This window comes from Miniopterus schreibersii, assembly GCF_964146895.1.
Source record: "Miniopterus schreibersii genome assembly, chromosome: 8".
NCBI lineage: Eukaryota > Metazoa > Chordata > Mammalia > Chiroptera > Miniopteridae > Miniopterus > Miniopterus schreibersii.
Genome location: NC_138109.1, coordinates 49,480,723 through 49,624,901, shown reverse-complemented (window position 1 = coordinate 49,624,901; position 144,179 = coordinate 49,480,723). Strand labels below are relative to the sequence as shown.

Here is a 144,179-nt window from a genome sequence, read left to right as displayed (position 1 = left end):
CGGGTCTGGTGGCAGTTGCAGCAGCAGTGCCAGCTACAGCGGCAGCCACATCGATCACTATGGTAACTTTTTTTACGCACAAGGTTATTACTCTTTATTTTTTAATAACTTAATGAAACAGGAATGACCTTGGAGAAATACATTTTCTGGAGTAAATAATGGAGAGACACTATTAACCTAACACAGCAGGAAATATATTGACCACAGTTAGAAATGTACTTTCTCAGAATGCAGTACACAGGATTTGCTTAGTGGTGCTAGGATGACTCTGTAAAACTACAGAGAGAAGAAAGAAACAGGAGAAGCAGGCACATTTTGATTGTTGAGGTATATTATGCAAAGATGGCTGACTAAAAATACACAGAAGTATTCAACTGTGACTACAGAGCATGTATTCTTTTACATAATACGGCTCCTAAATACCCTGGTCCTCTTTAGCTATCTTAGAAAGTAACACACTCAATCACTTTTTAATGTCTCAAAATCACTTTCAGCAAAATGAAACCCATGCGATTACCACGAGCCCTTTTTATAGGGTCAGCTATATTAATTCAAGATAGGTCTCCCTCCCTCAAGTAACTTTAGTTAGACTATTGTTTACTAAGCTTAACCCTTAGTGGAGATTGAATCCCATGCTTTCAAGAATGAAAAAGAAAGGGATCATTTTAATGCTAGGCACCAGAGATTTGCCAAGTTCTGCAAAAGATAGTGAATAAATTGCTGGAAGATTATAAATTCAACCTACTAAGTGATTTTCACAATCTCATCTCTTCAAATCCTACCTTAATGTACAGACAAGGTGGTACTGACCTATAGGAGACCAGTTAGTGCTGACATGCTCCAGTAGTCTAATACATCCACTTGGAAGCAATAGAATAAAACAGAAATGTACTTAACTTCTCATAAAATTCACTGCCAACTGATTTCAAAATAGTTAAATTATGGACAAAATAGTGTTCATGTTCAGGTTTGACTCAAGGAGGCACTGGATGTTTGACCTATAAAAAATTTGCACTCTTAGCATTTTTTCCAGATTTAACTAGTGTGGCAGGTGCTCCCTCACTCCAGGTATCATAGGCATTTTCTTAATATGCTTATCAGAGGAATTCAGGCTCTGGCTCTCTAAGGGTCCTCGGCAGTCCGTAAGAACTGCGGACCATTCAGATTATTCCAGTTACACTGCCACGTAGATCTGAATTAACTCTTGGGCTACATATTCATTGGCAAAATATAGTAAAGAAGATTTATATTGCACAATGTAAAGGCCAGTTGTGTTTAAGTTCCTCACTTTATATGCTTGATATCACCTTCAGGAGAAATTCGATGTCAGGACCTGGGAAGAAATTTTAATAACCACATTTCCTAAATTGGTGCAGCCACTATAGAAAGCAGTATGAAGGTTTCTCAGAAAAATTAAGGATAGAGGTAGCATATAACCCAGCAATCCCTCTTTGCATACCTACCTGAAAATGTTAAGATTTATTCATAAAGATATATGTACCCCTACATTCCTTGCAGCATTATTCATGGTGGCCAAGACCATGAATTGGATAAAGCAGAGGCAGGACATGTATACAATGGAATGCTCCTCAGGCATGAGAAAAGATGAAATGCTGCATTTACAGCAACATGGATGGACCTGGGGAGTGTCATGCTAAGCAAAATAAGTCAGATTGAAAAAGACAAGAACCATATGACTTCACTCATAGGTGGGATATAAAATAAGCAAAAGCTCACAGAAACAGGTAACAGTATAGTAATTATCAGAAAGGAAAGGAAGGGAAGGGAAGGGGGAAAAGATGAAGAGGGTAAAGGGGGTCAAGTACATGGTGACCGAAGGAGACTAGAATTTGGGTGACAAGCCCACAATGCAATATACAGGTGATGGATTATAGAATTGTGCACTTGAAACTTACATAATCTTATTAATAAATGTTGCCCCAATAAAGGTAATAAAAAATAGAAATAAGAAAAAAAGAAAGAAGCACATTCCCTATTTTTCAGTAAAGAAAGACCTTCTCAATGAAGTTATATTAACAGCTAAGATGATCTTTATGTGATAGAGGAAACCCCTTTGTATATATTTTTTTAAAGGGCTCTTTTGTAAAACCACCTTAATGCTAAATAAAGCATATTCACCTAAAGGAGAACAATAACTTCCTCGTAATTACCTGATTTGTGAACTTACTTGAAGAAAAAATAATAATAATCGTCTTAACTGCTGTACATATTAAGCCAAAAAGTTTCTGGCATTATTTGCAGCTTTTGACTTAAAGGTTTAATTCAAGGTGAAAATTGCAGTGGGACACATTCTGGGTAAATCATTACAGTTTTGTTCATTTTTCCCCCTAAACAGGAAATTGCTTTTCTGAGTCTACACTATTTTACCAGCAGCATAAATGCAGCTCACTACTCTGAATTCAAATATAATACCCTATAATGAAAGGGGGGGGGGTGAAGGGAGAGAGCAGGTCATGTACCAGATTGGGGTGGAGAAAAGAGACAATAACACTACCCAAATCCACCCTTGAATAACTAGTTGCTGTATAAAAAAGTCCTGCAGGTTTTTTTATTTTTTAAAAAGTTAGTTTTAGGGGGCAAGCAATTGTTTTACTACATACCTTTAGGAGGGCATTCTAAACATGTGAACATGTTAGAGATACCTACAAATATTAGTTGTAAACTGGAAAATTTAAACATTTTAATGGCTTCAAAGACATTCATATAGTATTTGCCTGAAGTAGGCAAATATTGTTGACATTTTGTTGCATCTTAAAGGTGATAAAAATTACAATTATATCTACAGACAAGTGTATTGATAACTTTGCATATTGCTATTACAACCACTTTGGCATGATTAACTTCTGCCTTAAATTACACATTTCCTACAGAGGGGATATTTTTTAAAGTGAGACTAATCTGATCCCTAACAGAGGAATATAAGGAAGTTAATGATGTTCATCCTTCCTCCCAAAATAGAAAATTGATTGTCTACATCAATATTAACTCAACAGCAGCTTTTCTTCTAATTGTTGAAAGAATGATTTAAGGGACAGGTACACGTAAGTTCAAATCCAGACTCCACCATTTTCATACTAAATATCTTTGGATAATTTTATTTAACTTCTTTGGATCTCACTTTCATCAACTATAAAACAGACATATTGATAATATGTTTTTTAAGGGCATTGAAAGGATTCAATGAGATTAACATATGTCAGAAGTTGGCTAGTATAGTTTGTGATACATAATAGGTGCTCAATAAATGTAGTTCTCCTGTAAACACATATGTAGGTTCTACAGATTTATTACAGCAAGAGAAACTGAAGCTGATAAAAGTGGCTAATGCAAAATCAGTGAGCTTTTAAGAGGCAGAGCTGGATCTAGAATTTGATCTCCTGACTTATTAGTTAACACATATAATGGGTACCAAGAAGGCTGGATATCACAGGCACAAAAACTTCGAAGTGAGGCCTAACTCTAACCCAATGCATAGGTGTAGCAAGTCATTAAACTGAGTCTCAGTTTCCTCATCTAGAAAATGGAGAAAATAGTTACTTCACAGAGTTACCATAAGAATTAACTGAAGTATTAGACTTGAATAATGTAGCAGTATTTAGCAGGTACCTAACGTTCAATAAATGGTAGTAGTTATAATCCAACGCCTATTGTGTATTGGGCACCACAGAAAGTACTGTGAGATACCCCAAAACGGCTAAGCCCATGCCCTTGAGAAGTTACTTGGGAAAATAACACAAGGAAAATCATTCCTGATGCTAAGCAGTGTGTAAATGATGAATAAGTCATGTAGATAAGACGTTAATGAGTTAAAACGTTGGAGGAATAGTTTGTTTCAGGTCGAAGTGGCCAGGAAAAGCCTCACAAAGGAAGCGGAACTGAAGTCGAGCCCAAGAGCAGCAGGTTCATCTTAACAAAACCTTAGCTACCTTTCCTCTTTTTCCTGTGGGGAACTGAAAGGGGACTTTGAGCGTCAGGACTATGAAAAAGAAGCCAAGTTCTCTGTGAGGAGTCCTCAGGGAACGCAGCTTTCTGGCCGAGGGCAGATGGACACCAGTCCCCAGGGAGGCCTGAAGACACCCGCAGCCTGTTTCCGTGAGGCCGCGGGCCGCGCTCCCCAGGCCTTCCTCAGTGGGCTCGCTTAGCCTCCAGGAGCACGCGTGGCTTTCGAAGCCGATGGGATGCACATCTTAATGTGCCCTTTTCTGAAGCACAGCAGAAAAAGAATCCCATCAAGTTATTTCTCAACAACATCTCTAGGGATAATTGATACTCCCATTGAAAAGGCTGGCAGCGTGTCTCATTGGGTAACTTTTGATGTGCTTTCTGATGGTGCAGCTTGCCTTTGGCGATCGTTGTAATTCAATTTATGCTCCTACGGAATCATCTGATCCTGTTGCCGATGCAGTATCACAAAATAACTTTTGTTTTTGGAGTTAATCAGCCTTACGTTGTATGTTTTCTATTACCTAGATTTCACTGCGTTGCACAGTAACTTTCAAGCTGAGCAAGTTTGAATTCAAGAAAGTAAACACATTAGAAATAAAGGGACCAACCTTGAGCTGATGGCAGAAGACACAATTCATAAAAATGGTAAATTGGCTCTATTATAAAAATTGGTGTGTATGTGTGTGTGTGTTTGCCCTGGGTATAAAGGGTGTTTTATATATTTGCATAAACATAGTTCTATGGTAACATTTAAAAATAGTTTTATTCATGATTTCATTTCATTTTCATACAAACTTTAAAGTGTGGTTGGAATTTTTCTTGAGGCGAGTATTGTATATACATAGCCCCTTTGTCAAATAATCTCAATATTAAGAAGTATAATATGAAACAACTTTTTTTCTCCAATCACTGCTGTATAATCTTCCCGTGTTTCGATGTTATCTTGGGCCAGTCCTATCACTTTCAGTATTTAAAAGTTTAATCTCAAACTCTCTTAAGGTTTCATGTGCTGCCAGCCATTTGCCACAGTATGACTTGAGCTAGGAACCTGACTCTTTGGCCTCTGAAGGTAAAGTTAAGCTATGATTTCCTCTGAGTCATCTCTTTCCATCCCCTTTTAGTGAAAACTCCTCCAGGATTGGGGTAGAGAGGAGGGAGGAGAAAAGACATTTGCCTCTTTCCTTACCTGGGCCATCTTAATGTTTCTTCATTGGGTTCACTCCTTCAGTGAACCTAACTTACCGGTTATCAGTGTTCATTATCTGGCTGAGTCTAACAGTTGATTCTCCTGTAGCACAGAGCTTTGCTACACAAAATGTGGTCCTTGGCAGTGTTGGCACCACCTGGAAGACTGTTAGAACTTCAGCCCCACACCTGCTGAATCAGAAGCTTAACAAGATCCCCAGGTGATTAGCATGCACATTAAAGCTTAAGCTATTGTGGTTAAAACAGCTCTTTTTATTTCCCATCTGTCACAGACTGATATACTTTTAATCTATCATAAAAATAAATTGCTAGAAAAATAAAAAAGTTTAAAAAGTAAAGACATACAGAGCACAAGCCAAAGTTTTATATGATTCAACAGACTGACCATGATGGAGTAAGAAATACCAGCTCTGCCCTCCCACTAGAAATATATATGATACAAGTTATTTTCAAACATTAGACAAAATAGGACCTATATTCCTACAAGAAGGAAAACTAACAAAATGAGCCTTATTATGACCCAAGTTTTTTCACAAGAGGCATGGCACAGGAAACGGGAACCCAAGTAGAGCAGGACAGGCTCACATAATTGAAAAGACAGATATCAGAGTTCAGTGGGATTGGGGTGGCTTGACTTTGTAGGGCAGAATTCTGGAAAAGGGGTGTCCTGGGAGAGAAAGATCACTAGAAATATCCTTGAGTTTGTTGCTGAGATCAAAGTTATGTATTAACTATGCTTTAGGTTGGAACTTCATGAGGCTGAGCAAAAACTTTCAGGGGCCTGTAAACTGAGCAGACTCAAAGCTTACACGGGGCTGGATGACATTTTTGTTTCAACCATCTAGAGTGGAGAGATCTTTAATAGGCTTTTCCCCCCTCAGACTCAGAGATAGACTTTCAAAATTAACGTAGTGGAAATTAGGGGAAAAAAATGTTTTTCAGCAAAGCAACCATTCATTATTTAACCACAAACACTGTGAAAAAACAGTGATAGAAAATTAACAAATCAGATATAAATCTAAGACCATTCTACCTTTCCAGGCCTTGTTTTCATATTAGCTCAGGGTTCTTGGTCAACCACCCACCAGTATTTTCTGAGTCTACGTGAAGTGCTTTTAAGCTATAAAAAATGCTGTTTTGACCATAAGTCACATATAATTGTGATTAGGAAATAAATTTACTCAAATATCACTCTGTGCAGTGCATTCACCAGTGCAGCAAGTACAGAGAGGAATTAAGAATGGAATAGAAACCCAGCCAGTGTTGCTCAGTGGTGGAACATCAACCCATAAACCAAGAGGCGACTGGATTGATTCCCAGTCAGGCACACGGTCGGGTTTCAGGCTCCATCCCAAGTCGGGGGCATGCAAAAGGCAGCTGATTGATATTTCTCTCATGGCTGTTTCTTTCTCTCTCTCCCTCTCTCTCTCCCTCCCTCTCTCTATCTCTTTGTCTCTAGAGTGAAGAAAAACATATCCTCAGGTGATGATTAAATTTTTAAAAAATGGAATAGATGTCTCTCACTGCTGAACTGGACACAGGAATCCTCAAATTAAAACCATAAAAAAGAGAAGGGGCAGGGCTTACTGGCAACATTAATACTAGACACCAATTTTAAAAATTCTAAAAGACAGATTTCTCTCTTTCTAGACCAGGAGTAATTTTGACAAAATGAAACCATAGAAATTATTACCCAAGTTTAGTTCAAACAATAGGAAAAAGTATTACCAATCAGGCAGAAAAAAAATGAAATTTGTACTAGAGGAACTTGAAGCAGAAAGAGAATTTATGACCTTTGGGCATATTTAAATCATCCTCTGTTAACCACAATTTTTATCCAGAAACCTGGGAAAATCTTATTCCTGGGCAATGCAATGGGTATGGAAGACGTCTTTTACTTCAAGTGAATTGTCACCTGATACTGTTTGAAGTCATCTTTCTTTTCCTGAATGACAGTTCTTTAACTGTCAGTTAAATGATAGTTCCTTAGGTATGACCAGCGACCAGAAAATCCTAGTAAAAAAACTAGACCAGAAAAACTCTAACCACTAGGATGGCAAAAAGCCTGGCTAGCGTCCAGTCTCAGATATATGTCTGCTTTAAGCACAGGAAACTGCTTTGTAAGTTAAAACTTTAAATATCAGAAAATCAATTTATAAGTCATAAGAAACTGCAGGATTAATGTGAATTCAGCTATAGACTTGGCAAAAACATACCAAAACCTCTAAATGTGGACCTAGAATTTGGATTTGAGTTGCAAATATAAGTGAATAGTTCTTTGATCTAGGAGAAGTGATGAGCTGTAGTTTCTTGAAATTTATATACTCTAAAATATGAAACAGTTAAATTATGTAGATAATATGAGAGTGGTATGTAAAATGTAAAATGCTATGAGTGTTATATGCACATATATACGTATGTTTGTGTGTGTGTGTGTGTGTGTATATATATATATATATACATGTACTTTTTAATAAACAAGCTCTTATATATGCTTAATATGCACTGAGCCCTGGTCTATGCATCTTTACAAATATTAACTCATTTCAGTCCCATTTTATAGATGAGGAAACTGAGTCACAGAGAGGTGAAATAGCTTGCCCAAGAGCTGGGATTAAAATCCAAAAAGCCTGATTCCAGAAACTGTGCTACCCTAAATTTCATATGGTCTTTGAGCACAGAGAATTCAGCTTCGTTGGCAAACTTCTGGACCTTTCTGGCTTGCACTTAGAAACAATTTTCTCAAGTCAATGTTTTGCTTTGTTGTGTCCTTGGTATGCTATAGTGTACTAGTGAGGGATGGAAGAGAAAGGGAAATACATGGAAACCAAACCTTGGAATCAAATTATTATGAACTCAGTTTTAAAAGGTAGCATTTATAATGGATTACTTTGAAGCCATGCAGACATCCACTGCAAGAGGTTAGTAATTTTGCAGAGTTTCTCCTGAGGTCCATTGTTTGGTTATAACGGCCCCCTCCAGAACCACAGATGGGTCCAAACAGGCAAGTCCTTCTTTAATTGTTGAAAGACATAAAATTCCAAAGACTTTTATCTCTGACATTATTAAAGGAACATAGTAGTAACTGTACACTTTCTAAATCTGGTATTTACAAATCAAGTTAAATATATTTTTTAATCTATTGAGCATTACCATTTCAGGATTTTAGTAAGTAATCTGAGTAAACCCTTACTGGGCCTACACATGTGCACATATTTAGAATCACATGGGCCATTAGGACAGGGCAAGATATGTGGGCATCAGGGCCTTTTGCCCCATTTAACTGTGTCATGACATTTCATTCTGGGATATATAAAAATTTTCCAAAGAGTAATATGTATAGAAAGATGGATGGGAATCAATTTCCACATCTTTAATTTCTATATATAATGTTCCCTCCTAAATTGATTTTCTTAAGAGAGTGACTTTGGCTCAAGTTTTTCTTTCTATCTCCTTTTTACAACTGTCCTCTCATTTTATAAAAGGACAGGATATCTTTCACTCACTTATCTCATTAAGAAATGTATCTTACTTATATGCTTAATAAATATTGACACAATTTGGACCCTTACCTATATGTTTTTGATCCATTTCTTTTAATCCTTATTATATAATCTCAATTCAGTAGAAAGTTTCAACATTTAAAGCTTATGATCGAAAGAATTTTACAAACAAATACAATTGTTTATATGCATATTTTTGTTGTAGAGAAATATGTTTGAGTGGTCATTAGAAAGTTTCAGGAAAACATTTTGCATTAGGATTGAATTCTGTGGAAGAAAGGGAATAGAATTTAAAATTTAAGGATAAAGAATGTAAAATTTCTTTCAAAAGGAGCTTATCTTGTTTGCATACTTAGGTGACCATATGTTTTATATTATTGTGTTTGTTAAACTCCAATGAATACATGGAAAGAATAATGTAAGGTTTATTTTTAAATGTCAACATTCACATTATTCCATAAATTACAAACTTTGTAACAATTTTAACTTAAGATGGAAAACTCAAGTTCAACCTAAAGACAAGCAAGAACTTATAAGTTTTTTGAAAAACTCCTGTAGGTTCATTCTTCTAGACACGCTGTTACGGCTTCTTACAGAATTGCCTCCTCTGAATGGCATCTGAGCACTGCCTGGGCTTTGTGGAAAGCGGCTGCAGGAAACAGCCACATGGAACGCGTGGGCAGAGGAATGCTCTTGCGGGTTGTGTGCACCCCACGAAACGCCCTCAAGCCCAGGCCGCGGGCAAAGTTACTCGGGCGGGGCGTCCACCCCGCTCCAGGAAAAGCTGTGCTTCCCTGGAATAGTTGGTTTGCCTTCGCCTTTCTTATCCTAAGGCTTGTCATGGTGGTCATCTCTCCCTCTTCACTTTTGCTCCCAGGAACTTTGCAGCTAAATCTCAGGTTAGATCAAAAGAATTATTTCAGCCCTAACAAACTGCACAAATAATTTTGCAGTCTCATCAATCTACAGCGGTCCCTCGGGTTCCAAGTGTGACCCGTCCCGGAGGCCGGCTGAGGTCTGAAACCTTGGAAACCCGAGGGATCCGCAGCCGACAGCTGGGCCTCAGGCCCTCGCCCTCAGCGGGAGCCCGGGGCCTGTTCCCCTTCCGAGGCGGGTACGAAACCCGAAGCATCTACTTCTGGGTCTACGGATCTCCTAACCCGAAATGCTCCTCAACGGAGATGTTCGAAAGCCGAGATGCCACCGTGGTAGAAATTATGCTGTGACTTCCCAGGCCAAGCTACAAAAGACAAGTCAGCTTCTATTTCTTTTTTGAGAGGCGTGTATTTGAAACTCCAAGCCACTCTATGGGAGTCTAGCTGTAATGAAGCTTTGATTCAGCAGAGACCATGTGGGAGGGGAGGGTGGGGAGAGAGAGAGAGATGCTCAGCCAAGGAGCCCAGCTGTTTGAGCCTCAGCAATCTGAGTCTTTTCAGCCCAGCCTTCAGACACGTGAGTCAGAAATCTTTAGACGACTTCAGCCCCCAACCACTGGACTGCCTCAGCCATGCCGAGTAGAAAGGAAATGAGTTGTCCTCACAGAGCCCTGCCCAGGCTGCTGATTCTTGTCATGTAAGCAAACTAAATATTGCTTTAAATCACTAAGCTTTAGATGTGTTACATAGCCATAGTAACTGGAACAGAGATGTCCACTCTATGCAATTACCCTGAGTGGAACACATATGGCAAAGAACAGCTGCCTAATTCATTCGCTTATTCATGCATTTCCATAAATAGGTATTAAGCACCTAACATGTGCCAGTCACTAGGCCTGCTGGTGGCTGCGTGGTGGTAAACAACAGGCAGTGTTGGCCCCCATGGAATTTAAAGCCCTGGAAATGTGCTGACAACAGGCAGGCCTATGAACATTCTGATGTCCTATCGCAGTAGAATTATTAGAAGGATTAGAAAAAAAAAATCGTTGTTGCAGAATGGTGATGGAAATAGCTGAGATCTTTCCTTTTTCATTGGTGCCTATGAAATCTCCCCGTGCACAGGAAGAATTTACACCAAAGGACAGTATAGAAGAAGAGCAGGTGAATGCGATAACTCAGAACCTTGAGATCAGATCTAGTAGGTTCTAGACATCTCTTTATATTAAATTGTATATAAGAGATACCATAACAGGATAATATAACATTATGCGATGTTTTGAAACCTTTGTGTCAGATTGGTCAGAAAAGTATAATTCTAAGACCTTACTATTGGTTGATTCAGCAAATAAATGATACTGAGTGTCCCAACTCAAATCTATGGTGTAATTTGGATTGTTTTAAACTCTTTTAAACTTTCTTCATATGCAAGATACTTCTCGTAAATAACAAAGCCAGGAGAAAGTTAGGGAAGCTTTGCTCAGTCTAGCTACACGAACTCAATCCAAATGGAAGCTCTAATACTCATTTCTATACCACAATAAACCTCCAAACAGCTGAGAATTTTTATTGAGAGAATGAATCATATTACTCCACTTAGATTATTTCAGCATTAAAGGATATGGCTTATTCATGCTGCAGATGATAAAGTTGTGTGGTCAGGTTAATGCTAAAACTGACAAATGCTATGCCAGATTTGAGAATAGATGAGAAATTTTAATTATAAAACTCAGAAAAATCTCCAAAGGGTTTATCCTTATGAATGAACTTAAAACAAATTTGGAGCTAATATATTAACTAATATACAGGCAGTGATTAAGGGAAAACAGGTGCATAGTTTCCACAATGGTCTCCTTTTTAAGGCTGGCTGTGGAAGCCAGCTCTATTTGCCTGCAGGAGGTTGGTTGTTTTCAACAAAGAGCAATCAGAAGTTTGCTTCACTTTGTCAAACAACATGATACACTCTCAATCTTTATGCTACTTTTTTCAGACTGAGACATTTGACTCTCCCTCCACAAACTATTTATAGATATGTTTATTTCTCCTATTATTTATTTATAATTGTTCTTTCTTCACAGATTTGTCAATGAACTTGACTGACCAGAAGATTACAGGAGAGAGGGAAAAAAGCATTGTTTAAGGAGAAAAGGGGGAATTGCGTAGAGAGATGTCGATTGTTGGTTGTGCAAGCCTGCATGACCTTTCTTCCCTCGATAACATCTTCCAAGTTGCTCTAAGATGCTAACCCACTGTTACCATCGGGTAACACCTCAGTTATAAAGGGGTTATAATAGATGCAGTAAGATATTTTTTAAATATGCTCTAAAGGGAAGATAAATCCAATACGATTCACATAAAGCCTAATGCATTATGTACACTCTGTGCTTAATAAATGTATCACTCATAAAACATACATTCACATGTCCTCCTTTCTTATCAATAAAGCGATCCAGCTGAGCATAAGATTACCTAGAAATTCTACTTCCTCCTATACAAAATATAATCACATTTTCTCCTTTTGAAAATCATGCTCAAGTGAAAAGAAACAAGAAATGGCTACATTTAATATTTCATTGTATAAAGCATTTCATATATAGCCTACAAAAATACTGCATGCATTTTTTGTCTTTCATGTTTCAGAGCATAGAAGAGGAGAAAAATGCAACTTTTTATTTCTAACCCAGGAACTAATCTTAAAAGTATAGAAACAGATCAGTAATTGAAAGTGGTTAGAGTTACCCTGAAGCATTTAGGGACTTTCTCTGCTACAAAGACCATATATGGATTATCAGTAAATGGACATAATGCCCGTTCCTGACCTCGAAAGGAATTTGACTGTTTGTTTCTTTTAATATTCTTCTCCATTTGTCAGATGGAACAACCCATATCCATTGATTGCTGTGTTCAGCATACAAATTACATTTCCCCAAAAGTTTACCCAAAGCATTTCTTAAACTGAGATCAAGACACTGTCTTCAGATTGAGGATTAAAGTGAGTGCTGGAAGTGTGGTCCCTTCTGGTCCTTGATTGCTGGGTATCTTCATACTCCTGCATCTTCAAAGCCCCGTTCTATTGATAAATAATTAATTATCAGGCTAAGTTGGCTGTGGTTCATTCGAGTATATAGTTAGGCAGATTCTACAGAATGCACGAGATGTTAGCAGCATTCTTGCAGTCGGGATGATGGTTGATTGTTATGGGAATAAGGGAAGCTTTAGAAAGACAAAACAATGCGCAATGGTTTTTACTTCCTCCTGCCCCCACTTTATCCCAGCCCAAATCCAGACTTTTTTATGATTACTTGCAGCACACCAGAAGGCTTCACAGCTCTCTCCACTACCTGCTAAAGCATCTTTGTGTACTTTACTAGCACACATGTCACTTGGAAAGGCAAGTACCAATTTGCACAAGGCAGGACTTCGTATATCTTTCACATTCCTTTTTCTCTTTGACGGGCAGGAAATCGTAGGTCTCATTTTCCAATCCTTATTAAAAAGTGTGATACTGGTTGTTTGGAAGGCTCATTAGAACCATTGCTCTGTGATGGACTGTACATCTTTATAAGAAAGACGGATTGCATGGATGCATCAGTGCATTTGCCATAATGAAACCCAAGTGCATCCCCCACAAGCCTTGAAATTTAGATCATCATTTGCTTTTGTGAAAAATGAGAGCCAAGACCCTGAGCGTTTGAAAACACAGCTAGATTCTTATCTTCCCACTAATAGGAGTGCCCTACTGTTGCATGTATGACCTTCAGGGAAAGCAAAAAAGAAGAAGTAGTTAACCATGTAATGATTTGCAACTGGAGCCTGAGACCAGACAAGAAGCATGCTCAGCAGAAGGCCGTTAGTGATGGTTTAAGGAGGTGCACAGGAGCAAGCTCAGACACTTACCGTCTCATCGGTGGTGAAGCGCTGGCCTCTTGGGTGATAGTGTCAAAGGCATTTAATTTTCTCTAGTCTTCAACTTCCCCTTCCAAAAAGATTAGTCATATGGTGTCTTTAATCTCGGTCACAAACTGCCAAAAATAAAGTTTAATGAAAGAGTATTATTTCTTCAAAATAATAGAAATAAAAGCTGGAGATATCATACTCCTGGACTTCAAATTATACTATAAAGCGACAACAATCAGAATAATGGAAATGACCTTATCAACAATAAAACAATTATAATAGTTTTGATCTTGGGGGAAATGAAGCAAGAAAAATATTGCTATAGAGAGAGTAATCCGAAGCTCCTTTTGATTTTTTAAATTAATGTGTTTCTCCACCTCTAATGAGCTATGTGTGTGTATTTGCCATTCCTAGAGTCTCTCCCCCAGGAGGACTCCATGGGGTGGAAAGCACACTGGCCTTGCAGTCCTAAAACCCTATTTTGCCTCAGAGTCTGCCACTTACTCACTGGATGAATCATATAACCCCACTGGGCCACAGTCCTTACCCATCCTGTCTTATGGAGTTGCAATTTAAAAATATATGTCAACATAAAACATAGGTAGGGGATTCCTGAAATTAATTGGACCTTTGAGACCATCTAAATCAATCTCTTTATTTTTGTTACAAATTTAACCAAAATAAAAAGTTAAGTAACCTTACCAAGGTCACCCAGTATTTAAGTACCAAAAATTGAATTAATGCCAAATTATGATACAAGATCATTTGTATATTATTTTATTATTCATGTACTTCCATAAACTAAAACTAAGAATAGCATTTATCCCAATTAAAACTAAAGTCTAAACGCTCAAATAATTGTATATGATTTATATCATATCTCTTCTGAAAGTTACCTTAAAAGATTTCGGCTTAGAGCTAGTCAAAGGGCAAGGCCAAGTAATAAACATATTTCTTTGTAATTAATCCTTCATCCTATTCTATTTTCCTGTCTCTGCTAATCCTACCTCCAGGTTTTAAGACATTTCCTTCTCAGAGCTTCCTGCTCTACCCCATATTAACTCATGCAAAACAGAGCCAAGTAGGCATGGGCCAACATGTCAGCTAACCATAACTAAACCCGTAAGTCCAAATCTAGGTTTAGGCTCAGCTGGGACACCCCACTTTATAAGCTAATACTGTAGTGGGCGAGCATAAAGTAAAGAAGACTGGGTGATATTCTTGTGAGCTTAAATAGCTGTGCCTTTTGTGATGAATCCTTGAAGTTTTCTGAGAGGCTAAATATCTGTGAATAGAAGCATCTTTTTGTACATCTGGCAAAGCCTTAATAGGTATCTTCTGCTATTTAGCAATGTCAAATTTACAAATAAAAAAACCATTTTGCTTGAAAAGGTGCAGCATTTTCCCAAAGGTGGCTCCAGCTGCATGGATACCTGTATTTCCTAACCCTGCTAAAAAGTCCCAAGAGACATAGCTCATTAAGTGAGAAAATATATCCACACTTCCACAGCTGCAAATGAGCTCAACCCCAGAGGGCCGTTGCGAGAATTAAATGAGATGATGCTATGAAAATACTTGAAAACACTGAGGAAGCTTACTACTATAAGCTATTATTGTCCTTAAAGTATGATTTGCTCAGCTCCTAAAACTGCTGAGATAGGATGATATGGTGAGATATTAACTGGCGTATTTTTCTTTTTCTTCTTTTTTGCTCTATGGTCATTTTTCCTTAGGGTAGATCATCACCATAAGGAAAAGTAGTATTAAAGAAGAAAGATGTTAAATGCTTGGCTTTATAGGTCAAAAAGCCCAGCCCTTTGGTAAATCCATGGGTAAGAGTATAAGTATTTAAAATGATATGGGGAAATACTTTTCCTCTGCCTTTATGCCCCACTTAATAAAGATCATCCAAACTTAGAAAAAAAGAAGAGTCAGTAAATAAGGGCCTTTGTCACTGACTGTTCCAGGTGGCCTATGCCCTGCCTATAGCCGCTGATTCCCTGGGGAGGACAAGTTGGGGGAGTCTATGGACAGAGAGGTATGTGCCTCATTACCCTTCTGGAGTCACAGGGGAGTAGGGAGAGCAGCTACAGAGAAATGCCCAAGAAGAACACTCTAGGCATCCTTGCAGAGCTGCAGCATGTCCAACAGGATGCTGAGGACTACCAAAAAAAATTTTATTGCTTTCTTTTCTCCTGCATGGCATGAGTTTGTGGAAATCAGCTGCACCACTCTGAGGATCCTCAGAGTTGAGATGAGAGGATCTATCTGCAGACCAATATTGAATGCTTGAGTTCCAAGCTCAGATGCCATAAAGGGAAGACATCACCTGAAGGCTGTTTGAACCCTTCAGCGTATGCCAGCACAGGGCAAGGCCCTCTGCCCACTGACAACACAGCAGTGGGCCGTTGCCCCAGGATCAAAGAGAAGGAGGAGGGGGGAAATCTTGATTTCCATTTTTTTAAACTTGAAATGATCTCTCTCCCCCGCAGAAGTCCCTGAAATTGACTGGATTTATCTGAAAGTGTAAGAGGGAAAATAAACACCCTTCCTGCCTTCAGTTGGAAAGGTTGGCTTGAAATAAAAATTAAGATAAGTTATAGGAAAAGGAAGTTACTTTTCACACAAATGATTATATAGTCAGTGAAAATTAGCATCTGCTATGCTGCTATTTCTGATAAGACAACATTAATAAGATGAGATAGTAGTGTTTCACTCAGAGATTCTACTCCGAAGTTCTTGCATGCATTTATCTTCTCTGAACACCAACAACACTGCTTCTAATGTCTTACCTAGTTCATAAATATTTTCTAATCAATTGATAAATTTTTAAAAAGCAAAAAAAAAACCAATAAAATCAATGTAGAGAATTTTTCCGTAATGTTTATTTAATTAATTCTTTGAAAGCTTTGTTTTTCCTTTATCCCCAGCTCCCCATCATCATAGTTTTTTAAAAATTCTCCCAAATGTATTTTACTGAAGCCCTCCTTTCTGGAGGTACCAACATATAAAATGGGAATAAATATCTAGAAAAAAATTAATTCTGCATTTGTTCTTAATTGTTCACAAATAGTTACTCTTCTTCCCTGCCCCACCTCCATGGAAGAGAGATACTTCCCTACAACACCATGACTTCAGGATAAGTCACCTACTTGTTGTGACCAGCAGGAGGCTAGCAGATGTGACCCAAAAGGAAGCTTGGCAGGTGTTTGGGAAGTTGTTTTACTCTTATGCCTATGATGTCATCATAAGAAGAGCTTCTGCAGATTAGCTGCAGCCCTGTCAGCCTAGACCCAGAATAAACACACGTGGAGCAGATCTGAGCTCAGGTCTCAAAGAGGAGCCAGTTCCAGCTAGACCCACCATTTGAAGCAGAGCCACCCAAATGCACTCACCCTAGACTTGTTTACCCCTGGGCCACCCATGGGCACATAGGCAGGAATCAATTATTGTTTGACACCTAAATTTTGTTTTGGTTTTTTAAGCATCAATAACTGATGATACAGGACCTTAGTGTCACCTGGTTCTTAACTCTCAGCTTGTAAGAGTAACTTGGCCCAGAGAGGTTGGGTAACTTGTGCATGAAAACGTGATGAAAGCGGCAAGGCTGAACTTCCTATGCACACACAGACTGATGCATGATCATGAAGCCACATTTACCTTGAACTGCTTGGGAATGCTTTTCTTTAGAAAATCATCAGCAAGGGAGAACCATGTTTCATTTTCCCACAACACTGTGTATGGGCCTGGAGCTAGCTCCACTCCTAAAGGCGGAATCCACAGCCAATCACAATGCTCAGTAAGTGCTTGGGATGGGGTGCTCCCTCCACAATAAAGATTACTCATGCCTTTGCTTCAACTAACAAGAGGGGGATGTATAATCTTATAAATAGTGAGCATCAATCCCTTGAAGAGGAGGGGGGAGGGAGAGAAAGAGGGAGGAAATAGGAATACTAACAAGAGATCTAATAAGTTACCATTCTCCAGTTCTGCTGCTTTGATGGCAAGTAAAACTGAGCAAAAGCATTATTTTGGGCACCATGCTTTCCTGACAATAACTGTGGTTATGCCCGTGCAATAGGAGGTGTCTAGGTGTAAGGGTCTGTGTTTGTAAGGGGGCAAGGAGATGCAGAGTGTGGAAGGATGTGTAGCGGGAACCGTGAGTGGACAGTTGGGAGGAAAATGGAATTCGCCTCCTCTCTAGCATGTCTCGTATCCCATGTGAACATATTCCAGATATTACACGGACTTCAGACATTATCAAAACACACACGTACATGAATAAAGAAAGCTATGATAAACCATGCAAATGCGGCATGAAATGTGAGAAAAGGAATTCCGTAGATTCCATAAAAATTGTTCTCTTGAACTTAAATCTGTCTTCAAACATATAATCTGTGCCGTAGTTCTCTTGGGAATATGATTCTATAACAGCTTTTTCCAAAAATAATAAACACTCTAATCAGAATTGCAGTAACTTTATGTATGTTTTCTGACAGAAAATAAAATGTAAGGAATAGGATAAAAATGTGGGCGATGTAGTACCTAGGCAGAGTGTCAAGAATACAAGCTTAGCCCCGGCCCGGCGGGGCAGGTGGTTGGCGTGTCACCCCGAACACCAGGGAAGCTCTGGATTCAATCCCCAGTCGGGAGCAGATGGGAGGCAACCGATCGGTGTTTCTCTCTCACATCTCTCTCTCTCCCTGTCTCTCCTTTCCTCTCTCTCTAAAATCAATAAAAAACATATCCTCGGGTGAAGAAGAAGAATAAAAAGAGAATACAAGTTTAAATGTCTTAGAAGCATTTAAGGAAATATCAAAAGGCTGTATTTTCCTTGCTAAACATAAGGAATTCCCATCGAAGTCAATGGTGTTTTACATAAAAATCAATGGGAAATTATGGTCCTTAGTGAAAGAGGAAATTATAATTATAACACGGCTGGTAGCATCACTATAGTTAAGGCTGAGCAGTCTTTTCCATTATCACTTATCAGGATTTAATAGCTCAGCTGTTTTGAGTCCTACTTGGCTGAAATGTGATATACAACTCATCAGGCTGGATTGTAATTAGTTATTATTATTGTTATTACACAAACAACTATTTTAATCAGCAAAGCACTTTTAATTATGAAGCTTAAAGAGACTATTTTTTCCTAGTGACAGGTGCAGGGGTGGGGAAGGAGAGAGAAATAAAGAGACATGCTTCAAAGAAGGAAATTGAATGTGGCAGCTCTTGCGATTGGAATAGCTCCCTTTCCTTTGACAGTGGGCACCTGTATGGCCGGCTGTGACACAGAATATCCTGAGGGAAATAACACTGTAGAACATGCAGGGAAGGCCATTCACTGGCTTCTCGCAACCCATTTTCCTATTATGGAGACAAGTGCATGTGCAAAGCAAATAGGAACACACCACAGGGCTTCTAGAGCTTTTCTGGGCAGCCACCTGACAATGCCATCGTGCTTTTCTGGGTGAAAGTGCATCATCCTTGGCTTATACAGGTCCCACTGTCACTCACGGTCTGTAGGGATACACACCTTACAGGTGAGTGGACGTGAGATCAGAACTTGTCAGAGATCCCAAGGAGAGTTTTCAGACTATGTTGCAAATACCCTTTTCTCACCCATGTGGGTGGCCTCCAAAGACCAAGATATAGGTTTTTATGCTTATGGCTCATGGTCTGTAGGTGAAGAAACTAGAACAGCAAAGTCTTTCTTTAGCAGTTCACTCACAACACCAGTTTCCTGGCCCTTGGACAGGCCGCCTGTGGCTCTTGACATTGAAAATGTTCATCACCTGGAGAAGGGGTTGTACCCAGTGAATAGGGTGTGAGTGAGAGGGAAAGAGGTAAATGAGACTCCAAAGTGTCTATTCTGTTCATGTTGCACTTTACCTACATTATTTTATTTAATTCTCATAACAACCCTTATGTGTGGTGTATTTTATTTTCAATTTACAGAGAATAAAATGAGATTCAAAGAAATGAAGTGATTTTTCCAAGATGGTTCAATTCGTAAGTGGCAGAGACCAACTTGAGCCTCAGGCCTTAAGAGATGAGCGCAGTGCTCATCCTAGTTTCCTTCCTAACCTCCAAACTCACGCCCTCATTCTCCTCTCAACACTGTCCGTTAGCTTCCATCCGAAACTGTTCTCGTCAGGTCCACCCACAGCCTCCACTGCCAAATCCGACAGCCCTGGCTGCATTTTCATCCTTCACAACCTCTCAGCAGAGTCCAAAGTAATTGGCCTCTTTTTTTTCTGGAAATTGTCTCCAGTCTTCAATGTCACAATTACTATTACCCTGAGGTAAGTATCCATCCTTCCTCCCTAGTGCCCTCGATGGCTCCTCCTTTTCATCTTCCTCTCCCTTCTCCACTCAGCCTCTAAATGTCCCAAGACTCAGTTTTGGAACCTCTACTTTTCTCTGGTCACTCTGCCCAGGGGGCTCCCATTCAGTCCCACGGCTTTTTTTCCATCTCTGTACTGAAGACCAGACACCAACCCACATTCTCTACTGAGATGTGGGCTTGTACATATAACTACCTACTCAATCATTCCCTGTATTTCTAATAAACATCTTATATGCAACATTCCCAAAATAAGCACTTGCCTCCATGTCCTCAGAAAAAGATTCTATTCTTTCCCTATTTTCCCATCTTAGTGAGTTATACCATCCCTCTTATAGCTGTTGGAACCAAAAAAATGATGTGTCATCCTTGTCTTTCTCTTGCCTTCCATTTACAAATACTGATGATTCAGAATCTAAATAATATCTGAAATCTACCCATTCTTTCCAGCATCAGTGTCCCAGGTTTACAAATGCTTCCTATCTGGGCTCCCAGCTTCTACTCCATTTGGTAAACAAAGTGATTTTAAAAAACAACAACAACAACAAAAACCATAAATCAGATCAAGTTATTTCCATGTTTTAAAGTGCTCCAAAAAATAAAAAGTTAAACACACATACACACACTCCCAAATCTTCGCACAGTGTTTAGAATAAAATCAAAATTCCTTTTCATTTTCTCGCCATAACCTCACCTTCTTCAGTCTCCTTACTTATTTCTACATCTCACACTCTAAACCAGACACACTGGGCCTATTGTCCTGAGCATCTCCCCTCCCCTCCCACCCGCAGGAGCTGGAAGCCTCGCCACCTTAAGGCTTTTGCGCTTGCTGTTTATGCTGCCAGGAACACCTTGAGTTTTGCATAACTGTATCCCATCAGTGATTGATTTCTTAGCCAACTGTCACCTTCTCAGAAAGACTTTCCAGAATAAGCCTGTGAATGCTGGTCCTAAGGTATTTACTACCTGGGCCTCTGCATTAGAGTAGAATGAACATAGACATCTCCTTGATTTTCATACTTATGCATGGTAAAATGTGAAGATTAGTAATAATGAGAATCAGAAAGCCCTTCCAGAAACCTTAAAGGAACAAAGTAGCTCTGCCGTGGGGGGCCAAGACTTTTCCCAACACACACACAGACACACACACACACACACACACACACACACACACACCCCTTGTTTTCTCAGTCTTATTCGCTGTTTGTTACATTTTTAGAACCATTTTACAAAATGTATTGTTTTCTAAAGCCTGACCATGCCCTATAAGAAAAGAAAGCAAAAAGCAGATGATTAGCCCCAAATAATCGAGGCCTAATTTTGTCCATCACTGAAGGAATAGCCAATGAAAATGTAATAGGTTCATACTATGGAATAATAATAGTAGTTAGGAAGTACAAGGAAAGGGAAGAAAGGAGGGAGGGAAATGAGCATGAAGATGGAATAAGAATATAATAATGGTAAATATAACTCTCTTCTAACCTCATAATTTCATTGAGAGTTTGGTCTTTAGTCCCTCAGGATGTGTTCATAGGTCCCTTCTTGAGCGTGGACTAATGTTGCAGTAGCAGCTCAGAGTGCTAGCATCAGAGAGGCAAATAGCACAAGCTTAGACATAAAAGCAAGGTGCTGCCAAATTGTCCTTTTTCTTCCCTTAAGCCTGAGTCTATCCTGACTTATTTATGCCATCTACTGGTCCTTTCAATTAACTGCCTTTGCAAAACTCTCCGTTGTTTCTTGACTAGGACAAATTTACAGTTATTTGGGAGCCAGTACTGAGAGTCTTTTCACTCAAATACTCCATTTCTTTCTAAAGATATCTTCTCTGAAGCAACCTCTTGCCTCGATACTGGCATGTTCTTTCTTAAGTTTTTTTGTTTTTGCTAGTAAAACTCTGCAGAATTAATTCCTTTGTTTAGAGGTACTCTTTCAGGAAAAACCTGAATGCAGTTTCTGACATAAGCAAGAAAACCACTTCCCAAATTTCCTATACAGATCAGCTTTGATTTTCCTTTTCCAAAGCTGCACACTTGCTTTGGAATGGGGTGTTCTAACCTCCACCTAAAATGCATTTAAAATACTGTCCCATTTGAATTTTTAAAATTTGCATAAACTGATTATAATCTTGTGGATAGATTTCTAGGGTTTTGGGGGGGTTTTTTACTTTGATGTAAATTTCTGGACTATAACAATTTTACTCACAATTGGATGTGTATTATCATAGGCCCTTGTTATCTTATTGCCATTTCCCCTGTCTTTCTTTTTTAATTTCCTCACTTATCAGGCTATATTCTCTGGCTCAACTCATCAAGAGAAGATAAATGTCAGTATTTTTAATGCTGTTTCAGCCAGACAGCCAGTCACTTACCTCATTACTGATGATCCCCCTGGACATGTGCAGAATACAGTCAAGTCTTATGCCTGTTCATAAACAGAAGTCATTCATTAACAAATGTAAAATTTCAACAACAAAATCCTGTCTCATGCCACATTCCCTTCTTGACAGAACAGTGTGTCATATTGAATCATTTCTTATTCATGTTTAGTGTCTGCTACTCTGAAAGCCAAAAAATCCAGCAAGTTATTTCTGGAGCAAACAAGGAGAAGAACCATTAAACTGACAAGCCATCTTCTCTTCCTTGGTGATGTGGCTCCTAAGCAGCTGAACTTGATTCCAGGGACAGATTATCCTCAGAATATTTCCCCCAATCTAATATGACCGTAATGCTGTGCTACACGGAAAGAAATCGACTTTACTAAGGATCCTTAATAGCGGGGAGGGCTTGAGGTCCTAAGACAGGGATCTCAGAATTCTATGGTGCAGCCATGGGACAAATCTACCCACCACATGTTTTTGTACAGTCTGTGAACAAAGAATGCTTCTTACATTTTTAATAATAAATGAGAAAAAATCAAAAGAATAAAATTTCATAATGCATGAAAATTATAGAAAATGTAAATTTTAGTGGCCATAAAGAAAGTTTTGTTGGAACACAGCCATTTCCCATTTATTTACATTTTGTCTCTGACTGCTGTCATATTACAGCAGCAGAGTTTTGTAGTCAAAACAGAGACTACATCGCCCAAAAAGTTGAAAATATTTATGAACTGGCCTCTACAGAAAAGGTTTGCTGACTCCTGTCCTCAGGTCAAAACTGGTTCAAGAGGAGTGAGGTGCTACAAAATCCTTGATAGAGTCTATAGCCTGAGACATCAATGAATGGATTTCCAGGGAAAACATGAGAACCAATGCATTCAGCCCCTCGCCTCTCAAAATCCATTGCTGTTTTTCCTTCAAACATTTAATCCTTTCATCATCAGATGCTGGTCTCAAGAAACTTGAGCCCAGCTGGCATGGCTCAACAGTTGAGCATCAGCCTATGATCCAGGAGATCGTGGTTCGATTCCCAGTCAGGGCGCTTCCCAGGTTGAGGGCTTGATCCCCAGTGGGGGCTGTGCAGGAGGCAGCCGATCAATGACTCTCTCATCATTAATGTTTCTATCTCTCTCTCTCTCCCTTCCTCCCTCTAAAACCAATAAAGACATAAAAAAATTTAAAAAAAAAACACTTGAGCCTCCCTTACTGTGTGAAACTGCATCAAACTAAAAACTTCTGCACCACAAAGGAAACCATCAACAAAATGAAAAGGCAACCAACTAAATGGGAGAAAATACTTGCAAATCATTTATCTGATAAGAGTCTAATATCCAAACTGTATACAGAACTCGTACAACTCGATTGCAAAGAAAAAAAAATCTAATTTTTAAAATGAGCAGATCTGAATAGACATGTTTTCCAAAGAAGACATGCAGATGGCCAAGAAGTACATGAAAAGATGCCATACATCACTAATCATCAGGGAAATGCAAATCAAAGAGACTCACACCTTTAGAATGGCAATTATCAAAAAGACTAGAGATAACAAGTATTAGAAAGGATGTAGAGAAAGGGGAAAGCTTATGTGCTGTCAGTGGGAATGTAAATTGGTGCAAGCACTAAGGAACACAGTATAGAGGTTCCTCAAAATATGAAAATAGAACTACAGGCATACCTCATTTTATTGCACTTTGCTTTATTGTATTTTTTACAAATTAAGGGTTTATGGCAATCCTGCACCAAGCCAGTCTACTGATGCTGTTCTTCCAACAGGTTAGCTTTTTTGTAGCAAAAATGTATGTCTTAATTAAGGTATGTACATTTTTTAGACAAAACTATTGCACACGACTATAGTATAGTGTAAACATCACTTTCGTATGCACTGGGAAGCCAAAAAATTTGTGTGACTTGCTTGATTGCAACATTGGCTTTATTGTGGTGGTTTGGAACCAAACCTGCAGTATCTCTTTACTCATAATCCAGTTACTCGACTTCTGGATATTTATCTGAAGAAAACAGAAACGCTAATTCCAAAAGGCAATGCTCCATGTTCATTGCAGCATTATTTAAAATATTTAAGACATGGAAACATCCTAAGTGTCCATTGACGGATGAATGGATAAAGGAATTGTGGTGTATATACATACAATGGAATATTATTCAGCTGTAAAAGATAACGAAATCTTGCCATTTGCAACAACATGGATGGACCTCAGAGGCATTTGCTAAGTGAAATAAGTCAGACAGAGAAAGACAAATACCATATGATCTCACTTATATGTGGAATCCTTAAGTGCAAGTCATTTATATGCTCTGGATAAGGTCTTTGTTTACTTTTCTGGATAGCAGTCCTTTATTGATACAGGTATTTCAAAAACCAAAACGTTTAATTTTGATCTACTCCATTTTTAAATTTTTCAATATTTATGTGGTTTTTGTGTCCTGTTTAAGAAATCTTTGTCTAATCCAATATCATAAAATATTGTCTCTTAAGCTTTCTTCTACATATTTAATAATGTCAGTGCTTACATTTAACTTTATGACCCATTTGGGGTTAATTTTTGTATATGAGGTAAGGTAAGGGTTGAATTTTCTTTTTTTCCCCCTAAAAGAATTTATCTATTTGTTCCAGCTTTGTTTTGAAAGACTGTCTTTTCCTGTTGAATGACTTTGGAACTTTGAAAACTCCATTGAACATCTAAGTGCCTTTTCTGATGCATTTTTACAGCTCCAGGGAGGAAGCGCCACATTAGCACAGCGAGTCGCCCATTTGAGCCTAGGTGGAACCTCTCTTAATTAGGCCTTTTTAGGAAGGTCTCTCAGAAATGGAGGCAGTTTTCTTGGTAACTTGCACAGCCCAGAGTGTACCTGATTCTCCACCTGTTTGTTTATTCAGGTACCTTTTGACAGGCACCTGGGGAAAATAAACAACATATTTTTTAAGGTATTTTAAACTTAGCTTTACTGTGCATTGATGGCTTTCTTTATGTTTGATTTTGGTGAGGGGATTTCATTACCAGGAAGTGTCATATAAATTCATAAATGCTGATTTAAAAGAGCGTATGGTTTACAATTAGCCCTTGTGAGTCATTGTCTTATAATCCTGTCTATTATTCCAAATTTCTGCAATGTCTTTATAATAACTGGCATTAAGGGAAAACAATAATAATAAATGTTGTGCAGGGAAAAATAACATAATTAATGTATTGTGGTTTTATGACTTATACTGGCTCTTAATGCAACTGATTCATTTTGTGACTAATAGCAAAAAAGAGAAAACGTGAAATTAGCAGCTGAGCAGAGCCACCCAGCCATCATTCTGATCAATGATCACTGCTGACGCTCACAGGGCTGCGTGACGATGACCCTCTCTCAGGGCAGTCCTGTTTCCAGTTATCCAGTCCCCTCTCCCACTGCTCTTCCTTTGGTTTTCTATCTACTTGGTCTGTCACTCTCCTCCCCCTTGCCCAGGACTCACTGCCAGTTATGACCTTGTCTCTTCTTGGCCACACAGACGTAACTTGGTTGAAGTAATGAAATTATATTCTCACTTCTCTGGACATACAGTCTTTTCATCTGAGCCCACAAATGACAAACTGGGACCAATTACATCATTTGGTAATTTTAAGTGATGTATGAAAACAGAATAAACATGGACTAATTTTTATATCCTGCTTTGATTCTACTCAACTGTAAATTGTGACAAAACTTGTTTTGAATAGAAAAATAGGAAAGGTGAGATAAAAGTCACAGAAGGACAGTTTGTAACTTACAGGTGCCAATGTCTGTATGTAAGTACTTTTTCCACCACTTGCTCATCAAAGATGCTTTTTAAATCAAATTATATCATTTATAACCTCATGTGTATGATTATATAGAGAGAGTTAAAATACAGGGTTAAAACAAATATATATTATAATATATGTATTATAGAGTTTTAACTTCTTGTCCCATATGTACAAATATTTAAATCAGGATTCTTATCTTTATAATATCATAGAATTTTGGACTTGGAAAAGAGCTTGGAATTAATCTTGTGAACTTCAAGCTCCTAATTCCACTAATATCAATATTTAAATATTACAGAAGTAAAGAAATTAACTTCAAATCACAAAGCTACTTAACAATCCTGCAAAATGTTGAATCTATGCCTCCAGAGCCCCATTTTAATCCTACCCCTCAGTCTCTAGAATCTGGCACAATACCCTGTACAGTGGGGATGTGCATGGAAAATGATCGTGAAAGATGAAAGGAAACAATTCTCTTGAATACAAGTAGGAGTCCATTCTTGTAACTTAAAATTCACATGGTTTTCAGGATAGACATCTTTTCCATGCACATTGAATGCATAGAAAATGTAGTCCAGACGAGCTCTAAATGTTTTAAAGACAAAATATGCCTGGAAAAGGAGCGAAGTTAGGACAAGGAGTGAATCTCAAAAACCCACAGTCTGAGACTCTTGAAGAATATCCCAACTTTGCGGAGATTACAGGATAGTTGCAAGTTCCTAGATATTGAGACCTTGGAGTGACTTCTGAGGCATGTATGTTCAAATGCCTGCCTCAACATTGCCGTGATGTGGTCAGGTTGTGTCATAGTCATCCAGGCTGGGCCCTCAATGACCCCAGTCCACATCCTTGGAAACAACTGCCTCACCATCCCTGCAACCACTGGGACCAAACTTTGTGCAGAACTGACCTCCCTAAAACACTACAACAGTTCATGGCACATGGATGCTCAATAACGAACGTTGTTGAACGGGTGAATTAAGTTTCCCCAGAATGCTGGCAGATTTGTAATTTGATACACTGGGAAATATGTAGTTTGAAGCTACAGCTACTGCAGATAATGACCAGACCTACCATTTGTGTTCATGAATCAGCTTCCCTACCAGTTGTAAAGGAAAAGCATACTGGTCATAACTTCCTAACCCTCTGTAGCCTTATCATGAAAAAGAGATGGAAACCTTCTCTGTATTTGAAAGAAGAAAAATATCTTTTTAAAAACCTCAATGCACTTATTTTTTTTTTTAATAAGTTATACACATGCCAGCAATGGTGGATTCTCCAAAAAGGGTAAAATCTTGACATCCATTTAGCTCCAACCTGCCCATGCCTCGGGGAAAGGGCTCTTGTCATACTGTATCTCTGAGTTAATAGATGTGCTCCCTAGTGTCTAGACAGAGAGAATGTATATCTTAGACTATGGGCTGTGAGTGGAGGCAGATCACCTCAGGTAATGCCCTATGGAAGCAACTCACAGTCCACACATTTTCGCACTAAAGAAAGTATTGAACCTGGAGAAAATTATGCTAAGTGAAATAAGCCAGGCAGAGAAAGACAAACAAAGTATTATAAAGTATTGATGGAATTCTTTAACTGATAGTGTGATGGAAGTTATATAATGGTGTGGCATTCAAATTGAGCTTTGGACAATTTGTTGAATTCCAATAGGAAAAAAACAGAGATGGTGTCCTACCCTGCAGGAGTAGTAAAAGCATGAACATGTATCCTGTGTTTAGGAATGTAGAGAGAAGACCAGAGATTGGGATATAAATTATGGGGCAGAAAAGGGGTTATAGGATGGTCGACTGAACTTTTGCCTCCAGATCTGTTCTTCAGGCAGGCACCCAATTCCATTCCATATCACAGAACAGCCCTGCCCTGCAGCCTCTCTGTCCAGGCCCCACCTCAGCTGCTTTATGGCTGGGCCTGGCCTGCAGGAGATGCCAGCTAGAGCCTGAAGGGCAGGAATGCAGAGATCCTGAGATATGTCTGCTTCTCTCTCACTCCTGAACGTGATCTCTAGTAGCAACCGTGTCTTCTTCATGGCTCTAGCTTCCATGGGACTGGAGAAGTTTCACTTCTCCCTAGGAAGCCCCCGCTATGGTTAAAGTTTCATCCGAAGAGCTTTGGTGTCTTGGTGCTGGTAACACCATCTCTTCATGTTCTCTCTGCCCTGCAGTTGGCAGTGGCTTCCTGTTTTAGTTGAGAGAAATCAAAGTATGTCACCCAAAATATGCCTCTTTGACATAAAAAATTATTTTGAGCTAAAGGCAATGAAGAAGTAGGAAAAGCTTTCTCTACCCTCTCCTTTTCTGCCTAAAGGCAGAGTACAAATTCTCCCTTTGCTGGAGACTGATCCTTATCAGCCCAGGTACAGCACCAGAGCAATCTCAAACAAACTTACTCCATTAGTGCCCTTCCATATATTTACCCTCGCACAACTTGCCATCGTTGGAAGCCTAAAAGTGCTTTCCTCTCTGCTAACATTTCTCTACAGATTTATTGTTCTTTGTTGAAGGTGCTATAATAAGCTGGTGTTCTAAGCCATAACTTTGAGTTACTTTCTGGGGAGGTCCCCACCCCCACCCCCTGCATGATCTGCACTGTATGTTTAACAAACTGTTTTTCTCTTTGGATCTGTCTTTTTGTTAAAGAGCCCCAGGTGAAAATTTAGGATTGGTGGAGATAAAATTTTGGCTGCCCTACATGGCTAGCATGTGGCTCACTTCTCTACTTTTCATTTAACTTCTCAGTTTTCCCATTACTTATGTAGCCAAATTTTTATCTTAAATTATTTGCTTAAAAGACCTGGATCTGCCTCTATTTTCTGTCCGTAGTTTGATGGATGTAGGTGTCCATTAAAACTGACTAATAAAGGGAGTAAAGGCTTCAACCTCACCTTTCTCTGGTTATTCCCAGTGGGGGACGTGCAGGAGGGAGCCAATCAATGACTGTCTCATCATTGATGTTTCTATCTCTCTCTCTTCCTCTCTCTGAAATCAATGAAGATATATTAAATTTTAAAAAAATAGTAAGAAGTCACTCAGTGGAGTTCTTGTTTTATTGTTTGAGATAAACTATATTGCAGATTAGGAAAATCATCCTAAGAGGTTTGGACTTAATACTGTGTAGCTGAGAGGAATCCATTTCAAATCCCTGTGAGGGAAGCACCAGCAAGGAAGCAGGGCATATTTTCATGATTCTGTACCAGTTTACTACAGTAATTAATTTGCAAACTCTTGGTTCTTAGAGAATAATCCAAAATTAATATAAATTAAAATAGAGGAAGCAAAATGTTTCTCCTATTCCACAGGTTGTAATTTGCCTGTACAAATTAACTTACATATGAGTAGGTTCAAAATTTTATTATTCGGAAGTAATGTAATTGAGAATCACATTTATTAAAAGCAAAAGGCAAAGGTATTCATTTTATGTGTTTATTGTTGGTCACCATAAGCCTTGAAAATAAAGCATTCAAGTTTCTATTCTGCAGGTTGCAAAACCTGCTATAATAATATACACTCATGTCAGCTTGAAATGCAAATATGCATGAACATAATGCCAGAAATAAATTGTAAAAAATAACACAGAACACAGCATTTTCAAATACTATTACATCTTCAACACAAAGAATAAATTACTTTCCATTTAAAGATTGCATACCTTTTACAAAATTACACATTTTTTCAATGTTCTGTTGTGATAGCTCTTTTAAGAATTAGAAGCCTTCTCAGCTTTTTATTCCAGCTTCAGAATTTTAACCTTCAGCATCCTCTCAATTTCCTAAAGCTTTGGCCACTGGGGGGCAGACGTGACCAAGCCATTTAATATGCTTCAATTTGCCGTTTTAAATTTTGAACTTGAGATACAGTATGATCTTGAAGCCAAAGGTCTATTTTCTTTAAAAGTAAATATCAAACAAGTAAAATAAAAATTTTGATACTTTAACTTTCAGCCTCTTTTGTTTTCTTATGAGCTACCAAATCCAACTCTTATCTTTGTTTTCAACCACAATAAAAAATTCACAACCGATATAGTAAGTTTTCAGTTTGCTGTTACATAGGATTAGTGATGTTTATCAGCACCTCCCTTTATGTTCCTAAGTGTCTACACTGATGATCTAGTTATGTATATTATCTAACTTAATTTTTACAACATATTTATGAATAAGTGCTATCATTCTCATTCATAAGATGAAGAAATTAGAGATTTCAAAAGATCACAAATTATGAGGCAGTCTAGAGATTCAGGCCCAGTTTTTATACTTCCAAAGTTTGTGTGTGACATGACTTCTCATTTTTTTCTGTTTCAATTATAAAATATAAAATAGAGGCAGCATGGTCCGTAATACACAAATGTACAACTTAAATATAATTGTGCAGCAAATATCCATTTCACCACCACCCTGTTCAAAAAAGGGGACATTTTTAGCCCCTGCAGAAGTGCTGGGTGAGCTACTCACTCCACAATCCTTTCCTCTTGAAAGGTAATTACCATCTTTATTTTTATAGTCATCATTCCTTTTATTTAGAACTCTGTGAGATTCATATAAACCTATTCATAACATATACATTCATTCATGGCTTTCTTCTTTTTGTCAATATTATATGTATAAAGTTTATAATATTTTATACAGTTATAGTTCTTTAATTTTTATTACTACATGAAACGAAATGCTCTGTGCAATATACCACAATTTTATTATCTTTAGTATCTTTTCTACTACTTATGGGCATGTAAGTTGTTTCCAATTTTGGGTTATTATGAGCAATGCTACTACAAAAATGTTTATACATGTATTTTAATGCACATATAAAAAGTGTCCCTAAGATATATAACTGAGAGTCAAATTTCTAGTTCATGTGGTGTCTATCTGCATATTTTCAGCTTTATTGGGAAGAATCCAAGTCTATTGACAGGTGAATGGAAAGAGAAATGTGGGTATAGCCACACAATGGAGCACTACTCAGCAATGAAAATAAGGAACTATTGATACCGGCAACAACATGGATGACTCTCCAAATCTTTATGCTGAATAAAATAAACTCAACGTAAAGAGAGTGCATTCTGTATGATTCCATTTCTATAAATGCTAAAAATGCAAACTAACTTAGAGTGACAGAATGCAGACCAGTGGTTGTCTGAGGACCAGGGAAGGAGGTGAAATAAAGATCATGGATTACAGAGGCGCTTTGAAACTTAAGGGTGCGATGAAAGTGTTTGTTACCTTGACTGTCAAGATGTTCTTGCAGATGTATTCATGTGTCAGAACTCATCCAATATTTACAAAATAATTGTTCATCAGCATGATATGGTTTTTATTTTGCTGCATGAGCTATAGCTTTTCCTTTATAAATCTCTCGAAGCTTCTTTCATTCCAGATCCCTCTCAAATCCAGATGTTTTTAGTTTTAGCCACTTGGTATATAAAGATTAATAGTATCTTGGGTGCAGCATATGTACCCACCAAAATCCAAATAGCCCTATAAGCCATTGAGCTTCTTCTTAATTAGTAAGGCCTGGTAAAAATACTGTATCTATGTACAAAGACATTACATATATTCTGTACTATCTCGGGAAAGTGCCTATAATCCCAGCCCAAGTTTTTCCCTCAAAATTGAACTACATGAGTTATCACAGTTCTCATTTCTTCCTTGGCTTTATTTTCTGATAGATAAGTTATCACAATAGCACCATTGTGATAAATCAACTTACTTTTGATAATGAGGAAACAAAACTCTTGCCTTATAAAGTTATGACAGTGTACTAGGATATAGAAACACGCTTGAAGGAGAATGGAGAGTGTGTACTATAGTTGTCCCCATGAGAAAGTAAACTAAGCCTGGCTTTCTTTTGATACAGAATGGAAAACAAATCAGAAGGCGGCAATTGTATAACTTGTTACCATATATATATATATATATATATATATATATATATATATATATATATATATATATATATATGTTAGTTACACATTCATATATATATAGCTTGTTACCATATATTACATATACATACACACACATAGATAGACCTATACATAGGTTATCAGTACCAATTCTTCACTCCTTTCGCATTTCACCCACTAGCCGTGACATTATTGTGGGTGGGTGGGATTTTTCAGCCCCTTGACTTTGGTTCACCCATATGACTTGCTTTGGCCAGCGGCAGGAAGGCAGAAGAGATGATGTGTTAGTCATAGCCTAGGCTTGAAGGGACCTCACATGGTTCCCCTTGTCTTCTTGCAGTTCTGACACACAACAAAAAGAGCTCCCCCACCACCAGATCCCTGTTTCTTTAATCTGGGCTTCAGAATGCACACATATGGGGTGAAACAGGCCCTGCCAACCAATTCCAGCAGCCATGGCCTGGAGCAGAGCCCCTCAGTTAAGCCCGTCCTGGGGTAACCAATCTGCATCCAACCCTCAGACACAGATGATATGAAATAATACTTGTTTCTTGTTTAAGACCTAATACTTCAGAGTAGTTGCTTCCAAGAGCAAGAGTTAACCAAATATAAGGTCCTAATAGATCAAATTTCTTATATCTCTCTTTTAAAATTAATCAAGTAATTAATTTGAACTTGTGGATTTAAGTTAAAATCTTACTAAAATCATGTCATAGATTGTGAAATTTAGAATAACTTTAGGCTTACTGTGATTTTGAAGTCAAGATATTAGGTCTGTAAGAGTCATTTAGTACTCAGGAAGGTTTAGTAAAGCAATTAAGCCACCAAAATAGGAAATTAAATATATTTAATTTCTGGATAGTTTCTAAAATTTGAAAAAGTATAATTCATTAAATATTTAAATGGTACAAAACACCTTTCAAAGACCCTTTAAAATTCTCAATATATATTAAAGCTAAGCATGTACATACTCTATGACGCAACAGTTTGGTCCTAGGTATATACCCAACAGAAATGTTTCTACGTGTCCCCCAAAAGGCATGTCCTGGAATGTTTATAGTAAAAGAAACCAGATGCAACAAGAATATATACAGTATGTATACTGTATGATTTATCAAAGTTCAAGCACAGTCAAAACCTACCTGTGGTGCTAAAAATCAAAATAGTGGTTGCCCTTGCACAGGTAATGACTAGAAGCAAGGACAGGGGAAATGTTTTGGGGGTCAAGTAATATTTTTACTCTTGTCTGGGTGCTGGTTACATAGATATGTTCAATTTGTTGTAATTTATACACTTTTGATTTATATACTTTTCTGTGTATTACACTTCAATAAATTGTTTTTTTAAAAAAGAAAAAAGAGAAGCAAACATGATAGCATAAAATTAATGAATATGGTATAATTAACTTGCAATTCACATGGACTGGGTCTATGGTAAGAAAAACTTAACTAGTTCCAGTTACAATCCTCATTTGGAATCAACATTCTCCTCCTACAATGGGGTTCTCTTGCTACACTCCTCCTTCACTTACACCACTACATGTTTTTCTAGATCCTCTCGGTGTTTTGATGGATTTTACCTACTTATTTTTAAGAGTTCAAAAAGGCACATTCTGCTGAAATCTATAGATCTATAAAATATAGTGTAAAGCATGAAGCCTCCACAATTACTCCGAAAATGGTCACCCAAAAAGTTCTGGAACATGTTTCTCCAAAAACTGCACTAGAAAGTATGTCCTAATTTAATGTTTAAATCTACCCATGGTCATTTCTATCCTTTATTCTTGCTCTGCCTCTCAGGACCAAATTTCTCTATCTTTAACAGAATATAAACTTCTATTAGGGAACTGAGGTATTTTTTTATCAACTACATCTTATCTCTAACTATTCCTAAACTGACAGTTGATTTGGTGAAATAATATATTCAAGAACAGAGCAATTAACTCCAAATAATTGTTCATTTACATTTCTCTATGTTGTGCACATATATTTTAGAATAATTTTATAACATTTATTTTTCCTTTTCTCCCTTTTCCCACCTGAAATTTATATATCCTATGACTACAAAACTGACTGAGTCTTTAGGTCTAACAAACCTACTTCACAAAAAGAATTAGGTTATTCTGGAAGGACCTGATTTTGACTAATTTATGATGATACCTAATGATTATTACTTTGCTTTATAAATCTGTTCACTCATTCACTTAATAATTCATTCACCAAACATTTATGCAGTACCTACAAGGTGCTAGGCACTTTCTAGAAGCTGTGACATGGCTCCTCCCTTCAAGGAACTTTATTTTCAGTGGGAGAAAGATGGAAAATTAGTAAACAAATAAGTTAGCAAGCTGATGTCACAGAGCAGTAAGTCCTGATAGCTAATAAAAGCAAGTAGTAGAGAGCAGGGAGAAACAGGTCGGTCAGGGAAGACCTCTTTGAGGAAGGCTTGTAGGAGTTGATATCTGAATTATGAGGAATACGCCACAAAAACGAACAAAAGAAGAGCTTTAAGAGCAAAAAAATAGCAACCAAAAAAGGAGCTAGGGCAGCAAGAAGCATGATGAGAAAAAAGGGAGAGTCAAAGTAATGTGAAGAAAGTAAGAAAGGAGAAGTGTGAGATGAGGTAGGTAAAGTTGGCAAAGACAGGAGCAGATGTGGACTTACCAGCCATATCATGGAGTTTGTGTTTAATTCCAAGCATAATAGGGAACCATTGAAAGTTTTCAATGGAAGAAAGGTATGATCTGGTTGATAGATTAATATCATCACTGTGTACGCTAGGAAGAAGATAGATTGCTAGGAAAGGTTGCAAAAATGGGTCATTATCCAAGGAGTTATTATGGATTGGCTTAGGGTGGTGGTGGGCAGGATAAATATAAAGAGATAGAAAAAATATTTTGGAGGTAAAGACCAGAGAACTTGCTGATAGATTGTAAATGGGACTGGGAGAAAGAGAGAAACAAAGAGCAACCCCTAAACTTTTTGTTAAGCAACTGACTATATGGAGGTATCATTTTCTGAACCAAAGGAAAACTGAGGAAAGATCAGCTTTGGCACACAAATTCAAAAGTCTCATTTTGGATGTACAAGGTTAGATGTTAAACAGCTGTGTGGCATTCTATCAGTCCGCTGTTAGACGCAGGACAGTTGTAGAGGTCCTCAAGGCACCTGTCGCTTGAAGGGATTTGTTCCTCCCTTCTGCCCCTCCCCTGTCGCTGTCTATAAACTGATTTTTGGAAACTCCAGCAGAAAGCATATCCCAGGTTGTATTTAGATAATGTTCGGTAATTCATTTCTCTACCCCCACAGCCTAACAAGCCCCCAGACAGCCATTACTTAAAACAAAGAGTGCAGTTTAACTTCTCTATATGTTGATATGTATTTATCTCATTCATTTCTCCAGAGAGTGGAAAGTTGTTGGGAATCAAAAACTGTTTCTTGTATATTTTTGTATTACCTGAACCAATGCTAATTTTTACATAAAACAGGTTACTTGAATAGAGATTATGTAAGCAAAATGTTATCATTCCAAAAACACCTTTTAAGCCAACTCAAACACGAAATCTTTGGCAATTTTTTGATAAAGCAGGTATTCATTGTTTGCCTGACTTAAATTGTTTTCTCCACTAACCTAATAGGTTTAGTCAACCCTAGCCACCAAACCAATTTTGCAAAACAGATGGAGATTTACCTAAACTGAAATTGGACATCACTTAAATATTATTCTCACCAGATGACTTTGCTTTCTGATTTAAAGAAAACTACTTCTAAAAACCCATGTTTTAATTTTAGTTAGAATGTTAACTAATGAGAAGTCTAGAAGAGAAAAGAACAGAGAGAAGGAGGCAGACAGAGAGAGGAGAAAAGAAACATTACAGAGAAATACATTGGCTTGTTACAAGATTTAGGTCTGCTGAGAATTAAAGTTTCTATATCTTAGAGAAGGTGTAAATAAAATATTTGGTTTTACAGTTTGCTCAGTAAAATATAAAAACAATACTTAGTCAATAATATATATGTGTAAATTCTCAACAAAGGACAAGCTTAGAGAGTTTAAAGAAAAACATCTCACATTCCACTGAATCAGCAAACCACTGCTTCCTACAAGTTTTTTAAAAATGGAGATAAAGAATAATAATAGAAACTGTATAGTTTCTATTATTATTATTACAGTCTAGTTTTGAATTCAGGGATAAATAGTATGTTGTAGAAAATAACATGGTGCATTGAAAATAATTGTTTGCAGCTAGTAGGATTTGCATTAGAATCTTTATTTCCCTTTAGTTCTGTTTAGCTTAATCAAATATTAATTATATCTCATGTCTACTGCAGCTAATCCAAAGTTCTAGCTTATAAAATCTCCTGAAGAACTTCCAAGAAACTTGATAAAATATTCAGAGAATTATATTGATCAAGCTTTACTTTTTACTGTTGTAGGAAGCCAATTTTAAAATACTTCATTTGTATTATTCATATGGTCCCTACAACCTTGCGTTAGATTCCAGTAAATCTAAACAACACCATTAAGGGTCAAGAAATAGAGAATTAACAGCTGATAAAGAATAACAGGATTGGAGAACTGGGCATGGCAATTTTAAAACTGTTTTCCATTATTATTAATAAACCAAATCTTTATGGACCATCTCTTATGTGCCTTGTTACCAAGCTAAGTACTGGGGAGAGAGTGGTGTACAGAATAAATAAGGGCCCTGTCCTCACAGGGCTTTCCACATAGTGCAGGACACAGATCTTGAAAATATATTCACACAAATGTATATATATTACAGATGACAATCATAATATTTAAGTTTCCAACTTTTTTCCATCACCCAACAGAACTAGTTTTAAAGGTTTGCCTAAAGGTAGTCCCAGAAGTATAAGATTGAATCCATTTGGATGGAAAATTTGCAAGTTTCAATACAATGGGATCAGACCACACATAACAATGAATAGAGAGAGAGGAGGAACAATATTGTCATAATCACTGAATTGTAAGTGACTTTAGAGCACATACTAGCCAGTGGCTTTGAGGCATAATTTAAAAATCTTTTTCCTGGTGTCCTTTTAGATCTTTGCCATTCTAAAGATATCTGCAATGAGAATACTGCATCTGAGTATCTTTTGCTTTCAGTCTCTAAGTTTCTCAAATCCTGGTCACTAAGATTATTTCTGACTCATGATGCAATCCTACATGATTGATGAAGTATAGTCTGACAGAACTTATTCAGCAAAATTTATGTATAGGTCATATATTCAATACTGTGTAAGCATTATGTTTATTCTTTGTTCAATATAATAGATAATTTATAAAAGCATAAGATCCTTTATAATTCCATTTCATGGGCATGTATACTCTCTAGCTTCTCAATATCTTTGCTAATATAATATAAAATGTGTTTCATTGTATTAAACGCAACTTAATTTAACATTTAAAGTACCTAGAAATTAACTTTTATATACTCTACAGTTATTACCATTGTTTTTTGAAATATTGACATTATCTTCCACTGCTTCTATATGAAGTAATTAACCTTGCTGAGCATAATTCAATTCACTAATTTTTAGAATGGTTTTTATTTTATTACTTGTCTTAAATTTGGAGATATTGCTCTCATGATTTCTTCTTTAAAATCACTGGTTAGAATCTAGGAAGAATGTTCACTTTGTGAATAACTTGAGTGTGTGTGTGTGTGTGTGTCTGTGTGTGTGTGTTAGGCTCTTTTTGCAAAATACAGAGTTTTACTCGTTATTTTCATTAATGAGGACTTCATTGGTAGGATGTACAGGGAAATGAGAACAGTAGGAATATTAGGGATGGTTAGTTGTCAAGGGAGAATGCAAGAAAAGCCAAACACTCAGACCCTATAGGAACAAGAGATACTCCAGCACTGTTGGCCCTTGCTGCGCCAGAAAGTCTCTCAGGCACAAGGGCAGCTCCAGCAATCTGGTTAACTTTCCACCCCTTTTAGAGTGGGATTCCCTGCTTCCCATTGTATTCTTCTGCCACCAAGATGGCTCACTACCGTTTCACCTCTTGCTACCAAGTAATTAATTTTCTCCATATTTTCCTCATCAAATTTCTGATGAGTCAATCTAGTTGGACCTGCTAATTGCCATCAAACCACCAGCCCTTCCTAGGCCATCTTAAAGGTGTTCATCCTAATACAGTCGCACATGGCTGATAATGTTACATGGCATGAAGCATGGGCACTCTGTCGTCCCTGGCCAAGCCTTGGGGAGAGAAGTTTCCCTTAGAAAACAGGTACATAGCCAATAGCAGGACAACCATCTTGCACTCATGAAGCAAAACCAAGAAGAAAAGACACATTCTAATAATGGCAGAGCAAAAAAACTAGAATCTACATAGCACGGTGGAGCTGCTTATGCCAACTTAGATACCTTCCTCTGACCTTCTCATTACCTAAGGAGGGGTGGGAACTCCACCCTTCTGAATCACTGTTAACTGGCTTTTCTCTATGAGGCAGACTATAACTCCTGATACTGCCGGAGTGAAACATTCTCATGAAGCAATAAGGTCCAACACTTCATCTGGCATCTGATATCCGTGTACTATCTCTAACAAATTATGCTCCTCCATTATTTCATTTAAAATGAATCACTTTGGTTTCTAGTTTATCCGCTGCCTACTGTTAGTAACAATGTCCCCAGAACACATCTCTCAACTTCTAGCTTTAAGAAATATCATCCATTCCCGTCGCTTCCGTTAAACATATACATTGAAAGCTGCCGTCTTTGACTAGCACAGATCTCTCAACTAAACTCCAGACTTGCATTCAGCTGACAACTGGAAATAGGAACTTCACTGATGATGACATACGGCATTTAAAACTCCTGATTCCTTCCCTAAACTTGTTCTTCTCTGATCTGTAATTTGGAGAAGAGCATAGGCTTCCACTTAGTTTATCTAAATCAATACTGTTGGTATCAAACGTTATTCCTCTTCCGTCCTTGCCTTCTAAATACCATTGTTACCAAGTCCTGGTAATATGCCTCCTAAATATTAGCTCTCTGCTCTGTCATTCGTTCTATCTTCATTGCCACTGTCCTTGTTGGAATCATCAATGGGCTCACCAAGGGCTCATTAGTCAAGGGCACTTCACTGCCCACAACTAAACAAGGGTGACAGTCCCTCCGATATACTCTGCTTACTGCTATGAGAAGGAGCTTTCTAAAAATGCAAATCTTATGGGATTTTTCTTATAAAATCATTTGATGGCTCTTCATGGATTTCAGGATGATGCAAACTTCATTATGGCCCAGGCACTACCAGACTCATCTTTGACTACATCTCACCCTAAGCTCCGATGAGACAGTATTCCCAGCACACTATGCTTTTACACTTCTGTGTATCTTTGAAAGTTCCCTTCCCTACGCCTGGATGAAGCTTTCCCTATTGTTCATTCTGATCTTCTCTTAGACCAGGAATGGGGAACGCCTGGCCTGCAGGCCATATATGGCCTACAAAATCGTTTGGTCTGGCCCTGCCAAGGTAACTGCAGGCAAGACTCGAAATTCAATAAATCTAGGAGGTTTTTTCCATAACTAATTTTTAAGTTGATAATTTTGTATGGCCCACAAATGATGTTATAAATATCCAAATGGCCCTTAGCAGAAAAAAGGATCCCCACCCCTTTCTTAGACTAAGTGCCAAATAACTGCAAAAATCTGTTTAGATGTCACCAAAGGAAATGGATATATTAATAATGTTACTATATTATATATCATTATTTATTAAAATATTATGCAATCTCAGGAGATAAGTAATGTTATTCCCACTTTAATTGTGAGGGAGGAAAAAATGGCTCCAAAGAGATAAATGATGTGTCCAAGCCTGGGTAAATTAAAAAAAAAAAAAAAAAGATTTATTCATCTTCTGTTGATCAATGAGCTTCAGGTTTTCTAAGAAACCAAGGGCAAATTCATTTATGCTTAAAACTGTCAGGTGTTAGTAAATTAATAATACCGAATATAGGCTTCAAATTCACAATGTGTTTTTTTATTTGTATGCAAGTAACATTAGCCGCTCAGTTGCCACGAGCTTAATGATTAATATGTAGTTTTAATATATGGCTTTTAAAATTAGGACATATTGAAAGGAGTTTAACAAATATTTGTTAAAAGGGAAGAAAGGATCACTATTGCTCATGAAGATGATATTATGTTACAATTTACACAGTTATTAGTACAGGAAAATTAAGCACTTGTTTTGAAGAACACAGAGTACAGAGATCAGGATCCAACAGATGTTGTTTCTATTAATGTACAAAGAGCCTGCTCATTTCCTAATGCTCTGTTCCACGGCCATGCCTTTATTCCTGATGACTGCATTGGAAATACTAAGAAGTTACAATTGACCTTTTATTATTTATGGCCTTAGGAAAGCTGAGATCAAATGAAGCATGGGCTTCTATCTGAGATCCTTTATTTTAACCCAGATATTCAGCTGAGACCACGGAGAAATATACATTTTGGGGAAGCTATAAGACCAAATAAATTTATGTCGATGCTTTGGCACTTATTAGAATAAGTGTATATGTTGGTGTTTACAATGAGATTCCAGCTTATCTTCACCTTAGGAGATAGTAAACTGGTTCCAGCAACCTTAACAGAGTTTTGCAAATTTTGGAGGGCTTATATGTACAACATCCTATGAAAGAAAATATTAAAGACAGATGATAGATAGAAACATTATTAGATAGGCAGAAAGATAGAGATACAGTATATAAAGTTATCATCAGAGAAAGGTGTTAGAGACAAAACAATTAAATGAAAGATCAAACAATGTATTGACAAAAGGAAAACAGTAATAGATTTTAGATGCTGAAGTCTAATTCAGCCTGTGCAATTATAAAAAACTAGTTAAATACTGTTCATTTTTTAGCTTTATTAAAGTATAATTTAACACAAAAACATTGCACACATTTAATATATGCAAACTCTTGATGAGTTTGAACACATGCAAAATCAGTAAGTTCTAGAGACCTGCTACACAACATAGCTAACTTATAGTTAACTATATGGCATTGTGTCCTGTAAAATACCGTTCTTTTTTTTTTTACAATGTATGTTGAGATAAGAGAAACTGAGATGGATAGAAGTAATCAGCTTTATACCCAGTTTTTTTTAAATTGTTGGCATGGAATTGTATGTAGTGTTTTCTTAATTTTAAAAAATAATTTAGATGTGTTACTATATCAAATTTCTCATTATCGATTTTATTACTTTCCGCTTTTTATCTCAATTATGTTTTCTAGACTTTTCAGGAACATTGTATGGCTGAATCTCCCTCAGACAAGTAACCAGTTTTGAGATTTATCAATTGTCTTGTTTTATCTATTTTCTGATTTATCAATTTCCTATTTGCTCTATACTCTTAAGTGCATTATTTTCTGTGTTGTGCTCCTCCTCTGAGCTCTTGGAATGAGATTACTTTCACCTTTTCAGCAGAATTTTTCCTTTAGTCCATAGTGCTTTCAATAATTTTCTTCGTTGTTTATTTTCAAATTTCATTGGTTAAATTCATAATTCAATTATTTTAAAATGTCATCTTTTTGAATAATTAAATACTTAAAGTTTTGAATTTGCTCTTGAGTAGCTCTCAGAATGCATTTCATGTTTTGATACGAAATAATTTCATATTTATTTTCTCTAAATAATATGAAGTTGCTTTTGGGTTTTATTTTATGTCCAATTTAGGTGACTGTATTCAATAATTTATTTTTTAAATGTATACAAATTTTAAAATGGTTGACTTTGTTATTGAAATACCTGGCCTTTATTACACCAAAATATCTGGTGTAATTTGTTTCATTAGTTGAGTGTTTATAATATTTCACAATTGTTGTTTCTATCATTATCTGTATACTTTTAACACCTTTTCATATAAAATAATCAAAGTTATATATTCTGCTAAAATTACTCATGACTGTCACTGTCATTGTGAACCATACTTATTGATATAAAATTATCTTGTTTAATAATTTGCCTTGAATTACCCTCTCTTCGGCATTTAATGTTGCTTCCTTTACTTTTTATCTCTACTTGCCCTATAACTTTTCACCGTCCCTTAATTTTTTAATCACCTATGTTACTACTTTAGATGTACCTTTCATAAGCAGCATATTGTTGAAATATGCTTTATAAATCAATGAGAATGTTGTTCTGCAATAGGGGAATTTGACCTATTTGTGTTCATTTTCATAACTGATATAACTGTCATATTATTTCATACTTTCCCTTTTTTAAAAAAATAGCCCTGGCTGGGTGGCTCACTTGGTTGGAATGTTGTCCCTTATATCAAAAGGTTGCGAGTTGAGTTCCCAGTCAGGGCACATACCTAGGTTGCAGGTTCGATCCTCAGTCAAGATGTGTACAGGAGGCAACTGATAGATGTTCCTCTCTCTCCCCTTGCCCCTCTCTCTAAAAATCAATAAACATATCTTCGGGTGAAGATTAAACATATATATGTGTATACATATATATATATTCTTAATTTTTTGGCATTTTATTATCTAAGCTAAATTTTAGGTTTTACCTACTCCAGTCATTTAACAGATATATATCCTGCTTTTAAAATATGCTGCTAATCACATTAAGATTAAAAAGTAAAAACAGCCTGGCCGGGCGTGGCTCAGCAGTTGAGTGTCCACCTGGGATCCAGGTGATCGGGGTTCGATTCCCTGTCAGGGCACATGCCCGGGCTGTGGGCTCGATCAATGACTCTCTCATCATTGATGTTTCTATCTCTCTCTTCCTCTCCTTTCCTCTCTCTGAAATCAATAAAGATATATTAAAAAAAAAAGTAAAAACAGTATAATTTTCTGATTATCAAAATCAGTAGTGAATTTGCCTTACCCCACTGCATGTAAAAAGGGAGTTTGCTTATTTTTTCTTCTCCCTATCCTACATTTGTAAATTTAGTCTGGGGAGTTCAATATATATTATTCACGTTAAATTGTTATTTTCAAGATTACTTGTATTTTTATTATAAATTACTTTTTATATGTATAGTGTTTTAAAGCAATATTTGAAATAACTGTCTATAACCTATTTTGTATTGAAATGTTTTCTATGCTCATCCCATTCTTTTAATAACACATTCTTGGGTTATAAACCTTTATTTATTTCTCTGTTTACTTGTGCATGTCTTAAAGTATTTCTCAAGAAGCATACTTTTAGGGTATAGTCCCTGTACTATTGTGTATCTGAATATATCTTTTCATTAGCATCACATAGGAACCACAATTTGATTGGATACAATTTCCTTTCATCAAATTTTTTTCTCTTCAAAATTTTGTGAATATTGTCCACACTTGATGTTGATGAACATTTGGGTTCTTTCCACCTTTTAGCAATACATTTGTATGCAAGTTTTTCTTTGAATACCTGTTTCAGTTCTTCTGGGTATATTCCTAGAAGTGGAATTGCTGGGTTATATGCTAATTTTCTGTTTAACTTGTTGAGAAACCTCCAAACTGTTTTCCACAACGGATTCACCATTTTACTTTCTCACTGGCAATGTACACAGAAGGCCTCTGATTTTTTTATATTCTCATCAACACTTGTTACTTTCTAGTTTTCTTATTATTTTATGATAGTCGCCTTACTGGGTATAAAATGATATCTCATTGTGATTCCACAGGGTTTTAATTACTATAATTTTGTAATAAATTTAATATCTGCTTTAGCAAGTATCTTTTCTTATTTATTTATTTTTTTTTGAAACAATGAGGTTATTTTTTGTTTATTCTTTCATATAGACTTTATATAAATGAGCTTTATATAAATATTTAGTTTTCGAAATGAACGTTATATAAATTTTCAGGTTCCAAAAAAATACTTACTGATGTAATTTTCATTAGTATTATGCTAATTTTAACAGTTAAATTAGGTACAATTGACATCTTAACAATTTTCAAATATTCTTTTATGTCCCTCAATAAAATTTTGTATTTTTTGTTTATTTATTTATTTTTTCATTTTCTTTTTTTTTATTTATCTTTATTGTCAAAAGTATTACAGGTGTCCCATTTTTCCCCCCAATTGACCCCTCCACCCCACTTCCATCCCCGGCCCAGGCCTTCACCCCGTTATTGACTATGTCCATGGGTTATGCATATATGCATACAACTTCTTTGGTTAATCTCTTCCCACCCTCCACCCCCCTTCCCTCTTTCCTCTGAATATGATCATCTGTTGAATGTGTCAATGTCTCTGGATCTATTTAGTTTGTCAGATTTTTTTGTTCATTAGTTTCTTAAAGAAAACCCTTCAACATTTCCTGTAGTGCTGGTCTGGTGGTGATAAACTCCTTTAGCTTTTTCTTATCTGTGAAGCTATTAATCTGACCTTCAATGCTAAATGATAGCTTTGCTGGGTAGAGCAATCTTGGTTGTAGTTCCATGTTTTTCATCACTTTGAATATTTCTTGCCACTCCCTTCTGGCCTGCAAAGTTTCTATTGAGAAATCAGCTGACAGTAGTATGGGTGCTCCCTTGTAGGTAACTAATTGCTTTTCTCTTGCTGCTTTTAAGATTCTCTCTTTGTCTTTAACCTTTGGCATTTTAATTATGATGTGTCTTGGTGCAAGCCTCTTTGGGTTGCTCTTGTTTGGGACCCTCTGTGCTTCCTGGACTTATAAGTCTATTTCTTTCCCCAGGTAGGGGAAGTTTTCTGTAATTATTTTTTCAAATAGGTTTTCAATTTCTTGGTCTGTTTCTTCCCCTTCTGGCACCCCAATAATACGAATGTTGGGCCTCTTGAAGTTGTCCCAGAGGCTCCTTATACTATCTTCATATTTCTGGATTCTTTTTTCTTTTTGCTCTTCTGGTTGGGTGTTTTTGTTTCCTCATGTTCCAAATTGCTGATTTGATTCTCAGCATCCTCTACTCTACTGTTGATTCCATGCAAATTATTCTTCACTTCAGTTCCCGTGGTCTTCATTTCAAATTGGTACTTTATTATGTCATTGATGGTCTTACTTGTTTTCATAATACTCTTACTAATATGCTTGAGCATCCTTATAAGCATAATTCTGAACTCTGTATCTAGTAGCTTGCTTGGTTCTATTTCATTTAGTTCCTTTTCTGGAGATTTCTTATGTTCTTTCCTTCGTGACATGTTTCTTTGCCTCCGCATTTTGGCTGCTTCCAGGTGTTTGTTTCTGTGTACTAGAGTTGCTTTGTCTCCTGGAATTTGTAGAGTGGCTTTGTGTAGTAGGTGTCCTGTGGGGTCCAGTGGCTCAGCCTCCCCAGTCACCTGAGCTGGGCCTTCTAGGTGCTCCCCTGTGTGGGCTGTGTGCACTGTCCTGTTGTAGTTGAGCCTTGGTGGCTATTGGCATCCCTGGGAGGAACTGACCCCCAGGCCAGTCAGCTGTGAGGACCAGCTGCAACTACAGCCAGAGAGCTGCTGTGCTGGAGACACCCCTATGGAGCAGGATTTACTTCAGTGGAGCTTTGGTGTTCACCAAGTGCGGCCCTTGAGTGTCACTCGTGGATGTGGTAGGGTTCTAATCCAGCATGGTCGAGTCTGACTTCCAGGTGCACTGTCTCTGGGGCCTCCGGGGAGGTGCAAAGTCAGCCTCTGCCAGTGCCTTGCCCAGGGCCACCCAGCATGAGCTACTCAGCAAACCGTAGTTGGCTGCTACTTGTGCTGGGCTTGCAGGTGCCCAGGAGAGGCCAAGCTATGAGCCAGTGCAGGCTGCTGCTAGGGCCAGGCCTGGGGCCACTTATCAAGCCGTATGGGGCCGGCTGCTGCTTGTTTGAAAGACTTTAGGAAAGTCCTGAGCATGAGGCTCGAGAGGCCACTTGCACAGAAAAGCCCCTGGAAATGGCCTGGATGAGCTGCAGGTGGGGAGGGGCGGGGCCTCCGGGAATCACGGGGCGGGGCCAAAGGTGTGAGTCAGGTGCTGGCGATTCAAACATGGCGCCTGCCTGCCGGCTGTGTGCCGGGAGGACTCGCCACAGGAGCCATGGCCTCTGCCAGCCCTTCTGCCCGGGAGGAAGCCGCCCCTCCGCCTCTCGCCCGGATTTCAGGCAGGTTAGTCCCTCCCCGAGTGTCCCGGGTCCTTTCAGGCTGCTGCCCGGCGCTGGGCTCAGAGGGAGCGTCCGAGTGAGTCCGTGCCGGGCCCTTTAGGAGGAGCTGCTGGGGCTCCTGCAGCCTCCGCGACCCTCAGGGACAGTCCCCGCTGGTTGCACAGCCCGGAGTTGTGGGGACGTCTCTTCCCGGCCCTGGAGCCCTGGGCTGGGGGCCTGCTGTGGGGCTGGGACCCCTCACTCCTTCGGGAAACCCCCACCACCGAGATTCCCTCCCGGATTTAACCCTCGGCACTGGGTGTGGGCCCGCGGCCCCCTCTCTGATTCAGCCCGGATCCGCCTGCGTCTCTGCCCCTCCAACCGGTGTCGATGCTGCTTCAGTTCCCTGGTTGTGGGGCTTCTGTGCAGCCAGATCTCAGGAGGCTCTGAGTGCTGGTGGTTCTGTATTTTAGTTGTAATTTTGATGTGGTTGCGGGAGGCGGCGGGTGCAGCTGCTACCTGCGCCGCCAGCTTGTTTCCTCTGTATTTTTTATTTAGAGCCTGCTCATTTTTGTTACGTTTATTCTTAGATACTTGACACTAACCGGTTTAGCTGTCACACAGGAAAGAGAGCCACATTGTAATTTTACTTTGTAACTGGTAATCTAAAGGTTGAATATAGACTAAAAGCAAGATATTTTATTCTGAATATTTTTTTATTTCAAAAACTTTAGTTAACAACATGTCATACTTTTGAAAAATTAAGAGATCTGTCCTAGTCCCACAAATTACCAATTGGCTGGAGTTAACTTGCTTTATCTCCTTTGCATAGGAAATACCGTCTCCAATTTAATTTCAGCTTCACTACTCCTTGTTTTATTCCAAAATTCAGCCTGAGTAAGAAGAAACAAACATCAGTGTTGAAGTGCTGTGGATTATTTTATTTTTCTAATAACAGAGTTAGAAAAGTAGACCATTTCTCATTTTTTATAATGTGTCTTGGTCTGGGTTTCTCAGAATGCACCTCCTAAAACCGGTACTTGAAGTTCATTTGGGATGGGACCTCAAAAATCCAGAATGGAGGAGTAGGTACATTGAGAAAGGGAAGGGGGGAAAAAGAGGGAATATCCTTTACTGAACTGGTTACTGCAGTGAAAATTGGAGGCACAGTTCCCTCAGAGGGATTCCTTGGGAACTTGTGTAGATACCACTTCAGAACTGTTCGTTCAAATCATGAGAGGCTGGTGGATTTATTTACTGCTTCGTGCACTCCACATTAGTTGAAGTGGGCACCTAGGGACATTTCTATCCTACCCCCTGTAGAGAGTCAGTTCCCATAGCTTTGAGGAAAGCCTTCAGGCAGAAAAACTAAGAGAAACAGCTGGTGCTTAAAGTGGGAAGCAGGGAAATACTCACCACAGCCACATTCAAAGGTAGGTGGAGAGGATAGGGCTGGGGACACTAAGTGTGTACAAAGCCATTTCTCTGCCAACGGAGGGAAAATTAAGATAAAACCAACTAGAGTTTATGTCTGAATAAATAAAGTTACCTCTGTGCTCCAAAAGATACAACTTAAGACTCCATATGAAATAAACCATAGTGACGACTACAACTGCAGTAGCATGAAAATATTCATGTTACAAAAGTTAATGTACCAGATAAAGGACTGAAATTTCCACGGGCTTTTTTTTAATGCAAATAAAATATGTGATATTGTTATAAAATGCAGTGATGAGTTAAGTGAAAAGTTGCCTAGTCATTAGAATCTTTTCACTGACAATCAATTTACAGAAGAGCGATAATAAAGTGCAGCCCAAATTGGGAGTCCTGAACAAAAACAAGCATTCATAAATTTAGTCCTACTGAAAAGGTCAGATTATTGAAGGAATGCCAAATAAATCACACACAAAAACTTTCATTTCACCTTTAAAAATAGTAAATCATGTGTGTCTTCTAATATAGTTCATGAGTATTCAGTTATAAATCAAAACACCTGGTGATGATAGCGATCTGTTGTTTCAATGTATATTTTGATGTAATTAAAAACATTTTAGGGCACACTGCTCAAGACAGATATGATATATCAAATAGGCTTATATTTGTGTACTGAGAAAATTCTGAATGTCTCAATGTAGTCTGCTCAAATATAGTGCATATGATTACAAATGATGTTCCTATAATGGTCGGGATTAATAATGAGCTTGTTAGAAAGTAAAACTGAGAGCAATCATATACTGCTAAGTGCTAGGCACTGTACAAAGCAATAAGTAGGTACATATATTTATTTAGTTTATATGTATTCAAGGTATATAGCCCTATGGAGTAGTTACCATTATTACTCCAATTATACAGACACACGCACAAAATGAGGAACAGGGAAATTTGGTAGCTTTTCCAAGGTTACACCATGTATCACTTAGGGTTCTCCAGAGAAACACAACCAATAAGATTTATTTTAAAGAATTGGATCGAGTAATTGTGGGGCTGGCAAATTGGAAATCCACAGGCCAGGCCAGTAGGCTGGAACCTCAGGCAAGAATTGATGTGGCAATCTTGAGTTTGAAATCTATAGGGCCTGTCATCAGACTGGAAACTCAGGCAGGATTTCTATTACAGGTCTTAAGGCAGAATTCCTTCTTCCTCAAAGCAACCTCAGGTTTTCGCTCTTAAGGTCTTCACATAATTGAATTAGGCTCACCCATATGATCAAGAGTAAACTCCTTGATGGTAGACGTTAATCGTATTTACAAAATACATTCTCAGCTACTTGAATGCTAAAAGCCTCTTATCATTAGAGATGGCCAATAGTGAGAATCAGGAAAGAGAGAAAAAAATTACCTTTAGTTTTTACATCCACAAACAACTTCCTCAAACTACTGTAATCCTCTCTATGACTCAGTTGAGAGGCACTTGAAATAGTAATCTGGACAGAAGAGATAGAAAATCTAAAGGAACATCCTTATCATGGTGTCTACCCCATTCAGCTTTTAGAGACATACCAGCACTTTAGACCTTTAAGAATACTCACTGCCAAATGCCATACACTGGTTTAGATATCACTATACTAAAGCATTTAAAAGAAAATCTACTTACTATGATCTATGATTAGCTTGTTCTGTCTGCCTTCTGCTGTTGAAGCTCAGTGTTCAACAGAATTTAAAACCTGTCATTAATTGTATTCTAGGAAGTCTAAGTACAAGGGAATAATGTGCTAACAGATTCATTAAAAGAATGAATTGGCTTCTTAGCCATTTCAAAATCAATGGAGTAGTACTTACTAAAATTAATTTATAGCAATTATTTTAATAAATTTGATTTTTGCTTAATAGGCACACAATGGGCATTTTGTGGATGTCACTCTAAATACTGTTCTTGGAAGAAGGCTACTTTGTCACACAATTCCTGGAGGACCATTTCCATATATATTCATGACCACATGACAGCAGTGAGTACTGTATGTGTGCATTTGAATACATGCTCACTCCAAGAGCAGACTTTGAAATTAAATGGAGCTGTCAATCATATTAGGAGTTTGTAGTATTCTCCTTACTGAATTTTCCCATGTAATGAGCATGGCTTATCCTTCATTCAGTTATTTCCAAGCCTTCCAATTTTCCTTGACCAGTACCAGAAACCAGCAAATCCTCCTCCTAAACCAATTACTCTTCCTCCTCAGCAATAGATTTTTAGCTGAGCACATTGTCACCTGAAATAAGAGTATACTTCCCCCAAGACCTTGCAACTACTGGAGGTTCTATGACTAAATTCTGGTCAATGCATATTGGTAGAAGTTTTTTGCAGAACTTAAAAAAAAAAATGATCGACAGGAGTTGCCTAGCCAGTGAGAGCCCATTATTTTCCCTTATACCTCTCCTCCTTCTACAACTCCGACATGGCACCTCCAGCCATTCTGGATCATGTGGTGACCTGAGGAAGGAAATCACATCCCTGAATGGAAAAACATAGGGATCAGAGTTGGGCTTCCTAAGGGAGCTATGGGGCTGCCATACTGACACGGGGTTACCAATTTCCAATTTTCTTTTATATGAAAGTACAGTAATTTTTATCTTATATGTCAGTATTATTTGGGGTTTTTTAGAACCTAATTTAAATTAATACATCAGTTTTGCAAACACTCATTAATAGTCCTGAAAGCTAATTTATTCTCAGTCAGAAATAGTAGTGTTGGAGACACCAATGGCATATTTCAAAAAACTAAAACAAATATTCCAAAAATGTATATAGAACCACAAAATACCCTGAATAGCCACAGTAATCTTGAGAAAGAAGAACAAACTTGGAGGGATAACACTACCTGATATCAAACTATTCCACAAGGCCATAGTCATCAAAACAGCATAGTACTGGCATAAAAACAGGCATATAGATCAATGCAACAGAACAGAGAGCCCAGAAATAAACTAATGCCTAAATGGTCAATTATTATTTGACAAAGGATTCAAGAGCTTAAAATGGGGTATAGACAGTCTAATCAATACATGTTGTTGGGAAAATTGGACCGATACATACAAAAAAAAGTGAAACTAGACCACCTTCTTACACCATACACAAGAATAAACTCAAAATGGATTAAATACTTAAATTTTAGACTCTAAACCATAAAAATCCTAAAAGAAAGTATAGGCAGTAAAATTTTGGGCATTTCTTATAGTAATATTTTTTCTGATATATCTCCTCCAGCAAGGAAAACAAAAAAAATAAACAAATGGGACTACATCAAACTACAAAGCTTCTGCACAGCAAAGGAAACTATCAACAAAATAAAAAGACAACCCACTTAATGAGAGAACATATTCACCAGAAATACATGTGATAACATCCAAAATTTAGAAAGAACTTATAAAACTCAACACCAAAAAAACAAAAACAAAAACAAAAAAATCCAATTAAAAATGGGCAAAGGACCTGAATATACACTTTCTAAAGAAGACATACAGATGGCCAATAGACATATGAAAAGATGCTCAATGTCACTAATCACCAGATAAATGCAAATTAAAACCACAATGAGATACCGCCTCATACTTGCCAGAGTGGCTATCAGCAATAAGTCAACAAACAAGGGTTGGCAAGAGTGTGGAGAAAAGGGAACCCTCTTGTACTGCTGGATGGAGTGCAGCCACTGTGGAAAGCACTATGGAGTTAGCTCAAAAAATTAAAAATGGAACTGCCTTTATGACCCAGAAATTCTACTTCTGGGAAATTACTTTTTTAAAAACCCAAAACACTAATTTGAAATAATGTAGGTACCCCTATGTTCATTGCAGTGCTATTTAGCCAATATTTGGAAGCGGCCCATCAGTAGATGAGTGTATAAAAAAGCTGTGCTATATTTACCCAATGGAATACTAGTCGGCCATAGAAAAATAAGGAAATCTTACCTTCTGTGACAGTGTGGACAGACCTGGAGAGTATTATGCTAAGTGAAATAAGCCAGTCAGAGAAAGACAAATACCATACATTTATTTCACTTATATATGGAATCTGATGAACAAAATGAACAAAATAGAAAGTTGTCAGAGAGGAGGGGGATTTCAGAGCCTGGGAGAAAAAGATGAAAGGATTAAGATAAAAAACCTCATGGACACAGACAAAAGTATGGTGGTTGCCACACGGAAAGGGGGGTGGGGAGAGGTTGAAGAGGGTAAAGGGGGAATAAATGGTGATGCAAGGAGACTTAAGTTTGGGTGGTGAAAACACACTATAAAACCTACTTTTGCCCCATCCTGTATAATTTTATTAACCAATGTCACCCCAATAAATTTAATAAAAGTTAAAATAAGTGTTGGTTACTAAATTAAAGATTTTCAACCAAGAAGTATTAATAATTAAGAGGAGGGGGTGGTGCTATACCTGAAAGACTTCAAGTGACCAACCTTACCTAATTTTAAACATTCTCTTTACTTACCATCAAATTACTGAGATTTACAATGATCGATACATGTTGTTGTTCATGTTTGAAATCTAATCGAAGCAATAGTTCTTCTAAAAGACTGTGCTGACCATAGCCTCACAGTTTATGAGAGGCTATCTTGAGACTTTCTGACTAAAGCAATCTTTAGGCTCTCTCCATGTACTTAAACTTATTATATGATGCCAGTTGCTTAAAAATTCTCTTCACTGTTCTTTCAATCATAGGGAGATTAATTTGATTTGATGTAATTACTCTCACTTTGTCTCAAAGATTATTTTTTATTTACCTTCTCTCTCTCTCCTGGTTCTCAACTTCAACCTTCTATCCCTTCTTGTTGTGGCTCTGTCTAATCCAGCCACCATTGTTCATCTTGATTCCATGCTAGCCTGGACTTTTTCTTTGTCATCCTGAGTTCATTAATCCTAACACTATCATGGAAATGACAAAAGTATAAATTCAGGTTCTGACCTTACCATTTATAATCTACAGTGGTACCTTGGTTTTCTAATGTACTCTGTTCCAAAAGACCATTTGAGTTCTGAAACATTCGAAAACTGAGGCGCCATTTCCCATAGAAAGTAATGCAAAATGGTCACAAATCATGCTCTCAGAAATGCTGTCACTGGCCAACTGTGTTTCATTTATCCATATGAAAAGCAATTTTTCTACTCCTTCAATTGTCTGTGTTCTTTGTCTTGTAAGTGTTTTAACACCTCTTGCAACATTGGCTCCTTTAATGGCTTCTTTATTTCTTAAGATGGTACAAATTATAGATTTGGTCATACCAAACTGCGTTGCCAGACCACATACACAGACACCACTTTCATGTTTGGAAATAATTTCCTTCTTTACCTCTATTGTTGTTCTGTTAATGATTCTCTTGGCTTTGCAGCTTTTATCCATTTCTCACAGCAAGGGGTGATTGGCAGAGGGCTCCTGAGATGACATGAACACAGTCATCTCACACAGTCACAAAAACAAATTGGTTGCAAGAGTCCTCCTGAGATTGATTGCACACAGTCACAAAAACAAATTGGTTGCAAGAGTCCTCCTGAGATGAGATGAGCACAGATTGATTGCACACAGTCACCAAATAAGCCAAAATATCACCTCCGAGTTGCACGGGTGCTCAGGGCTCAACAGCCAACGGCTGGGCCTCAGGATCTTGCCCTCAAAGGAAGTCATGTGTCATGTTCCACTTCCAAGGGGTAAGGTGTGTTGGAAAACTGAAGCCTTTACTTCTGGGTTTACGGCATCTGTAAACTGAAATGTTTGTCAGCAGAGACATTGGAAAACCGAGGTACCACTGTATGTGGTCTGGCAGGCTCCTTAACTTCTCTGAGTTCAGTATCTTCATATTCATAGCATAGTTCTTACCCCTGGAGATGACCAATCCTTTTCTATCTTTCTCTGCCCTAATCTGTGCCCGGTAGGCTGGCATCAGTGGTCTGCATCCATAGGCTCCCTTGCTAGTATAGCCTATCATGAGGTATATCTTCACTGTTTCACTCCTCCCCCTGCTTTAGTAACGTGAAGTTCAGGCAGTGGCTGAATCTCTCAGGACTGCAGCTCGTGCACCCTCCGCCATGGCTCCAGCTTTCCTTGGATTCTGGTGACACTCCCCTTGACCCTTCTAACCTCCTCAAGTCATAATTGTTTGTCACTGTTTCTGGGATGCAGGTTCCTCAGCATCATTTATTGTCTCCTTTAATGCTGTTCCTACCTTCCTTAAAGTCCTTTCAGTAGAATAATCTGAGTGGAATCCTGTTCTCCACCAAGTCTCTCACTGATACAAGAGGATTAAAAAGAATGAGAGCAAACTGCTTACTAATGTACCTTAACACACAGCACATAACTGTTACTAGTAGCTATTATAACTGAGAGCTATTATAGCACCTCTCCAAAGTTTGCCAGAGAGCTAAATATTTATCCAGAGGTAGGATTTGGGATACATTTCTTTCCCACATATTTGAAATATACTTGATATCTCAAAAGTATTTACACACCAAAACTAATATTTCATGGTAGTCACTTTTTAAATAACATCTAGGCCAATTTAATAGAATTCTTTATATACATCACTTTAGTATTGAGATAAATATTATTTGTAAAAGCTTTTAGGATAGGTATAAAGATGAAATATCTTTTTTTTTTCTGGGATATAAAAATTTGAATGATGTTTATTGGAATATTATTTATGAAGTGTAGAAAAGTTAAATAAACACATCCCCCAAAATATTTATTGTGGTTTTCCAATGGTCCAGTGCCTTAAATCACACAGGCAAGCTTTAAGAATATTAGTAGGTATAACAAGCTGCTGAATGATCTCTAGTCAATAATAATCCCACATATTCATCCCATGTGTCTAAAATACAAAACTGAAAATCAGTGTCCATGTATTTTAACTTATCATGGCCTAGTTTATTTCTTTCTCTCAGTCTCCCCTTACCATGTTCCTCACTCATCCCCAGCACCTGTGTGTGCATCAGCGCGGGCACACACACACACACACAGTGACTGTTTAGTGAAAAAATGAATAGTGAAAAATGAGAATCAAGAAGGCCATTGAATGCTACAAAATAGAGTTTTTGTAAGCTCATATATTAACTTTAGAATTATACCAGACACTATCTTTTGAATGAGTAAATGAATATTTTAAAAGTACATAGTGTGTTTGTGCATGTTCACTGCCACAGATGTTTTGTTTTGGGTTCACAAAAGTCCCATGTGGAAGAATTAACCTGTCCCCCTTGCAGATAAAGATCTTGGCTCAGAGAGCACAATGCAATAAATGTTTGCTGCCCATTAAACTGTTCAGCTTCTGTATCGTGTATGTACAGATGTTTAGGACTTCATAGAAGAGCATTTGTGATAAAACTGTACTTGCCTAGGATTGAGGTCATGTAGTTAAATCTAAATCTCTCCTCCTGCTGTCACTTCTCTTTGTGATACAAAAGTGCTGCCTATTGTTCAATAATCACTTCTTGACAGAATCAATTCAAGGTCATGACTTATTAACAATAGGCTATCTCTACTGCTGATTCCTTCACCACAGGCACCTCTACTGCTGACTCCTTCTAGCTTAATTCATTGTTCCATCTGTGTGTTCATATTTCTCTAAACTAAATATATTGGTATATATGAGCATACATACAAATAAACTGTGTTTTAGGTTATATTCTGGCCAAAATATTACAATACTTCTTTTAGCAATCTTAATTGGATGATGGTAACTTGACACTCTTTTCTATTTAAATACCAAGTCTATAATTAGATGTCATGATCTATATATCTTGATATGATATGTAGTTTTCTAGTGGCCCTCAGACCTGGATTTATCAAATGTAACTTGGACTCAGTCATTCAACAAATACTCAATAACTCCTTCTAAGGCCAATTCTGGGCACTGGGGCTACAAAAGAACAGACAAGGTTCCTGTTCTAATGAGACCCAATTTTTAGAGTGGGGAACCAATGAGGAAAAGGCAAACAAACTAAAAAAAAAAATGATGATCAGGGTAACAGATTCCTTGGGAATAAAAAACAAGATATCTGATTGCAGTGGAGGCATGACAGTGGGGAGAGAGCCGTATTTTAGTCCAAGTGATCAAGGAAGGCCTCTCTTAGGGGAAGGAATTAATCAGAGATCTCATTAAGAGAATGAGCCAACCATCATTTGCAGATCTGGGAAAGGGTACTCCCAGGAGAGAACAGAATTCTTGGAGATAACAAGCCTGGCTTATCTGAAGAATAGAATGAAGGCCAGTGAAGCTCAATGTCATGACCTGAGGTCAGAGGATACAGGGACCACAGTAGGAGGACCTAGTTAATGGGTCTTATTATCCTTTTAAAAAGAATTAAAACTTAATGCCCCCTCTTTTATAAATCTTTGCTTGGTAGTAATGACTTTGGAACCATAGAAGGTAGGTAGGGTTCAAACACCCATAAATTACTTCTTAGCTTATCAGGAATTAAAATGAGATTATGGAAGGGAAGCCTTCTCTAAATAATTAAATGGATATTTTCACATAGTTTTTGCTCTATGACCATGTTCTGGAAGGTTTGGGTAAAGGGAAGTCTAACTATTGAGCAAATAGAAATTTACTAATCTAGTTACTTGTAATACATTATTCATGATATGTATACACTATTATCCACATAGACATACATATGTATACAGACAGAAAGATATATAGATGAATGGTTGGATGGATGAGTGGATGAATGGCTGGATCAACAAATAGATCTTGGCTCAGGATTTAAAAAAAATAAAGACAAATATAAAATAAACTAGGCAATGGTACTCAAAAATCATCAATTTCGTAAAAATTTATGTAGTTAAAATTGTTTAGTGCAGTACCCAGCACATGGAAATGATTCATCAAATGCTAATTTCTCCCCTGCTTTTAAAATATTAACTGGTTTTTAAATGCCACTAAACTCCTGAAATTTCTAGATATCCTACTTGTTTAAGAAATTTTTTTCCAAAATAAGTTAAAAACACCTCAATTCTCTTTTATAAATCAATGGGTAGTTCAGTAATAGCTTACTTAATGTTTCCATCTAGAAAAAATATAAGCTAATTCCACTCTCCCTCTTGGATAAAAGATTGTCTCTGATACAGTCCAGATCTTTGAAACCAACAAATCTATTTATCGATTTGGGGGGATGAAAGAACACATCCTGGTGAGATATCTTTTATTTTTTTATTTTCTTTATTGTAGAAAGTACTACAGATGTCCTCTTCCCCCCCCCCCGCCCTTGATCCCCTCCACCCTGAAACCACCCCACTCCCAAGCCTTCCCCATAACAATGTCTGTGTCCATGGGTTATGCTCATAAACACATAATTTCTTTGATTAAGCTCTCCCCACCCACTCTTCCACCCTCACCTTCCCTCTGAGATTTCTCAATCTGTTCCATGCTTCTATGTCTCTGGATCTATTTTGTTCATCAGTTTATTTTGTTTATTACATTCCACATATGAGTAAGATCATGTGGTACTTATCATTCTCTGACTGGCTTATATTGCTAAGCATAATACTCTCCAGTTCCCTCCATGCTGTCCCAAAGGATAGGTGATCCTTCTTTTTTACAGTTGCATAGTATTCCATAGTGTAAATGTACCAGTTTTTTCATCCACTCATCTACTGATATGCACTTGAGAAGAATGTATATTCTGCAGCTTTGGGGTGGGATGTTCTGTAAATGTCAATTAAATCCATCTGATCTAGTGTGTCATTTAGAGTCACTGTTTCCTTGTTGGTTTCTTTGTCTGGAAGACCTATCCAGTCAAATCAGTGGGGTGTTAAAGTCCCCTAGTATGACTGTCTCGCTGTCAATCTCTCCCTTAAAGTCCTCTAGAAGCTTTTTTATAAATTTAAGTGCTCCTATATTGTGTGCATATATGTTTATCAGGGTTATATCCTCTTGCTGGATTGATGCCTTTAGTGTTATGTAGTGACCTTTCTTGTCTCTCATTATAGTCTTCATTTTAGAGTCTATTTTGTACAATATGAGTATTGCTACCCCAGCTTTTTTTTTCCATGTCCATTTGCATGGAAAATTTTTTTCCATCCCTTCACTCTCATCTTGTGTGAGTCTTTTGTTTTGAGTTGGTTTTCTTGTAGAGAGCATAAATTTGGGTCATGTTTTCTTATCCATTCAGCCACCCTATATCTTATTAGAGTATTTAATCCATTTATATTTAAGGTTGTTATTATTGATAGATACTTACCTATTGCCATTTTACTTCTTTATGCCTATGTTTCTCTTTCTCTTTATTTCTACTTCTAATTACAGCAGTTCCTTTAACATTTCCTGCAGTGAAGGTTTGGCAATGATAAACTCCTTTAGCCTTTTTTTGTCTGGGAAGCTCTTTATTTCACCACCTACCTTGAATGATAGTCTTGCTGGATAGAGTAGGCTTGGTTTCAGATCCTTGTTTAGAATTACCTTGAATACTTCATGCCATTCCCTTCTGGCCTGTAGCGTTTCTGATAAGTCAGCCGACAGTCTCATGGGAGCTCCTTTGTAGGTAACAGATTGTTTTTCCTTTAACTGCCTTTAATATTCTCTCTTTGTCTTAAATTCTTGGCATTTTAATTATGATGTATCTGGGCGTGGACCTCTTTGGATTCTTCTTGCTTGGGACTCTCTGTGCCTCCTGAACTTGTGTGACTTTTTTCTTGACCAGGTTAGAGAAGTTTTCTACCATTATTTTTTCAAACAGGTTCTCTAACCCTTGCTTACTTTCAACCTCTTCTGGCATTCCTATAATGATAATATAGTTACATTTCATGTTGTCCCACAGCTCCCTTAGACTGTCCTCCTGTTTTTTAATTGTTTTTTTCTTTTTGGATCTCTGATTGAGTGACATTTTTCTACCTTGTCTTCTAATTCACTGATCTGATCCTCTGCTTCCTCAAATCTGATGTTTATTCCTTCCAATGTATCCTTTATTTCTGCTATGTCATTCTTCATAGTTTCTAAATCTTTTTTCATGCTGTTGAGCATCCTTACAATCAGTATTCTGAACTCCATATCTGATAGATTGCTTATCTCCATTTCATTTAGCTCTTTTTCCAGAGATTTCTCTTGTTCTTTCTTTTGAGTCTTGTTTTTTGGTCTCCCCATTTTGGCTGCCTGTTTGGGTTTGTTTCTATGTATTAGGTAGATTTGCTAGGACTCTCAGTCTTTTTTGGAGGGCCCCTGGTGCAGGCCAATGTCAGACACAGTTTATGACTGGCCCTGAGTACCCTGTTTGGAGCTATCTACAACCCTCAGCTTGAAGTCCCCTCTGCTGGGGCTGGGTGTGGTTGGACAGAATCAAGATGCACACCAAAGTCTGCTTTTCCAAGGCCTGGGTGCAGAAGCAAATCAGGCAAAGACTCAAAGCACTCTGAGGTCTGCCTCTGACTGCAGGCTTATTAATCTTATTCTCTTAATGAGCCTCAGGCTATAGAAACTCCACAGGGTGGGGTGGCTGGTTGTTATCAGTCTCTTAAGGAGCCTCAGGCTGTCAAAACTCCTCTGGGTAGTGCTAGAGGTTTTCCAGCAGGGTGGGTCAACTGTCTTCGCCCTCAGGCAAAAGCTGCTTGGAAGGTAGATGTCTGCCGCTGCAGTATGGGGGAATGACTCGGCACAGGAATCCAGAGGGGTGCCCTCTGAGCTCTATCTCCAGAACTCACAACCCTAGATTCTCTTCACACAGCTCCAGTCCTCTGTCCTCCTGCTGGAGCCCATGGTGAGTGGCTGCACATGAAACTTTGTGCATTGGCTCTTTAAAAGGGTGCCTGCATTTCTAGCCATCTCTCCCTGGCAGACAGAAACCTGGCTGCTTTTCACATCCAGATGTTATGTGGGCACCTTTCTCAGTTCTGGTACTCTTGGCTGGAAAGCCCAGCCTGGGGTTTAGGCCCAAGAGTCCTCAGTAGGAACCCCCTACAGCAGAAATATCCTTCCAGACCTTCAGCTGCTGCCTGTGGGAGCTTGGCCAGCCCTCTTGCACCTCTGCACTTCCTACCAGTCTCTGCAGTCTCCACTTTTCCTCCTTGGTTATGAGGGTGCTCTCCAGCTAGTCTTCAGTTGCAGTTGATTATTTAGGGTGTTTTTTCTCTATTTTAGTTGTAATTCCAGTTTGGTACCAGGAGAGTGTCAGTGTAGCTTCCACTCAGTCAGCCACCATCTTTCTGAGATTTCATTTTTACCCACATCTAAGGGTTGATTCACCCATCCCCTCTACTGATTCAACTTTCTGAAGAGTAGGCATTGATTATTTCCAAGGAAGGTACAAACCTTTGATACTTCTCCCCCAAGGGGAAATATCTTTTGTGCCTCAGAGGTAATTAATCCTCCCAAAGGCAATAAGACAGTTACCAGGAGTGTCACTGGTTGGAGCACACTAGTGTAATAATGTTCCCTAACTCATCACTACATGCATATACCACATGCTTGGCATTCTTGCAGAAAATATAAAAAACCGATATGCTCAAACTTCTTCCAGTGGCATTATAATGGATTGTTCCCTGAGGAAGACATTCTCAATTTGCTTCATGAAGGCTAGAAGCTTTGCTTTTTCAGCAATATATCTCAAGTACCTAAAATAGTACTTATCACAGACTGAGTAAAATAAATATTTTTGATGAATAAATGAAAGTTGGCTGGGTGCTCTGCTATAAAGGGTTATTAGTATTCAAATTAGATTAGTTTTTTATATCCAAATTAGACAGAAATCCTCATTCAATATTTTAACATGAACTTAAAAAATGTTTCAATTGATGTATCTCTGGGCCAGGTCTATGCACTGCATTTGAATTGCTAAACTTTGCTCATCAGTCTTGGCACAACAATTCTAAAATGCTTTTGTTTTAAATTTGCATGAGGAATAGAGAGTCATGCTGAGCTAGCAGCACTAAAGCAATTTGCAGAAAACTCAGTTTCTCCAGATGAATCTACAGGAAAGTTGCTGTAAGTGTTGAAACTCAAACTTTTTACCATACTTCTTCGTGCATAATGAATCATTGAAAAGCAATTTGAAACTAGAATGGCTCATGCAAAATGATTTATCACAGGATTCGAGTTATTATTGTTTGCACTTCCTGCGTGTTTTAACAGCCATAGGAGTGCAGTTGCTGATAGCTCTACGATTTCCCCAACTGCTGAACAATCCCTTTTAGCTATGAGAACCAACACAACATGGGGTTATAGGCAAAACCTCTGCACACCTTCTTACCAGCAGTATAAACTTGCATGAGGCTCTCCATGCCCCAGTTTTCTCATCTCTAAAATGTAAATAATAATAGTACACACTGCACTTACCTCTTGGGAGTCTGTGCTGCAATACCATTTCCTTATATCAGAACCCAATTTACAGAAACCCTTGTGTTTTAAAATTTTGGATTAAAACAATTCATAAAATCATCTAAATGTTTTATATAGTTGAAGTTTTTTGGTTTTGTTTTTTTGCTAATGAATTGAATTGCTTCATTCATTGACAATCTGTTCAAAAAAAGTTTCAGTTATTCTCAATAATAATTGTGGTAAGTAACTGCTACAAAGACCTCTCCTCAAATCTTAATGGTTAAACCAAAAGAGGTTTATTCTTTGCTCACGAAACAGCCCAATACAAGGTGGCAGGGAGCTTGAGGGAGGGAGTCCCTCTGCCATACATTCAGTCAGGGACCCGAGCTGACAAAGGCTCCACTGTCTTCAACACATGGCTCCTAAGGTTGCTGTAGACAATGACATCCCCCCAATACTTGAGGGAAAAGGGTACATAGGATCGGGCAAGGGGCTTTAGGAGCCAGTCTACATTCCATTGGCCAGAGCTATTTCTACTCTTAACTACAAGTGACTGAAAAATCTAGTTTTCCTCCATTGCTAGGACAAAATGAAGTGGGTTTAATGAACACGTGGCACTATTTCTACCATCATCTCTTTCCAGGGTCTCCATTATCCTACTATGACATCATGATCTATATCTTGATATGATTGTGAAAAAGCCTGGATGGGGAAAATTGCTACCATCACTTTCTAAGTGGCATCTCAAAATATGAAAAGCTCAAGTTATTCTTGCAATAGGAAGGAATAGTATTGTTTAAAATATGGTAGAGGTGGAAAACAAGTATAGCAAAAATCTTGAAGTAAAAACTAACAGTTTGCAAACTGCTAAAAGTCCTATGATCAGGGACTGCAGCATTTTCCTGATAGGATTTTTCCAAAATAAAAAAAAAAATGCTTAAGGCCTAAATATGAAAATTAAAATGGACCCTAGGTGTATATACAACCTTTTGATTCCTTTGTTTCCCCTCCTGCTTTAACTGTAATAATTTTAAATTATGTGGGAGTTTTTCCTGGAACACCAACAAAAGGCAGCAAAGTATTTTAAATTAGATTTCATATTATTTGTCCAGTAAGCCTCCATGTTCAAAAATTATTAAGAATTTCAAAACTGTGACAACAGAACATAAACCAAACACAGGATGCTTTTGAGGATAGGGTCCTGTTTGCATAGATCACATACCCGTGAAGCCAGCCCTGTTGGCATGTCTATCCTCTAACCCATACCACTCTATCTTCATTACTGTAGTTTGCAGTAATTACATTAACGAGTCTTGAAGTTGGATTATGTGAGTTCTTTAACCTTGCTCTTCAGAATTGTTTCAGCTATTCTAATTTTTTTGCCTTTTAGAATCAGGTTATCAACATCTATAAAATAGCAATATACAGATCTTGTATCATAGAAATGTACACTTGAAACCTATATTATCCTATTAACCAATGTCACCCCAATAAATTTAATAAAAAATAAAATAGCTAGCTGAGATTTTGATTAGGATTACATTGAATCTACAAAACAAATTGGGAAGAATTAACATCTTAACAATATTGAGTCTTCCAATCCATCAGCACAGGATATCTCTTCATTAATTTACATCTCTTTTAAATTTTCTCTTATTAATGTTGTAGTTTTTAGCATATACCTCCTGTTCATATTTTGTTAGCTTTCTGTCTAGAGCTTTTATTTGTGATGGTGTTATTATAAATGGTACATTTTTTATTCCAAATTTCAGTTGTTCATTGCTGGTATATAGAAATATGACTGACTTTTTGTGTATAGACCTTATACCCTGTGAACCTGCTAAACTCACTTATTGCTTCTAAGAATTTTTTAGTAGAGTCTTTGGGATTTTGTATGTAGACATTCATGTCATCTGAAAGTAGAGATAGCCTTATTTCTTTCTTTCCAATTTTCTATTTAGAAAGTGTATTCCCAACTATACTACATAGGCCTCTAACTCTGCAGGATTTTTCTGGCGTTATGGAAATAGAAATTGTGTCCAATGTACTATCATTCAGAAATTTAATCCATATAGTTTTGCTCTTCATAAGGAAATAAGTGATGATATTAAAGCAGGTTAAATTTAGTAAACATATATCTGCATCTTTGCCATCCAGTTCTTACCTCTAACTCATTCATCTTTATTTTGTTTATATTTGTACATTAAACAGCAATTTTCAATCTTTGTCCCTTCCCTCATAGCCAAATTTTAATTTCATTTCATTTTTAAAATCATTGGATGGTTCACTGCCAATTGGAAATTTAAGTTGTCCACATAAATCTTTATTTTGTTTGATTAAACCAGATAGCTTCCTGATAATCCACCATAATTTGCTATAAGAACTCCCAGTTGTATCTTATAACTGAATGGTCTGGGACTTTTCTGCCTCCTTTTTTGTTAATATAAGTTGACATAAACCGAGTTATTCATATCTCCAGTTGAGTTATAATTTTAATGGGTAAATGATAAGAGAAATGATTAACTTCCTCTAGGTTTACTCTAAGTTCTCATTCACTAGGTAGCTGGTTATCAGTTTCTCCTAGACCTGGCCTTTCTTAACTTATCCAAGAATGAAAGCACTCTACTTATGCTATAGGAATGAATTAGATTATGCTATAGGAATAAATTATAGAGAATTTGAGAGGAAACTACCTAAATTACTTTCCTTTCTCCTCAGCAAGTCACTTTCAGTTGAACCATTCATATAATTGAAATAGAAGTGGTTTTGTTGGCCTGAATGATCCTAAAACTATCCCAGTTCCCCATTTCACTGACATCCTCAGAGAATCACTCATATTTCTTTTAGCCTCTTAGACCTCATATTCAGTTCTTATTATCATGAGTGCTCTAAATATCACTTGATGATAATGAAAATTCAAATTGTATTTTTTTTTTCACAGCTTCTCCAGAAATAAATGGTTTCTAGGTAGATAAGAAGAATCCAGACTCATTTGGGGATAAATGTTAAAATCTCAGGTGTGTAGATTGTTGTTGAGTAAAAAGGTAAGTGAGTCATAGCCATAGCTAAGTAAACTAAAGTGGAAGAAAATCAGATTAACAGAATTCAGTGTGCGTCATTGCATCAATACACGAAGGAAGTTTAAAAATATAAAGAACTCGCCCTTCTGATTATTATAAAACTGTAAATATAGTGAAGATCTTAAATGCACTGGAAAGTCCTTCATGCCCACTCTCAGCTGATGAGGGTTGAGAGGTTGAGCTCAAGTCTCATCTATGTCCAAATCAATTTCCTGGTTCAGTCATTAGTTACTCAGTAGTTTCTGGTCAAGCTATCTTGATCAGTATTCTGTGGCTATTGTTTTGTCCAATAGTTTGCATCATTTGTAATAGACCCTATAATAAATAAAAACAAGCCAAAACATATGCACCCTGAGAAGGAGTAATTGAATTGAATGCTTTTTAGCGTAGTAATTAATTATGAAGCTCATTTGTAATAATTAGAAAAACATTTTGCAATTTTCATTAAAATATGGTGACTCTCTCACCACCTCTTCTTCCCATTTGCAATTTAATGTTCATCCTTACCTCTCGCATAGAAAAAAAAAAAAAAACAAAAAATTTCCTTTAAAACAATGGTTGCCAATTTTTCTATACAAATTCAAGTCTTGTCTATAATATCCATCTTTTAGAAATTTCTGCTATTTTTTTATCATCTCCTGCTCCAACATTCTAAAGGGTCATTTAATCTACATATCGTATTCACAATACTAATGGAAGTAGAATTTTTGTTATTTTTTTAAGATAAGATTTATCACCACATAGTTGGTTACTGATCAAATGATTCAATATAGAATGATGAAGGCAGAAGGAGCAACTTTAGACATTTATTTCTTTTTTGTGGTCTCTCCCACTGAATTGTAAAGACCCATTAGGGAAGTTTTGTCTGTTTACTGACTGCATTACCTCCAGGGCCTAGAATAGTGCCTGGAAAAAACTAGGTGCTTCATAAATATTCATTAAACAATTAAAATAAATGTTTAAAAAACTATATATGTCTATCTTCCAAGAAAGTACTGGAAATCAACTTGTCTCTCCTTTCCCCCAATATTGGATAAGTGAATAGGCTTTGGAGGAAATGAACTTGAGACCCTGCATAAAGCTTAGACCTTCAGAGGAGATAGAACCTCGGGGGGGGGGGGGGGGGGAACACCCTCATGGCAAAAGTAGTCAAAAGAAAACCTCTGTTGGCTCCACTATAGCTCCAGGTGAAAAAAATAAATATTAATAATAACAGCAGCAATCTCCAAAGACCATCTGAAAAGTATTCCAGAAATAGCAGATACAGAAGTGCTTGGTGCATTCAGGACCAACAAGGAAGCAGGAATGGCTGTAGCAAATTTTGGGAAGTGAGATAAGGTTAGCCCTTGTAGGCCCTCATGGTCCATGGTTAGGATTTACAGTAGGGAGAGGAAATGAGAAGCCATTGTAAGATCTTGTGAAGAGAAGAGGTCCAGGCTGCAATATGGGTGATAGATTGTGAAGGGATAAAGATGGAAACATGGAGAACATTTGGGAGTCTAGTGTAATAATCCAGGAAACATTGATGGTGACATAGTGACTTAGACTAGGTTGTTAGTAGAGTCTGAGTTGGTGAGAAATGGTCAGAATATGATTTATTATATTTATAATAAGTACTTTATTTTGGAATAATTTTACATTTTAAGAAATTACAAAATAATAGAGTGTTCCCATACATCCTTCACCCAGTTTCCCCTAATGTTAATAAAGTTTTATATGACCTTGGTACATTTGTTAAAAGCAATATTGATATGTCACTATTTTTAAACTTCAGACTTTATTTGGATTTCACTAGTTCTTCCACTAATATCTTTTTTCTGTTCCAGAAACCAATCCAGGAAACCACATTGCAGTTAGTCTCTTCTGGCCTATGATGGCTTCTCAGCCTTTTCTTGTTTTTTATAACCTTGATAGTTTTGAGGGGCACTGATCAGGTATTTTATAGAAGGTTTTGCAATTTGAGTTTGTCTGATGTTTTGCTCATGATTAGATTGGGACTGTGGGTATCAGGAAAAATACCACAGAGGTGAATTTGAAGTCTCCTTATCACATCATATCAGTGACTACAAGCTATCAACATGAATTACAACTGGTGATGTTTATCAAGATCATTTGGTTAAGGTAGTATTTGCCAAGTTAGTATTTTCCCACACTCTATCCTTTGGAAGCAAGTCATTAGGTCCAGGTTACACTTAGAAAGGAAAGGTGGCCTGGATTAAATTCCACCTTGTGGAACGGAGAATATCTTTATATATTCCTTGGAATTATGTAAGAAAGATTTGTCTCTTCTCACCCATTTATTTATTTATTCAACCATTCCTATATATCAATATAAACTCATAAACTTTTATTTTATACTTTGGGTTATAAGCCATTATGAAATTATTTCTTTTATGCTCAAATTATTTTAGTTTTGACAATTGTGATCTCTTTCATGTTGACTCTTGTGTCCCTTTGTCATGCCCCCAGCTTTTGTTTTCTAAGCAATTTCTTAATTTTTGTCACAATAATATACTGCATGTTCATCTTATATTTCCTCTGTGCCAGCCTTAGAATAAACCATTTCTCTAAGAAACTCTGGCTACTTTCACTCAAGAATGACACAGAGAAACCAAAAAGTCTGGGCCCTAGGTGAGAATCTGATCTATTTTGATAGAAGAGCCAGTAGAATTTGCTAATGGACTTAATGGACAGTGTGAGGTCAAGCATGATTTAACCTGAACAGCTGAAAAACTGGAGTAGCCATTTACTGAGATAGAGAAACTTGGAGTAGGCTGGTTTCTGGGAGATGGGAGAATCAGAAGTTACAATTAAGATGTGATTAATATACTAGATACTCAAGTGGAGATCTTGAGTGCGCAGTTGGATACTTCAATAAGGATTTCCTGGAGATGTTCTCTACCTTTAGATCAAAGATTAGCATATAGAGACTGGTAAACAGTTGAATGCACACATGAATAATATCCATTAGCCATAAGTAAGAAATTCTTGACAATGAAGATATTTGAACATTGGAATAAATCGCTTTCAAAAAGTTATGGAATTCAATTCTAGGAGAGATTTTTAAATATATATATTTTAGAATTCTTCAAGAATTTCCCTTGAACATGGAAAATATCCACATAGCAATGAATAAAAAGAAGCTTGATAACTTTCTGACTAATTTTAATAATACAAACAGACATATGACATTATTTTAAATCTAAAAGTAGATTTTTGCCTGATTTATTAGGGTGATTTATTTAGAAAAGTAAAAATAAAGTGAACAGTTTTAAGACTTTTAAATTCATTTATTTTTAGCATTCCTAGAGCAAAAGATCATCTAATTTTACCTGACTGGTAGATATTTTAAGTTAAAATGATCATTGTGAAAAAATCATTACAGAAGTTTTTATTCATTGGTTTTCTTGCCTTAATGTAAACATTAAATTATATAAAAACCCACTTATATCTATTGTCTGGAAAATACTTTGAACCAGATGAACCCTAGCTTTGCCTGGTCATTGTTAAATTTTATACGAGCTCTTTCACTAACATTCAATATTCACAATCTAAATTGAAGCAGTTGTTTCACACAGGATTAGTCAAGATCTCTTGTCTGAGACAGTTTACCTTATGAATCAGATAATATCAATGAACATGTAAAGTCATTCCTGAAATTATATTTTTTAAAATTTATCTTTATTGTTGAAAGCATTACAGATGTCCCCCACCCCTTTCCCCCCATGGACCCCATACTCCATTCCCGCCAAGCTTTCACTGTACCATTGTCTGTGTCTATGGGTTATGCATATATGCATATAAATTCTTTGGTTAATCTCTTCCTGCCCACCCTTCCCTCTGAGATTTGTCAGTCTGTTGCATGCTTCCATGTCTCTGGATCCGTTTTCATCATCAGTTTATTTTGTTTATTAGGTTCCACATATAAGTGAGATCATGTGATATTTGTCTTCCTCTGACTGGCTTATTTCATTTTTTAAAAATCTTTGGAGAGTGAAGGGAGCTAGAAGAGGGTAAAGGGTGAATAAATGGTGATGGAAGCAGCCTTGACTTGGGGTGCTGAACATACAACGCAACATACAGATGATGTATTATAGAATTCTATGCCTGAAACCTATATAATTTTGTTAACCAATGTGACCCAAATAAATTCAATAATTATTTTTGAAAAGGCACACAAAATGCTTAACACAGCCTGGGTCCATAATAAGCATTCATTAAAGGCTAAATTTTATTGTTAATTATTATTAGGAGTCTTGGGAACATTTGTATTTCATAGGTATCAGAACTTTTAGAGAAAGAAATAAAATTCTTTGTTAAGAATAGCAGAGCCACAGCCAGTGTGACTTGGTTGGTTGGAGCACCGCCCCATGCACCAAAGGTTTCAGATTTGATTCTCTGTCAGGGTACATACCTAGGTTGTGGGTTTGATCCCCAGTTGGTGCATAAGGAAGGCAACTGATTGATGTTTCTCTTTCACATCAAAGTTTCTCTCTCTTTCTCTCTGCCTCTTCCTTCTTCTCTCTCTAAAAATCAATTTAAATATATTTTTTAAAAAGAATGGCAGCAAACAAATTGATAAGGGTTTGTGTGTGTGTGTGTTGGGCGAGGGGGCTGCTCAGTAAATGAAAAAAATATTTCACATTGGTCTCTAAAAGATATTCTCTTTCTACATTGATGTGAAATTATTTTAAGGTTCAAATTTTAGTTTAAATGTATTTATATTTATTGCTTAATATTTTCCTTTAAGGGCTTAAAGTTTTAGATAAAATATACACTTTAAAAAGCTATTTTTACAGCGTGTTAAATTCCCTTTTAAGTATTATTTAATAAAATATCCAATATACATGTGTTTGTTTCTACATGATCTTTTTTATTTCAAGCTCTAAAGAACTACTAAATTGTATTTTTTATTTTGTTTTGTCTTGAGAAACCAAACAAAGGTTGTAAATGAAGTGTAGGATTCTTTCTCTTCTTTATAGTATACATGATATATGTTGTATCTATTATTCTTGGCATAAAACCACTATGTTAAGGTTTTTTAGCATTTCACTAACAGAATGATTTGTTTTAATTGGCTAATATATATGGCAAGGCTGAGGGTAAAAATGTAATGTTGAAATCTGTCAGCCCTTCCTCTTCCCCAGACATGGAATGCTCTATTAAGATTCTTCAAAGAAAAAGAATTATGTCATTAAAACCTGATGTACAGCAGGCCTTTCCTAGGCTTCGAAAGGTCTACAAAGCAGTATGTAATCTATTACTATTTAGAAGTTGCTGGATGTTATCTAAAATCAAAACAGAGAGAGCCAAGACAGTAATTGGTCATGCCATCAACCAATAAAGCAGATTAGTCTTTTTCTTGGTTTATTCCCTCCTTTGGAGCATCCCTAGATTTTGAATTCAAAGGAAATGAAATTTCTCCAACAATCAAATAAACAGCATGATGAAGAAAACTGGTACTAATGTCAGCAAAATGCAAAATGAAAGATCTTCCCAGTACAGAGATGCTACTTCTCTGTCTTGAGGCAGGGCTTCATCAATAGCGTTTCTGATCAAAAAATATCAAGATTTTTAAAAGATCTTTACAAAAATAAATTTCATCACTGTTCTTAAGAAGATATTTTCTTTTAAAATACCAGTCCAATGACATTGTTTCCTCTAGCTACTGAGTTATCTTTTGTGTTCTCTGAAGTTGCTACCTTAGTTTTAGCCTGAAAAAAAAAAACACCAAGAATATGTAAGGGGTGAAGTATAAAACTGAAACTTACTCCAAGTCCCAAAAATCTAACAAATTGCAAATGTATTTATTTAAACAAATTCAATTGATAATATAGGTACAGAAAATAGTAAGACTCAAATAATATTTGTGAAATAAATCAATGTTATAAAGTCTTCACAAGATCAACATAATATAGATTTCCCCAATCAACATTATTCTTCATGTGAAAACCTATCTATATAGCACCAAACTGGGATAGGAATTTCAAAGTGCAATCTGTTTTGTCTCACCTTATAGTCAAAATGTTACATAAAGTCTGAAATAACTAGTATTTTTCATATTTTAAGTTTTGGGAAAGATATATTAAGACAACATAATCATTTTAATTGGTTTTGTTCTTTCCATTGAATTCTTTCCATTTTTAACTTTGTTAGTATTTATTCAAAATAATAGTGTGGCAGGCAACAAGGGTATTGATTACAAGGTAACTGGAGCACTGGAGCTGAGGAGCTGCTGCTTTCTTTTTATATACATTTTCAGCATAAAATGCACAAGGGTTGATAATGTATAAAAAAAACAGTATTTGAGTTCCAATTTTGACCCTTAATAATAACTTGATGTCATTTGACCTCCTTGGGCCTCCATTGCAGAAGTGCAGTAATAATACTTACCACAGAACTATTATGATGATAAAGTGAGACGGTGTATGAAAAAATAATTAGTGGCAGTCATTAACATTAATTAGGTGTGTAATATGTGCAAGGCATTATGCTGAACTCTTATCATGCATTATCACATTTTCAGTTTTTAAAAATGTTTACAAATAGAAGTCATCATTTTTCTTTCTCCTGTGTCAATACCACACTTTTTGCATTACAGTAGCTTTACAGCAAGTCTCATAGGAAGTTTGAGAGAAAGTAGTGTAAATCTTTCAGCTTAGTTTTTCTGTTTTCAAGATTATATTGGCAATTCTAGATCTTTTACATTTTCATAGAAATTTTAGGATTTGTTCATCACTTTCTCTAAAAAAATTCTTGCTCCTCGTAGTTTCTTCTGACATAACACATCACAATATATTATCATTATTTATTTAAATGCCTGTTTCTCTTCTACTACAAGATTCCTCGGAGAAATTCATGGGCCTTAGTTATCCTACCCTTAGAATCTAGCCTCTTGTTTTAGGGAGTACATTTTTTATGCTTTTAATTGTTTGCTGGCTGACTGAAACAAGTCAGCCTTGAGTTGTTTATTGTGGTTTCTTTGAAACAGAGTAAGGTATTTTTCATAGGTTTTCCCTAGGAAAGCGGAGGGTCCACATGGAAGTGTACTTTGTATTTTAGCCATTAGTAGACAATTGAACCTGTCTCTCACTCCTTACCTAACAATTAAAGAATTTATTTCCCTAAACTGATCCATTTGCTTTAAATATCAAAATTGCTGATTAAGTTACTAAGATTAGAGTATGTTACCACCAAAGGACAAAGTACATTTCTTAGACTACCCAGCTGGTGAAAAATAGCTGAGATACAAAACATTGTTGGGAGAAATTAGAGACCTGTATTATAAATATGTTCATAGATTAGAAGACTCAGTATTATGAAGATGTCCATTTTCCCAAGTTGATCTTATAGTCAATATAATCATTACTAAATTTCAACAGGACTTTTTGATAAATTAATGAACTAATTCTCAAGTTTATATAGAAATGTAAAAGATCTATAATTGCACACAATCTTGAAAAAAGAACTAAAGCAGCTTAAATTCAATTATAATATTTATTGATTACACTGAAGTTATGCATTCAGAGAGAAACACAATGGCACTAAGTGTGTGTGGGTGTAATATACATGCACATTCATGTTACGTGGACAGGCGCTTTAACTAGGGTGTGAGATTCAGAGTCAGACTGAACTGTGTGCCAATCCTGGCTACATGATTATCGACTTGTTTCAGTGTTAGATTTTTAACACTGATCAAGAATTCCTATCTCACAGTATTATTGTATTTATTAAGTGAAATAATATATCCAAAAGCATCAGTGCAGTTCTGGTGAAGATGAAGCCACTCATTAAATGGAACCTTTACTAAAATAATATTTTTCAGAGGAGTCGCATCATTGCGTAGTTAGCTTGAAATTGAACTGCATGCTTGGCAAAAGAAGAAAAAAGAAAATGAAAAAAGTACATAAACAGTGCTAAAGATTGTTTTGCATAATATTCTTTATTATATATAACATTTCTATATTCATTAGATATGCATATTACTGTATATTGTTGTATACACAAAACCTCAAATCCTGTGCTTCATAGGTACTATCACAGCTTTTCAAGAACTGTTCTCACTCACTGACACATGTGCTGGCTTCAGAAACTAACCAGCTCTTGACAAGTGACTCCTTGGTGTTATTGTCACAAAAATATCAGACTGTCATTGTCTTTCAGGTCTCTTTGAGCTTTCTGCTCCAATTTAGAAGAATATGCATTTCAAGAAAGGGGGGCAAATACTAAACTTGGTTTACACTTTTCTTATTTCTTTCTTTTACAGAGTCTTAAGCATCAAAAAATTGAAAAAAAAACCCCTTGGATTAGCATAATCCCCACCACAGACTAGGAATGAAATGCTCTTCTTCCCTGCTTTGCTTCCATTTCTCTTACCTTCCTTAATCTGTGCTAAAGGGAGTATCCTGATCATTCTTGCCCAGGGCCCAGACTGTCCTGGAAAACAGATACTTTGAAATGTTTAATCTGTCTGATTTGTCTAATCCTCCATGTACTTGACTTGATAAATTTCCATATTGATTTCATTCACATCAGAAATAGTTTCAGTTCTAGCTTTGAAAACACAGAATTCTAAGCCATAATTTAAGATTTAATAAACATTTATGCTCATCAAAGCAGCTTGAGTTTATCCCAAATGCAGCAGCATCTCTGCTCTAATCTGTTAAATAATCATTATTGTTTATTTTATCAAGGCACAAGACTCATGATTTGTAAATAAAAAGCACATTGCAAATGGATTTTCCCCTGATCTACTTCTTGCTGCCTTTATTTCCACTCATAAAATTTTCCACAATGATTTCAAAAACAGTAGAATATTCTTCACCATGTACATTCTATAATGCACTGTGATAATCAATGAATATTAAAGAGGAACACACTGAAAACATTGGGTTCATTTTATTAGTGATTAATGTACTTGACTATTCTGGAAAGGGTAGGCCTTCTGGGACCCTGGTATTTTTAAAACTCCTTTAAAACATCAAAAGCATAGTCAATATCTCCAAAATATCAACCACATTGATTCCAGAAAAACATTACTAAAGCATTCAAGAGACGAGTGATTAATGATTAAAAATCTTTAGCAAAAGATCTTCCATAATGGGTTTTATTTAGCCAGTTCCAGGACACAGGGTGCAAAAATCCTCTTGGCTAAAAGCATTTAATAAAATCAGTTGCTTTACAAGCCAATAATAAAAACTAAGAACAAAGCAGATCTTCTTGGACTATTACTTGCAGGAGAAATAAGCTGTAGAGTAGAAAAAAATAACATAATTAGGTATACAACTCACTTTGTTTTTTCTTCCAGCAACACACATTACATGAAAATTGAACCAAGATCAAAAACAGGCATTTTAGGGACAATGAAGAAGGAGTCAAAGAAGGAGAGACACACAGAGAGAACACTGAAGCATTTCTGTTTTTCTTCTAAACTAGGAGTTGGGTGAGGAAAGCTGAGAGGGTAGAAATCTGCAATGAGCAGGCCAAGGTGATTGGGGTAGGCCCCTGACCTGACTATTCATGCAGTTCCGGTTGATAGGTGAGGCCAAAAGGTGCAGTCGATTTTAGTGCAGCCCAGCTTCAATTCAGGAATCTCCCAAACTTGGAATTTTTCTCATTTTTTGTTTTTACTTCACTTGATATTCCATCAACAGCCTTACTTCACTGGTTTTTGCAGTGTTTTTGCTAAGAATCTGATTTTTTCCCCTAAAACTATGAATATCTTTTAAATGATATAGTTTATTTCTGTGAATTTATTTTTTTGTAAATGAATTTGTCCATATCACTTCTTTCTAGAAAAAGAAAAGAGTTACTAGTTTATTGGTTTATTTAATCTTCTTTTAAATCTATGTAAATATCTTTGCCTGGATACCTAGTACCCTTCTATCTCTACAGATACTTTTATTTATACTTCATGAAATACACAGTAACAGTAAAGTTGTGGTCACAATATAATGCATAATCACGCTTCCGGAAGTATCCTAAAATCTTAATTCAGAAACTTTTATTCCAAGGAGGACCATCTTATGTTTTAGCCAAGGCACTTTGCCCCTACAGGTTCTCCCTTGCAAATTTACAAGATCAATAGCACCACTGAAAAATTACTGCTATAAAAATTACTGCACTCTACTAACCAAGCATGAATCTAATCTAAATCTTTGGTTAAAACACAGGTTAAGGTTGTGTTTTTAAATTTTCTGTGGTGAGACAATAAATTCCTTGTTCCCGCTAAACTTCTCTGTGACTTTTGTACTGGGCAACAACAGTGAGGTAAGCTGTGAAGTTGTGGTAGACGAAGCACAGCTGCAGGAAGAAATGCCATTGTAGTTAAGTCACAAGAAAACCTACTCAGTTAGCTAACTGAGCCTTCCTATTGGGTAGGGGAAACTTTCCTTCCTCTTCAGCAGTCACTGGAAAAGGACCCACTTCTGCTTAAAAACTCTCAGTCCTGTGGACTCACTCACCAATGTGATGATGGCATTGTATTGATTCCTTCTTTCTCTTTCTGCTTCAGCTTCATGGAGGAAAAAGAATTTTTTTTAATGTTTGAAAAAGCAGGATCCATTTCTGGAAAACACTGTAGAACTTTATTCCTTCAAAAGTCTCTAGTTGTAATAGGCTAAAATCACCCATTCTTCTCCAAGTAATTGTTTTTTCTTTTTGGATCTCTGGTGGACTGATTTTTTTCTACACTGCCTTCTAAGAAGGATCACTTATCCTTTGGGACAGCATGGAGGGAACTGGAAAGTATTATGCTTAGCAAAATAAGCCAGTCAGAGAAAGACAAGTACCACATGATCTCACTCATATGTGGAAACTAATGAACAAAATAAACTGATGAACAAAATAGATCCAGAGACATAGAAGCATGAAATAGACTGATGAATCTCAGAGGGAAGGTGGGGAGGGAGGAGCGGGTGGGAAGAGATTAATCAAAGAATTTATATGTCTATAAGAATAACCCGTGAACACAGACATTGTTATGGGGAAGGCCTGGGAATGGGGTCGATGCAGGATGGAGGGGATCGATGGGGGAGAAAAGGGGACATCTGTAATACTTTCAACAATAAAGATACATTTAAAAAGCAAAAAAGAACTAGACGCCATAACTATGCTATTACAATCAAGATGGTAATTTTATTTCAGCTATCCTAGGTTATTTTCACATTTGTCTGACATTCTGTAAAATTTAATATGCAATATTTCCAGTGATTTATATAAAAAAATCAAACAGGCATATAAGAGAAACCACCCAGTTGGCCTGAAACATTTTGTTCCCAAATTACTTTCTCCACCTTCATTGTTCCATTTTCTATTTTACTGGTAAAAGTCGCCTTTAATATACTGTGCCTTTCCACTGGGTTACCTGTGGTTATGACTAATCCCAGGACCTGATTTCATGGACCAATCCTACATATTTTGTTAATATTAACCAATGCTTAGGTTTACTTACTTTGCTGTAGGAAGAGAAATTGAGAGAATTAAGGATGAATAAGATGATCACAGAGAGTACAAATTTGGTATGAGATAAAAGTTTTCTGCAGGCCAGAAATTTCTTAAATCCATGTCAGAGAATGAGGCAGTGCTGCCAAAGCCCTGGCAGAGAAGCTGAGGTCATCATTGGGTTGGAAATATTTAAAGTGGATGGAAAACTGTTTCAGCAATGCAAACAATTAAGTGCATTGTTGTGAGTGATGGTCCCTTTGGTAAAACATGTCTCCTGATATCCTACACAACAAACAAATTTCCATCTGAGTGTGGTCCGACTGTTTCTGACAACTATTCAGTCACAGTTATGATTGGTGGAGAGCCTTATACTGTTGGACTTTTTGATACTGCAGGGCAAGAGGATTATGACAGATTGCAACCACTGAGCTATCCACAAACAGATGTACTTCCAGTCTGGTTTTCAGTGGTCTCTCTATCCTCAGTTGAAAATGTGAAAGAAAAGTGGGTGCCTGAGATAACTCCCCACTGCCTGAAGACTCCTTTCTTGCTTGTTGGGACCCAAATTGATCTCAGAGATGACCCCTCTAGAACTGAGAAACCTGGCAAGAACAAACAGAATCCTATCACTCCAGAGAAGAGCTGGCCCGTGACCTGAAGGCTGTCTAGTATGTGGTTGTTCTGCACTCACACAGAAAGGCCTAAAGAATGTATGTGACGAAGCAACATTGGCTGCCCTGGAACCTCCAAGACCCAAGAAGAGCCACAGGTGTGTGCTGCTATGAACGTCTCTCCAGAGCCCTTTCTGTGCAGCTGGTGTCAGCATCATACTAAAAGCAATGTTTAAATCAAACTAGAGATTAAAAATTAAAATTTGTTTTTGCAATAATGAAAAAAAGTCATGTCAGAGAATAATAAAGTTTTCCTCCTCGGCAGGTTTCCATTTGATGCCTTCTCACCTAGTCTTGGACATTCAAGGATGAAACATCGAGCACTTCTTTAGAATGTGAGCCCAAGAAATATATTTCACTTGAGGAGCAAGCAAGTTAACATTGGAAAGTAAAGCAACAATTTAAGCCTTACTTACTCTAGTCCCTAAGTAACTTATTTGGCCCTTCCTGGTTATCCCACCTTTCAATGAATGTGTACGTTCAGGAGGCAGGGTGCCATCTTGATTTGTTCTCTCAAAGATCAAGGATACGTAGTAGTATTGATGACTCCTGGGATTTTTATTTTATGGCTTTCAGCTCTAGAATTTTTCTTCTATAATTAGTACCTAAGGTCATTAGTACACATAAAAAGTCACAAATTATAGCTAAGAACAACAAAAACAACTGTGTTCTGTTTATCAAGGACTGGACTTCCCAAAATAATGTTAAGGAATTCTAGTAAGCACACCGTGCAAGAAGTGTTTGCTCTGGCTAAACCATTTTTCAAATTATTAAACAAGCTAAACGGTTCTTTTATCCTATTATAGATTTTGACCAAAGAAAGCTTTGCTTGAACAGCATCAATTAACAGTCTTTCATGTATTGCAGTTTTGAAGACACTGGTATATGAATGCAGAAATCCTGAAGGCCCAAAAGACCAAATTCAAAGAGAAAACATGAATATGACACAAGAGCCCTTCCTAGTATACAAGAAAGTTTTCATGTCTAGAGATGAGTGATTTCTGTAACTGCATCTTCTGCTGTCTGCCCCAAAAGTTCTGAAGTAATTAATTCTTTGTGATTTTTGTTTAGATGACCTTTGTCACTATACCAGAGAAAGAAAGTGGTAAGATTGTTTTAAACACCGGGGATTTGAAAGCCTCTAACATGACATTTGTACCACACTTGAGTAACTCACAGAGTAAAGTCACTTAGCATTCCCACGATAAAAACTAAACTTAGATCTCACTGAAAACATTGACTATTTTAAGATTTTTGTCTTGTCCTGCCAACCAATGCTTTATCAGTGCCATTCTCCTAACAGTTGTTTAGGGGGCTCTGCATAAAGGGGGTGGAGAGGTTGCTAACACAATCCTCTACAACATTAGCATTCAATACTACAGTTATGATGTTATAAATGTACAAAGCCTTTTTCTTTACTTCAGTTTTATTGTAAAACAGTGATAATAACACATGTTTCATGGGGTTTCTTGAGGATTAAGAAAATGTGTATCACCAGAAATAAACCCACGCATTTATGGTTAATGAATCTATAACAAAGGAGGCAGGAATACACAATACAAAGGACAGCCTCTTGAACACCAGGTTTTGGGAAAACTGGACAGCCACTTGCAAATTAATAAAACCAGACCAGTGTCTTACACAATACACAAATATTGCCAATCAGAAAGACATATATCACATGATCTCACTTATATGTGGAATCTAATGAATAAAATAAACTTACCAACAAAGTAGATGGAGACCTAGGAGCATGCAACAGATTGAGGAGTCTCAGAGGAAAGGGTGGGGGGCGGGGAGGCAGGAAGAGATTAACCAAAGAATTTATATACATATATGCATAACCCAGGGTCACAGACAATAAGCCTGGGGCGAGGGTTGGGGGCAGGGAGAAGGGGATCAATGAGGGGGGGAAAGGGGGACATCAGTAATACTTTCAACATTAAAGTTAAATTTAAAAAAATATTAACTCAAAATGGATTTAAGTCTTTTTTTTATTTTTTTAAATATATCTTTATTGATTTCAGAGAGAGAAAAGGAGAGGGCGAGAGAGAAACATCAATGATGAGAGAGTCATTGATCGGCTGCAGCCCGCAACCTGGGCACGTGCCCTGACCGGGAATCAAACCCCAATCGCCTGGATCCCAGGTCAACGCTTAACTGCTGAGCCATGTCCAGTCGGGTGGATTTAAGTCTTGAATGTAAGATTAAAACCATAAAACTCTGAGAAGAAAACCTAGCCAGTAAGCTCCCTGACATCAGTCTTGCCGATGATTTTTTGGATCTGATTCCAAAAGCAGAGGCAACAAAAGCAAAAATAAATAAGTGAGACTACATCAAACTTGAAAAGCTTCTGCACAGCAAAGGAAATCGTCAACAGAATGAAGAGGCAACCTACTGAATGGGGTAAAATATTTGGAAATCATATATCCAATAAGGGGTTAATACCCAAAATACATAAGTAACTCATACAACTCAATAGCAAAAAATACAATCCAATTAAAAAATGAGCAGAGGACCTGAATAAACATTTTTCTAAAGAAGACCTACAGATGGCCAATAGGCACATGAAAAGATGCTTAACATCACTAATCATATGGGAAATGTAAATTGGAAAGACAAGAAATAACAAGTGCTGGTGAGGATGTGGAGAAAAGGGAACTCTTGTACATTGTTGGTGGGTTTTTAAATTCGTGCAGCCACTATGGAAAATGGTATGGAGTTTCCAAAATAAATAAATAAATAAACTACCACATGATCCAGCAATTCCACTTTGGGTATTGATGCAAAAAAAAATAAAAACACTAATTCAAAGAGATATGTGTACCCACATGTTCATTGCAGCATTATTTATCAGCCAAGATATGGAAACAACCTAAGTGCCTATCAATAGATAAACGGATAAAAAATAAGTGGAATACAATGGAATATTACTCAGCCATAAAAAAATGGAATCTTGCCATTTGTGACAACATGGATGAACCTTGAGGACATTATGTTAAGTGAAATAAGACAAAGACAAATACAGTATGATTTCACATATATGAAAAATAAAAAACAAAAACAAAAAATGTCAAACTCATAGACATAGAGAACAGATTAGTGGTTACCAGAGGTGGGGGCAGGGGTGTGAAATCAGTGAAGGGAGTCAAAAGGTATAAATTTTTAGTTATAAAGTACGTAAGTCATAGAAATATAATGTACAGCATGGTAACTATAGTTAAAAACATGGTACTATTATTTGAAAAATAACATTTGAAAGTTACTAAGAAAATAAATCTTAAAAATTCTCATAAAAAAAATTTTGTAACTGTGTACAGTGACAAATTATAGCTAGACATACTGTGGTAATCATTTTGCAATGCATACAAATTTTGAATCATTATACATCTGAAATTAATATAGGGTCAATTGCCCCTCTAATTAATTTAATTAATTAAAATTTAAGAATTAAGTTAATTTAAAATGTATAGATAGTAAGGATGAATACAGAGAAAGAGTATAGCTTTATAAATATATATATTTGTTTTTCACCCTCCACATTTTCCCCAGTGAAGGTGTATTAAATTTGGGGCATTTAGAAAAATAAAACTAAGAAGACTTACCACTGCCACCCTCCACCCCCAAAAAGAAATGTCCATCAAGCACATGACTGGAATAGAGTGTACTCAAAAATGTATTTTTCACCTTTCTGTCCTATACACACACATATTCCCCCTTTCCCAGCTGGCCCCTTGCAACTGGTATAGAAGTATATAAGAATTAATAATATCAAGTGGTTTTATAAAATTTCTTAAAGCCAATTATCAACTGAAAAATAAATATTTTTAAAATATATGTCCCTCCTGAATATTTATTTATTAAATATACTTATAACAGATATTTCTGAAAAAAAAATTAATGTGTAGTATTTGGCATAGATATACTAAATATAGAATCCTTTAATCACTTTTAATTAACAAGTAGACAAATAGAATTTTTAATAATGATTCCAATGTCTAGTCCTGTAAATTAGGTAATTCATATGGTTCTTTAGTTCTACCACCACATTTAAAATTTCTTTTTCATGGCAGCAGTGTAGCCTGGAGCTTCAGGCACTTGTGTTTTAATCCTTTCTCTCTGCTTTTATTTTTATTTTATTTTTTTAAATATATCTTTATTGATTTCAGAGAGGGGAAAGAAGAGAGAGAGAGACAGAAACATCAATGATGAGAGAGTCATTGATCGGCTGCAGCCCGCAACCCGGGCATGTGCCCTGACCAGGAATCGAACCCTGATCACCTGGATGCTAGGTCGACGCTCAACCGCTGAGCCACGCCCGGCTGAGCTCTCTCTGCTTTTAAACTAACAGCTTCTCCAAACTATAGTTTTGTCTACTTGAAATGTCACGCTAATATAATGGAATAATAATAACAAGTAAAGGTCAGATTAGATCACTGATAAGCTTAGGAGTCTAAAATTCCAAGCAAGAGCATCTGATTTTCATGACTTGGTAAAGAAGCCTACTCGTGGTCAAATCCAGTTAGTCTCCACCCTAAAAATGAGAGGAGGCTCAGCAGTCTCAGGGAAGGGAGTATGGTTTGCAGACTGCTCAGGCTCATCAGAAGGGATCCACTGCAGACAAGACAATGGCGAGCTTTGTTTATCATGCTAAGTAGTTTGGACCTGATTTTGAAGGCAATAAAGAATGAAAGTAAATTGAAAGCAAGTAGGTAAAATAGTCATAATTATTTTTTTAGGAAGAAAACTTTACATTCAATGTGAATGGTCAAAGGGGTGACCCTTTGACGAACAAAGTGGTCGGGGGAAAACCAACTAGGCAGCTATACATTAGATAAAACATGATGATACTTGACCTGCAGTGGCAATTTCGAAGAGCAACATTAAGAAGCTTACGTGTTGGGACTCAACAGCCACCTACCATCTCTTAATCCTCATAAATAGATGTGTCAGGCAAGTGGAGGTTGAACCACAGGCTTTTTCTCAGATGGTATTAATAGTTACAAATTTAACAATGACTGTCTTACTTGCAAATTTTACTCAGAATTACAATTGAAATGTTGATTTTCAGAGTGATGGTAATAATCTTGTGAACAATTCCTGGAAATGCTTATGAGAATTTAATTTCAAGAGCAATGTTGTAATGTAATGGTAGCTCATCTTCCATTCTTAAAATATTCAGAAATTTTTCTTCTGAAGCTTGAGACAGTAAAATCATTCTTTTCCCACCATGCATACTCCCCACAAATCAGGATTATGGAGAGTTCCTAAATGACAGCAATGTCAGCCTGTAGGTTAAGTGCTTGATGTTGCTTCATTAGGTCAGAATGAATTGCTGTCTCGATTCTGGATGGAATCACAAGCCATGATAAGTTCTCCTGATACATAAAGACAAGCTGGTCCAAAATATATCTATATTTCAGTTGGACATAAACTGTAGTGGGCTTAAATAAGTATGGCACCAACAACCTTATTTTCACAGATGTGGAAGATGGGCTAACATGTTTAGGGAAACATCTTTAGAGGCTAATATCTTTAGAGACAAAAGCCAGTTGGGACCACTTTATTATAGCACAAAACCACAGCCACCACATAAATCTAAGCTCCTTTTCACTCGAGGCCTTGGCACATAGGGTTCTTGAAAAACTCTTCTGGATCATCACAAGTTTCTGATTATTGCAATTAATAAGGGCTGGGAGGTATGTACCACAAATTGAAAAGAGTTAAGATCCACAGGAGCCATAGAGGGATCTGAAGAATTCTATGCCATAAGAAACGCCATTATTTCTTAAGGCATCACTAGTGGACAATTTTAATATCTGCCTAACCACAATTTGGAAAGCAGATCTCTATGTAGTACTTCTAATTTTAGATCCTTTCATTCTTAGTATATTTTGGAGCTCTCTGGTTTGCATTTTCCTTTGAGACTTGTTCTGAGGAAACCTTTAATCTTGTAAAACCAAAATCATAAAATGATGACAAATTGCCATAATCTTTAGGAGACTATATCCTGTTGCTGTTTTCAACTCTTCTAATAATCCAAGTTTTATAAATTAGTATATTTGGCACTGAGATTTCACAATAATATATTTAAAGGGACTACTTAAAATATTTTTTATCTATGTTTGTGTTTGCCTTTGTTAGTCTCCTAGTAACCATGATATATGACTCTTAAAAAGGAGAGGAACTTTCCTGGGTAGAGTTGTATTTTTAAAAAGCACGGCCTGGGCTTTTACCTCTGTAGCTTTTTTTCTCCTTACCTTACAAATACCATTTATTTGGACTTGCATAAAAGATTTTTTATTTTTAATGCCTGTAGAATGATACTTTGTGTTCTAGTATTTTTATTTAGTTTTGGCCCATTTATTCTCAACTTTCATTCTAATTGTTTTTCATTAAATCCACACTGATAATTTACTAGTCCCCAAAGTATTAGTATTATATTTTATTTGGAAACTGAAAAAGTTTCAGTACCCCTCTGGAAAGCCAAAAACTGACTAAAGATTTATTTTATTAGAGTAGAAAATTATTTTAAGACTAACTGGACTCAAACAAAAATGGAAAATAAAAACATCAAAGAAAATTATAAGCATTAGAAGTGTAGGAAGGAAAACGTAAAATTTATCCAAATAGCTTTGTACTTTTCTTTTTTCAAAAAAAAAAGAGGTTTGGGTTGGAATTATAATATATAAATATTTTTAGACTACTATGGGAATTTTGCTTACATGACAATAAAAATCCTTTTGACACCAGTAAGGGATTTGCAACCAGATAAAACATGGCCTCACTTATGTCTGCTTTGTCTCTTTGTGTATGATTTTCATTGTCAATCTACATCATCCCATGCTCATCTAGCTCTTACATTTTTCATGACCAATTTGTTTGGGGTTGGAGGGGGAAAAAAGTATTTAGGAAAGAAATTAAGTTGCCAGTACAAAAATCGTGGTACAATTTTGTGTTGTCCAAAAGCTTTATGGTTCTTTGCATTTTTCACATCATGCCACCTAAGGCTGGTTAGCCTAGTTGAGTAGCCCAGTAGTTCTCAAAGTATGCTCCTCAGACCAGCATTGCCCGAGACCTTCCCCTGTAAATTTACATTTACAATAGAAATGTAACAAAAGAACTTACAAAAGAATTTTCTCTGGGCCTACCCAAGACCTACTGAATCAGTCACTGGGTTGGGGCCCTGAAACCTGATTTAGCAAGCCCTCCATGTAAAAGTGAAGCATGCTAATGTTTAAGAACCACTGGATAACAAACCTGAATAGGCTGAATCTTTGTGAGGCCAGTTACTGCAACTTTACCTTAATGGCACTGACTATACTCTTGTTATGGGCTAAATTGTGTCCATCCAAAACTCCCAGTTCCTCAGAATGTGACTGAATTTAGAAACAGGATTGTTAAAGAGGTAACTGAGGTTAAAGGAAGTCACTAGAGTGACTCTAACCCAATATAACTAATGTCCTTAACAAAAGAGGAAATTAGATACAGACAAAAGACCATGTGAAGATAAAGGAAAAAGACAGCCATCTATAAGACAAGGAGATAGGCCTCAGAAAGAAAAAAAAATTTAACCCTCCTGACACCTTGATCTCAGATTTCTACCCTCCAGAACTGCAAGGAAATAAATTGCTGTTGTTTGAGCCACATAGTCCACAATACTTTGTTACAGCAGCCCCGGCAAACTAGTGCGCCTCCTAATTAACCCACTTAACCATCTGGAAACTGATGTTGGTCACAGAGGACACATAGCAAAAATGAGAAAACAGTCTTACATAACAGTATGTTCTTTACTAAAAAAACAATTCAAAGGCCATGTCCTAATGGTGGTAGGTCTTAGTAGAATACTAAGAGTAACATTACTTTTATTACAGTGTGGTCTAGACTAGTTTCCCAATCTGAGTTAATAATAGAAGCCAGGTGAGCCAAGTTCAATATTTCAAAAAGCTTAACAGAAATTTGCCCAAAATAAGATTTCAAGAATATAACTAAAAGTAAGTTTTTCTAAAATTGTAATCATGTTGAAGGGTCTGTTGGCTAACATCTGGGTTAAAAAGAAAAAAAAAATCCCCATCACACAGGAAACAACAACAACAAAGCTCCATGGAAAGTACAAAATCTAAAGATAAAAAACAAAACTCTAATTGTAGAAAATGATATAGGAGGGTATATTTATAATCTTCGAGGACACAAAAGTCTCTCCAAACAAGAAACAAATCAAAGAATTCATAAAAGATTAATTCTCTGCCTAAAAAAAAATGTAAAATTATTGTATGGTGAAAGACATCATCAATGCAGAAGAAAATGGTAGCCTGGGAGAAAAGTACTTGTAACATATATAAAAAATAAAGTGTTAATATCTGCTTTAGACTGACCTGTGTCCTCCCCTCCCAAATTTGTATGTTTAAGGTATAAGGATATTCATATACTCCACAACGTGGTGGTGTTTGGAGATGGGACATTTGGGAAGTAATTAGGTTTAGGTAAGGTCATGAGAACAGGGTCTTCATGATCGTATCAGTGCCTTTTAAAAAGAAGCCATTCTCTCACTCCCTGCCACATAAAAATACAAGAAGAAAATAGCTAGGAAGAGAGCCCTCACCAAGTACCTAATGTTAGACTTAGCCTCCAGAAATGTAAGAAATAAAGTCCTATTGTTCAAGCCACCTAGTCTATGGTATTTTCCTACAGCAGCCCAAGCTAAATGTAATATTGTGATTTATAAGTTATTTATATTGGGTCATTTTCAGATGACCAAAATATATTTCTTATAGATATTTGGTCATTATAAATTCCTGACTCACAGTTTCCAAATTCCTTGGAATTTTTTAAGTATTGAGAGTGAGAAAGTGTCTTTTGCTAATGGAGCCAACTGTGTTATTAGAGGATTGGAGCTTTCAGTCCCACCCTGACACCTCCAGGATGGGCTGGAGATGTAGTTCAATCACCAGTGACCAAAAATTTAGTCAATCATGCCTAGGTAATGAAACCTCCATAAAAACCCAAAAGAATGAGGTTCAGGGAGCTTCTGGGTTGGTAAGTATATGGAGGGGCTTGAAGAGTGTTGTGCCCAGAGAGGGAAAGGAAGCAAAGTTCCGCACCCCTTCCTACGTACCTTGACTTTTGCATCTCCTCCACCTGGCTGTTACTGAGTTATATCCTTTTACAATAAACTGGCAATCTAGTAATATTTTTCTCTGAGTTCTGTGAGTTGTTCTAGCAAATTAATTTGATATAAGGAGGAAGTTGTGGGAACCTCTGATTTATAGCCAGTCGGTCAGAAGTACAGGTAACAACCTGGACTTATGATTGGCATTCTGACTTGGGGAAGCATTGGAACCTCCAATCTATAACCAGTTAGTCAGAAGTATGAGTAAGAGCCTGGGTCTGCAGCTGGTATCAGAAGAAACCGCCTTGGAAGACTGAACCCTTAACCTGGGGAATCTGATTGCTATCTCTGGATAGATAGTGTCTTGGACACCAGCAGGGTGTCCAGGAATTGTTTATTGGTATAGGGAACACTTCCCCCACACACACATTGGAATTGGGTCCAGGAACCCAAAAGACTAAGATAATATCCTTAATAATCACAGTCTTCCCGTAAATCAGTAAAAAATTAACATATTAAAAATGGATAAAGGTCAGGAACAGGAAATATACAGAAGGGCAAATGACTCACCAAAGTATGAAAAGAAGCTCAACTTTATTAACAATGGGAAATACAAGTAACATAACAAAGTGTGAGGTAAATATGATTTATTTTGCCAATCAGATCCATGACAATAAAAAGACTACTAAAATACACAGAGGGTGATGTCAGGAGTAGGGCGTTTTCTCTTAGAAAAGAATGGGAGCACTCATTGCACAATTTAGCAGTACATATCAACAATGAAAATGAGCATGACTTAACCTCACCAATTCCACAAAACACACACACACAAAGGTATAAAGACATTCATATTGAAATAGCATTATTTGAAAAAAAAGAAAGAGCATTATTTGAAAGAGGGATGCAACTGAAAACAAAAACAACTCTCCTTCAATCGGAAGTTGTTAAAATATGGCACATTTATATTATGTAACACTATTTAGCTGCTGAAAAGAATATCCTATGTGAATTGACATGAACTAAAAGTGCACAACACAACAGCACATCTAGTATAATCTGATTTTTTAAAACTGAAATTAAATCAGTATTTAGTAGTGTATAGGATTGTCTCATTTAACATGGGAAAACTAGAGTGACAACAACAGTGTATTTTTTTTATTTTTATTTAATTTATTGGGGTGACATTTGGGGGTATTTTGTTAATTTGGATTTTACCAATCAAACACAGAAATTAATTCCAATGAAATTAAATATGAAATGCTAAAACTGAATTTATATCCTTTTATAAGTAGAAATGTAAAATGCACTCTAAATCCAAAATATGTTTCCTTTAGATTTCAATAGTTCTGCCTTCATTGTATTAATAATAAGATGTATGTAAATGGTATTTTCATTATTCTTTCATAAACTATCGGGATTGTTAACTAAAAAGTATAGTCTGGACAGGGTTGCTCAGTGGTTGAGCATCCACCCATGAACCAAGAGGTCACCGGTTTGATTCCAGGACAGAGCACATGCCCAGGTTGTGGGCTCAATCCCCAGTAGGGGGCGTGCAGGAGGCAGCAGATCTATGTTTCTCATCAATGTCAATTTTTCTATGTCAATCCCTTCCTCTCTCTCTAAAAATCAATAAAAACATTTAAAATATATATATATACTTTAGCAAGTATGAGATTTTTTGAAAATGTAAAATCCTTCCAACTACTTTTCTCATAGTTGCATGTCATATCTTTATCATATTACTTTCAGTTGATATTTCTGCAAGGCAGAAGGACAGGGCTCCCAGAAATTCTTTGCAATAACTCTCCATGGAAGCTTTAAACGGAACACTTGATATGTAGACTTACATCTCCAGATGACTGAGATTTCATTTTAGCCAAGATTCTGATTTACTTCCTATACTGTCATGATTGAGTTCAAAATGAAGGGACTGTTCTCACTTGGAGATTAAGAATTTTTTTAAATGCAGTTTAATCTTGTTCCAGTGCTCTCATATTCCTGCAGGTTTTCTGACAGCTTAATGGAATTCAGTGGCATGGGGTATATCAAGGTACATGTTTTCTATAACAAGGAAACTATTTCAAACATCCTTATTTATTGGAAAACCAACAATTTCAGACAGTGCTGCAATTAGACAATGCATAGGCATTATACAGAAATGTCTCACTTCTCTCATTTTTAAGAACAAAGTTTTTTGCTCTTTATTTTATATTACTAAAATATAAATTTTCTATTAATTGCAAACAGCATATGCAGCATGTATGTAGCATTCATTCTGCCTTTTCTTTATAGATTGTAAGATACTTAGAGGATTGAGTCCTAAAGGTTTTCATCCTATGGTGTTCCTAAATAAAATATTTTTCTAAAAAGACAAACAAATGTAGTTCCAGTTTGAATTATATTAGGAAGGCAAGAATGGAAGGAGTTTTTTACCTAATGTGGAAATCATTAGTGCTGTTCACCAATTATTTTCAGGTCTTCTCCTGGGCATGTTATAGTATTGCATTTACCTGCCCCTCTTGAAGTTGGTAGGGCCGTATCGCTTTGGCTAAGAGGGGTGTAAGCAAAAGTAATATGCATTAGCTCCAGGTGGAAGCCCTATGAGCCAGGAATGATCTACCATGCTGGGTTTTCCCTGTAGCATGGCAAACAACATATAAGGTGGCTGCTTTGCCACCTGAGGTCTCGTGAGTGATTACAATGAGCAGAGTTCCTCTTCTGAGTGGACAGGAGCCACAGGTGAGATACAAACCTTTGTAGGTTTATGGCATTGAGATTTTGGGGTTGTTTTCACAAATATACTTCGGCTATCCTGACTGACACATCTAGGAAATGATCAGATTCCCATTATGACCTACATAGGAAAGGTGAGGCAGGAAAAAGAAAGAAAACATATCACAAAAGAGTGGGCAGGAAAGGATAGCAAAAGGTAATAACGGGAAACAAGTTCAATTTCTTCCCATCTCATAGCACAGCAATTTTCAACTGGTGTGTCGCAAGATTTTAAAACATGAAATATCTGACTATTTAATCGGGGACATTGACCTCTTTTCCCTTAGACTGTCAACTAAAAAAGTGACAACAGCCAACATGACAATAGTCACCCAGTGTGAATGAATCAAAATTAATAGCTTTTTAAAAATCACATCAGCAAAAAAATATATTTTTTGGCGTGGTGCAAAAGTTTAGTAATTAGTTTATGTGTGCAATGAGATGAAAAAGGTTGAAAATCGCTGGCATAGCAGATAAAAATGGGAGTTTAGGTTCAAGAGTTCCAACTTTTATATGACTTTCCTAGAAAATGGACACTCTTGATAAACACTAGTCCAAGTTTATTATAAAATCATTTGTTTGAAGTTTTAAACTAGCCAAAGCACAAAAATTACGAGTTGCATACTGATGCAAGCAACAAAATATACATATCACTATTTACTCTCACAGAATGAACGGCACAAAATACATTTATTCACTTAAAACATTCACCTACTCCTAGTAGATGTGTAACAAGTTGGGTCGGTAACAAGTTGAAGTCCAACATTATTTACTAGGTGGTAAAATATTCTGACGCCCAGATGAAGTAAGAAAATGGATATTTCTGTTCTATATATTCTGACCTTTTTTAATTTGGGGCAACGATAGCAATACAGGTGAAGCCAGCAACAAGTTTCACAAAAAGTTCACTCTACATATTTAACAAGTGCTCTTACTTAAGCTCTAAGATTAGGCACACAACTAAAGCAGGTTTTTCTTTAAGTCTGAAAATGAGCAAACAAGACTACTACATAAGACAGGGGTGTGTGTGTGTGTGTGTGAGTGTGAACTTTTAGGTATCTCTCACTTCTGTAATACAGGTAAGTAGAAGCACGTTTCTGCCTTTAGGGGAAAATTTAAAAGAGCGTATCTCTATTACCTAGTTAAATCCATCAGTAAGAAGCCTGATGTTTGGGGACACATCCATGGTTAATTACAGGTCAGCATTATCTGCTTCTGTATTCATAATTGTAAAAACCCATTTGCTGTTGGGTTTCTTTTTTATTTTGTTGGTCTTTTTTTAAGACATCATTAACATCAGGAAAAGCCTGGCATTTTCAAGTCACTGGCCCATAATAATATAATTCCCCCGAAATAAGATGACAAACAGTATGAGAAGTTGCTTAGATACCACTTTACGCAATGACAAGGAAAATTCAGTTACTCTGGTCTAATTATGAATTTTAAAATAGAGCTTGAAACCTCAAAATTGGTAAACTTGTTAAACACTATTTGTACTTTTATTTCCAGTAATCTGAACAAATATACTTTTACTTTGAACATTTATATGAAAGTGATTGGTGAATGCGCCACTCTCTTATTCACGATACGATAAATTGCCTAATGACACTGAAATACGTATAATAACATGAATAAAATTCTGAAGTCACATATGCATGTGGTTGTGTTCATTTCATTTTCCTAGGGTGAAAGCCTAAAACAACAGAAATGCATATTCTTTTACTAAACATTTTTTCAATTTTTGATGTCTACTTCTTGGGTTTAACATCATCATAAAACCAACTGAGTTGTCTTAAACCTGTGCTCGAATAAAAGATAATCCTCCTTCCCAGTATGCACAGAGTGAGTCCCCTGTCACTCCCCAAAACCTTGCATGCTCATGCATGCGCTCCCACATACAGTCATGTCCCAACATCTTCTCCACACAGACACAATGGCCAGGGTGACAGCACAGCAACGGAGCAACAATTCTGCCACTGGAGTGGAAGGAGCCTCAAGGACTAGAGGGCTGGAATGCTGAAGGAGAGTTGCTCCCTGGCACCTCTAGCGGGTCACAATACAGGGACATGCTCGCGACAGCATCCTCCCCGCATAAGGAAGAAGGCGGGAGGTTTGGCTCCCTGTGCCTCAGATCACGGACACCAGCGCTCAAGCAGCTGTAAGGAGCAGGGATCGCCTCTGAGCCATCTCAGAGTTCTTCTGGGCGTTAAGTCCTCTTGAAACACAAGAGAGTATTTATACAATATAACAGCAATCATACATTGCAGTGGCTTTTTTTAAAGCATACACACTGGATATATATACATACACAAATATATATGCACATACACACACACACATATATATCACAATAACCATATGTAACTGGCAATTTAAATTAAAAAATGTACAAAATCTTTGCAATTTCATGCTCATTTCATACCAAAAAATTCTTGTGATTTAATTTGGCAAGTATTTATCAAGTATCTACCATGTGCTCTGTAAATAAGAATAACCTAAATTTCTATGATTAATCATTTATTGGTTGAAAATTAAGAATATCACATATCAGTTATATATGTGTTTCCCTTTAAATTCACTGAAAAAAAATGGTTGCCTTTAAATCTTCATTGAGGCAATTTGCTTAATTTCTTTTAATTTATTCATGAGAATTTTCCAAAATTCACAAAAGTAGACAACTTCCAATGTACATTACCAATCAAAAGCAAAAATTTGTGGATATAACTTAAGTCTAGTTGAACTGTACAAACTTCCTAGAGAATGTGAAATCAGTCTCACATGAAAGATTAATTTTAAAACAGACCCCAGTTAATGAAGGCAATGAACTCTTTTACAGAAATGCAACTCACTATTATAAAGCAGAACTATCTACCTATGCTCTGATAGACCCAGGACATTTTGAATGATTACTAAAACTCCTTGGGTTGAATTATACAAACAAGCAAAGAAAAATCTAAATTATTAATGGGAAATTTAGGGAAAGATTATTGCCCCTTGATCTCCTGGTTAACCATTGTAATGATTTCCAAATGCCTGGGTAGTTGCCAATCCTCCCCTTAACACTGGTGGCACAGGCTTTAGAAGATGCTATCTTACAGATTTAATAAAGCCACTTTCAACTGAAATTTTTTATGTCCGTCCGTGTGTGTGTGTGTGTGTGTGTGTGTGTGTGTGTGTGTCAGTAGAAAGCAGAAACACACTACCTGCGGACAGAAACACATTACCTGCACAGAGTCTTTGTATATTTATATATAGTGTTTCTTTTGTTCTCTGACAGAAGCGACCATTCAAGGTAAAGTGCCTTTGTCAAGGTTTTTGGCACCTACCACTGGGTTTAGGTTCTGTTTGCATTACCCATGGCAGAGCTTCTTAGGAACCTCTATAATGCAAATCGCCTCCATATGTTCTAAGATAGAGACTTTGTTTCTCTAAAGATTATTTCTGTTCTAGAATTTTCAGAGGAAAAGGAGATTATTTGAAAACTATGCAAATCTATAACTTACCAAGAAAACCTTCAATCAATAATTGACCTTCACAACAATGCAAGAAGTCATATTTGTCAAAAATGACAAAGATAGGCTCATTCTAAAAAGGCTCGTAAGATTGGGCAACCTCACAGCCACACCTGGTGTATACGGAGGTCATTATAATAAGCCACAGGGAATCCCATGTGACATGACCATACATATATTGACCGAGGTTTCATAATGAGGGGTAAAGCAGACCAGATCGAAAAACGAGGGCACTCCATTTCATTGAGCGTGGCCTATAAGGAACAGCTACAGAGCAGTGACCCCCAAATAGCCATTTCAGCATGCAGGTAGTTTTAAGATATTCTTTGGCAAACAGGGCAAATAAATATTTTAGGACTCAACAGAGTCACTCATTCCAAAAACAGAAAATAACACAGATAAGCCCAAAATTGTTTTCAATTTAACTCCCATGGCATTATTTCATCATGTTTACCTGCAGTTGACAAATAAAGTGAAAATGTGCAATTAAACAGTTAACTGTACAAGTTTCAAAAACTGAATCTGACAAAAGTGCCCCCCAAACTACTTGCTAAGGCCTGAATTTTCCAGTTAGGCTTTAAATATTTATCCAAATAACTGAAACATTGCCAAAACTTTTCTTAATTTTGTCCTAGACCTACATTGGCTTGCTATCCTATTAAACTAGGTGATTGCTGATTTATTTTCTCTGCAACTGGTGACTCAGAAATCGCAGCAACCTTTAAGGAATTTTTAATGGAGCTAAGCTCCCAAACATGTAAGCTGATGACATGCACTCCGCAACAGCGTCTGGCAAGCTTGTAGAGATTCTTAAGGACAGCCTTCCGTAGAAGAATATACACCCAGGGATCTAAGATTTGATTCCATGTTGCCATTCGGAGAGCAAAGAGTGTTGTTTCACAGGTCTCACTAGAATGATTTCCATTTATTCCTATGTTGGCCATTGTCAGCTGCAAAACAAACAACAAGGGAAGTGAGTCGATAGACATTTTCTCAGTCCTACAGTTTTGTTTCTGACTTGACTAGCTGTGCTACATGCTATTCATTTCACCTTACACAATGGGATGTTATTTTGCAAAATACTGACAAAAAGAAATGAACAACAGCAGAAATACTGATGCATAAATCTGAATCTTTTTAATTGAATTGAATTTGACATCAGATGTACAAAAATGATAACTTATATGGTAAGTCAAATGTGCACAAGTAGAAAGACACAAGAGGACAAACACTGATATTAGTAACTATTTTTTCTTTTTAATTCTGAGAATTGTAAGTTCAAAGCCAATACACATTTGTATATTTCAATGGGGAAAAAAAAGCTAAAATGTATTTGTGTAAATAAAAGTATAATTAAGCTAAAGTATAGATAAACTACAAATAAGTTTTTAAAAATAAATTTAGAGCATCTGATATTAATTTGCACATGGCATATATTTTTCTGAAATGTTACTTTTAGAATTTTCTTCTTGCTAACTACAATGATACCAATGTCTTCTATTTCATTTTACCTTTTCTTCATCTCTCATAGCCTCAACTTGGCCAAAGCATTACAAAAACACAGCGGAGTTTCCTAAGGGTTTGAGGAAATGAGATCCCCCTCTGTATTACCATTGAGATTGCATGTAGATTTTGGTCTCCTGTGTCCGTTTCCTGACCACCCGTGATGTAAAAGAGACCATTTTGTGGAACAAGTTCCATAAATGGCCCCAGCTACATGTTAGAACTGGTCTAATCACAGTCCAGCTTTGACTTTCAAATAAATAGCTGCAGAACAAACAATTGCAGAAAAGAGTTTGGCTCTAAAAACTAATAACAAATAAGAAAACAAAAGGTGAAACAAAACTCAAGGGAGGCTCGGACCTTACGCCTCCAGGATTGAGGATGTAAGAAAGCCTAAAGCCCAGATGAGAATAAAACCAGGTCTTCTTGATCTTCTTTATGGACCATTCTCAGAGGGAAATGTCTTAATTAGGCCCAATGACACTAACGGTTGAAGGATAAACGTCCCTTATCAACACCTTCATTATTTACACAACAAAGTACAAACTACTCTTCAGCCGGTGCCTAGATTACTCACCAGAAGTGACCTCTATGATCCAGTCTCCCCCCAAACACCCTCTGCTCCAACCACTGCAAAGGCTTCACTGGTCCCAGATGCGCCAAGCCCTTCTAAGCTTTGGCTTGCATGGCTTTGTTTTGAACTGCTACCCCCCTTTTTTTCTGCCTGACAAACTCACGTGCATCCTTTGAACCTCATCAAAAAGTAAGCTCACGCCCATGAAGCCTTCCCCAACTTCATTGAGGTGAATTAGCACGTAGCCCCCTCCTTTGTGCCCCCTCCTTTGTGCCCCCTGCACCTATCCAGCTTTACCACTTACCACACTGCAGGATAAAGTATGCATTTGCCGGTGTGTCTCTAATTTACATTTGTTCCTAATATCCTAAACAAAGCTGACACTTGGGATGTACACACAAGTGTTGGAGCGAATAAAGTTGTATTGTCTTTATTCATTGAGGCTATTTCTAGAAGTCACCAGAGAAACATTTGGTCATCCATCAGAAAAGTCTAATATTTTGAAACTTAAAATGTTTCTAAAATTTAATACAACAGCATCCACTAGTGAAGGATTTCGAGGAGGTTTGTTGTCGCTAAAAGGAACAGGATCTTGTGGATAGCTGGGGAAACGGTTCTTTCCTTCCAAGTCCATTTCCCAGGAGAATAGTGTATCAGGCGGCAGGCCTAAGATTTGGTCTCTCAATAGGTCAAGGAAGTTTCAACAAGAAAATTACAGTCCCCGCACAATTTAGCGGAGTTTTAAATTTTTAATTTTTAAGGTGGTATGTCAGACATCTCCCCAGAAGCCTCTACTGTCCTTAGGGAAGGGCTGTCATCTCTGGTCATAATTGGGAATAACTGGGGAAGAGGAAAAGGAGAGACAGAGGCAGAGATTCCCACCTGGGCAGATCTCAGCAGGGACTGGGAGCCTGGAAATGGCAGGAGTGGGTGGGAGGAGCATATTCAAGCTGCTACAACAGACTTCTCCATCTTAGAGGTCTTTATCTTGGCTCAAGGACTTCTGCCACCCCTGAATCTTCTCCATAATAATTTGTTTCACGGTGACACTTGAGTCAATCTGGTAGTTTGGTCACAAAGATAAGACAACTTCTTGATCATTAAGATTTTTTTCTAGCCCGGCCGGGTGTGGCTCAGCGGTTGAGTGTCAACCTAGGATCCAGGCGATCGGGGTTCGATTCCTGGTCAGGGCACATGCCCGGGTTGTGGGCTTGATCCCCAGTTGGGGGCATGCAGGAGGCAGCCGATCAATGACTCTCTCATCATTGATGTTTCTATCTATCTATCATCTATCTATCTATCTATCTATCTATCTATCTATCTATCATCTATCTATCATCTATCTATCTATCTATCTATCTATCTATCTATCTATCTATCTATCATCTATCTATCTCTCTACCTTTCCCTTCCTCTCTCTGAAATAAATAGATATATTTAAAATAAAATAAAAAGATTTTTTTTTCTGAACTTATTTTTCTGGAGTTAAGTAGTTACATTTTTAATTTTTCTTTAGGGCATCTAAAAAGCAAACTAGAATTCATCTTCCTTCATTATTACTCAATGTCTGCTCTACCATTCACTTGATAACAGCCTACTGGCCTAACTCGGATCAAACTGACCCTCTCCTGTGTAATTTTCAGCACTTCAGATACATATCCTACCTTGATTTGGTTCCCTGATCAGAGGACTCAGTTGAACCCACCCAGACTTCTAACCTACAGACTGGGACATAATAAGGTAGGCATTGTTTTTCACACTGCTAAGTTTGCGGGGATTTGCTACATAGCAATATAAAACTAATGCAGTACTTATGAGGGACTTAAATTAGGAAACAGTAAAATTTATATATAAAAATCTACAACAGTCATTACACTGGAGAAATAATAGATATGTTTTAAGATCTGGAACAAGACAAGGATGACCATTATTGCTACCACTGCTTAACATAGTATCATAGTTCCCGGTTAATGCTATAAGAAGGAAAAAAAAAAAAAAGAGGCGTGCAAGAATTTGAAGAAAAGAGACAAACTTTTGTGATCTGGAAGTGAATAGAATGAACACATGAGTAAAACCAATAGGAGAGTTCAGCAAGATGTTGAATATGTGACCAACTAGAAAATAAAAAGCACTTCCCTACATTAGCATTACTAACTATAAACTGTAGTAAAAATACCATTCAAAATAGCATAGAAATTAAAAAGTCCTTAGGAGTTTACTTAAGAAATAAATAAGACCTTTAAAGGAGTTTACAGTTTTAACTTCTTCTGTTCTGTGTTTTTCAAACTTTATATTATGAACATATATTATTTTGCTAATAAAGACATACAATATCAATGGCAATATTCAACATATTTAAAACATTGGCACCAATCAAAACAGCAAAGGCAGTAAAGAATTGATTCATCCACACAGCCATGGGCCCGGTGAAAAAAGCTTTGCACCGTAGTAATTAATTGACTATTTAAGTGAATTAAGTGATTATTATATGTCTCTCCCAGAACTGGCTGGGAAGGACTAACTTTAGCCTTCCGCTTTCTCTGAAGAATTTCTCTCAGTATTTTTCCTGTAGTCAGGACAAAGGTAGTCCAACAAACACATTTAGATCAACAAGGCAAGATGGCTTATTTAAAGATTGCAGGGAGCAAAATACAGAGCTGGCATAGAAGAAAGGGAGCGTGCGGAGCTGGAAAATGGGAAAACGAGGAAGGGGAACGAGCTACCGCATGGCCTGCCCCTGCCTAGCAGTCTGCCTGTCCTACCCACACTGAGGGGACAGTGCAAAAATGTAGCTCAGACTTCATCTCCCTGCGTGAACTCAATTGTTCCAAGAATGCTAATGCTTGACATTACCTGCTTTCAAATTATGAAATGATAAGGTTAAAAATTCCTCAAGGAGCTTGAGTCTCAGACCCGGGGAGTAATCAAAAGATAGTAATTAAAGCACATCAACATACGTAATAAGTACTTTTACAAAATCCACCAGAGTGGAAAGTAAATTTAACATAAAAAGCAGCTTAAGAGGTCAAATTGTTTTCACTTTATAGACACATTTAACACTAGGCTACTGAGATACCCTCTGTATACTTTAACTATGACTGATCCTAAACTAAAGGCGGATCTTCACCAAACTGCACTAATGACTCACTCATATCACTAAGAAAGGTCTAGGCAATCTAACAGGTAGGTCTGAAAATGACCACCAAAGGTACCAAGATGCTTCTTCTTCTCTTAGAGAACTGTCAGCAAAAGATCAGGAAATTTCTTCCTTGTACTACTGTAAAACTGCGGTTCCAATTCCAACCCCCTTCTTTCCATTATATAAGTTTTCTGTAATGTTTTCCATCAAGCTACCAGGTTGTGTGGTATTATTTGCAATAGCAGAAAGCCAAGCCCTTCTTATGTGGTTATATAGAAGACATTGTATTCTTAAGAGGTTTTGCAAATAATACTACAAAAATGGACTCACTTAAAAGAACATGACTTTTCCCAGAATAAACAAGAGGAGATAAACATGTAATCCATAAGAAATGAGGCTTTGCATTCAGGTAAGTGATTTGCTGAAGAAGGTGGGCTGAACTAACCTTCAGATTTCCCCGGTGGGGTTAAAGAGAAAAAGATACAAGATCCAAAATCTTTCTAATCTCAAATTGCAAAGGCCCCAAATCCCAAAAGGTAAAACAGCCTCTAGTTGGCATCTTAGAGAAGAATTAACCATATCAAAAACCATTCATATTAAGAAGCACATCATGCAAAGAAAAAAGGGGATACTAACCTAAAATGGCATTTGCTACAAGTTTATGGAAAAGAAATCAGTGTAAGGAAAAGGTGAGGTAATTTAACCCAGAGAAGAAAAGAAAGTTTATAAATCAATGAGTAAATCAAAAGATAAGAATTGCATTTCTAGAAAAGAACTCAGTACTACAGACTAAGCCCAAAGACCAACAGGGACCACAATGAACCTGAACTCAAGAAAGCTTTGGTCGAGAACTCTCTACCCTTAGTCGCTCGGCGTAGACTAAACACAGACAAAGTCTCTCGGCAAAGCGGCCCCTTGGAAAGCCACGGGCACTTGCTCACAGGGCTCTTTTGTAACAGAGCGGTTCTGCTCGTGCCTCCCCAAATAAACTACAAATTCCTTTGAAGTTAGGAGTGCATTTTAGTCATGTTTATATACCCATGTAGCACATGTGCAAATGCCCATGGTAGTCGCTGAATGAATGTTTTTCAAATAACCACTGAGTTTAGTGAAACTCAGTACCAAATGGAATAATTGCTAGAACAGTAATAACAACCACCACACAGCACCTTTCACTGGATGCTTACCAGCTAGGCATCACATGGAAACACATGTTGCTTGATTAAATTAGTGATATAGTCAGTATTATTATCCACATCTTTAAAAAGTTAAAACTGAAGCTCACAAAGATCTTTAATGATTTGCCACAGGACATGTGGCCAGTATGTCCAAACTCAGGCAGTGAGAAATTTCTGCACCCTACAATAGGCTACAGAAGCTCACCTAATTATAAGTAGAGATTTAAGTATATGCTTAGGTGATTCAGTATTGTCATATGATACAGACTCAATGCTGATGAAGATGCTCATTGGTACAGACAACATAAATCAATATACCTTTGCATGTAGTAGGTGCCTGTTAAATATTTGGTAAGTGAATGAAGAACTGAAGTGGGAAACTCAATTACTTTTCTGAGTAAGGACCTGTGAAGGTCCTAACAATGGAATGAATACTGATTTTTTACTTCCGATAACAAGCTGGAGAGTAGTTAAGCACCTTGGCTCAGAAAGCACAACCTCTTCTACAATCATAATTTGCTGAGGCTCGTTAAGTGGGGCCATTTCTCTTTCTCTGCCCAAGAAGATTTACCTCTGTGAGGTATTCAGATTTTAAAATATTTTATGGCCCTATAGAAATCTCTGCAAAATCAAATGATATACTTCGTCCATGTTCACACAGTTTAAACAGTGAGGACTGTGACATTAAAATCAATAGTGTGGTGTTTTTTTATTTCAGAGTTAAAGCCTAAATAAACTCCAAACAAGGGAAATGTAAACTGCAGGCCCATAGCCCATCTGACACATAAGACACACTCTCCTAAAAGTGTATGTATATGTGTGTCCTTCATACTATAGTGACAAATGCAGTAATGGCTAAAAATTTCTCTTTTGTAGTAAATAATTATTAGGGCATTTCTTTAGGGTCAAAAAACAGAAAACCACTTATGACTAAAACATAAGATTATCTAATTTGTGTGTGTGTGTACACACGCACATAATCAAAAGAGGGCCAAATAATTTCATCTCAAAAGCAAAATGTAAATGGATAATTTCATATTCTTAACTAAATGAATTCTCATCAAAATGCCTTTTGCTAAACCTGCAGAGAAGATACATTGATATTATCAATCAAGAACATAACTAAATATGTTCTCTAAAATTTTTGCCACAAAATATAATTTTATTTCACACCTGAATAATTTTGAAAGTATATCCTTTGTTACTTACAAGCTAATCTTTGTAATAAATAATTTGTTATTTGCCTTACTTCCCAATACAAGTTCTAACAAAGTCATTTATTCATTACTCATGTGTCAACTGAAATTTCAAGCAAACAAATTTCTTCTATATTCCTGCTCAGTTGTAACCCATTCTCTGCCCAGCAACCAAAGTGCTCTTTTTAAACCATGCATCAGATCATATATTTCCCTTGTTAAGAAACCCTCTTTCCAACCAAATTTTAACCCAAACTCACCATGGCTTACAAAGTCCTAGACAATCTGAGCCCTCTTTTCCTTTCTATCCTCAAATCCTATCACCTTCACCTGTGCTCCCCCTTGCTCCAGTTAATGTCCTTTTGTCCCTCACTACAAGGTATTTTTAAATTTTATTTTAGAGAAAGAAAGGAAGGGAGGAAGAGAGAAAGAGACATCAATTTGTTCCACTTATTTACGCATTCATTGGTTGATTCCTGTATATGCCCTGACCAGAGATCAAACCCACAAGGCGTATCCGGATGACCTGGCCAAGGCTCCAGCACTGGATATAGTGCTGGCTGTTCCCTCTGCCCGACCAGCCCACGTATCTCCCCAGAGCTGGCTCCTTTTGTCATCCGGAGCTATCCCACATGAGGAGGCCTTCCTTGACCATCCGACCTAAAAGGGCCCTAACCTCCACCCTCAGTAACAGCACTTACCACTATTTGAAAACATCCTATCATTTGTTTACTTATCTCTCTTTCCGAAGAGCCCCAACCCCTGACAACCACCACCCCAGAAGAATGTAACCTCCTTAGAAGAGGGGATATTGCCCGTCTCATCCAGCACCACAGCTTTAGCACCTAGAGCCGTGTCTGATACATGGAGGCACTGAGAAAAATATTTAAGGAATAAATGAATGAGCATTTCTAAACATATTATATTTATGGATAGGTTTCTATTGCTTTTTCGTAGTGAATTCTCACTAAGGTCACATCTTTGGCTCTCTTTAAAAGTCAAAGACTGTGGCATCCGCCAGCTGCCAGCATGCCTGAGTACAACTGCAAACAGTAGTGTCTTGATGGCAAAACTATCAGATTTTGCAAGACATTGGAAATAAACAGGCTGTTCAGTGAGAGATGAGCACATTTTCAAGAAAAGTGTGTGTTTCAAAAGTTTGTGTTGTTGTAATCAAAATTCTGAAACAGGCTTCTCATGGCATTCTCTGGTTTTAATCAAAGCTTCACTTGTCCTGCACAACATTCAGCAAGGACTTTTCTCCCCTAGATGGGGCTTTAACCTTTCGATCACAAAAGAGAAAGGGTAAAAAAATTCTGCACAAAATCTAGGTTATTTTTAATACTTAAACCCAATTAACAAAGCTGCCATATTTTTTTTTTATTTGAGTTCTTTAAATTTGCCCAGATAAATTAGAACCCACTTAGGTTGGGGACAGAGGAAGGTAGGCAACTAAAGGCATTGTCAATGCTCTGAAAGGGAGAAGAGAAGCAGATTTTTTTTAAATGTATTGACAAATGTGTGCAGAGATTCACTTTTAATCAGGCCTATGTCAGTACAACAATAAAGTATAAAAAGAATCCGTCTTCTAATCATGTTTATCTTTCTCCACAAATCACAACCAATTCAATTTCTTTCTTTTTTTTTAATTTTAATTTAATTTTTTCCATCACCACTGGTCCCCTCTATGCCCTCTTCCACCTCCACCAATTCAATTTCTCTGAGCTGTCTTTATGTCAGTGCTCTTCACCATGAACCTTGACTTAAATTTGCTGTGATTTTAATTTTCACTAAAGTTTCTGTTATAACACATGGCCCATGATGCTGTGCAACTGCTCATGATGCTAAATGCAAATATGCCAAACCCTATATGATTGCATCCTCCGGGTAAACCCTCTGAACATACATATAGAGTCAAAGATATTTTCCAAGTCTGAGGAAATATACAATTGAAAATGTAATAAGGATTCAATAGGTTAACACCTGTAAAGTGCTGATGTTCAGCATACAGTAGAAGCTGCAGATGAGAGTTTTGAACTAATTGATTGATTCTTATACCACAAAACCAAATTTTAAGCGAGAACTTTACATTTAAAATGATCATCGCAATTATAGTTTTATAGTTATATTTTAAAACTTTACTTTCTTTCAAAACATTTTAAAAATAAAATTCTTATGTGATATCATATGCATTTATACATCGTAGCTATAAGAATGTTGTTTAATTCTCTAATTTCATTTGCGACTTGTGATTAAAGGATTCTAACAAATGGTTGCATATTCCTTGAACCTCCCAAGTAGTGTACCAGGTACCACAAGAAACAGTAGAAAATGTGACATTGGATGTCATGATTATATAGAATTAGATGTATTTTATCCATAGAAAGAGAGATTAAAATGTGTGCTAGAATAATCAGAGTAGGTTTCCTAAAAAAATTATTACAAATTAAAACAAATCAAGGCTGCCTGAACTAATAAAAAGAAAGATTTTAGTCAGTGTCATGTGTTGTAGTAGCATACTCTTCTTAGAGACGTGATTTTCAGCCACCAGTCACATATACATTTGGCTACACATTTGGCGAAAAGCATTATTAATGAGCTATTTTTACCTGTTCTTAAAGTCATGACAGCACATTCATTCCTCCCTCCCCACTTCAGGCTGTGACAGAGGAGGGAAGCCTGAGACCTAGTCTCTCCCTCTACTCACCACAAAGAAGGATCCTGCCTGTGTCCCACATACCAAGTGGTCTTCCAAAATGCTGACCATCCTTGGCTGGTGTGGCTCAGTTGGCTGGAGCATGGTCCCCGGGCACTGAAAAGTTGTGGGTTTGATCCCCAGTCAGGGCACATACGGGAGGCAACTGGTCGATGTTTCTCTCTCTCCCTCTCCTTTCCTCTCTCTCTACAAACCTATAAGAGCATAGCCTTGGGCCCTGGCCGGCTTGGCTCAGTGGTTAGAGTGTCAGCCCTCAGCCTGAAGAGTCCGGGTTCGATTCCAGCCAAGGGCACGCACCTCCGCTGCAGGCTGGATCCTGGCCCTGGTCGGGGCGAGTGTGGGAGGCAACCAATCGATGTGTCTCCAATGTGTCTCGCTCCCTCTCTTTCCCTTCCACTCTCTGAAAAAGCGATGGAAAAAACATCCTCCAGTGATACTTTAAAAAATGTACCCACGGGTGAGAATTAAACATTAAAAAATACTGACCTTTATCCTTAAAGTGGAAACCTTTTTGTGTTTCTTGGCCTTAGTGCGGGGTTTGTGTGGAGGGGAATAACAGAGAAATACCTCAGGACCCTTTGTTCTCTATGGGTTGCTTGGTGCCAGATTGTACAGAGCATCTTTCAGAAATCACTCTGAAGCACGATTTTTAATTCACAGCTTGCTTGTCTCTTTATACTGTTCACTGGATAAGTAATCTCTGGGTGAGTTGAATGGATTTAAACTTGAGTTTTAGGCAACCATGCAAAGCAAACCAAGAAGTCCAAGAGAAAGGGGGCCTCAATGCTGTGGTCACATATTAATGTCAGTGCAACATTCAAGGGAGGTGTTAGAGACAAGGGCACCGATACAGGTAAAATGGGTTATTTGTTCATCTTTATGACCAAATATAAAATGACTTGCTAAATTGACCATGGGGAAATACACATCAATCGAAAACTATCTAAATAAGCAGACTGGCTTTTATATTATACTATCTGCCTTAGACAGATAAACCTAAAGTGGAGCATTAGGAGAAAGTAAACAGCACACAATGGAAACTAACCCTAGACAGTGCTGTCTTTCCCACCACCCAGGAATGCTTTTAGCAAGCTGGCTTCAGCATCTGTATCCATAGATAAGCCTGCTGTGAGCTTAGAGAGATGAAGGGAAAAGGCAAAGATCTCTAAATGCCATGCATTTAGAACTGCCTGGTATATTTTTGTTGACTGAAAACAGCAATTTTTTATATTCCCTTGAAAAAAGGTACAGTCTGCCTTAGCTGTGTGTAGACTTTCAGTGGAGAAAAGAATTACCATACACTTAATAACAGCTTTAAAACTACCTCATGCTATCAAAGTTTATAAAAATTACAATTTTTTTTAAGTCTTTGGTATGTCGGGTCGTTTTTTGGTTCAGAAATATTACCTGAGAGAAATATTGACATTATCAGTCACAAAATGTCATTACAAAAGCATATAAACTGTATCAGAAACTAATTCTCTGTTCACTGAAATGGGCACAGGAATATCAATAGAGATACCTGTTGCTATTTTCGTGTTGCAATTTGGAAAAAGGTTTTTATATTGGGAAATGAGAAGTAAGAAGGCAGTCACAGAGTTCTTTCTTACTATATGCAGTTCTAGTCCAGTTTTCCCCCGAAAGTGCATTTTCCAATTTAAGCAGATCCCAAGGAAATGGCTAGGTTGGAAGTTCCTTCCTAGTCTTGGGCAATTCCAAACTAAAACCTCGAGCAGAAGCAGGTAAGGGGCAGTCCAATTACAGGTGCTGAGGTCCCCTGTTGTCTGCAGTGGAGCTTCCCTGGGTCGAGGCGCAACTGACCTCCTTTCTATACTGAAAATTTAGCCATTCACTGACTCCCTTCTGATTTAACTTCATACTTCCTATCTCAGCAGAACTGAAGCAGCTACCAGGATACAGGCAGCAGAATATAAGAAGAAATTTACTCTCCACATTTTTTTTTCCACTGTCAGAAATCTGGAGCCCAACCAAGAGGTATTGGGGGAATGACGGGGGCAGAGAAACGCTCTACTTGTTCCATGTGAATGCTATGAGGATGCTGTATTGTATTAATAAGAATGGCATTCGAAGTTCTTAGACGATACCAATAATAGTAAGTGCACAAGAAAATCCAAAATACTCAAAACATCTGTTGTTGTTATTGCAATAATAATACTTACCTTCAGTATAAGATAAAGAATTCAAGGCAAAATGTTTTAAAGGGAGAGGGAAGGTTATTTGATACTTATAAAAGGAGTAATTCACAACAAAGATAGAACAGACGTGACTTTTTAACCTCTGATGACGTTACGCTGAAATCTAAATCATCAAAATCCTTTGAAAACCATTAGAAATACATATACAAACTAACAAAATGCAAATGTAGTGAAATCCTAAGTTCTCATACACATTATTTGACAAGACAGTTAAAAAATAAGGAAATGGGAAGGGGGGAGAGCAGGATAGAAGGGACCAACTGGGGGGGGGGGGACACCTGTAATACTTTCAACAATAAAGATCAAACCTACTTTTAAAAATAAGGAAACGGGTTCCTATTAAAACTATTCTTGACTTAATAGCTCTGTATTGAACTTTGTAACTTAAAAAAAGAGAGAATGTGGATTCTTTTCAAACGCCCATAAAATATTTACAAAATCTGATAAGAAGTTAACTAATTTGAAAACAGTAAGATTTATAAGTTGGTATAAGAAATTGTTAAACTATTAAAGGAGACAACTTTCTGTAAGGGCTAGTTTAAAAAATACAAATGTTATACAAAATGCTGGTAGGGAGTGGGAAATGACTGCTTAATGGGATTTCCTTTGGGGGGGTAAAAACATTCTGGAAAAAGCAATAGTGATGGATACACAACATTGTGAATGTATTAAATGTCACTGAAGTATACCCTTTAAAATGGTTAAAATAATAAAATTTTTATGTGAATTTTGTCACAATAAAAATAAATAAAAAATAAATGTGTCAAGATCAGTGCTTTCTTATATACTGTTATGAAGAAACTATAAAACTATCATTCAAAACATGACTTTGATAATAGGGCAAGTAGATAATGACAATGAAAGGAAACACTCTACACTGCAATGATAAATTGAACACAAGTCTCGATAAAGTGTGAAGTACATAAAGTTAGAGATAGCTCAATAAGATATAATAAAGGGTCCAGAAAAATCCAAACACATTTAAGAATTTCTGACATAACACTAGAAATTTAAAACAGTTGTAGAAAGATCATTCAATAAATGATTTTGAGACTAGTTAACCATTCAAAAGAAAAGCTATATTATTAACTTGCAAACTAAACCAGAAATGTATTAAAAACATGAATACCAAAAATGAAAGGGCAAAAGTGCTATAAGATAAAACAGATGAATAACCATATCATCTTAGCCTGATCAAAGTATTTAACATGAAACAGAAAGCAATAACCACAAAAGAAATTATTGATTAATTCACTACTTTTATAAATTAAAATACTAAATTAAAAGGCTAACCACGGGTCTGGGAAAACAACTGCTTTTATATTTGTTTTTATATGTTAACATTATCTGTTCTTTGTCATCCGAAGAGTTCTTGAAAATCATATACAAATTCCCACACATTCACAAAAGAGGAAGATAATACCCAGTAATATAAGAATAGAAAACTTAACTACTCTATTAATCAACGACAATATATTTTTCCTTATTAGATAGGGCAAAAGAGGCACCCTGAATGTTAACAGTAGCTATCTGTTGCTAGTGTAATTTGAAAGATTTTTTAAAATTTTAATTTATAGTTATTTTTACAATAAAATTTTATAAAGAAAACATTGCATTTTTAAAAGTAGTTTGAGGGAATATAATACACAAAATTTCATATTCCTCAATAAAGAGAATATGTCCATGGAAATAAAAAGAGGTCTATTCTTTCTTATGTGGTCCCTCAAAGATGCAAGCGGGCCCCCCCCCCCCAGCCTCCTACACCGGCCGGCTCCCTGCTGCCTTCACTGCCTGGTCCCTGCTCGCTGCCTCGCCTGCGTCCCACCTCTGTCATTCGTGTGGTTTTTACTTTCCTTGCTTTCTGGTCTTCTGCCATGAACATAAATACAAGAGGCAAAATAAGGGAATACCTAGTTATCTATTAATATCTAATCAGGTTAATAACAATAATAACTACTGTTGCTGCTGCTGTTACCGCATTATTATTTAACACTTATCAATGCACCTTTGGGCCCAGAGTTTCCTCTACTATTACTAAAGCAATTAACCCTCTGCGGGCAAGGCCAGAAAAATACAAATAGTTATATTTATTCTATATTAAAAGTAGAAAGAAAGGAAAAGAAAGATACACATAAGAGTCAGTGTTCATAGATCATGGATTAAAAAAAAGGAGCTAGAAAGTATTCTTCTTAGAATTTGCCTCAGGATTATTTTCCCAGGTGAGGTTTCCGTCTCTATAATTGACTCCCTGCCTGGACAGACACCCAGCCTTTTGCGCAGTTGAAAGAACAAATCAATGAGCAAATTAAAGCATAAATGAATATTTAAATTTTACCCATTTACAGTATTAGCAATGTTCACAGCAATTTGTTTTTCCTTATTTTCAGTCCTCTCTCACACTTTCTTAACCTAAATTGGTGATTTTTATAATGTTTTATTTCGCCATTTATTTCTCTTCTAACCCAGAGTCACTTTCATTATAAAAAGGCTGTATAAAATATTAATATGAGTTATTAACTTTTTATTATCTGATTTAATGAAATTCATGTTTCATTACTCATGTTTCATTTCATTCGAAAATTCTTCTGGCTTTTAATATTAATTTATTACAACCTCTTGTATTCTAATCTTGTTCAAGCCTGTCCCAAATACGGAAGAGTTTCTTATTCACAGATTTTTATATCTCTAGAAATTGCATACATTATCTCTTTTCTCCTTGGTTTTTACAGTTCACATTACTTAATTTAGGAGCACATGTATTTCCAGGAATTTTTCCTTCTAAATGATATACTATAAAATTTTTTCCTTTAATAAGTAATCAAAAAATTCTCATCCATATACATTCACAAGAGAGTACCTGCTATTCTAACATAAAATATAACTGAATATCTTCATATTTCAATTTCCTACACATGTCCTCTCTTTTCACTTTCTATAAGTACTGTTGTTTAAAGCCATAGATATTGCGAACAGTTAAATCACAGAGATTGTTACTGTTGTATCCAGAACATTGCCTGGCACATGGTAGGTGCTCAACAAATATTTGTCAAATAAATAAACCGATCATTACTGTGGACCACCAAATTGGAAGTGAAGGCTCCCTACTAGAGCACCTATTACTCATTTAATAACTAATTTGAAAATACTTTTGATCATCTTGCTGACAAAATTATTGGCTGGCAGCACTAATGTTTAATAGTAACAGCAACAATAATGATAATAGTATAATAACTGAAGCATGTGGTACTTCCTATGTCAGGCACTATTCAACGTACGAATTATTAGTAATTAGTATTACTTATTAACTCATTTAGTCCTCGCAACAACCCAGTAAGGCAGGCACTATTACTATACCTACTTTACACATGAGGAAACTGAAGCCCAGGGTGGTTATAGTCACATAGCCAGGAAGTGGAAGAAATAGGATTTGAACCAGATTTTTTTTTTTTTAATATATCTTTATTGATTTCAGAAAGAGGAAGGGAGAGGGAAAGAGAGAGAGAGAGAGAGAGAGAGAGAGGGAGAGGGAGAGAGAGAGAAACATCAGTGATGAGAGGGTCATTGATCAGCTGCCTCCTGCACGCCCCCTGCTTGGGATTGAGCCTGCAGCCTGGGTATGTGCCCCAACTGGGAATCGAACAGCAATCTCCTGGATCATAGGTCAATGTTCAACCGCTGAGCCACACTGGCAGGGCCAGACTTTTTTTTTTAAATATGTTTTTATTAAGTTCCGAAAGAGGAAGGGAGAGGAACAGAGAAACATCGATGAGACAGAACATCAGAAATATCCATCAGCTGCCTCCTGCATGCCCCCTACTGGGGATAAATCCCCCAATATGTGTCCTTACCTGGAATTGAACCAGTGACCTCCTGGTACATGGGATGCTCAACCAACTGAGCAACATTGGCAGGGCAAACCCAGACTCTTAACTACTATATTATATTTCCTCTCCAAGAGCTAATATCTTAACTCTTAGACTGGGTATGTCTTCTACTCCAACCAAATTATAAGCTCTCTGAGGAAAGAACTTTATATTTTAATCCCTGGAAATACAACTCCAAGAGTATTGACTTATACATAATAGTCTCAATAATTTTTTGCTCATTTTAACTTGACTCCAATAATTTATAATGTAATACCTTATAAATCATAAATATGAATTGCTAGTATACTTAAGTTTGAATAACGTGAAAGATGAGCTGACAACAGCTTCAGTTCTGGTGAGATAGTGAAATAACCTCAGGTGGAAATGCCCAAGAAAGTTTTCTGAAACTATGAGCTCCCTCTGTTTCCTTCAACTGCAGCCAAACCTTCCTAATAGAGGAGAAAATAGAAAGCATCTAAATTAAACACAGATGATTATTTCTAATTGAGATGGTGGGTGGCAACAATTAGTAAAAAACTTTTTGATGACTTTTTTATTTTGTTGAGCATTTACTGTGTCCCAATGGCTGTGTCATGAGATTGTAGGAAGGTCAAATCGTTTTTTTGGTTAGTACTTTTAAGTGCTATGTTTTTAATCCTTACTCTAGGATATTTTTTCCACTGCTTTTCAGAGAGAGTGAAAGGGCCGGGGTGCGGAGAGAGAGGGACATCGATGTGAGAGAGACACATCGACTGGTTGCCTCCCGCAGGTGCCCAGACCAGGGCAGGGATCGAACCTGCAACTGAAGTATGTTCCCTTGACTGGAATTAAACCTGAGACACCACAGCGCCAGCTAGGGCTTAAATGCTATTATTATAATAAGTTCAGAGATATACAAAATTGGCTTAGAGTGACTCCAGGTGATGGGGCTGGGACTCTGCCCTTTGCTTATACTGGAACAGTATTCTAAAGGGAGGGCTTAACTGAGAACTGGGCACAAAAAGCTAAAATAAATCCTTTTACATAATCTAATTGTCTCTGTCTCCCTCACCATCACACCACAGCCGCACTCCAGTTTGGCATTCCAATCTGAATTTTATTTGGGGATTCAATAGCTTAGGAGGTGTGAAAAGAACCACCTCCCTCTCTGTATTAAGCCACAATTTTATCCATTCTTCCGTGGCGATATCCTTACACCCAGGACAGAAGGCAGACAGAATGACAAATTTGCACAAGTTTTGAAAGGTAATATTTGCACATAGAAAAGGCAAATTTCTCCTATTAGATAAAAGTTCTCTCTAAATATAGATAAATGGCATTGATATACCAGATAAAATTTGGTGTGATTATAAATGCCTTCCAAAGCAAACATAAGTGGAATGCATTTTATATACTTCCAGTAAGGCTAAGACTAAGGAAATAAAGTTAGAGCTGGTAACACAGAGAGATTTTAGGCATATCAATACCTTGAATTGTCCTTCAAATGTTTGGGAGCTTAATAAAAACCCCAAAACACATTTAGCTAGAAGATTTTTATATCCATGAGGGTATAAATTTAATCCACATGTTTTGGATTTATTTACACTTGAATCATTCAAGTAGTGTTTTGTAAGTGCTGTCTCAACGTCTAGGATATCTTTGGGCATTTTTACAAATCTTTCTCCATAAAAACAGGAAGTCATGCTTTGCCAAGAGTAAATGAAAATAAAATACCAAAGTATCTTAGACCACCATGCATATCTCAATCAACAGACTTTTGGGTAAATTCTCAGCCTTGGACCGTCTTGTTTTAATTGATTGGCCTTTGCTGGGCCATTTTTACACCATACACCCCCATGAAGGGGGATAATATACTCAAGTGAGTGCAATTCTAAAGGCCCATACATAGCTCAATATATTTATCAAGTCACACTATAAATCTATGTGCAATAAAGTCTATACTCCATATTTAGATAATGTATGAACAAATGGACTTCTGGAAGATTTTCCTAAGTCAGACTCTGCAGGAAATAGACTTTGGGAAAGAGATTTCATGTAGAAAGTTCTCTGGGGAGTCTGAGGCAGTGAAGGGGGTAGGGGTTGGCAGAGAGAGAAGCAAAATTGCAATGCAGGCCAGAAAGGCCTCCGCAAGCTCTGAAGCATGGGGGACCCTTCTGAAATATCCCAAGCAAGGCAAGAGGGAAAGTTCTCTGTATCCCCATCTCTCCGTCACTGCACACAGAATCACCAAAGAGAGGGGAGCACAGCCACAGGGAAGGCAGCTCCCTTTGGTGGAGGGTAATTTCTCCAAGAGCAAGACTCACCCAAAAGGGTATCTGGATGGGCACCACAGTGTCCACTAAACAGCTCTGTTGCAGTTTTCGGAGAATTAATCCTCTGCAAATATAAAACCTATCCAATCTTTTAGCCTGATAAGCAATACAAAATAAGCCATATGTTCACTCAGTCAGCGCGTAGAGACTGGAGGTAAGCAAACCCATTTTATAGAAAAATGTCAACACTTACTATAGAAATTTTATTTATGACAATGAATGACCAATATCTGTAGAACTTTACTCAAAGAAATGGTCTCCTTTTGTCTCCTAACAAGATTCTCTCAAAGATAAAACACCAATAAAAAATAAATACATTTGGCCAGTGTTGCTGAGTGCTTAGAGCGTCAGTCAAGCACCAAAGGGTCACGGGTTCAATTCCCGGCCCAGAGCACATACCTGGGTTTCAGGTTTGACCCCTGGCCCTTGTCGGGGCACGTGTGGGAGGCAACCAACCGATGTGTCTCTCTCACATCAATGTTTCTCTCTCTCTCTTTCAATCTCTCCCCCCCACACCCTTTCCACTCTCTTTAAAAATCAATGGAAAAAATATCCACAGGTGAAGATTAACAAAAATAAATAAATACATACATCATACATACATACATACATACATTTCGGGGGAGAAATGTGTGCATGTAGAGAAAGGCAGTGCTAAAGATAATGGGAAAAAATAACTTTGAATAAGTAATATCACCTAACATTTCCCATTTGGTACTTGATTCCTAGTTTATTCATTCAACAAACACTGGTTTATGGCCTACTGTTTGTAGAAACTAAAACACAGACCAGTAATACAGAACCTAGCCACCAAGGACCAAGACTAACAGAGGGAATTCACATGTAAACAAATAATTATAATACCATCATAAGAGAATAATACAATCATAGTTTATGCATGAAATTCTTCTGGGTGCTGACAAAATTCCTAAATTCTAGTACCAGATTCCAACTGTTGAATGTTCAGGATTCTCCAGGACGCCACTTCCAACTAATACTCCTGGGGAAGCTCTGAACACATTTGTCCCTCTCAGACCTCTCCAGTGTGAACTCCAGTCTGAAGTAGAAGGCTAAGTATCCTTGAGGCTAAGCAACTGAGTCCTGACCTCATGAGCAGAATGGCTCCCATGTGGCATCGAGTACTGTCGCTGACTGAGCAAGGCCTCCTTTACATGAAATTCATTTAGCAAATTCCCACTGGCCCCAATGACGTGCCAGGCATTGGCCTAGGAACTGAGGATATAGCAATAAACAAGGTCCCTTCCTTCAAAGAGCGTCCATGCTGGGAACAGATGCCAAAAAACTGCTAGAGAAACAAACCAAAATGTATCCTGTGTTATCAGATACTGCTGATATGTGCTAGGAGAGATTTAAAGCAGAGGAAGGGAAGACAGGAGAGAAAGGGTATGTTTTAAGATAGCCTGGATAGAGGAGGTGACATTGAAGAGAGGAGTTGGGAAAAGAACACCAAGGCTCAGGGACAGGAACATGCTCCCCAATATCCCAGAGCCAGTCCTCTACCAGCGACTGTCACTGACCTCACACCACCTACTCCATGCCCACCCAAACATAAAAACAGCCTGGGTCCCCATAATGTAAACTACGTTAGCATAGCTCTAAAGTATATGTATTCTTCTTGACAAGAATTTTGAGTTCTAAGTGTCTGAGTTGTTTAAGAATTGTGTAGATTAGAACCCAAGTGTCATCATCAGGCCTTTATCCAGACAACATCATTGCTGCTTCCAAATTCCAAACATCAGAGCACATCCCACGTCACAGAGGAAACCAGCTAAAACAACGTACGACAACACTGCCTCTAAAATCAGCAGCAATCCAAGAATAAACCAAAGACCTACTTTCTAAGATCTGATATAAAACTATAAAAGAGTCCACTTTGTTTTTAATTTTAGAATGAAATCCATTAGAAGCCCTTTTATTTGGGGCAATTAGATCCAAGAGTGGATTGATCAATTAATTTTTTAGCTGGGGAAATAATTTACACATGTACACATTATGTATGTGCGTGTTCATACATTTCCCACATGTCCTTTTTACTTAAATGTGTACATCCATTCACCATCTTTTTTGGTGTCGCAGCAAATGCACAAGACGGCACACAGGTTTCCATGACGCAGTTCTTAACTATGAAAGTGAGGGCCCACCTTTCAGAGAAAACAATCTTCGCTCATGGTCAAGATGCGCTATGATGTTGCTTCGCTCTATCATTTGCCATTGTCCCTCCCAGACCTGGTCATTATGATGCCAATACCTCTGGTAATTCAGGCAAAATTCAATTAACCACCCAAGTCCTTGATTTATATCTCACAAACATCTTAGTCACCAACTGTGTGACTACATTGACTGGAAATATTAACGTAAGAGTAACAACCGTACAAAAATCAAATTCAAACTCAGCACATGCAGGAGAACACATTTCTTTGGGGAACTCACCTAAGAAAGAAACCATTTTGTTCTTCATATATTTTATACTTCTTTTCCCAATTCAAAATGATCCCCTATCCCCCAGAAGGAGGTAAAAGACCCCTGAAGGTTAATAGTGTCAGAAGTCTACAGTTGCTAACTTAGGGAACAGATGAAAAACTTCCATTGGCTTCAGTATTTGCTTTATTAACTCTTACCTACAAAACTCAGAATCTAACCTTCTGGTCAATCATTTGCAATCTCTTGACATTCATACTACTTAGGTTACAGTCAACCAGTCAACAAGTATTTATTACTCTACCAAACTGGTGAAATAAGCATAGCAATAACAATAAATTCCTTTTAGGGTTATATGTTCTAGGTTATTTCCTAAAAAAACCATTACCTGTATAAAGACGGAAACAAAGAATATTAAAAAAATGTTACTTGACAGTGCTAGTAAATGTCATTTTCCCCCTCACTTGGGAAGCACTGAAAGAATGCCTTTAAGACTTACTTATTAAGGAAAGCAATTCACTTAGTATGCACACAAGACAATTTTATAACTGCCATGTGACTCTCAAAGATTTTTGTATTAACATGCTGCTAAATGGAATTATCAGCTAATAAATGCCTATTGTCCTTTCCTATATTTTTCAGTTGGTAGTATAATTAAGTCAATTTACATGTGTTAATCATGTTTAATGTTGTAAAATCCAAGTATTGTAAAATTTTAAAAGTCATTAACAAGTTATATTTTAAAATAATACTATGATTGTACTACAAATCTCAACACACATACACACACACAAACATTTTCTCCTTAGGAAAAGTGACACGTTAAATTAAAAAAGAAAACACCACAGAGGGTTTTGAGGGCAATGAAATTATTCTGAAATGACACTGTAATAGTGAAAACATATTTTTTCAAAAGCCACATAATGTAAAATGCAAACAGAAAACGCTAATGTAAGCTAGAGACTTTAATCAATAACAGTGTATTCAATACTAACTCATCAATCGTAACAGACGTATGATATCAATGCAAGATGTTAATAATAAGGATGACTGGGGGGCAGTGAGAGACATGAAGGGGTAAATGTGAACTCTGTGCTTTCCACTCATTTTACAGAAAACCTAAAATTAATCAAGAAAAATAAAGCCTATTTAAAACAGAGAATTCAAACAAACATCATGATCTTCTTGCCTTTGTATTGATTAAACTCAATCGTCAAAATTAACAAAGTATCCCCTTTGTCATCAGCTGCAAATTTTAAATCATTTTAGAAATTATGCCACTGTTGATGTTTTGATGTTTTAAATCCTGTCAAGCACAGACTCCATCATCTGAATTTGTCTCTCTTCGTGTGTGTACCTGTATCTTTGTTCCAGTTTCTGCCTTGAAAATGACAGTGAACATAGGTCAGAGAGTGTGCACAGATGTTCATTCAAATTACAAATCCAACAATTCCTACTTATCAATTAAGATGGTAGGAGCATGGTGTAAACTGGAGCGTTGATCTAGAAGCTGTCACCATTATAGTACATCTATGGGAATCTAGAAGCTTGGTTTCAGAGGTGTCTGTAAAACTAAGAAGCTTTTAAAATATAGGGGGGAAGATGAAGGCTCAGTCACTAACATCTATGCATTTAAGGAGGAAAAAGGAGAAATGCTTCAACTGAGATATTCATGTAGGGTGTTATTTTGGCATTCCCAAGCCTGAGTTTTGTTGTTGTTTTTTTACTAGGATTCCATTTAGAGCTGTCTGATGGCCTTAACCTAATAATGCCCAAGGCACTTGTGTCCAGACCACGAAATGTATAAATCCTTTAGCCTGAACTTGCCAAGACGACCCAAATCTGCACAAGAGAAACCAGGAATGCAAAGAATGCTTGAAATAAAATAACAACCCACCAAGGAGTCTCTGTGGTACACTTACTAGGTATCTAACAAAGAAATAATTTTCATACTAAAATGCATTTTAGAAGTATTGATACATTGTTTCATAGGTGTGTCAATAATTCATATTTAAATACAATCTTGACCTCAGAAAATGGTTCACGAAAATGAAATTGTTTCCACTAGGAAATATGTTCAAAATATGTGTTAAGTTGTAATACCCATTTTAACAGTGAAGAAAACCAAGAATTCAGGAAAAGAAACTAAAGCAAAACATAAATTTAAACTACCCATGGCAAAACTGAAATCTGCTACCTTCCAGTCTTACAGTAGTTAACCTATCACGCCGATCTCTCAAAGTCAAAGCCAGAACTAAGCAGAATTTAAAAGTGACTCAGAACAAATAAAAACCAAAGCACAAAAGATTACTTCAGTCCAAATTATCTGTCTCTCATTGACTTCACTATTTCATGTTTTTAAGGTTTTCTCCAGAACTATGACCTTCATTTTAAAAAAAGTCTTTAAATATTTTCAACTACCTCTTTTCTCACTTTCTCTGTATTTCTTTTCCAACCCCCAAGTCAATTCAGTTTTATTCAGACACACTTTTTATCTTGAAAAGCTACTGTATTTCAAAGTTTAAGAGAAAAAGAAGCATTATTCTAAGGAAATTCCCTTTGTCAAGTGGCATAAATTAAACTCTTCAAGAATGAACACTGGAGTGATTCTAAGCATTGATAGAACTGTTCTCTGCTGCTAAGATTCAACTAACTATACTATGAGCACAGATCCGATCCCTACTTGGGTTCATTAAGGCCTCCGAAATTGACAACAAGCAGGCCTCAAAATGTTAACTTGCCACTGACAGACCCAGCTTAGCCTCCCCTTGGCTGAGTTCCTAGGACCCACTCAGGAGCATCATGAAAAAAAAATATTTAAGTGACTTAACTATTCAAAAAGCTAAATAAAAATTATGAGGAGATAATATGAATAGAAATAAAAATATTCAAAAAATTGAAATCCTTCTGTAAAATAACATTGACTGTCACAGGATCTGTCTGTGTCAGCAGCTCTCACAAACATTTCTGTGCCTCAGGGTCATCAGGATTGTTTATTAAAGTTCCACTGGCAACAGTTCTTGGACAAGGGACCTGTTGGGGGCTTAGGAAAACTGCATGAGTGAAAACATCTTCATACCACCAAGCAAGGTATGAGCATGACCTTTATGCTATGTCAACCTTTGTCTCACCCCTTTGCCTCACTTCTACCTCTATCACTATCTCTGGATACCAGCCTGTTTCCCCATTGGTACAGAAAAATGAATGAAAACAATCTTTGCTGCCATCAGTAGCTACGTACAGGACCTTTTCTCTTTCACGGAATGTTGTCACTCTTTCCATCCTAAAGAATAATGTTGAAGGGCATTAAGGTCACATTTATCAAACATAAGTATCTTTTTCTTCTACCTGGAAAATAATATGACTTATATTTGTTGCCCATTCCTTAACCTTCGCCTTCATTTCTGAAAACATCAAGCTGTCAACTATAGCTTTTGGCTAAAGGAATGAATGAAAAGGGAGGACTCCCTAGCTCTCCTGCCAATCGTACCTCTCCCTACACTACTGGCTTTGTGAAGTAGTGATTTCTTCACCTGATCTACGCATATAGTTCACCTGAACTATCCAACCATCTCAACTCGTCACCTCCCTTTACAAGCTGAGACCTGTCACTGTATGTTTAGAAGAACCAAGTAGCTAACTAGCCTTTTCCATAAATCAAAAGTCTATGTGACTTTCTACGAAGACTTACTGGAGTCCATTCCAGTTGGTCATTTTTTTCACATTTTAGAAACTAACCATATTTAGTACATTAAAACTATGCTACTTCTGTTAAAATTACTTTATACTGCACTGCAAGCAGGTAACAATACAGTTAGAATTGTTTAGTAAGACATTTCCATCAACTCAGGGCTTGTGGGGAAATAATAATGTGTTCCATAAATAGCTTAATTCAAAGCCAGAGCTAAGAGCTGAAATAAGTTTTAAGCAGGCACAAACCCAAGCATTTAAAAGATTGAACAGCGTTACCCATCAAGACCAATAATTTTTTTTTTAATCTTGTATTGAACATGGAAAAACAGAAGAAAGCAAAACTTGTCAAAATGTTAGGCTTAGGCTCTTACCAGAAACGGACTCCAGCAAATGCAGGAGACACACATTATAGCCAGGAGCTGGATGACCATTTCGAAATGATGAGACCTGCCTTGTCTGTGCTGCTGACTTTTAAATCTCACTTTTAAAAGTGTAATTCCTGTAATGGCATTGCACAGGAATGACACGCCAAGGGATAAGAGCCCCAGGAAAGAAAAAAGGAGAAGATAAAACCTATCTTCCCAGTCTTGGACATGTTCTGTTTTGTAGAAACACCAGGTCCTTGATGATTGAATTTGATAGTCTCGATGCCCAAGGATGGGAAGCAAAGCTATGAAAACGGCAAACAGGCACACCCCACTCAGCATCACCTTCACATGCTTGGATGTAATTTTTGTAGAATGAAATATAGGTTTGGTGACTCCGATACATCGCTCAATGGCCATCACACTGCCTAGAAAAAGTGGGCACAGACCAGAAAATACCATGGAGATACCAAAAATACTGCAAAGGATGTTTGATTGATCAAAGCGGATCCAGTCTTTATCAGAAGCATATACAAATACTGCTATGGTCCCATTGATGAGGTGGCCAAAGAAGTCTGTGATTACCAGGCCGCTAGCCAAGAGCAGAAACGATGCCTTGGACTTCTGTCTAAATCTCTGATACGCCTTCATGAGGATAGCAATGGCCAGGCTGTTGGATAAGATCCCCACCGTCATGAAGATTATTGAAAAGAAGACTGAAAGCCGGTTTTCCGTCTGGCACGTTGTATTTGAAAGGAGCCCAGCTGCAGGAGACACTGGCTGTTTGGAATTGTTCATGGACATTGTGGTGGAGATAAAAGGCGACTGCTCAAGTCATCTCCCTCTGAGCACCGTGCAGGCTTGTCGTCCAGGCATCTGTAGCGTAAAGACAGAAGAATTATGAGCACTGCATAGCTGCTTATCAGACATTTAAGACCAAAGGGCCCCAGCACCTTGTGGCAGGAATCGGATTGATCCGACCTATCATAAGCGAGGCTGCATCATCATGGAAGCAACGCACACCTCCCCTGGTTCCACGGTTCATTTTCAAGGCAAAGAAGCTGCCGAAACGGAGCTCCCCTGATTCGCACAGGTTTACAGAATCACTAACAAGATTAGATTGAAACCCAACAAAGTTTTTAAAAGCATAAGAGTCTATTTCAATAACAAGGTGACCTTATAAAGTTTCTTTTTTTTTCTCTTTACTCTCTCCTATGGGCTTTGTCCCCAAACTGCACATTATTCCTTAGATGAATTACCTGTTTGTCAGGCAGACAAAACAACCTTCTCCAAGCCTTGGGAGGAGGCAGCAAGGTCACTGGCGTTAGATTTTCCTGAATAAGTTCTAAAACGACTTGATTGAGATGAAATAACAGCACAGCACAGGCCTCAGCGACCCGCGTCTCTGGGGAGGTTTCCGGCCCCGCTGGCCCTGCGCAGGAGCCCCAGGGCAGGGGGGGCGAGCCGTGCGCACCTGCGCCCAGACGGCGGGGATTAAGCCGCAGACTGAGGCAAACGGAGTGAGCGTTGTCGCTCCTTCCCCAAGGAGTGAGGCCTGAGTCACGGACCCTCGACACCCACGGCCACAGCCACCGCGCCCCGTGCAATCCGCGGGCGGGGCCGAGCAGCTTTCCCGGAGGCTGGGGGCTCGGGACCAGCCTTTCCCGGGGCCCGCCCGGGGGGGGGCTGCCCGGGCCGCCCCAGCACCGCCGCCGCCCTCCGACCTTCCCCGCCGCCCGCCTTTCTCCGCGCTGCCCCGCCGCCCCCCACGTCTGCTTGCGACATGCTTCCCACACCTCCTAACTTGCTGAAACTTTCTGCAATTGCTCAAACGCCAGGGCCCGGTTTTCCTCCCACCCCGAGGGGCGCCAGAGGCCTGCGCTGGCCGTGGTGCCGGACTCCAAAGGGTGGCGGGCAGGGCGCCCCGGAGCACGAGGGGGATCTCTTTCCGGCCCATTTCCCTCTCCGACGCCTTGTCTACCTGGTCCCCCCGCCGCAGCTGAGGGTCGGGACGGGTCCGCCCGAGAGCCCTTCTCTCTACGGGTCTCCCCGGCTCGGCGCATCTGGTCCAAACTTGTTGCCACGCGCAGGCTGAGGCGCCCTCCAGAGCGGCGGGCTGAAGCCGCCTCCGCGAGTCTGCGGGCGGCTGGCGAAACCGCCGGCGCGTGGAGCATCCCGAGGCCAACGCAGGGGCACCGAGGGGCTGGAGGGGTGGTTACCTTGGCATCCCGGGCCGCCCGCGGGGCTCAGGGCGGAGCAGAAGGGCGCGCCGCTCCGTGCGCCCCGCGCGCCGCCTCCTCCGCGCCCCGCCGCCGCCGCAGGTTCCCCGGGTGCAGCCCCGCGCCCGGCTCCCGCGCCCGCGCCCGCTGCGGCTGCCGCTGGGTCTCCCGCCGAGTCTCGCCCTGCGCCCCGCCGCGCGCTCCCCCCGCGCGGAAGCTGCGTGCGGCGCTCGTTTCCCCGGGCCCCGCAGCACCGCGCGGCGCTCGCAGCCTGGGCGGGCGGGCGCGCCCGGTGGCCTCCGCCCCTTCCTCTCCTCCCGCCTCCGCCCCCTTTTCCGTGAGCGCGGAGCCCGGCGGGGAGAGAGGAGGGCATCGCGCTCCGCATCCGCGCCCGCGCCCGCGCCCGCGCCCGCGCCGCCCTCCCGGCAGCCTGACCGCTTGGGGAAAAGTTTGTTTTAAACTCGTTTTCAAGCTGAAAGCACCATCTCTGGGGCTGCCCAATAGGCGTCGCGAGAGGCGAGGCAAGCCCAGGGCCGGCGCGTTAGACTGAGCCTGCAGTTCGCGTGCAGACGGAGCGCGTCCCACATCCCGCCAGGGACCAGGACGCCAGGTAGAAATAAGGAGACGGAGGGCTGTGTGGCCCGCAGCCTCGGGACTTACGGGGCTCGACGCCGCGGGCCGGGACGGAGAGGGCCCGCTCAGATTCGCCGTCGCCGGGACGGCTGCAGTGTCAGGCGTCCTGGGAAACCTGGGCAGGGCAGGGCAGGGGAGGGGCTCCCGAGGAGCACCTGCAGGCAAGGCGGTGGTAACATTTTAATGACTTAAAAAGAATCTCTAGGGATGTGTTTACCCAAAGAGATGTGAACCTGGCCAATTTTGCGGAGATCATTTTATGATCAAGTAAAGAAGTATCCACTTTTTCGTTAGAAGTTACGAGTTGAGCTATTTTAACTCTGTAACGCTTTTTGCTAATACAGTTTCGATCCATCCCCGTTAACTAGGCCTCATTTTCCAGCTAAACACCGACGGGGATCTATTACTGACCTTTGCTCTTTTTGTCTGAGGAAAGAGTTGCCACCACCTACGGGGAAAACCAGTGCCACGTGGACATGCAGCCGCCTTCTCCATTCTAAGATCAGAAAGGGCCCCCAAATTCCTGGAAGTCGAAAGGGATCATAAAATGCTTAAGCAAGGTAAAATAAATTAGCCATTAACTGTAGAAAAGAACAATTGCACAGTTTTCCCCTGTGACAGATATTGAGTTGTGTTTTTTTTAATGACGTGATTATAACTTGTAAAACAAACCCTTACTCAGGTATGGTCAGGGACTTGGACAACTTGGTTCATCAAATATTCCGTATAGTAGAGAAATATCATATCCGGATGGCTAGTATCCAAAAAACAACTGTGTAATAAACCACAGTAAAAATTATCAATAGCACTTAATCACTTTACATTGCAATAATCTGTTTACTTACGTCTCTCCCGCTGAACTGAATCGCTGCAGAGAGCTTGCTCATCTCTCCATGTTCGCCTAGGACTAGGCCTGGTCACTTGTCAAATGTTGTTTGAATCCATCAGTTTTACAACCAGCATTTCCAGTAATGAGGTACTCCAGTTCGATACTTCTCACTGGAGTACCTCATTAACAGTTGTGGCTCTATTTACTGGGTAAAAAAAAGGGGGGGGGGGAAGAATTTTATTAGTGCAATGTCAAATCATAGCATTCATTATGTAATTTATAGATTCAAAATATTGATTTGGTTTTCAAAGTATTAGATAAATCCCCCCTTTTAAAAAAATCTATTTTGCATGTATTCTTGGAGTTCCTTTCTTAGAATCTATTCCTTAATCAAGATACATTCAACCTGAGTATCAATAAAAGATTCTAAAGCACCCACACCTCTTCTCCTCAAGATAGAAAGAATATGTTACTATCAGTGGTAATATGGGAAATTAAACAACTAAACCCTCTTAAAAGAAAAACACACACACATGAGTGCTCAGATTGGGAGAAAAGGCAGTGAAACAGCAGATGAGGGAAATAAACAGATCACAAGTTAGTGGATGTTGGGAGATGGCTGATAAACTCTTCTGAAAAGTGGTAATTGGTACTGTTACTTCTGAGAAGTGGACACTCACATAAAACCATTTATACCTTCAACAAATTTATTGAGCACCTACTTTGTGTCAGGCACTGTTTCTAGGAGGCAGAGGTACTGCTGTGCAAACAAAGCATACCAGCCCCTGCTCTGATGTGGCTTCTAGGCTGGAGGAAGGCACTTAAACTTTGTGGCACGCATGCATGCTCAAAACCTTGCTGTGATTTGAGATGTCCAGGATTCCTTGTGTTAAATGTCAGCCTGTCCACAAGAAGATAATATACCATGAGAGGCGTGTGCTTGGCAATGACCCTCATTCAGGAAATACAGGACGCTTTGCTCAGAAGATGTGCACACTACAATTTAAGTCAGAAAAACAGGGACTCAGTGACACCAAGTTTGAAATAAAAACTCTATAAAAATCAAAGGGAGTGTTGGAAGTTGATTTTTACAGTCTGAATAAAAATGTCAAGAAAAGCTTTTCCTGAATTTGCCATAAAGATTAATAGTGGAAACATGCCCCAGTTTGGTAGTAATGAAAATAATAAGAACTTCTTTTGTCTTTTTATTCTTATTATGTAACTATTTGATACATAAAAAGTAACATGTAGCACATTTATAAGTTGTGAACTATAACATAAACACCCATGCACCTATTACCTAGTTTAAGGACTGCATTCATTTCCTAGGGCTGCTGTATCCATTTAACGTAGTATAATGGATATTTCATTAAATTAATAGACTGACTGTATCAAGTACAATTTCTTCATCAGTATATGTATTCATGGTGACAGTGGAATTTTTTATAGCATATGGGCAAAATTATAGCCAGGTGTCCAGGAATGGTGAGTGTGTTGAGAGAGCACGCTTGGAATAGCAAGATCAAATGCTAGTTTATTACTCCCTGTTTGAGTTTCTAGTGTTCCAGTGCAGAGGCGGGTTGGAGCACCCTCAGGTGGGCTTCTACGGGGAGGAAAGACTGGGGGGAAGTAATAGGATGGCAGGGGCTCTCTCTTGAGCCCTGATTGAATTCATCAACAGAGCTGCAAGACCCAGGAAGTAGGAGAGAATGGAAAAGCTTGGATTTATGTGTGTGTTTTTTAAATATATCTTTATTGATTTCAGAGAGAGGAAAGGAGAGGGAGAGAGAGATAGAAACATCAATGATGAGAGAGTCATTGATCAAGCCCGCAACCCGGGCATGTGCCCTGACCGGAAATCGAACCCTGTTCGCCTGGATCCTAGGTCTATGCTCAACCGCTGAGCCACGCCCGGCCGGGCTGGATTTATGTTTTTTAAGGCACCCACATTCTGCCCTCTCTGTGGTTTGTTTGGAGTGTCAGGATGTGAACCCTCAGTTTACTTTCTCTTTGGGGCTCTACTCGGAAGGGGGCCCATAGAGGCAGCCCTGGTGTGTTGGGGAAGGGACTGAAGCTTCCCTTCTTTTTGGTATAGCACAACTGGTCAAGGGTAGCCAAACCTAAAACTAGCCTTGAGAACAAAGATAGCACACTGAAATACTTTTGGGGCAAGGCACTCACAATGAATGTGTAAAGCAGCTGGGAGTGATTTATAGGGAGCATTGGGGCTTGTAGTAAACTGAAAATTGCTAGTCCCAGATTTGGACTCTGTGAAATTTGAAGGGCAAACAAAATGCATCTCCAAACTGGATTAACCCTGTAGACCTTGAGCTCACAGACCCCTGCTTGGTGGCAAGTGGCATTTGCTGGGAGCCTGGAGAACTAACATCAGAGGGGCCCTGAGCTCAAGATTTCTCCTGTATCAGATTCTTTGAATTCTTGGAGCATGCAGTCGGGATCACTTTTAGAAAAGTCTGTCTAGCATAGGGGTTGTGGAGTGTTGCTTTCAAAGCCACATCCTAATTGTCTCCTGTCCTGTTTGACTCCAGCCTCTTGCCCCATGCAGTCAGACTGATATGTTGAGTACAGGCTCCAAGACCAGACCGGCCAAGTTCATATTCAGTTCCCTCCACTTAGAACTAGTTTCATAACCTTGGGAAATTATCAGATTCTTTTATGCCTTGGTTTCCTCATTTCAACAATGCAAAAAAGAATAATAATTCCCACCTTGTGGACTTGTTATTAAAATTAAGTTAAGTGCTTTGAAGAGTACCTGGTGTTTCATATGTGGTAGAAATTATCGTGTCTTTATAAGATGCAAATAAGGTTATGTTGGGCCCTGACTTACAACCAGAAAATGGCTTCCCATTTCTCGTCATTTCCCCAAAGCAGAGTCTCAGGGGTCTCTGTTCAGAAGAGGTTAATTTTTTAAATATTCATTAGGTTTGAGAAAACTGTTAAGCAAATGTTAAACAGAATTCTTTACCAAAGAATATTAATAGATACTAGTGCGCACCGTGAATCTCCTGTAAGGGAGACAATGCTCAGTGGGCCCCACTGGACTCGGTCCCACTGGGAAGCAGTTTGGGAGGTGCTAGGTCCCCCTCAGGTGGTTTTCAAGGCCTTTCCTAATCAGCCCAGCTGTTATTCCCCCCGGGGCTTAGCTCTCGTTCCTCACCCCTCCAACTCTGTGCTTCAGCAACGCTGGCGTTCTCAGTCCCTGAAACCTGCCTCGTGGCCTGCCTTCACACCCTGCCTTGGACAACCTTCCTTGGACCCTTCGCACAATGCCTCACCTTTATTCAGGCTTCAGAACTGAACCCCCCCCACGTGAGTGTGCCTTCTGGACACCGTGCTAACCGCACATCTGTCATCACCATTGTGTTTCCAGCACCCTGCCCATACTGTGGAGGTGCTCAGGGATGAATGAGGGAAGGAAGGAAGGAGGGAGGGAGGGAGGGAGGGAGGGAGGGAGGGAGGGAGGAGGGAGGGAGGGGGGAGGGAGGGAGGGAGGGAGGGAGGGAGGGAGGGAGGGAGGGAGGGGGGAAAGCAGGCATACCACAGATGTGAAAGCCCAAGCACAAAGAAGTTAAGTAACTTACCTGATTACAGTGGCAAGCACATGGGACAAAACCAAGTCTGTTTCACCACAAACCCATACACTTACCGACTTTTCGGATTGCCTCTGGGTTTAATAAATCACCAAGTGCTGTCTTCTACACACACGGTTTGTTGCTGCTAATCCTACCACCAGAAAAACAGATGCCTGTATTGTTTTTCTTTTAGTGCAGAAAGTTTTGCAACAATCCATCTATGTTCTTTCACAATAGTCAAGGCCAACAGTGGCGTGCTTTAAGCACTAATGTTTCTGTTAACTCTTGATGACAGGAGAAGAAGAGAAAGTCTCTGAGATACAAAGAAGGGAAAGGTTGGAAGGTGGCAGAATAGAATTATAACAGTCATTGCTTTCCTGCCCTGCGACAGGCTCTTTTAATGCTCACATTAGCACCACCAGGTGGTTGTTTTTACCCTCATTAGACAAAAGAGAGATGAAGAAACCAAGCCCAAAGAGCATAAATTACTTGCCCAAGATCAAAAAGCTATGCTGAAAGTGCGTTACTACACAAACCTGAAATACTCAGCTCTTTCTGTTTCATTCAGGGGACAAGAAGCAGTGTAGACCCTCTTAAACCTCCTGTTTATTTCCACACCTGCCCTTCAGCAGGGACCCTGCTCCTGGCCACTCCTTGCAGAGCCTGGGTGCCTATCACTATTCGTTATTTATTCTACACACTTGTTGGACTCAGAGTGAGCAAAGCATTCTGGTAAGGACATTTAAATGCAGGTACCATGTAGCCCCAGTTTCTGCCTTCAAAGAACTTAAAATCTACAGTGGCATTCTAGTTCTTATTAACAACTCCCTATTTTATTTATTTATTTTTAATTTACTTATTTATTTTGCTTTTCTTCCCAAGTCACCTTCATCTTTCTCTAGACTCCCATTTGCTGTTCTGGAACATTTCCTTCCTGACTGATCTGATTTCAATATTTGATACAGATATCTAGGATTCAACTAAAAAACAAACTTAATCCACCCAGTAAACTATTACTTTAATGGCCTTGAGCAGGTGGGACACAAGACATAGTGTTTGACAAGAGTGAAAGTAGCAAGCAAGAGTTTGTTGCCTGGAAGGGAATAGACCAGATCCAGCATCACAGAAATGCCTGAAGGCTCCCAGGCCCCCAGCACAGGGGAGCAAAAGAAGGACCGTGTTATGCAAAGACACTTTGCCTCTTGCACTTTTTTTGTTCATGCTTGCATAGGAAGATGTAGAATGTATATCTACTGAGAACTATGTCTCAATGACCATGCTGAACACTTGACAGGTATATTTAATTAACTTTCACAAGAATGCTATAAAAAAAGGCAAAGCCATGATCCTCATTTTGCACATGAGGCAACTGAGGCAGAGAAAGATTAAAGGGTTAACTCAAGTAACAATAGAAGAGGAATTCAGTCCCAGGTCTGATCAACTCCTGGGCCCCTTGACCTTAACCCCTGGCCCATAACTGCCTCACTAAAAGTGATAAGCAGCCAAGACTCCCCTGCGCACTGTGGTTGGACACGGGGTTGTCCAAGGACTGGTGGCTGTCTTGGAAGGTCCCTTTGTGGCTAAGTGGTTATCAGGGGTCACCTTGCTTCCTTCACTACATTAATACTTGTCCACAATTTTCACAAGAACTTTGCTTTAGTGAAGTTTCAAAACGCCAGCAGCCAAATCCAAAGCCAACCCAAAACCACTGTGAAAAATAATGAGATCATTCTTGGAAAAGGAAAGGAAATCAATCCTTAAAAAAACATTGAAAATTCATCTTGAACGCCAATTCAAGTAGAGATCGAAGGGGGAAATATTGATGGGCTCACTGTTCCTCTAACTCAGCACAAAAAGAAAACTGCCTTCCCTAAAAGGTGGAGCCTTCACAGTTGTGGAAACAATACAAAAAGGCAGAACTCCAGAGTAGGACTGGCTTCTTGGCCAGGCAGCCAGTGGGATCTTGAGATTCTGAATCATTTTATCTTTGAATTTAGGACAATAGAGCATGCACCAGGGCTTAGAACCTCTGATTCCTTCCTGCACAATCCCACCCCACTGGGATAGGCCTCCCTGGGCCACCCCTTCCCCTGTCCCAAGCTCCAGTCAGCCTCCCCTTTCCCACCCCCACCCCATAATTGTTGACACTGTTCACCTAGGAAGGGGCCTGACCACGAGCTTGGGTAGGGTTGGAGTCAGGCACACATCCTGTTGCATCTCAGCACCGCCCCCCCCCCCCGGATGGGGCGCTCCACGTAGGTCCCTTGTCTGGTGGAATGAGGAACCCAGTAGCCATCAAGCCCAAGCAAACACACCCTAAATCACAGAGGGGGATTTTCAGGTGCCTGTGAGGATCTGCACTAGCCTCATGAATATCCCTATGCCCCAAGTGCCCCCTCAGCTGGCTCCATGCCTGGGGGAGACTCTCTTCTTCCAACCTTTCTCATCCTGTCTTAACTCTGTCTCTGACTAGCCGGGCACCTTCGAAGGGTAAGCCCTAAAATACAAATTGTGTGATTCTGTCATTTCACACACAAGTGAAATCACTGATATTTGCATTTGAATTGATGTTGCACAATATAGAGATGAACAATAAAGGTCATGCGAATAACTAAACATTTTAATTTTTCTTTACTTAGAACATCAAATAGCAAATAAGCAACACCGACAAGATGAGAAAGAGACCACAAAAGAAAGGAAAAAGCTTTATATTTTACACCTTTAACAGCAATTTTTCCTGCTTTTTCTCTCAGCTTCCACACACTGAACACTGGGTCTTAGACACCGCTGTATCCCTCTCCTCGTGCCTAGGTTATAACGTACAATTGATACATATCCGGTGAGTGAATAAATTCCTATAAAAATTTTCCCTTTGGCACTAAAACCTTTCTACCTGCTACACTGGCAAAGAGGCTGTATCCTCTGTATTTTTATCTCTTCCATAAAGCTTAGTATAATGGCTTTGTTTATGCTCACTAATATGTATTGAATAACTATATATATTTGTGTTTTTCACTTGTTTCAAGAACTTGTATCTCTCTGGACAATATGAAATAGAAATAAAAACTATTGACTGAATATTTAAAAATGAATAAATACTCTCGAATTATCCAACAAACAAGGCAGGAAAAAAAGTTGATAGGAAAAGTGATTCTCAACCTGAATTGTGCAACTAATTACCAACATTCTCCACAATATGTTTCATGTCTAGGCACTGCTGAAGCGTCTCATCCCATTTTCTAAAAGCTAAGTATAACATACTCTAATGTGGTTGATATTGTTTCTTCCACTGTAAAATTTTTAAAAATCAAATTGAAAATTGAAAGCCCTTGTCCCTGGCACGGTAGCTCAGCTGGTTAGAGCGTTGTTCTGATATGCCAAGGTTGTGGGTTCGGTCCCCAATCAAGGCACATACAAGAATCAACCAACAAATGCATAAATACATGGAACAACAAATCTCTCTCTCTCTCTCCCTCTCTCTTTCTCTCTCCCCTCTTTCTATCTCTCTAAAAAAAATCAATTAACAAAATCAAAAGCACTATATTGTCATGAACTTTTTTAAGTTCAAAAACATTTTGGTTTTCAGAGTGTGGCTTCTCTGACAATAAAAGGACCTCATGTGAAAGCGTCAGAGCCAGTTATCACTAAGCAGAGAGAACAAAACTGCTGTGAGAACATTGTGTCCTTAACAAATGGAAACTTTGACTTTTTCATGAATGTTGGAAATTTGTTCTTTCACATAATCAACTCTTTATTCTCAATAGGATAATCACCAGACAGAAATGTCTCTCTCTCCTGAACACTGAATACCTTCTGCATAGCTCTGCCGTAGTTGGTGCTTTAAACCCATTGAATGAGGGTATCATTTTGTCTCAAACTATATAGATTCTCCTGACATCTTAATTCCTTTTAACAACTCCAGGTATCTAGCTGGTTAATATATTAGTCATTGCTGATGCCTCCTTCCTCCCTGCCCCACCAATAGCTCAACACACAGTCACGAATTAGCTGATTATCTTGAACAAGTCACTTGACTCCTCTGAGCTTCAGATGTCTCATCTACACATGGAGAGCAAAAGGCAAAGGAAAGAAAAAGATGAGAAAGGGTTAGGCTAGAATCATCTTTAAAAATCTGTATGAGTCAAAATTCTCCAAAAAGAAAGACCAATAGGGATGTGTGTGTGTGTGTGTGTGTGTGTGTGTGTGTGTGTGTTACTACATGAGTGTTCAGCCCACAGACAGAGACCCACAAGAGCCATGCTCTAGTTCTAGTCCCAAGGCAGTCTTCTGGGGAATTCCCTCTTGCTTAGGGAAGCATTTTGTTCTAGTCAGGTGTTCACTGTGCATACACACACACACACACACACACACACACACACACACACACACACCAGACATCCTATTGGTTTTGTTTGTCTGGACAACCCTGATACAAATATCTAATCCTACTTCTTGGCCTGCTAAATGACACTGGCCCTCCCATACACCATGAAGGTGGGCAAGGCCCCAGCCAGTTGGGAAAACATTCCTTACAGAGAACCAATCACACAAGCAACTAGCATAAAATAAGAAACCAAGAGAGAAGCCTGTTTGTAAACACTGGGTGAATGCAGTGGAATTCGTGGAAGATTCATCTCACTGGACACGCAGGTGCCTGGGACTCATCCCACGTACCCCATACACAAGGTCTGCTCCAGTTCTCCTTGGCTAATGGCCTGAGTCCACTGATACACCTCCATCTAATATCAGAACAGGCCCAGGAATCTGCAAAAACTTAAGAGTAGCTGGAGAGGGCAAGTACAGACACTTCTTACTTTATTCATTATTTACTCATTTATTCATTTATTCAACAAATTTATACTTGCTTAGCTTAAGCAAAATTCTGGATGCAATGACTCTAGACTGTTACTGAAGTGAGTTTGCGATTAAGTTATAAAGCCAAATTTTAAGCGGGCACGAGACTTTTGTAAATAATCAATCGAAAATTTATAAAATAAAAGAAGGCAGTGAGAGCAGCTGAAATTCAGCTGCCTTCTAGTAGAGTCCTCACAATGAATTATATAATGTGTGTTGTAATCACTGTGTTGTACACCTGAAACTAATATAATAATTGTATGTCAACTATGATTTTAAAATTTTTTTAATTATTTAAAGTAAAAAAAATAAATTGCAAAAAAAAAAAAGGAAAACTCACACATAATTAGTAGACTGATATCATTTTTCCAAACTGGTGTTCTAAAACTAATTTAGAAGGTGTCTCTGAGTCTATGGTTATACTCTAGTTTACCCTATTAATAATTTATTTCAGTTAAATAATTTATTTAACTGGATTGGCCAGGTATGTATTATCTTGTAGAAAATAACTACTAATAAATGTGTAAAATGGTTTCTCTTCCTAATGGTAGGCCTTACAAAGCTTATGTGATCAGCCTGCAGCCACCTACCTAATCTTCCTTCTACTGTCCCTTTCATTTAATCACCCTGGTCTCTTTTCATGAGACACATCAGGCAGACTCCTGCCTTAGGGCATTTGTACTGCTGTTCTCTCTGCCCGGAATAATTTCCACAAAGATCCACTGAGCTAACTCCTTTACCAGCTTTATGTCGTTGCTCAGATCTCACCCTCTTGGTGAGGCCTGTTCTGCGCAGTCCTCATTATGCTGTTGTGCCTCACCAGCACCCTGCGTGGACCGGGCCCTCTCTGTCCCTCTTACCCTGTGTTGTTTTTCTTCTTTTCCCACAGCACTTATTATCTTCTAACATATTATATAATTTATTTCTTTATTGTAATTGTTGTTTTCTGTCTGTCTCCTCCTTTAGAATGAAATCTCCGTGAATGCAAGCCTTAAAACAACATAAACTTGTTCTCTTATAGTTCTGGGCGGTCAGAGTCCAAAATCAGTTTCACTGGGCTAAAGTCAACATGTGGACAGGGAGGCTCTGAAGAGAGAAACTGATTTCTCTTTTTCATTTTCTTGTAGCCACCCACATATCTTGGCTCCTGGGCCCCTCTTATGTCTTCAAAGCACACACCTCATCACATTGCTTTTCTTCTGAAGGAAAATCCTCCTCTGCCTCCCTCTTCTAAAGACACTTGTGATTACATTTATGGTTCACCTGGATAATCCAGATGCTCTTCCATCTCAAGATGCTTAACTTAACCATATCTGCAAAGTCTACTTCTGTCACATAAAGTAACATAGTCACAGGTTCCAGGGATCACGATGGACATCTGCGGTGGGCATTATTCAGGCTAACACAATGAGGACAAAAATTTTCTGTTTTGTTCTCTCAGGTATCTCAAACCCAAACCTGGAACACAGTAAGGACTCAGTAAATACCTGTTGAATTAGTAAAGTTGAACTGCTATGTCAGGTAGAACCATACAGGTAGTTTGAAATATTTAGTTCAGAGCTTGAATGTATCATATGTGACCTTAAGAATCATTCGCAGAAAATTCTACAATCTGCTAAAGGCATCCAAAGAAGCCAGTCAAGCCTAGTGTTACATAACCCCTTTACCCCTGCCACATCTTAGAGCATTTCTTTCTCTGAAAGAAGTGAATTCTCTCCTTAATCGAATAGTCCATGAATGATGAGATTGAAATATGTCCCCCCCCTTCTGTTCTCTCTTTTTATTATTATTTTACCTTTCTGCTTTGTCTACATACTATAAAATACCTGTGAAGAAAAAATTCTCAAGATACATACATTTGGAGTTATTAATTCAGAATGTTTAGCTAGCCAGTCAACAGTTACTGAGTGACATATTAGACTTGGCATGCTCTTAAAGATGCTTACTACCTCCCAGAAAAGAATTACAACTCCAGATACTGATCCACAACATTGACTCTCAAAAATGTATATTTTGTCACTTGATTGTTTGGGACTTATAAAACTGGAATCAACCAAAAGCAATGATCATTCTCAATTAACAACTATTTTTAGGTCTGTGTTGAGTGATTTATCAAGCTATGAATATAGGCTTTATGTATTTATTCATTCTTCTTGTTCCTCAAAATAACTGACTATGGCTTAAAGAGGGCTGTTTTAATAAACATGTGGCTAAAGAAAAATGCAAGTTTAGAATTAAAAATGAAGACTGGGGCAAAATGCAAATAAGAGAACAGGATATCATTACCAGGGAAGCTTAAACACATATTTTATCAGCATTTATGGCACTACTATATCTGAGCCTCATATTTGGAGGTAAAGGAAAAAATAGGTGGTTGCTACAGACAGAGAAGGAAGGGGAAAGTAGCAGTTCTTTGAGGGAGAAAAAGCTGTTCTAAGCATATGAGTGAGCGACACCATGATGAAATGTGCTTAACATGATATGACACGTAATATTCAATGACTAAAAACACTGGAGTCATAAAGACCTGAGTTTGAAATCCAGCCCCACTACTTAACCTCTGTAAGCCTCAGTTTTTTCATCTGTTAATAGATGCTTTAAAATTTACCTTATTTTATTATTGTAAGTAGTAAATTAAATGTGCAAAGCAATTGAGCATGGATAGCAATATCTACCTTACAGAATTGCTCTACAGAGTAAGTGATGCAAATGATGAAAAGTAATCATTGTCAGGCACAGTAGCAGGCACTGTGCCAAGATTCAAGCAATGCTGGCTATTATTGATGTTCACCAGCATTTTACCTATAAAGGAAATGTCTTACCTGAAGACTAACTGGAAGCTTAAAGTTAAATCTGAATATGTGGAGATATTAACAGTATTACCATCATGATAATATTCTCCAACATATATCAGTAGGGGAGATCTAGTTCCTAAAATATAAAATACTTCATGCTGGTAGATAAACAGCTGCTTACTCAAGTACCAAGTGCCCACAAACACACAGTGTCCACCCAGGCTCCACCTCCTGGGTCTCCTCTATACTCCATAACACTGAATTTAAAAATTAAAAAGCTAACACCTTGAACAGCAGAAGCTTAGCCACCTTGTCCCAGCTCTGTGTCCTGAATCTATTCCAATGGGCCAGAACCCATGCTTTACAGGCTCTGAAATGTTTTGAACATCACTTCTGCCTACCTCATAGAGTTGTTGTAAGGAACAAATAAATTCATATTTATTACCACAAATGCTCAGTAAATGTTTATTATTACTCCGATCAAAAGTATTAGGGAATGCCAGGCCAGCATGGCTCAGTGGTTAAGCATCAACTTATGATCCAGGAAATCGAGGTTAGGTTCCTGGTCAAGGCACATTTCAGGGTTGTGGGCTCAATCCCTGGTAGGGGGTGTGCAGGAGGCAGTCGATTAATGACTCTCTTATCATTGTTGTTTCTATCTCTCTTTTTCCCTCTCCCTTCCTCTCTCTAAAATCAATAAAGACATATTTTTTAAAACAGAAAAAACAAATAAAAAAACACAAATAACAATCACTGAAGCATTAACTATCTTAACTGTGAATGCGCTATTACTTTGTCCCACCAGCATTTTCTCTCTACAAGCATTGAAGATAAGTTTTACAATTCATAGCATTCCAAACTTATCTTTGGTATTTTTGTGAGGTTTAAGATAATTTTATAAAAACTGAAACCTAGATTCTGCACATATTCCAGAAAAGAAAAATGTTAGCCTTCCATCAGCATCACTGTTAAACCCAGGAAAGTAGACCAAGAAATTCAGAAGAACAGAAAGCAGAGGTCCAAGTCCTGTTTGGGAGGACCCCCTAATTCAGCCTCTTCCCAGCAGCTACAGACAGCTGGCTGGGTAGGGCAGGAGTTTGGCACTAAATGGTCCTGTTCTCTCCAAACACGGTGCCTTCGGGGAAGAAGTGAGTATTAAACTACTCTGAACTGGCAGGACAGAAGATTCCAAATAAAGGCTTGAGGCTGACTATTCCTCATTTTAAAAAAAGAATAGATAAAAAGTTTCAACTGAAAAATAGCAATTTTTCACTGTTTATCAAAGGAAAACCTGAAAATATGTATAATTCCAATTAAATTTCCTTTTTGAAATTTAAAAAAGTTTATTAATGGCTAATGGAAAGAGAAGTTTAAACCAATAACAGTATATTTTTCTTATTTTTAAGTAGAATTTCAAAAAATTGCAAAATAAAATCTACATCATGATTAGGTTGAAAATATTTCCCAAGAAATTATAAAATGTTCAGGAAGAAAAAATATGTTTGTGGAGATAAATTTTTGTGATTTTTTCCATTGTGTTTTAATCAATATTACAAATCTTAATTTGCACAATAAGAATAAAATATCAAGTTGCACAAATTTTGGATCACAAAATATAACTTCCCTACTCCCCTCTCCTTTCCTTTTTGAAGTGAAAAAAAAATAGTTTGTGGAAATATAAAGCATAACCAAATGTGGAGTAAAAAAGAACAAGACAGTCAAGGCAGAGAGAAGTAACCGTGAAAAAATAATAATTATTTGCAAAGGTTTTATAATTTTATAAAATATAGTTTATCAGAAATCCATAGGTTCCCTTCATGAGATATCACTAAAAGTGAAAATTAATTTACTTAACAAATAATATTTGAGGCATTGCTGTGGCACTGGACAACACTCTGAGGATATAGCATTGAACAAAACAGACCGAAACCCCTTCCCTCGGGGAGCTCACATTCTAAGGGGAGGAGACACTCGCACTAACATTCTAACAGAAGGGCCCCTGCACTCACTGCCCTCTCTCAGGACTGCTTGTTCCATGCTCTTTGTTGACTTCCTCTCACTTCAGGCTTCCAGTTATAAGGCAAGCATATTAGTCCAGGAAGGATATGATGGATGCTTAAACCAGGTTGTGAAAATGTGAAAAGTGGTTAACATATTTTGGAGGTAGAGCCAATAAGAGCCAAGGAAGAAAGAGAAGAGCCAAAGATGCCTAAGTTTCTCTTAGCTGAGAAGGGTAAGACTAAGGATAGAGAAGGTTTGGTGAGGGAGATAAGAATTCAGTTGCAGGTATATCTGGTAAATTTTAGATGCCTGTTAGAAATACGAGGAGAAGTGTTGACCAGGCAGTTGTATACGTAAGCCTGGAGATCAGATTGGAAATGTAAATTAGGGAATTGTCTACCTATAGAAGACAGTTAAAACTATGAAACTCAATGAAATCACCCAAGGAGCAAGTGTACATAGAGGAAAGAAGAGGAGGGCTCTTACATTAAGAGTTCAGGTTGATGAAGAAAGAACAGCCAAAAAGACTGAGAAGCAGCAGATACGTAGAAGGCAAGACAAACAAGTATGATATTCTCGGGGCAAAAAGGTAAAGAAAGTATTAAAGGACAAAAAAGTGATCAACCGTGACAAATGTTACCAATAGGTCATATAAAGTCCTAGGAACTGATGTTTAACAAAGTGGAAATGTCTGGCAACTTTGACAGTACTATACTAAAATACCATATTAAATATTAAATACTATGGACTAAATTCTATATACCAAAGATATATGTCTTTATATATATGTATATGTGTATATATATACTACAGATACTATATACCAAACACTAAGTAAATATATATTAAATACTATAATTTTTCCTTGTGCTCTGTCATGAGAAAAGTTGGAAACTGAGTTAGGGAGTCAGGTCTCAAACCTAGGTCTCTCTGGATCCCAACATTTTGTTTTCTTTCTAATATCTCTCTAAAGGTATATTCTACTTCTTGAATTGTGTAGTGATTACTTTGTGATAATTTATCAATGTATACTTAGGATTTGTGTGTTCTTCAATATGTCTATTTTTAATTTTAAAAATTTATTAAAACTCAGTTTCTGGCTGCTGTGTGAAAAATGGATTGGCAGGAGCAAAACTGGAATCAGGAAAACTGGTTAGAAGATATGTTCAGTTGATTATAGATAATTTTCTAATTCTAAATATGGAACAAAGGGCAGATTTATTCCTCTAGTTGTGCCAGACTTTACACACAGTGCAGACTCCTAAGAGAGCAGAAAACCAAGAGCCAGCCTTACTGCTGCCTCCTGTGTCCCTGGAACACGGAGCAAGGAAGGAGCACGGTCAGCGCAGGGCGGGGGCAGCCCAGACGGCTGGAGGATGGGCGCCGCTCTGTGGGTCATGAGTTCTCCAAAAAGACTGGTCTCGCTTCATGTGGTCAGGGGAAGAATAACAATTGATCCAGAGTCTTGGCAGGTGCAGAAGTAGTAGCATGGTCAAGATAGGTGTCTTGTTGCCTCACACTGTCCTAGAAATAAAGTTTTAAAAAACACAAAAAACTCTTTTATGGGGTCAGCTAGGTGTCATGTTGGAGCCTATGAACAGAAACCAGGCATTCAGGCGCTGGCCTGCCCAAGCACAAAGTAATCCACAAATTCTTTTAAAATATTTTGTTATATTTCAATAACATCTTTATATACCAAACATAGCATTTACACCCAAATTCAAAGAAACGTTACATTGTTAATTTTCTCTATAAAGCCTTTTGGCTTCATTTAATCTAAGTGATGAAAGGGAAAAAGTGTCATAAAAATGGCATTTGGAAGATATGGCAGGTCCCAAAGTACATCTACTGATATTTGAGTTCTGCAGAAATCCAGATGAGAGATGATAAACTAAAGTGATGGCATAGTGTTGGAAAAGAGTGGGCAGATACGCAGTGTATTTTGAAAATGGTAGCGAGAGGACTCTAGAAGAGGTGAATACAAGGAAGAGGAAAAGAGTCATTCCCAGGTTTCTAGACTTCATAGCTGGGCAGAGAGCAAGGTGCCATTCCCTGGGATAGGGAAGACAGGTTATAGACCTGGGTAGAAGAGTACCAAGAGTTCTGTTTCAGACTTCGACAGGCACTCAAATGAAAATACCAGCTGGACATCCGAGTCTGGGGGTCAAAGCCTAATGTGGGGATAGGTATTTGGAGAATATTGGCATGTACGCAGTATTTAAAAGCATAGGTAAGAGTGAAATAACCTTGGGGAAAATAAACATAAATAAAAGAGGAAGGCCACTAAAGATGTTGAGCACAATAGAAACAAAGAAACATTAACAAGTACAACATGGAGGTCATTCGTGAAATTAACAAGAGGAGTTTCCGTGGGGTGTGGGGCTAGAAGCCAGGTTCCAGTTGGGTTAAGAGCAAATGGAGGTGGGGAGGAGGGAGCATGTATAATAGTATTTCAGAGCGTTGCTTTACTTGCAATAACTATCCTCTCACCAGCTTTTGAAATAGGTACTCTTATTATTCTCATTTTGCAGATGAAGAAACTCAGGTTTAGAGAGAGTAATTTGCCCAGGGTCACAGAGCTATTAAGGGCCAGAGTTGGGATTTGAACCCAGGGCACTCTAATTCTTAAGCCCATTCTCTTAACTGCTTTTCAGGAGGGCAAGCCACACGACACAAGGTAAAATACAGATTTTGGTACTCCCTAATTCATTTGCTTAATGCACAAAAGTTAAATCAGGCTGTAAATTCAAAGATGTTTAACTAAAGCTGAAGCAATTTGAAGTACCTGAAAAACTAGATTGATGGTCAAAAACAAGCATTTATAAATGGGGGTTGAAATGTTAATTGATTCTTAAAAATTGCACTCATCACTTCCTACACATTTAACACAGTGCATAAGACTGTGTTAACTAACACCAGGCATAAGACTTGCCTCTATTCTCAACTAGCTGAGCCACTTGGCTAGTGCATTGGTCAAATGATGAACAATCCATTAATGTTTGTGTGCAACACAGATCATATTTGCTGATATTTCTGTGGGGTACAGTGGAAAGAGATATTTGCAAGTCTATCATAAATTCATTTAAAAATACTCGTGTAGTTTATTTTCCAGGCAATTTTAAAACTGTGAAAGGTTAATCTTATAACCTTCTTTACCCATTTTTCTCTTTTATCATCTGATTATTTCAAAATCATATATCTTAGGTTATATACACATACTTTACAGGGAATGTGGTTATAAAATATCATGTAGTGTTCATTGTTATGAGTACAGCAATTCTTACGTCTTGCCATTTCACTTTGGGCTTCAAGAGGTGTATGATTGACTATTTTATTCCATTCTTATGTTCTTGAGAATAATTTCTTTCAGGAATAGGTTACTCCAACAATCATAATCATAAAATTTCTTTATTAAATAAATCTGTAAATTTTCACATTCTTTCTTGCATTACTCTGATGTTTTTCCAGACCTTTAATTGTATCACAGGATTTTCCATGAGTTACCTTCAGCCAAATTCCTAAGGTTCATGTTTGGTTTTCATACTGCATTGCTTTCCAAATTCTCCATGAATGATTTACTACTGGACTAACAAACTAGAAAATCCTCTAGAAATTCATATGTACATATAAATATTCTGTGTAATATACAGTGTGTGTATTCAACTCCACTAACAATCGGTAATATATTATTACTACTAATAATAGTTCCATGTTCTCTTTCACTCATCTTCTTGGAAAATAATCCAAAATATAGAATTGCTAAGATTCTAAAATCTAAACCAAGGTAGACTAATACAATTACTGTATTCCACTAGCAATACATAATTATATTATATATAATTATATGTACTTTAATATATTTATTAATTATAATATATAATTATATTGTATATTATTATAAACATATATTACACATTATATTATACATTTATGTTACATAATGCATAAAACATAAAACATTGCATAATACACATATATTACATAATATATAACAGTATATTATCATATGTTATATACATATATAAATATATACAAATATATATTTATATAATTATAATTCTATTTATCTATTTTTAATGAAAATAATTATTGATTATAATTACATTATATTATATTACATTATATTATATATTGTTAGTGGGAAATGGCTATTGTATTGTATTGTTCAATCTTTATTTCGATTTTAGACTCTTATCAATTCTATATTTTGGATTATTTTCCAAGAATATTTGTTATCTCCAAATAAATGCCAGAGAACATGTGCCTCTACATAAACAGAATGTTGTTGAGCAGCAGCTCTTGCCATCTTCCTTGACTGGGGGATTTGCTGGACTTCATCGTCAATTGAACAACAACTGAGTTTCTGCTGATGCTGTAGAACCCACCCATACCGAAGGCCTCTAACCCAGCTCCACTGTCAAAGCCACATCATTTAGTGCACACCATGCCCCTCAGATTATGTTCACCAAATAAAGGATAATTCTGGGATTTTATTGAGAGTTGGCAAGGGATCTCAGTAATCTTTGCATCCCCAATTCCTGGCACACAACCTGTCACACAATGCTTGGGGAATGAATGAGATTAATGAATAAGAAGACAGGTTGACCGTGTCTCTAAGACTCCATTCTAATTCATTCTCTTCCTCATTCCCACCGACTGAATAATTTGAAAGCCTCTCAATTTCCTTAATTCTTCTAACTCCCCAATACCACTTATCTAATCCATTGATAAATTTAGTTGGTCCCACTTCCAATATAAATCCTGAACCCATGCATTCTTCTCTTCTCTGACCCACAACCTTGCCCAAGTCGCACGTAAATCTCACCTGGAATACTACAATAACTTCTTTATTAGTCTCCCCGCTTCCAATTTCCATGTACCTTCCATGTTCTATACAACTTCCAAAACAGTTTTTAAAGTATAAATTTGATTAATGTTGCTGATTAGCCTAATACGCATCAACAACTTCCCAGCATGCTTCAAATGAAAGCCCATCTGTTTGTTCCAAAAGCTTTGCATAATCCAGGCTCTGTCTACCTCCCCATCTTCATCTACACATTTCCTCAGCCTACACATTTCCAAGCACACGAGACCAAATGTAGTTTTCCAGGTACACAAAGATTTCAAGGCTTGCACACATACTCTTCTCTACCTGTTCAAAACATAAGAGAAAAGCTTTTCTCTGACAAGGGCTTGATTCTTCAACATCAGGGAGGATAGCTAGACATTTTCTGCTAAAATGTTTAAATTCCTTAGTTACAAAGAAAATACTACATACATACAAAAATAATTTTTAAATATTATCCCCAAATGAAAAACAATCACACAGAGGTTAAGTTTCTATCCTATATTATTAAATATAAAAATTAAAATTAAAAAGTAGAAACTTTAGCAGCTACTAGAAAAAAATAGAGTTCTGAGAAAAAAGACTATGACCCTTGGGGTATTTATCAGATCAAGTAGAGAAAAATTAAATAAGGTAATGGAGGATTAGAATAACTTGATAAGCTTGATTTATTAGTATGTAGAATTTTGCACCTAAAAATACTCCTTTTTAGATGCCATGGAGTCATGTTAAAAAATTACTGATATAGAAAAAAAATAAAGAAATATAAAATAACAATTAAAAATAAAAAGTAGAAATATTACAATGTGGTTCACTGACCACACTGCCATAAGAGCAGGTATTATTTATTAACAGGCAGCCTTCACACCCTCACCATCCAGCTAACCATTGGTAATGTTAAAAATCTTCCTCCAAATAATTTGGGTTAAATGGAAATTGATGCTGAAATTATAGAATTTTAAACCGCAAGTTAATGATAACACATTTAAATTTTCAGATGAAGTAAAGGGGGATGCAATGAAAATAATATAACCCCAAATGTATTTACTAGAAAATAAGAAATATCAAATGCAAGTTAATTCACCATTCTTCTAAAAGAGCTAATGAAAGAACAAGTAAGCCAAAATGCAGTCAAAAGTAGGAATTGCTAGAGATAGATGCAGAAACCAATAAACTAGAACTGTAATATTTCTAGAAGTTGCAAAATGACATTAAAACCTTTTCTAGTAAATAAAAACAAATTTCTAGCAAGTCTAAATAAGAACAAAAAAGACAAAGAAAATATAATACACAAAATTAGGAATGTTGAAAACCAATATAATCGCAGATATAGAATGCATCCAGATAAAATAGGTAACAGTCTAAAAAAAATAAATTGCATAATTGGCACAAGAAGAGACAGATGACCTGAAAGGACTAAGCCTAAAAAAATAAAGTTTAAAAAGTTGTCAAATTTGTATCATCCTAAAAGTCACCAGTTGTTTAATAGCTACCATTATTAATAGTCAATAGTATTACCAGTTAGTGTTTAGCATCTATTAGGTGACTGCCATTTGCCAGGCACTGCACTGAGCACTTTACTTTGTTAGGTAACTACTACCTTACTCCATTTTATAAACAGAAAGAGAGAAAGACAAGTAATTTGTCAGTTTTCACAGGGCTAGTAAGTGACAGGCCTGGTATTGAAACATAGACTATACAGACCAAAAAACCCAACTTCTTAACCTCTATCTTATGCACAAAAGGGAGTTCACATTAAAACAGGGCATTCATTTTAAGAGTTAAAGAAGAAAAATTGTATGATTATTTCAATGGGAGTAGAAAAGGGTGGAATGCAGTATCCATTCTTAAGTTTTTTTTAAAAAAAGAAACACTTTCCTCTACAGAATAAAAAAGCATTTATCAGAAGCCAATAACAAACACAGTACTCAAGGGTGACACAAGAGAGCAGAGATCTTCAACCTGGTATTAAGGGAGGAGATGCCCACAAGTATGTTTTAAAAAAAAAATAGTCTTTCCCGGAACAAATAAGTTTGTTTGTTTAGCTATTAAGCAAGTTAATCAGGTTTCTTTTATCCTGGGGGATTTCTCAGGGCTTTACTATGCCAATGTGTTTGTTCTGCGACTCCCTTGAAGAGAATTTAATGTGCTGTTCCCCAAGCTTCTTTGACTACAGAACCCCTTGTTCTCCCCTCTGGGAACAGTTTCCACACACAATTCTGAAAGGCTGCTCTGCAGTGCCGAAGGCATCTTCATTAAAATCACCAACAAATGAGGGTCCCCGCTCTGATAGCTACTATTCACCATTACTATAGACCAGTGGTCGTCAACCTTTTCTGTCTTGGGGCACACATAAACTAATTACAAAAATTCTGTAGCACGCCAAAAATATATTTTTTGCTGACCTGACGAAAAAATAATTATAATTTCAATTCATTCACATCAGATGGCTATTGGTGTGTTGGCTGTTGTCATTTTTTTATTTGAAAATCCAAGGGAAAAGAGGTCACTGCTCCCGACTAAATAAGTATTGCATGTTTTAAAAACCCTTGTGGCACACCAGTGTGCCGTGACACACCAGTTGAAAATCACTGCTCTAGACCACCAAACCAATGCAATAAGAAGAAAAGAAGAGGTAAATATTGAAAAGGAAGAAAAAATGTTATTTGTAAATTATATGATCACCTACATAAAAAATTCAAGATCAAGATAGTCAATTAAAACCTTAAAAAGACAATAACTTAGAAAAATTGTGAGATATAAGTATATATGTAAACTGGTTTCTACTCTCAGTGAGCTCATAATTCATCCAGGCAGACTTATGTGTAGTCGGAAATAACAGCTAGACTTGTCGGAAGACACCACCTTTGCTCATTTAAAATAGCAATGTTCTTAAAATGAATTATTCAAGTTACTGATCTGTTTTTGAAAGATTTGATGACTGCCTATCAAGTGTGTACTCTGAGGTTAGGATAAGTCATAGCCTGAAAGGTGTTCAAGTAGCAAAAGACTACATTCTTTTTCTTTTTTTTTTCTAACCCTCACCCGAGGATATTTTTTCCATTGTTTTTCAGAGAGAGTGGGAGGGAGGGAGAGAGAGAGAGAGAGAGAGAGAAACATCGGTGTGAGAGAGACACGTCAATTGTTTGCCTCCAACATGCTCCCAACCAGCCCCAGGATCCAGCCTGCAACCCAGGTACGTGCCCTTGGCCGGAACTGAACCCAGGACCCTTCAGTCCCTGGGCCAAGGCTCTAACCACTGAGCCAAACCGGCCATGGCAAAAGACTACATTCTTCATTGCCAATTTTTTCCTGTTGTTCAAGAAATCTCATAATAATTCCATCTACTGGGTAAGGAGTCAGCAGAAAGAACTGTCCCACCCATTTCTCTATGGGAGGTGAGAGAGTAAAAATGAGGCTAATTCCTTAGCTTCAAAGATTTATAAAGATTCCTAGTAACAGAATATCTTTACAAAAAGGTTCCAATAAAAGCAAACAAAAGTATATATATATCATCCCTGCAGGCTTGTAAAACCTACTTAGTCATACAAGGAGACTTAGAGTATTAAAATAAGTAGACAGAAGAAAACAAAACTATGGAATTAAAATACAGGATTAAGGAAAATGTGATCACATTCAAGTATGATAAAAGCTGAAAAACACTAGACCACAGTCACATCTCTGAGCAAAGGGATGGGTGACAGCCAATGGAAGAGAAAGGAGGGAAGCATAGCAGTTCTCTCCCACCCTGCAGCCCGACTCTCAGTTACTGAAACACTTTGTGTAGAACCACTGAAGTCGCAACGTATAACTAAGAGAAATTTCATATTTCTCATGCTCAAAATTGAATTAATCTTTACCAACCACCCACTCACTGCATCAGACATACAAGTGGATCATCAGAAAGATGGTTGGAAGATCAAGTAACAGTTATAATATATGAGTCATCAGTAATAGATGGTATTGAAAGTAATGGATATGAATGTGATAACCTAAGGAGACATTATAGCCAGAGGCTTCCAAAGTCCTTTGAAAAAAATCAAAGGGGTATTCACTAAAGTTTGAATTTTTTTTAATAAGGAAAATACATTATGGAAACAGCAATATATTATTCCATGACGTACATCAGCCCTCCTGCCCTAACACAGAAGAGGCTCTCCTTGCAGCTATTTGAATGACCCAGAGAGAAAGACAAGGCGATCAGGGGTTGTACAGGTCTATAGGGCCCAAACTGAGCCTAGTTGCCTTCATCTTGGGCAGCAGATGCATTGCCATGCCCCCCTTCTCCTAATAAGCCTTTCATGTACAACATTTACTCCAGCTGCCTTTCTTTATCAAAAGCCAAAGAGTGACTATCCGTCCATCCTCTCTTCATTAGCTTTAGAAGGAAACTCACACCACGGGTTACATGCTGTTTTGAGAAACACAAAAATAGTGAGCTTCTCTGATTTTTTTTTTCTGAAAATCAACTCCACTATCAGAGCTGTAGGAGTCAATTAAGCCAGGTGAAATACTGAAATCAAATTACTAACCTATAAAATATGTGGGCAAAACAATAGTCACATAAAATCAATGAAATAATCATGAACTCCCATCTACCAGGTAAAATTACCTTTAGTCTTTTAAAAAAAAAAATGGAGTTACCATAAATAGACAGCTCATGATGGTCATCAGCCTATTTGAATACAATAATGTGACATGTGTAGATTAGGTCTCTCCCTGAGTTACAGAAAACTCAACCAAGTTTATTGTGAGGCTGAGCCTATGTAATAATATTTGACCAGTAATGTGTTCAAACAACCTTTAATGCCATGTATCCCAAGCAACGGGAGAAAGAACTATGGTTTCGAATGATGTTGGTTCATATGAGGAAATTAAGAATATCACCTGAGTGTTGACAGCATAAAACCATTCATATTCCATCTTAGCAGTTCATTCTAATTCATCATCGTATTAGATAGCAAGTAAGTTCTGGGATGGAGGATCTGTGATTTAGGTAGTGACCCAAAGAAGCTACCCCTCCAAAGGAACACTCATTCCTTCCTTTGTTAAGTAACCAAACACTGATAGACACATAGCCACTGTCTCGAGGCACTCACAGCCTGGTGCAGACACTCTTAGGAAGTCAGAATATTGTAAACACTATAATGAGGTGTGTATATACTACAAAAATTTGTTTTTACCTTCAAATGATTAAAAGGAGGTTAGAAAAGACTAAAAATAAAAATTAACTTCAGGGGCAGGAAGAGATTAACCAAAGAACTTATATGCATATATGCATAACCCATGGACACAGACAATAGTGTGGTGAAGGCCTGAGGCAGGGGGCAGGTCAGGGTAGAAGGGGTCAATGGGGAAAAAAGGCATCTGTAATACTTTCAACAATAAAGATAAATTTTTAAAAATTAACTTCAGAACAATAATAAATTGATGATAGTGAAGAAAGAAACAATACAAATCACTGAAATAAGGAAAAAAATAATTTCAGGGTCAATTTCAAAACAGGATAGCACAGAAAAAGTTGAATGTAAAGAACGTTTATCCATGTCAGAGTTGAGAAAACTTAGCTTTTCCTTAAGAAAATATTGCTAAGTACACAAGATGATATTCTCCCTCTGTAAAAGCAAATTCAGCAACCTGGAAAAATATTGAGCAAAAGGTGTTTACCATCAGAAATACAAAGGACAATGTAATTTATGCAACAGGGTTAAATAGCATGGGCCCCCAAGACAGAGTCCCTAGGTGTGAATTCTAATTCCACTGTCTATTAAGTTGTGTGATTTGGAGCAAGTTATTAAACCTCTAGTGCCTATTTTCCCTGCTTATGTATTAAAACCAGTTAGATAATAGCCCCTATGTTATAGATTTACTGTGAAGCTTAAATTAATTAATCTACTTAAAGCACTTAGCCAGGCGGCACATAGGTAAGATTCAAACACTCATTTCCTATTATTAGTAGTTTTCTGGAGAATTCATACTTTTATTTCTCACATA

General features: G+C 37.7%; 1 protein-coding gene and 1 pseudogene across 4 annotated transcripts; one reads left to right on the top strand and one right to left on the bottom strand.

Annotated features, from left to right (window-relative positions):
- Nucleotides 1-75,371: 75,371 nt before the first annotated feature.
- LOC308560561 (cell division control protein 42 homolog pseudogene) lies at nt 75,372-75,939 on the top strand (annotated as a pseudogene). The gene has a single exon. The product of its transcript is annotated as a cell division control protein 42 homolog pseudogene (transcript).
- Nucleotides 75,940-85,514: 9,575 nt separating this feature from the next.
- PTGFR (prostaglandin F receptor) lies at nt 85,515-118,866 on the bottom strand. Of its 3 annotated transcripts, none has more exons than XM_081143709.1 (3): nt 118,635-118,866; nt 116,422-117,291; nt 85,515-92,168 (listed from the first exon to the last, which is right to left on the bottom strand). In XM_081143709.1, the coding sequence occupies exons 2-3, from the start codon at nt 117,217-117,219 to the stop codon at nt 91,869-91,871; spliced, it is 1,098 nt and encodes a 365-aa protein (XP_080999835.1). In that variant the 5' UTR covers nt 117,220-117,291; nt 118,635-118,866; the 3' UTR covers nt 85,515-91,868. The 3 variants fall into 3 exon arrangements, with proteins under 3 accessions (XP_080999835.1, XP_080999836.1, XP_080999837.1); XM_081143710.1 differs by lacking the exon at nt 118,635-118,866 and adding an exon at nt 118,397-118,543; XM_081143711.1 differs by lacking the exon at nt 118,635-118,866 and adding an exon at nt 117,675-117,755.
- Between the last annotated feature and the right edge of the window lie 25,313 nt (nt 118,867-144,179).

Coding starts and splice junctions, on each gene's coding strand:
- PTGFR (XM_081143709.1), bottom strand. CDS start 117,219: ATGTCCATGAACAATTCCAAACAGCCAGTGTCTCCTGCAGCTGGGCTC. Junction 92,169..116,421: donor TTTGCTGGAGTCCGTTTCTG/GTAAGAGCCTAA, acceptor TTTGTTTTGCAG/CTGACAATGGCCAACATAGG.